Here is a 134,826-nt window from a genome sequence, read left to right as displayed (position 1 = left end):
TCATTTTGAAGCAACAATTAAGGTATCTGCTTTAAAAAATTAAAGTGAATATATATTTATCTTATTTTGAGATTTGCTTACTTCCCTTGAAATAACTATCTGTTTCCTAGGTCATCACAAAACATTTCTTTTTACACAGGTATCTTTTTCATACCCATCTTTTTAAACATTCTCAAAGTTAGTGCTCAGAGAGAAACAGCCAAGAAGCATAGTAGATCACTAAGGTCCATTAAACTTGAGTATTTGCTGTTTAACTTTTAATCAGGACTTACTGCATATTCATTGTCTGGAATTTTATATGTTAACATTTTAGTGAATTAAAGATTCCATCAATTATATACCACCAAGAAAGAAGAAAAAGGCTAATTAATTGCAATAAATTGTAAGATATATCCTGATTTCAGAGCTGTGACAATGAGGAAAAATACCCATTCTAGAATTAATGAAGAATAGTAGCAGTATTGGAAGTATACCAATATAATCAAGGCAACTGCACACTAAAATATATAAGGCAGTGGCCAAGTTCACTTAGCTAGAAATTAATTGAGCACTTAAAATATGTTCAGCACTGGGCTCAATAACTGGGCTGAACAATTTAATTATCTAATAGTTTCTGTTTGGTACCCATCTTCTATGTGCAACACATTAACCAACTGAAGTAAGTACAGTACGTAGCTGCCCATGAAGCATGGGTTAAAGTTTTTATCCTTACTTATCCTTGTTCTCTTCCTGATGCTAGGAAATCTCCTGGAAGTATTTTCTTCCTTTGGCTTTAAGTCCTTTGAACGTGTGGCTGTTTCTGAAAAGATGCATTGAGTATTTTAATCATTAACTTTCCAGTGTGGAATCATTAGATCAGTGATTACAGTTTCCCCATGGGATGGCCCACTATCCCAACTGATGAGGAATCAGAGCTTCAAAGAACTTATGTAACTTGCCAGGACTGCACAGCATGTAGCTGGTTTAACTGGGCTTTCATCTCTGCTATTTATTGGGTCTGGCTGCCTTTCATGACCTCCTCAAATATACAGAAATGAAGTCTCCAAACCAGCTGAGATTTTGAAAGACAGAGGATAAAGATACAAGTGACGAGGAGAGCTATATCCTAGAGGATCAGCCTTGAGAGGGGATAGAATGGTGGGGGGAAGGGGTGATTGGCTTGGGCAATGAGAAGGCAAGGTTTCTGGAAGGAAAGTGGAAAGAGGCCAGAAACAGACCTGCTGGTTCACAAATCCTCCTCTCCCCCCATCCCTGGCTTATGATTCCTAGAACTGAGCTTGTCTATCTCACACATTTGTTACTTAAATTCAGTAGTTTACTGCAGTTTCTCAGGAAGACTTTAGGACTCATGTAGGAACCTTGGCAAAATCTTTATCTTGAAACCAGAGCTGAAATGATTGCATTTTTAACCCAATATTGAAGGCAATTTTTTTCAGACCACTTTTTAAGACTCAGAAGATTCTTTTTATTCACTTTTTCTATGATTGGGATGGGAAAACAACTGGGAAACTCCACTAAATACTAGTGTGCAAGCATTTGAACACACCCACACCTGTATCTGAATGGCTAAGTATTAATGGTGGCTTATAAAGCTCATGGAAAGATAAGAAATATCCATCGTTTTTTAACACAGATACTATTTGTTGTCTCTTTGGTCGTTAATAACATTGAAGAGGAAGCCGTAGCTTTTTTTTTTTTTTTTTTAGGAACAAAAGAATTACATCTTCTGTGCAGCAGATCTTTGCTTTGCATAAATGATACTCCTGCAAACCCTCAGGCTTCATCATAAAATTAAACTAACCAGAGATCCTGGTTGAAGATAGAAGTGGAAAATAACTAAGCTGTGTTGAGATGTATTCATGCATTTCACAGATATTTATAGAACTCCCACTGTAGGTTACCATATGTGCACTTTTCAGGGAGATGGACATATAGCAGTGCCCTCACCAGACAGGTCTTCTGCCTTTATTCTAGTAGAGAGATAGGCAAGTGCAGTGAGAACAATTAAGCCCCTGTAGTCTTTCACAGATACAGTAGTCTTTACGTATGCTCCTCCCTTTGCTACCAAAACATCTCACCCAGGTAACTCCTACATACCCTCTATGTCTCCATTTACACAGTCCTTCCTCTGGACCCTTTCCCTGACCTCCCAAGTTCAATACGCCTGTCCTTCCCATGCACTCATGAAACCTTGCATTATTATGTTTTAGCTCTTTTGCTACATTGTATTTGTGTGTTTTCCCCAGCAAATTATAAACTCAGAGACAATAAGAACCATAAATGTTTCTGTTCTTTTTACTCTCAGCACTTTGCATGGTATTTGACAAAGGATGGGAACTATTACAAACAATATAATGAAATGTCTTATTCTTGCACATCAGTCACTTACAGAGTATAATTCAAAATCATTTATTCAGATTATTAGGTGGTTGGTTTGGAAGAACCCATCAAGGATGCGAGTTTCCCAAAAGTTGAATTGAATGCTTTGAGTTCTCAGTCAATGTTTTGATAGGGTAGTGTGGTTGACAAGACTTTAAAACATTCTCACTGTGTGTGTATGTGTTTGAAAATCTTAGCTTTGATTTACCACATCTTGCTATGTGAAACTCCAAAGTGCATTTCATATCTCTACATCTGTGAATATATAAGAGTACCAAGAAATAATATGGCATATTATCCAGCAATTCTACTCCTGGGCATATATCTGGAGAAAACCATAATTCGAAAAAGTACATGTACACCAATGTTCATTGCAGCACTTTTTACAATAGTCAAGACATGGAAGCAACCTAAATATCCATTGACATAGGAAAGGATAAAGAAGATGTACATACATACAATGGAATATTGCTCAGCCATAAAAAAGAATGAAATAATGCCATTTGTGGCAACATGGATAGACCTAGAGATTATCATACTGAGTCAAATAAGTCAGACGGAGAACCCAATTTTATGCTTACCACAGGTGAAACCATTGTGGGGAGGAAGGGATTGGGAGGGTGGAAATAACACATACACACTATTGTATAAAATAGGTGATTAACAAGAACCTACTATATAGCACAGGAAAATCTACCTAACAGTTTGTAATACCTACATGGGAAAAAAGAATGGATATATTTATATGTATGACTGATTCACTTTGCTCTATACCTGAAATTAATACAACATTGTAAGTCAACTATATTCCAATATAATTTTAAAAAAGAAAGAACACAGCATAAAAGCAGTGATATAGAAGATAATAATTATAGTGATGGCAACATACACTTATGTAATCTTGTTATGTGCTAGGCAGTGTCATAAGTATTTCAGACACACATACTTATTTTTATATACCCACATCCCTATGAGGATACAGAGGCCCAGGAAAGTTAAATAACTAACTTGACCACATAGTGACTAAGCAGTGGAAGAGGATATAAATTCCAAAGCTTGGCTCTAGAGTTCATGGTCTATATACTCCTCTTCCAATTTGAAGGAAAAAAAAAATCTATTGCTCTGAATAACAAAACAAAATAAAAAGAATAAAACAGGTAAAGGAATGCCACTTGAATTGGCCCAAGACATTCTCTTGATGTATTAAAAACTGCTATATTAAAAACTACCACTGATGTCTATTATTTCTGTCAGGGGAATTAATTGCTTATTAGACAGATGGAAGAGTTCAGCTGAGGGGGAAAGCGTTAAAGGATGTAGCCTATGTGAGAGAAAGGGCAAGCTTGGCATACCGTGATATGCCAAAAATACTTGCAAAAATGTGTCAGAAAGATAGCAGGCAGGTGACTAGCCTCCCAAAGTCCACATGACTGGAGCCAACACAGGGAAACGAAGAGAAGGCAACGAATAGAAAGATGACAGGTGAACAAAAACCTTTTATCTTTTAAAAGATGTCTTGTGCAACGGAATAGAAGAGATGACTCATAGTGCTATAATTAGATAGGCAGAAGGTTGTAAATCACAGATTGTTGTTAGAGTATTTAACCAATTAATGACTTAACCAATTAATATCCAATAACACTGTGAGAAAGATAATTTTTGATGATCACCTATTTGATGATCACTCTGCAACACCAAAGTGGACTTACGAAGACTTTGTAAGTGTTGAGGATTTCCCATACTCCAGGGCTAGATAAGGTCATGGGGAAAAATGAAGGGGTATTTGTAAATGCCTTTGCAGTATCTCAGAAACAAATATGCACGATGAAGCAAGATCTGAGCTAGGCTATGTGGTTTTTAAGGTAAGGGTGAAATGTTTTCTTGAGATATTCTAGAAAAGGTACAGACATTTCTTCTGCTATAGAATGATATATGCTTTTCTGAAAAACCTCGCATTTGGCAAAAATCACCTTTTTAAAAAAAATAACAAAGCTTAATGGAAATAGAGAATTGGGACAGGTCATTCCAAACCTGTACATCTTTATAACCAGCACATGACAAAAAATAACAGTCCTAATTACTAATAATAATTTAATAATTAGAAAGACATGCAATGGTTATTTAAAAAATAATGCTACAGTAAATTTTCAGCTTACTTTGTGGGGAGAAAATGTAAATGTGGCTGGATAGAAGTGAATGTAAGAGAGGGTTGAAGCATCTGAATTATGGAAATAAGGAAGAGAGATATATTGTAGGATGAGGAACAGTTTCAGACTTGGTACACAATATGCATAAAAGGAGGAAACTTCCTAGCGAGGTCTTCCAAGACAGTGCTTGTTATTGGCTGTAGCACTGTGTCTGTTTGCAGCCTGCTGCAGTGAGCTGTGTTATTGTGTTCAACTGCTTTTACTTGACCACACAAGCATTAAGGGGCAGGGAAAATTCATGTATAAGCCAAGATGAACTTTTGCGTAGAAGCTGCAGCACAGTAGAGAAACTATTAATTGTGTTTCAGTTTCTATCACCTATTTCCTCTCTTCCTTCCTCACTTCCTCCCTTCCTTTCTTTCATCCTTCCTTCCTTCTTTCTTTTGTCATCCATCCATCTACCAAGCCACACATCCATCCAACTATGCTTCCATCCAACTATTCATTCACCTATATACCTACCTACCTAGGTTAGCATGAGAGACTGAGGATGCTCTTAGAGTGTGTCTTTTCCTCTCGGTACCCAGAAAACTGTGAGCCCCTTCCTTTCACGGTAGCATCTTAGAAAAATACCTATTTGGATCTTTGAACAGCCGATTGAAGCTGTTCCTCATGTCTGTGAATCTCTGTCTCTATTGTTGAATTTGAAGGTCAGCAATCTTGTCACTATTTTTTGACTCTAATATAGTCAAAATTGATACTTTTTGGTTCAAAACTTAAAACATCTCCAAATACTCCTGCTTAAAATATAGTCTCTAAACTTAAAAAAAAATCTTGAAAACAGGAAAAATCTGAAATATATATTTATTCTGTGAAATTAAAGTAAACACAGGCCATTTTCTCCTTTGTATTGAACTAAATTGCCATTAATGCTTTTTCAGTTCTATTTTTGTACTGAATGACTGGGTTATATGAATTTTTATTGCATGCTGCTTCCTTTGCATTGGTAAAAATCATTTTGAGTGAAGAATTACTTCTCTCAATATAGGTCAATTATTTCTGAGGAGTTGGCAGATGAAAAAAAATGACAGGAATATTATTGCTTGTGTTTAGCTTCTAGCCTATTTAACATGTGTAGCTGAAATAATTAGAATGAAAAGAATGTTGTTTTTATTTAATGAATTAATGGAATGGGCAGCCAGAAGTTACACTGCAAAAGTTCAACCGAAGCTACTTAAACCTTTTTCTATAAATCAACTGAGTTGATGCAGTCATTTCATAGCCAATAAGGTAATAATGTCTTCCTTTGCCTTGCTTTTATCTTCTGCATTCAAGTTACATGCACACGCTCGTTTGATATACAACTTTACTTTTAGGTTTATACGAAAGATGCAACATAATTTTATTCTAAATATGAACTTGACAATATGGATTCAAATTTGATTCACTGATGTGCAACCTTGCGTGTGATATCTGAAACCAGAAATTGTCAAATGGTATATCAAAAAGGTAAATTAGCATTTGCTCAGCGCAACCTGACATGACAGATGGGTAGGAGGAGGGCTGTTATCCCTGAGAAGAGACTAAATATATTATAATTTGGATGTACACACAAAGTGGATAAAGCTTTTCAGAAAAGAATTTTCTATGTGAAATCTACTTTCCACTCTCAAAATAATTAGTTAAGCCCCCTCCATCACTCGCTTCGTTCTATGCTTCTATGAATTGCTTTGCAAAGCATCCATGCATGAAAATTACTTTATAGAATTTGTGTTTGTTAAGCACATACTCATTTCAAGGCTCTGTAGGCTCTGTAGAATATACTGGTAGGATATTTCCACCATAATAATATTAGTAGTAGTAATAATTACAATAATCATACTGGTGATTGCTAATAGTTGTTGAGCACTTATGGAACAGGAACCATCCTAAATGCTTTCCATGTATTCTGATTTTCACATACAGATATATACACAAGCTTACAGATATGCATGTCATATAGTCAGCTAACAATAAATGACAAATGAGTGATGTGGACAATATTTGCTTTTGCAGATCAGAAGAGGCTTAATACCTGAAGGGTGAAATGAAGAAGGGGGACTGAGACAGGAGCTGAAATGAGTCAGAGATGAATGGACAGCATGGGGCAGAGAAGACATTTGGGGACAGGAGGTTGGGGAGAAGCTCTGTGAGCAAAAACTTAGAAGTGGGAAACTGTAGTCTGGATGCAGGAAAAGAATTTGCATTAGGAAGGAAGGGACAGTAGCGAAGGTGGGGTTAATGTCAGGAAGGATCTTGAGTGCAAAGCTGAGGGGTTTAGATTTGAAACTAGGTAAGTCATGGGGATCCATTAAAGTTTTCGGATAAAGGGAATGCTTAGAAAAGAATAATTTTGAAAGTTTTATATGGTGAGAGTGCAAGCTGGGTTGAAGGGAGAAAAAATAGAGTGAGACCAATGAGGAGGTGGCATTTGTCTAGGAACTAACCTTAAATGGTGATGATAGGCAAGGAATTTCATTTGCTATCAGAGATGAGGAAAGAGGAAAGAATGATGAGTCTGATCTTTGTGGTCCAGATGACTGTCAGGATGAGGACCTGGTTATGGAGGCATCTCTAGATTCAAGTTCTAGAGATGTCCCACAGAGGCAACTATGAGATGTCTATGCACAGAGGGTTGCAGAACATAATTGGAAATTGATGGGAGAAGCTCAGTGTGAGGAGTCATCAGCCCAGGGCTGAGAGCTACACTGGAGAGATGGACAAATTCATTCTGTTTTCAAGAGAAGAGAGTGAGAAATGTGGAAGACTAAGGAGCAAAACTGACTAATAGTGGAAAAACCAAAGGGGAAAAGGGATAAGGAATGGTCAGAAATGGAGGACTGAAACAAAGATAGAATAGGCTATGGGAAGGTAGTGAGGAGGGGGAGAGAGCCTCAAGTAGCAAGGAGTCTTCGATAATACATGATGTTCCTTCAAATGCACAGAGAAAAAGGCTGAATAAAGATAAGTAAGTAGTAATTACAAAGTCACATCTGAGAATACAGCTTTAGTGAACCAGAGGGGATTAAGACCTTATTTTAGTATATTTTTATTGATTATAAGTTTCTTTTTGTCATCCTGTTAGCTGCACCCTGATAATTTCTCAGTAGGCTAGGTTGCCTAGAAAATAATATCACGTATGTCTTCAAGCTTTCAATAGCAATATAGGCAATGGATGAAAGAGCAGGATAGGGCACCCTTGGGAGTTCTTTATCTCATCAAATTAGAGAAACAAAATAATGTGAGAGGCTGAGATTACTTAATAATCTGCTTACAACTATTTTTCCTAAGGCAGCCAGAGAGTATATATGGAGGCTGGTGTCAAACCACATATTCAAGTCTTTGACATTCCTGTTCAAGAGGACTTTAGCTTTTGTTTGTTTTTGTTCTGAAAACTTTAAAAAAGGAAGCATGGCCTGTTTATGGCCCTTGGGATGTTGACAAATTTGAAAGCATTTTTCTATAGACTAATAATTACATTCAAAGGGATTAGAGTTCAAGTAGCAGCATGACCCAGAAATAAACAATAAGGAAAGAATCCCCTTAGGAGATAGAGGTTACATTTCTAGGTTGTTGGTGATGAAACTATAAATAAATATATATTGCCTAGTCTAATACAGTATTAGAAAGTGGTCAGATGTGGCTATTGCATTTAAATTAATATTTAATTTTATTAAAGTTAAATATGGTCGCATGTTCAGTTCCTCGGTCACACTAGCCAAATTTCAAGTGTTCAGTGGTCCATATAGATTAAGAACATTGTTGCCTCCATGGCAGGTTCTCCTGGACAGCACCTGGTATCACAGCCTGGTATCATAACCAGATGTGGTGCACCATATATAGATACTAATTTCATTTTAAAGGATGTAACGCTATTTCAAGACCACTTTTGTGTTTGTTAAATCTTGTTACAGTGGGGCTTATATCCTAAAGAGTCTTGGGTTAAATGTTCTTCTGGAGTATAAGTAGGTTTTGCAAATAACTACCAGCTGTTTTCCAGATAACTGTGAATGAGAGTGAGGGGTAGAAGAAACAGCAAAAGGAAGTATCAGGAGAAGCTCAGAGCATTAAGTTCTTAGCATGGGGCAGGTTATTGCCCTGTCTGTGTTTGCTCTTCCAGCTGACCTCTTCCTGTCACATGCCTAGTTCCTCTCCGTTCATGGCATGGCTATACCACTGAGCTAGTCTCTAAAATGGGCTGAAGGGGAATCTGTGCCTGTAGGAGGCCTGGGCTCAGCTCAGCCCATTCTACAAAGTAGCTCAGCAGTGCATCATGAACGGGAAGGAACTAGACGTGTGACAGGAAGAAGTTGGGATTGGGATTGATTGGGGATGTAAAAACCAGGTGGGGGGACCACTCATTTTAAAGCAGAGATTTTCTGTCAGGTGGCAACAGGTGAAGGACAGAGTAGAAGGGGATTGTGATCCAAAGCCACAGGCAGCGTGCAGAAAGTCTATACCCCATCGCTGCATGAGATGGCAGAGTGTGGTAACATAGACACAGGCTCTGAGCAAGTTACAAATCACAACCTAACCAGCATTTGCTAGAGGAGCCTATCTGGTTGGGGGCGTGAGGCATGGATGTTTCTTCAAGCCATGGTGTCAGATGTTCAAATGCAGCTAGATGGTGACCGCCCTCTTGAAAGCTGGACCTGAAATGGGGCACAGGGATAGGCAGCTTATTTGAGAGGTAATCTCAGGAAGCTGGAGAGGAGGAGTCAGGAGTAGGAGATGGAGAGAGGAGCACAATATGAAGTCACTGCTGCATGATGACAGTCACTGCTGTGGGCAGGGACCTCCATCCTGCCGCAACCTCCGCAGTTCTCCTTCTAGAGGACATGAGATTGTTTGCTGGGCACCACTGGTTGAGGGGTGATTCAGAGGGCTTAACTCCTTGACATCCTTGGGCTGCACTTTCTGCTGCCCCAACAGGGTCCCCAGGACCTGGGACAGAGTGCAGAAGGATCAGAGGCACACTCCAGAGGTGAGATGCTGGCAGTGCATTGTGAGTCGGACACACATGCATCTGTCCACCCCACCCGTGGCTGAACTCAGAGAGGGGAGGCGCAGACACGTGACACAGGGCGCATAGGTGGTGGCCATAGCTACGGTTTACTTAGAACGATTAGGTGTACAACACTGTTCTAAGACAGAGCGTATACATTTTCTCATTCCGCAACACAACCCCCCCATAAAGTAGGTGTTATGTGCCTGAATTTTCTAGAAGAAGATAAACCATATGCTTAAAAAATGCATCTGCATTTTCTAGAAGATGTGGAAGCTTAAGAGAGGTTAAGTAACTTGCACAAGACACCAAATATATCAGATGCTTAAGATCGACGGGTAACAAAAGTATTCTTCCCCTGGCTTGTCTGCCTGAATCCCTAGCTCCCCCGGGGCTCCACCCTTCCTCAATGGCTCCAAACTCTGCCCTCCACTGTCTTCTTACCATGTTTTGCAATTACCGTCTCCGCCCCCAAACATGCTTTTCCCCCCTTTACTCTTTGTAGTGGGGCATTCTGCAAGTTTTGGCAAACATGTACACGTGACTATCATTACCACCATAATCAATATACAGAATCACCTTGAAAATTCCCCCATGACCCTTTTTTTTTTTTTTTTTTTTTTGGTAATAAGTCTCTCTCCCGATTTTTAGCTTCTTGCAACCACTGGTTTGTTTTGCTTCCCTAATACTTTTGCCTTGGCAAGAATGTCATATAACAAATGTCCTATAAATAATCAGCCTTTTGAGTCTGGCCTCTTTTGCTTAAAATAATGTATTTGGGAATCTCCCATGTTGTGACTATCAATAGTTTTTGCTTTCAATTACTAAGTAGTATTCCATTGTGCGATTGGACCATAGTTTGTTTATCCATTCCCAAGCTGAAGGATAATTGGACAGTTTCCAATTTTTGGTGATTACAAGGAAAGCTGCTATAAACATATGCATAGAGGTATTTGTGTGAATAAAGTTTTTTTTTTATTTTACTTAGGTAAATACCTAGGAGTCAGATTACTGACTCTTATTGTAAATATGTGTTTAACTTTTTAAGAAATTGCCAAACTGTTTGAGAAAGTGACTTTATTGTTTTGTATTCTCACCTTTAATTGCTCCATATTCTCACTACAACTTGTCCTTAAAAATTTTTTTTTCAGCCATCCTAATAGGTGTTTGGTTGTATATCATTTTTAACACATTTCCTAATGACAAGTGATATTGAACATCTTTTTGTGTATTTACTTGAAATCTGTATATTTTCTTTGGTAAAGTGTTTGTTCAAATCTTTTGCTTGTTTGTTTTTATTGGGTTGTTTACTTTCCTAGTATTAAATTTCTAGAGATTTTTTAATGTTGTGAATATACAGGCTTTTAAAATCAAATGAGTGTACTGCTAATATTTTGTCCCAATATATGGCTAATCTTTTTATTTTGGAGGGGAGGGTGTGCACATGGCATGTGGAAATTCCTGGGCCCAGGGATCAAACCCACACCACAGCAGTGACCCAAGCTGCTGCAGTGATAACCCTGGATACTTTTTAAAAAATTATTTTTAATTTTTTAAATATTTTTTTTTGCTATACACTCAATTGGGTTGTTTTATTTGGTTGGTTGGTTGTTTTTTGCTTTAATTAAAAGATGATAGTGAGGTGCCATCATGGGTCAGCAGAACAAATCTGACTAGCATCCATGAGGAAAAATGTTTGATCCCTGGCCTCGCTTAGTGGGTTAACGATCTGGTGTTGCTGTTGCTGTGGCTGTGCTGTAGGCCAGCCGCTGTAGCTCTGAATAGACCCCTAGCCTGGGAACCTCCATATGCCGCAGGTATGGCCTTAAAAAGACAAAAAAAAAAAAAAAAAAAAGGTGATAGGACAACACCCATTACCAGGATTTCTAGGTAAAATAAAATGGTACACATGGTGTCCAATTTTAATAAACAATGAAATAGCCTTGGGGACAAAATAAAAACTTATAAACAAAAGGCCATTATGAGATGAAATATGTGATTGTTCAGAGAAAAAAGCTTAATACTGGCTACTGGTAAAGAAAATGTTGCTTGAACAATTTCTTTTCCACCTTTTTCTGTCTATAGTACAAGGTTTGGTTTTGTTTTGTTTTTGGTAGCACAAGGTTTTAACAAGGCAATGCCCGTGGATTTTTTTTTTAATGATTTTAATTTTTTCCATTATAGCTGATTTACAGCGTTCTGTCAATTTTCTACTATACAGCAAAGTGACCCAATCACACATACATATATACATTATTTTTCTCACATTATCCTCCATCATGTTCCATCACAAGTGACTAGATATAGTTCCCAGTGCTATACAGCAGGATCTCATTGCTTATCCAATCCAAATGCAATAGGGTACATCTATTAACCCCAGACAATGCTAGATCCTTAACCCAAAACACCACAAGAGAACTCCCTCTTTGTCTTAATAATGTCTCTTGAAGAGTAGTTCTTAATTTTTATGGAGTCCAGTTTGTCATTTTTTTTCTTTTATGGTTTGGCCTTTGGTGTAATGTCTTAAGACATCTTTGGCTAACTCTAGTCGCAAAGATTTTTCTTCTGTTTTCTTCTAAAACTTTTATGGTCTTAGGTTGTACATGTACATGACTTACTTTGACTTAATCTTTTCTATGGGTTACAAGGTATAGATCAAGATACTTCAAAAAATAAATTGCTAATTTTTCCAGCCCACTTGTTAAAAAGATGATTCTTCCACCATTGAATAGCTTTTACACCTTTATTAAAAAGCAGTTGGCCATATATGTGTGGGTCTGATTTGGGCCTCTACTGTTTTCCATTGATCTATCATTTCTTTGTTTCTCTAATGCCTTTTTTAAATGATTTTTATTTTTTCCATTATAATTGATTTACAGTATTCTGTCAATTTTCTACTGTACAGCAAAGTGACCCAGTCTCACACACACATATATATATATATACATTCTTTTCCTCACTTTATCCTCCATCATGCTTCATCACAAGTGACTAGATATAGTTCCCAGTGCTATACAGCAGGATCTCATTGCTTATCCATTCCAAAGGCAATAGTTTGCATCTGTTGACCCCAGACTCCCAGTCCATCCCATTCCCTCCCCCTTGGCAACCACAAGTCTGTTCTCCAAGTCCATGAGTTTCTTTTCTGTGGAAAGGTTCATTTGTGCCATATATTAGATTCCAGATATAAGTGATATCATATGGTATTTTTCTTTCTCTTTCTGACTTACTTCATTTAGTATGAGAGTCTCTCATTCCATCCATAATGCTGCAAATGGCATTATTTTGTTCTTTCTTATGGCTGAGTTCCAATGTCTTGATTACTGTGGCTTTACAGAAAGTCTAGAAATAAGTTAGCGTTATTCCTCTAACATTTTTCTTCTCTATTAAAATTTCTTTTTGCTATTTTCATGGGTTTTTATCTTGCCTCTTCATATCAATTTTAGAATCAGCTTGATGATTTCCCAAAAAAAATTCTTCTGGGTTTTCATTGGAATTTGGTGGACTCTGTAGATGATATGGGGGGAAAACTGACATCTTAGCAATATTCCCCTTATCTCCTTAGTAATTAATCATCACACAGAAAGACTGAACACAAGCAGTGTGTTGAAGGGAAGAAAATATGACTACTAAATAGGAATTGGGAACATTTCTGCTTCCCAAGTTTATATGTGATTATAAATATAAACAAAATAATATAATCTTGTGTTGTTGGGCAGCAGAAGGAAAGAGTGTGTTGATTGGGAGAGAATGGTGATATCTGTTTCTTGCGATACCCCCTCTACCTTCATTAGTTTACCCACCCAGGTGACCAAAATATCTATATCTGCCAACTATAAATTATATATTATGTATATTTAGGGAATCCAGTAAGCTGTTAAAAATCACTACTCCTTAAAATGTATTTTAAAAGTTAAGTACTCCCTACTCTTAACCACAAAAATTGGGGCTTTTCTAGGGAATAATAACATCTAGTTTATTATTTTTTTTCTAAATGCAAAATGGGCACACAGAGAGATGACCTTTAATGAAGATCTCTAGCATTGAATCTTTCAGTGTTTCTTGACCATGCATGTTTTTCAGTTTTTGCTTCTGTCTAATTGCTGGAATTTTCTGAATGTCTATGCCTAGTTTTTAATGTATAACTAAAAAAGCATGAATCCTTCTGACACAGAAAGATTTCTCCCACATGGGTAACTTAGAATGTTCTCAGCTTTACCTCTGGGCATTGGGCTCCTTCCTGTTGTTCATGCCCCATATTTAACTTTCAAAACTCTGCTACTTGCCAGCTCAGTGTTTTAACCTTCCCCAGTCTATTGCTGGCTTCTTGGCAGAATGTCAAACCTGTCCAGGCAGGACGTCAGACCAGTCTAGATTAAACTAGCTTGATCGAAGAAGCAAGCCAGTGCAAAACAGCAAGATACTCATTAATTTTAATTAACAGTTCCAACAGAGTTGCATAACAAGATTATTTCCCCTAAATGAATTATTAGAGATAATAGAAGTAAACTTCTCCAAGCAGTATTCTTAAACCCTAGGAGGTGGCAAAAAACCATCCCAGAGAGTAGCTGTCTGTCCCAGGCAGTCTACTTCATAAGGTCGAAGTAGGCATTGCCTGAAGTCATGGTCCATACTGATTGTTTCCCTCTTTTCCTAAGATTCAAATGACTACAAAGTTCAGAGCTTTTCAGAGCAGGCTAGGCAGTGATAATTCCTCACCTGGAAACAAAGCAATGATTAGATAGATCGAAACAGTTTGGAACCATAAAGAAAATCATTTTTCCTTTTAAACGAAGAACATGTCTTCCAAGAGAACATGAGGCAATGTCCTCTCTAGATGTTCACTTGCTTACCCACTTTATTGAGTCTTTTGCTCATTAAAAGTTAATTTGGCACATATTTCATAAATTAGAGGATTTCCTTGTTTCACTTATGCTTTGCTTATTAATGCATATGCTCTCATCATCTTCTCCCAAAGCAAACAATACTCTGTCCATGAAAAAGCTTTAATTGATGGTGAAATGTATGGAGAATAGTATTTTTCTAAGCATTTGAGACCCCACTTTCATTGAAATACTATCTAAACATCCAGATAAAAAGAGCAGCAAAAAATGCTATAAAACTTAACTTGGACATGCAGATATAAATATCAGAGTAGATTGACAGTCTTTCCAACGTCTCTATAAACCATCAGAAAATATGTATAAACCCTAATCATTATCTGAAGAAATATAAATGCTCATGAATACTGTTGGCATTTAGCTTCAAAGTTTATGGAAGAAACTCAGATTTGGAGTTACTGTAACAATTCTTGTAAAAAATCAACACTGCCAAAAGCAGGTGAAACCACTGACCTAGCAGCCTGAATCTGAAAGAGGCATACTCTAAAAGCTGTAGGGGTTGAACTAAACATATGGTGTTGAATTACCATTAATCTGGAGAAACAGACCATCAGCAGATTGAGAATAGAATCTCTTATTGCAGTGATTCATCCAAGATTTTGAGTTTTCATCCTCATGCTTCCTTTCTGATTTGTCTTCCGGTCATGTCTTCTGGCCTTATTGTCATGTAGGGATAAATGGTTTTCATAATGAATGGATTTCCCATGAAAATGCTAATACACATGTTTCCACCAATAACCTGACAAATTTTAAATGGACACTGATGTATATGTGTATATCCTAATATCTGCAGATACAGACATAGCTATATATTTATAATATTTAATGTATAATATATATATATAACTATGTATAATACTATGTTCTATATATCAGGTAATCCTTTTTTCTTTTTAAATCCATGTTTAACTTATTAAATACCTCACTCAGTGTGAATTATAACAATATGCAAACTGTGAAGAGATAGTGTATGGATACAATTTAGGGATCATGGTTGTTTCACTGTGAAAGTTGCTTGACTAATGTCCTAGTAGAACCAGTCAATTGTTTTGCCTCTGGCCCTCACCCAGTGCCACTTTCTGTGTGAGCTTTTGAGACAGGTGGATATGTAAAGATGTGAGGAGAATGGAACAGTTTGTTACCCTGATTTTGACATAAGATGACTCAGGAGAAAAGAGGCTACATTCCATGAAGAACCAAATTACCCAATGGTTGATTCATGACATAAAAAATATGACACCAAAGCAAACTAATAAATAAATTTGTCTTGACATATTCAAAAATCAATTTAATTAAGGTGAGTTCAATTAGTAGCTCTACGGAAAGAGTTCTATTTACACGTAGTGTATATATGATAATATGTGTCTGTCCCCTAAGCCAGCAAAGTCCCCAATACTTACTTATCATATATCCCTTATCACATTATGCTGAAACACACCATATTTGTGCTTGTTTCCCCAGTAGACCCTTGAGAATAGGATGTTCTCTCTAGTGTTTCCAGTGATTACCTCAGGGCTCTGTGCATCACAGGAAGACCTTGTAGAACTGGCTGGTGAGCAAGGTGGCAAGTAAAATGAGCAGGGGGTTGTTGGAAGTGTCTGAGACAGACACGTTTAATATACCACAAGCCACCACCCTCGAGACATCTGGGTAATGCCAAGGCCTACTCCTCCAAGAGGGCTTCCATACAAATACTGGAATGAAGTTCTTTGCTGTAATTGTCTATAGCTCTAATTCCCTTCCCAATTCCTCAAGATTTATGAATCTCTGAACCTATTGTGCAAATATACTGTGAATATAATCCCCCCCTTATTTTTCATGCATTTCTTCTGTCTTAATTTATGGTCTTTAAAAATGTGAGAACTTTATGGAGTTCTTGTCATGGCACAGTGGAAACGAATCTGACTAGGAACCATGAGGTTGCAGGTTCAATCCCTGGCCTTGCTCAGTGGGTTAAGGATCTGGCGTTGCCATGAGCGGTGGTGTAGGTCACAGGTGTGGCTTGGATCCCACATTGCTGTGGTTGTGGGGTAGGCCAGCAGCTGTAGCTTGGATTAGACCCCTAACCTAGGAACCTCCATATGCCGCGAGTGCAGCCCTAAAAAGCAAAAGCAAAAAAAAAAAAAAAGTGAGAACTTTAAGGAAGAACCCATATAAATTCCATTAGTCCTCTAGTTGACTTTATGCCACTACTAAGCCAGTATAAATTCTCTGCAGGTTGAGTAAACAGAAAAACCATCAGACTTATTAAAACTCATTGAAGTCCAGAAAGAAAGAGAAAGAAGAGAGAGGAAGAGGGAGAGAGGAGGAAAGAGAGAGAATATGAATTTGGATATGAGAGTCATTATGTAAAAAGAAAAAATCTAACAAACCTATGATCTGGAAAAAAAGTATTGCATATATATAGAAAACTTAGCTGTTTAATTAATAGATGTTTAATTAACAGATAAAATGAAATCAGTAGAAGCAAAATGATGAATATTGAATTGATTAGTAAAAGATAAATATATTCATCCATAATTCAGAAATTAAGACCAGAAAAGTATTAGGGACATAGATGATCCACCCAAGAGATTAACCTATGTAAATTCTGAATTTCTATAAATAGAAAACTACAAAGGATGAATCAAAAGCAGTGGTCAGGAGTTCCCGTCCTGGCGCAGCAGAAACAAATCCAACTAGGAACCATGAGGTTGCAGGTTTGATCCTTGGCCTCGCTCAGTGGATTAAGGATCTGGCATTGCTGTGAGCTGTGGTGTAGGTCACAGATGCAGCTCGGATCCCACGTTGCTGTGGCTGTGGTATAGGCTGGCAGCAGTAGCTCCAATTTACCCCCTAGCCTGGGAAACTCCATATGCCATATGCTGCAGGTACAGCCCTAAAAAAAAAAGCAAAAAAACAAAAGAATCTTAAAAAAAAAAAAAAAAAAAAAGCAGTGGTCAAAGGAAAGCTCCATTACAGCAAGAAGGATGATCTTGACCTCAAAAGCTGGAATGTGCACTTCAGTACATTATAGGTCAGCTTTATGAAAACAGGACCACACCTACATATTTTCTTATGCAATCTTAAAAAACACAAGGATCTCATAAAAATCAGGGAAAACACACAGAAATCAAAAACGTTAACATAGGTTTCCCCAAGTTCCCTACAAAGGACATTGTTTTTTAATTTCTTTGCTATTAAATGTTAGACTATTAAAGAATAGAGGTTTACAGTCAAGGTCGTGGAGAGGCTGGGGCCAGACTGCCAGGTTTCAAAACCCGGCTTTGCTGAATATTAGTTATTTGAGCTTGGGCAAAGTCCTTATCCTCTTGTGCCTTATTTTAATCAATAATACAATGCAGATAATAAATAGACTTTCTTATGGTCAATGTTTGGATTAAATGAATTGGTATATTTAAAGTATATAGAAGAGTACAAAAATATCTTCTTTTTCTTCTGCTTCCTTCACTCTCTTTCTCTCCTTACCCTCCCCCTTCTCTACCCGCTCCCTCTTCTTCCTCTCCTCCTCCTCTTTTTCTCCTCTCTCTACCATCCCCTCCTCTTCCTCCTACTCTTTGCTGTCTCCTCATGGTTGCTGTTTTTATTACAGAGCTTTGAATTTTATACCCAGTTAAGTTATCAGTGTGTGCAGGCAACAGAAAGTCATTCTTTGATACATATGGATTAAAAACACGCTATCCAGGCAACATCAATAGTAATAATAAATATAATAATAATAAACCTGAGTCATTACAATACAAGCTGTGTCAAAGATCAGAAGGGAAATAGTGGCTACAAAGGGCCACCAGCCTAAATTGCTAGTAAAAAATTAGACTAAGTTATTGGCCTAATAATTTTTCAAGTACCACTTGGGTAACAAAATTTGGTTTCCCTTTAAAATACATAGTGTCTATCATAGAAGACATTAAATAATACAAAATACAGGATTCATAGCTTACATTAAAGTCTAGAAACTGGAGAGTATCTTAAAGTTGCAAAGCAGTTTACGCTTTATCAGTGGTAGTTAAGAAAAGCTACTTTGCCCTTGACTCTTAAATTAACTATTACTTTAATTTTACAATTGTCTTTGGAAGCTTTAAGGTCGTTACTTCTGGAATAAGTATAAATTTTCTTCTCTTCAAATTAAAGATTATAAACAACAGAAACCGCGCCCCCCCCCCCCCCCGCAACTTCCCAAACCAAACTTCTATTCAGGAAAAATAAATAGGAAAAACCAGTAAACACAAATTTAAAAAGAACGAAAAGAAAATATATACTGATAGAAACATGACCAAGTATTGGTTAGGTTAATATATGTATGTTTGTTAAACATTTTAATGAAAGAACAAATCCAGTGGTATATTATTTATAACTTCTTCCCTCCAAAACATAATTTGGAAATATTGGCAAATAAATGCAAGGCAAATGCAAGTCAAAAGAAAGCAATATTTAGAATTATATTAAGTAGAATTTAAAGCAAAAACATTAAATGCTATAAGGAGGGTCATTTTAATCGAGATAGTAAAATTGGTAAAAAAGATAAAAACATTAAAAAATCCTCATGCATGGAATAATACTGTATCTGTAACAGAGAAGGTAAAAGTTTTTGGAAATTCATAGTCTTTTTAGCATGATTTAGTTATTGTGAGCGATTGTAATTGTCATAATAGATCAATTAGACAAATCATTAGGAAAATAAATATTTTATCTCAATATCATTATAAATAAAAGAAATTAAAATTAAAATAAGACATCTTTTTCTAGCTATCAAGTGATCAAATATTTTTTGAAAATATAATAGCCAATGTTAATCAGTGTTTTTTGAAATAGATCATCTCATGGTTGATGGGTGTGTCAGTGGATGCAATTTGTGAGAAAAACAACTTGGTCATATCTTTCAAGAGCCTTAGAAAACGTCATATTCTTTGTCAGAGTATTTTCAACTCTTGGAGACAGATTGGACAAAGACTTATTTTTGTGCACATTAACTGCAGAATTCTTTAAGTAGAAAAACAATGTAAATAAAAATATTTCTTAGAAGAGGAATGTTTATATAAATTATTTTTGCCATACATTAAAATATTATACTTGAGACTATATTTTTGAAGAATATTGACATAAGAAAAAGGAAAAATAAAAATTATATTTATTACTATTATAAAATAAAATTTATTTAAAATTTCAATACATTGCATGGTTCTATTTTTGGTTAAAAAATAGAAGTATATGGAAAAATGTTTAAAAATAAATGACCAAATGTTAACAGTGGTTATATCTGGGGGGGTGTTACAGGTAATTTTTCATGTTCCTTTTGTATATGTTTAAATTTTTCATTAAGGATGTATTATTCGTAATGAAAAAAATTTTAGATAAGAAAGAGCAATGTTAAATGTATAGACTAGAATGCTTTGAAAAGCACCTTTTCTGTTCTGTTTTTTTGCTATTTAAAACTACCCGTAGACAAATACATTTCTCTCATCTTCCTTTCCAAGACCCATAAACACTGAATTGACAGAAAAATAGCAACATTGGCCAAATAATCACATTTTAATCATATTAATTAACTTTAATATTTATATAGAACTCTATATAACATTTTCACAACCATTATGTTATTTAACTTTCACAACATTGCTCTGAAAATGGCCATACTACTATCTCCAATATACAAGTGAAGAAACAGATTCAGAAAGATGAAAGTTACTTACCTAAGGACACACAGATAAAATCCTGAGCCAGGTCTGCACTCCACCTGCACTATTTATGCAAATATTTGAAGTTCAATCTGGTGCTTTTATTCAGTACCTCTTGAGTTTTTCTTAGGATCCTGGTATCACATGTTACTGTTGTGTAGACATACCTAAGAAAGATGGAGAAACATTTTACTCCTAGGAGCAATAGACTATAAAAAACTAAAGCGGTAACACAAAATTGCGATTACCAAGAAAAATTCATATTCATTTTTTTTAAAATTTTCATTGGGCTACCAGTTTTGAGGCACATAGAATCAACCTACAATTGTAAATTTACACCCATTTTTTTTTAAGAAAAATTTTAAATAATCATTTTAGATTTAGGGCAGCATTGAGAGGTAGGTACAACACCTATTATCTTAATGTCTCTACAAGCCATAAGTCACACTGGACAGTTTGCATTTTTGTGACTGAATGTAACATTAAATTGATTTGGGACTTTGGTCTACACGTAAAACTCAGCCAGGCATTCATTGAAGAGCCACTGGCTATGGAAAGTGAGTATATTTTTTTGTCTGGGCTAGAAGTGAATCAGAATGCAATCATTCATGAAGACTCCTGCAAGCAACAGCCACTGTGTTATGCCAACATTCATCAAGGATCTCATAGAGACAACACAGAGGTCAGCTCTCAATTACATCGTGGCCATGGCTGTCCTCCTCAGAACTACACACTGAATGGAAGAGAATCTGAGAGGTAATGCAGAACTTTCTAATTGGGTTCACTCCCAACAGGAATACCCTGTAAGAAACAAACTAGCATACTTTTTATTTTGTTCTTGGTTTTTCACAAAGATGGTTGAAACACAATGCTGAATCCTTGCTGACTCAAAAAAATCAGAGTATTCACTGGAACCATGTTGGCAAGGAATATTGAACATGCACAGCTTTTCAGGAAGACAGTTAAAATCTTAGCTCTACCTCTTGCTAATGATTCATTCCTGGACACGTTCTTTATTTTTCTGGTTTTAAGTATACTTACCTGCAAGCTATTGACTCCATAGGGATGTTATAAAAAATATATCAAATAATGAAATGTACCTTAAAAGGTGCACAGTAAGCGCACTATTGTGATGAGGGCAAAATATCATTGCGATTAGAGTATTCTCTTTCATTTGAAATTTGGATATGGCTAGCTATATTTTTAAGAGTCAGATAAAGAATTAAACTTTGAAACCAAATGGTAGTGATCAAGAATGTGAAATAAGTCCGAGGAACATCTTAGAGAATCAACTCCCATGAGTCTCATTAGGAAATAAGAGTGATACTCACATAAGCCTCAAAATGTGTGTGAAGTTCACCTGTCAGCATGGGGGAATCTGAAACAATTACTAAATACAAATGGAGCTTTTATAAGTCAGAGATGTTTGGACAATGGAGGAAATGACTAGAAGCAGGCTCCACTTTTTGGAACACTCATTCATCTCCAGACTTTCTGTGGCTTGCATGTGAACACCTATGTGTGTTATGAGGTGAATGAATTATATGAACCCAACTGCTTATTGAATTTTCCCCACAATTAAAAGTACATTTCATGTAGTTTCTTAAAGATTGGAATGATATGATGATGACGCAAATGCTCTTAGCAACATGGTAACATGCTTTGGATCTGTTCACACTGTGATTTACCCGCTATCTGTACAGGGTGCTACATCATTCCTGGAACAGTCACGTAGCCATGTGAATTCCAGCTGAGCTCATGGTCCGTTTCTACCACTGCGTGTGAGGAAAGCCTACAGTTCAGTCGGAGTTTCCTCTTTCGCTCTGAAGCCTGTGGCATGCAAGCCTGTTAATTCTGGTATGCATGACTCCATGGATGAGGAATTGGCGTCTTGCTTCAAGGGTTGGGCTCAGTGTTACTGTATGGCACATGGCCGCAGTGCTGCTGGGCAACCGGGTTTGTTTTCTCCGCTGGGATTCCCACCTCTGCCTCCATAGTCGCGTGTTACATAGCTGATCTGTGTGGTGTGTTCTAATTCTGTGTGAGGAGGGCGGCTGCCAGCAACCAAGGAATGGCAAAAGGGATTCTGATTATATAATATCTGTCTCTTTTGTTATAAGGTTAAAGAATAATGTAAATTTTCCACTGCCAAGATGAGGTCTACCGATGTTCTTGTAACAGTCTGACTTGCCGCCACCTGTTCAAAAATCTCCAACCACTGGCTCCTGTCCCATTCTCCCGCAGGTGTCCCAAGTTTTCATCTCTGAGGAGTCCGTGTAAAAGTAACTGAGAGGATAAAGGAATGATGTATGTGCTAGCAAGGATGGTTTACTGGAAAAGTATTTCAAACTAGTCTGACAGAGGAAGTTGCTTAGTAATTCAACATGGATGTGACAACGTTCTTTAGGACACTGGTCATCTCAGCCAAAAATACACAAACCTAGACCTACTTTCCCTCACTGGTCCTGTGGGGAATTGGAGCTATTTCCGCCTGATGAGATTAGCTGGGGTTGTGGTTGGAGAAAAAAATACTTAGAACTTTATACTAAGAAGAGCGCTATCACATAAACAGAAAATTAAAACATTGCCTTTTCCTGATGCTTTGAAAGTACTAGAAGTATTTTGTTCTACCCTCAGATTTCTATGCTTGTAGAGCAACACTGCCGAAGGTGCCTTTCCACTTTTTAAAATTCACTTCTACTCTTTCTCAACCGTTTTCGTAACGCTTTAAATTTTATATCAATAAATTTTAGTATGCCAGGGGTAATAAAGTTTTTATTTGCTTATGAATAAACAAATTTAAAATTACAAAATACAACTAGATTCCAATTAAAGGGAGAATTTCCCTGTGTCTTATGAAATGTAGCCTGCTAGATGGGTGAGGTGAAAAATGTCTGGGAGTAAGTGGAGGTCTTAAAAATTTTTTTATTGAGATATAGTTGATTTACAGTATTGTGTTAGCTTCAGGCATGCAGCTCAGATTCTTTTTCATTATACATTATTACAAGATACTGAATATAGTTCCCTGCACTATAAGTAAATTCTTGTTTACCTATTTAATACATCATAGTAGGTATGTGTTAATACCACACTCATAATTTTTCTTCTCCATCTCCCCCTTTCTTAACCATAAGTTTATTTTCTACATCTGTGAGTCTGTTTCTGTTTTGTAAATAAGTTGATTTGTATTATTTTTTTAGATTCTACACGAGATATCTGTCTTTCTCTGATTTATTTCACTTAGTGTGATAATCTTTAGGTCCATCCATGTTACTGCAAATGGCATTATTTCATGCTTTTATATGGCTGAATAGTATTCCATTATGTATGTACCACATCTTCTTCATCCATTCCTTTGTTGATGGACAGTTATGTTGCTTCCATGTCTTGGCTATTGTGAATAGTGTTGCTTATGAACATTGGGGTGCATCTATCTTTTTAAATTATAATTTCATCTTTTATGGATATATGCCTACGAGTGGAATTGGTGGACCACATGGTAACTCTATTTTCAGTTTTTTTGAGGAACCTCTGTACTGTTTTCCATAGTGGTTGTACCAATTTACATTCCCACCAACAGAGTAGGAGGGTTCCCTTTTCTCCACACCTTTTCCAGCATTTATTATTTGTAGATTTTTCGATGATGGCCATTCTGACCAGTATGAGGTGACACCTTATTTTAGTTTTGATTTGCATTTCTCTAACAATTAGTGCTATGGGGTATCTTTTAATGAACCTGTTGGACACCTGCATGTCCTCTTTGGAGAAATGTCTTTTTAGGTCCTCTGCCCATTTTTTGATTGGATTTTTTAAATATTAGTTGTATGAAGTCTCTGTATATTTTGGAAATTAAGCCTTTGTCGGTTTCTTTCTTTGTAAGTATTTTATCCCATTCTGTAGATTGTCTTTTCATTTTGCTTATGGTTTCTTTTGATGTGCAAAATCTTGTATTTTTTATTAGGTTCCATTATATATATATGTACTTTTTTTTGCCTTGGGAGACTGATCTAAGAAAATATTACTATAATTTAAGTTTGAGAATATTTTGCCTATGTTCTTTTCTAGGAGTTTTGTGTTTAAGTCTTTAGGCCATTTTGAATTTATTTTTATGTATGGTATGAGGAAGTGTTCAAACTTCATTGATTTACATGAGACTTTCCATCTTTCCCAACACCACTTGCTGAAGAGGCTGTCTTTTCTCCATTGTATATTCTTGCTTCCTTTGTTGGAGATTACATGACAGTGTGTGCATTTATTTTTAGGGTCTTTATTCTGTTCATTGACCTGTGTAACTGTTTTAGTGTTAATATCTCGCTGCTTTGATTACTGTAGGTTTGTGGTATTGTCTGAGGTCTGAAAGGGTTATGCCTCCAGCTTTGGCACTTCTATGTCTTTTGTGGTTCCATATAAATTTTAGGATTATTTGTTCCAGGTCTGTGTAAAACAACATGGGTACTTTGGTAGGGACCACATTAAATCCGTAGATTGCTTCAGGTAGTGTGGACATTTTAACAAGAACATGGTTTGTCTATTTCTTTGAATCATCTCCAGTTTCCATCATGAGTGTTTTACAGTTCTCAGTGTAGAGGTCTTTCACCTCCTTAGCTAGGTTTACTCCTAGGTAATTGTTTTGATGCAATTTTATTGATTGATTGACTGACTGATTGATTGATTGATTCTATTTTAGGTCCACACCTGTGGCAATGGAAGTTCCCAGGCTAGGGGTTGAATTGGAACTGTAGTCACCAAGCTTTAGCCACCAGCCTACACCACAGCCACAGCCACAGCAACCTGGGATCCAAGCCACATCTGTGACCTATACCACAGCTCATGGCAATGCCAGAGCCCTAACCCACCGAACGAGGTTAGGGATTGAACCTCTATCCTCATGGATCCTAGCCAGGTTCATTAACTGCTGAGTCATGAAGGGAACTCCTGATACAATTTTAAATAGGATTTTTTTACTCTCTTTTTTTGATATTTTACTGTTAGAGTAAAGAAGTGTGACAGATTTCTGTATATTGATTTTGTATCCTTCTACCTTGCTTCATTAATATATTAGTTCTAGTACTTTTGTGTAGTCTTTGGGGTTTCCATATAGAGTATCATGTCATCTGCATACAATGACAATTTTACTTCTTCCCTTCCAATTCAGGTAGAATTGGTGGAGACTTGACTTTTAGTATTTGCTGACTTCCATGGTATAAATACTCTACCCATGGCTGATTTCAAGATACCAACTCCATGTCATGGGATATAGAGTAGTGAATACATGTGTGCAACTACATATCTGTACAAGCTGGATTCAGCACACCATAGCTGCTGGGTGTTAGTAGGAATTTCTTGAAGTATTATAATTTTAAAAACTGGGGAACACTGGGTAAAGTTAAAAATATGTGGGAATCTTACAACATTTAAAATATTAATTTACATCTTAAAATTCTAAGACATTTTTTATACTTTATTTCACTGCTAAATCTTTTAACTGGAATACCTATTTACATCTTTTGGGACACTAGTGCTCCAGGAAACACAATTTAGATAATGTATAAGTTGAAGTTTTAATTTTTGTGTTTTTAATCTTGTAAACATCATTATCTTTGTCAGTTACAAAAGCAATATCAACTCAAATTAATGAATCAGCAGTAGAAATTTAAAGTTAAATTCTCTCTTTTGATTCCACTTCCCTGAGTAAATCAATGCTAAGGGCTTGATGTATGTCATTTCATACTTTTATCATGTATAACAATTAGATGGACATATATAATAGAAGTTCTCCATTGCCTCTTAAAAATTGAGATATAATTGACATATTAGTTTCAGGTCTTCAGTGTAATGATTCCATACTTCTACGTATTGAGAAATGATCACCACAATAAGTCTAGTTAATATCAATCACTACACATGGCTACATTTTTTTTTCTTGTGCTAAGAACTTTTAAGTTCTATTTCTTAGAAATTTTCAAATATTCAACATCTTTTCAAAAAAACACATTATTCTGTGACTTAAATATTTTAACTTTCTTATTGTAAAATGAAACATAAAGTCAGCAAACCACACAAAACAGGTATGGGGTTCAGCACAAGGTTCTCAAAGTTTAATACACATTCTTAAACCTGGAGGGACTGTCAAAACACAGATTCCTGGGTCCCATCTTGGGAGGTTCTGATTCAGTCTTTAATTTTAATCTCTGAGGAGTCCCTGTAAAAGTAGCTGAGAGAAGATAAAGGAATGACATATGTGCCAGCAAGTATGGTGTTTATTGGAAACATATTCCAAATTGGTCTGACAGAGGAAGCTGGGCTGGGGTCTGAAAATTTGCATTTCTAACAAGTTCCCAGGTGATGCTGATGCTATGGATCTGGGACCACATTTGGAGAACCTTAAGCTTAATGAATTACTTATAAGATGAACATCTTATAATTGCAGTGGAGGTGAAAAATAGAGTTTTGCTGCCATAGTCCATTTTAATAAGAGTTCCTCTCTCCCTTCCAAGGTAACCACTACTCTGACTCTTAGGGTAATCAATTCCTTGTGTTGCCTTGTGTGTGTGTTTTTTTCCCTTATGAACATACATTTTGTTAAACAAATTGGGATCATTTTGTATACACTGCACGTGCCAAACCATAGTGTAGTCCCATGTCAGTAAAATGCTAATGTGTATTATTTTCATATTAATGAACTTTACTTTTTATAGAGGAGTTTCAGTTTCATATCAAAATTGAGCATAAAGTACAAAAGAATTGCCTTATAATTCCTGCCTCTTACCCCCCCCGCCCCCAACCTTAGCTTGGTCACTATGGACATTTCTCATCAGTGTGGCACATTTGTTATCAGGATGAACTTACAGTGACACCTCATAATCACCTAAAGTCCATAGCTTACATTAGTGTTCACTCTTGGTGTTGTACCTTCCGTGTGTTTGGACAAATTTATAAAGACATGTATACACCATCATAGTATCATACTATAGTGATACTATAATGCCCTCAAAATTTCCTGTGCTCTGCCTATTCATCCTTCCTTCCTGACCCGATGGCAATAACCAATTTTTTACTGTCTTCATGGTTTTCCTTTTCCAGAACAACATAGCTTGAACCCCATGGAGTATGTAGCCTCTTCAGACTGGCTTCTTTCACTTAGTAATATGTTTAAAATGTAAGGTTCCACCATGTCTTTTCATGGCTTGGAATGTCTTCATCTTCTTTTGGTATCAGGGTAATTTTGACCTCAGAGAATGAGTCAGGAAGTATCCCCTTTGCTTCATTCAGCCAATTCCGGTTCTGGCGAGAGCTCTCTCCTTAACTTGTAGATGGCCGGCTTATCAGTGTGTACTTGCATGGACTTTCCTCAATGCAGGTATGCAGAAAGAGAAAGAGGGTGGGGGGAAAGAGAGAGAGTGAGAGAGAAGGAGGGAGAGGGAGAGCGAGAGAGAGGAAGAGGAAAAGAAGGAGAAGGAAGAGAAGGAGAAGGAAGAGAAGGAGAAGAAGAAGGAGGAGAAGATGGCTTCAACATATGAATTTTATAGGTACACAATTCAGTGTCCTTCTCCAATGGAGTCCTTCTCCAATGCTCTACTTTATGTAGATCCAGTTTCTGAATTATATCATTTTTCTTCTCTCTGAAGAGCATGTTTTTGCAATTTTTTTCAAGGCAGAACTACTGGCAACAAATTTTCTCAATTTTTGTTTGAGAAAATCTATTTCTCTTTCACTCTTAAAGGATAATTTCACACGAAATATAATTTCACAGAAGGAAAATTTTTAGGTTGGTGTTTTTTTTCCTCGCAAAACTTTAAATATTTCACTTCCATCTCATTTTGTTGTGTCATTTCTGAGGCAAGTCAACTCTTTTTTCCTTTATAAGTAAGTTGTTTTTTCCTCTTTTTCCAAGTTTTTTTTTCTTTACATTGATTTTCTGTAGTTGGAATAGGATATGCCTAAATGAACTTTTCTTTGTGTTTTTCCTTCCTGTTGTTCTCTGAGCTTCTTGAATCTGTGGGTTGGTGTCTGACATTAATTTGAGGAAATTCTCAGTCATTGTTGTTTCAAGTATTGCTTCTGTTCCTTTCTCCCTTTCTTCTCTAGTATTCCCAATACACATATATGTGTTACACATTTTGCAGTTGTCTCACAGTTTTTGGATATCCTATTCTGCTTTGTTCTTCAGTCTTTTTTCTGTTTGCTTTTTAATTTTGAAAGTTTGCATTATTAAATCCTCAAGCTTGGAGACTCTTGCCTTAGCCATGCCCAGCCTCCTTATGAGCTCATGGAAGACATTCTTCATTTATGCTACGGTATTTTTAAATTCTAGCATTTCTTTTTGTAGTCTTTTGTAGAATTTCCATCTCTCTACTTACCTTGTGTTATTGCACATTGCATATTTCCCCACTAAAACCCCTAGTGTATTAATCATAGTTAAAGAATTACTGGTCTGAAAATTCCAACATTCCTATCATACCCAACTCTGGCTCTGGTTCTTGTTCAACCTCAAACTGTGGTTGTTGGTGTTTTTGTTTTTGTTTTGCCATATGGAAGTTCCTGGGCCAGGGATCAAACCCATGCCACAGCTGCAATCTGCAGCGCATCTGCAGCAATGTGAGATCCTTAACCTGCTGTGCCACACAGGAACTTCCTTAAAACTGGTGCTTTTTTCCTTGCAGTATGCCATGTAATTTTTTTCTCGAAAGCTGGTCATGAGGAATCAAGTAAAAAGAACTGTGATAAGTAGCCTTTACTGATGTAGTACTAAGGTGTGTGGTGAGAGAAAGCTGTAGCTTTAAGATTAGATCTTAGGTCTTAATCTTCTGGGGAATCTGTGACCTGGAATGTAAATTTTACTGGCCCATCACAAGTATTTTTCCTCCCTTAGGGACAGGATGACAGATGGGGCTGGAGTTGGACTAAAATTCCAGCAGGTACTGCTTGGGTAGAATAGTTTCTCCTGAGGCAGGTCTTGTTAAGGAGAAAAGAATGCTTTGACAATATTTCAAGATTGTTTCTTTTACCCTCCTCATGCTGGAAGCTGTGGGATGGGGGTCTCTGATTTCTACTTAGGATCTTATAGAGCTCTTAAAGGCGACAATCACAAATGTGTGGGAGGACCCTCATTACCGGGCCCCCTGCAGTTTTTGACTCTCACAAGTTTCCCAAATTGAGTCTCCAGCAATTGTCCTTTGCAGTTTGGATTGTCCTACCCCAGCACTGGTTTCCCTGGGCTTTTCTATTCCTGGGTTTCTGCTCCAGTACCTCATATTTCCCTCTAATTGTCTATGTGTCTCCAATTCGGGGGGCAGCAGTTTGCCCTATGACTTCACTTATCCAATGAATCTGAGAGGAGCTGTGGACTTTGCCGTCTGCTCAGTTTTTCACTTGTTATTAAGATGGGGTGATTACTTCTAATCTCCTTACATGCTGAATGGAAATTGGGATTCTGTTCTTATCACCCACTTATAAGTCCCTAGACATGATTGACCAAGCTTACTTTTTTCTCCCCCAAATTGACTTGGTCATTTAAATCTGCAGAAAGTGTTTGTGGAAGAACCTGACCATTTCATCTGCAGAGTTTTCATAATCTGGATCTTGTTGATTTCATAATGCTGGTGCAGTTTATCACAGTCATTTGCCCTCTAACTGAAAAATAACACAGTCATTTTTCTTCAGATTGGCAGCTGGACCCAGAGGCTTGATCAGACCCACATCTAATAACTTTGGCAAGAATTTTAGTGGTTTTGGGAGTTCCCTTTGTGGCTCAATGGAAACAAATCCAACTAGGAACCAAGAGGTTGCGGGTTCCATCCTGGGCCTCGCTCAGTGGGTTAAGCATCCAGCATTGCCATGAGCTATGATATACGTTACAGATGTAGCTCAGATCTTGTGTTGTTGTGGCTGTGGTGTACACCAGCAGCTGTAGCTCCAATTGGACCCCTTGGCTGGGAACCTCCATATGCCACAGGTGTGGCCCTAAAAAGCAAAAAAAAAAAAAGAAAAAAATTAAAAAGATTTTTGAGTTTCTTTAGCAGGAGGCACATAAAGTCTGGTTTATTGTCTATTTTAAAATATGTTTTACTGTGTTATAATTTGAGAAGATTCGCCAATTTTAAATATATTTGATGAGCTATGATAAATATATGCAGTCAAGAAACTGTCACAACGATGGTATTGAACAGTTCCATCTCTCCAAAGTTCCCTATACCTCTTTGTAGTCAAACTCCTCTGCCCATCTACCATCTCCTAAAAACCATTAATCTTTCCATCACCATTGTTTTGTTTTTTTCTATAATTTCAAACAAATGGATTCATGAACAATGTAGCCTTTCATGTCTTTCTTTCACATTACATGATGCTTTGAGATTCATCCCTGCTTTTGTGCAGATCAGTAATTTATTCTTTTATGATTACACAGTAGTATTCCATGGTACAGATTTACCACAATTTGTTAATCCATTTACCAGTTGATGGGTATTTGAGTTGTTTCCAGTTTGGTGCTATTATGGTTAAAACTGTGCTGAAAATATCTGACTCTCAAATAAGTTCATACAAACAGCAACCTAACTCCTCTCCTCTGAGTATGGACTCCCACCCTGAATCTCCCAATTCTTGTTCACTTAGCTGTGCTTTCAAGCAGTTGCTTTTTGTTTTATGTCCAAAGTTTGTGCTTGTTTTCTGGTCTGTTATGAACTTAGTTTGCTATTACCTAAAGTATTTTTTTTTTCAATTGATGATGTTCTTCCTTTACCATTTAATTTTCATTTATAATTACATTTGTTAACTATATATCATCTCATAAATACATCTCCCACATTTACTATTTAATTACCTGCGGATATAGTTTGTATTGGAAAAGCAGGATAAATGTTTGATTTTATCCTTTTATTTACACAGCTTTGAAGATAATGTCTTGGCTTTGAGTCATCCTCAGAAAATGACTAATTAGTTCTAAAAAATGTAGTTATGATCAATAACTAATTATCTTCTAAAACAGAAAGCACTAGCCTGGTAAATTCTACCAAACATTTAGGAAAGAAACTTTGCCAATTCTTTACAGTTTCTTCCAGAAGACTGAAGCAGAATGAATACTTCCTAACATTGTATGAGACCAGTATATACCAAATACCAAAATCAAACAAAGACATTATAAGAACTATAGACAAATGTCTCTCATGAACATTTATGGAAAATTTTTAAATCAAATATTAGCAAATCAAATCCAACAGTATAGAAAGAGAATTATGCACCACAAAGCAATGCTATTTATCCCAGGGATCCAAGGCTGGTTCAATATTTGAAAATCAATTCATGTGGTCCATCACATCAACAAAGTAAAGAAGAAAAACCACATGATCATATTAATATATGCAGAAAAGGCATTTGACAAAATCTACATATTCATGATGAAAACTCTTGCAAACTAGGAAAAGAGGATAAACTTGATAAAGAAAGCCTACAAGAAGTGGTAAGAAACTTGATGCTTTCCCACTAAGATCAGGAACAAGGCAAGGATGTCCCTATTACTACTTCTTTTCTAAAGTATTGTGTAAGCCCTAGCTAATGCAGTAAGACATGAAAGGAAAATATTATTATAAAATCATGTATTTAAACATATGTATTGAGTTTTAATTTATTGCATTTCTTATTCTTACTGAGGTTCAAACTTTTTATCTTTGGATAGTAGACTCTTCAATTTGGCTCCTGAATTTTCTCTCATTGTTTATAATAGTTCCATGCTATCTAGTATGACAATGTATTACATGCCAGTTTGTTCATTGCCTTTCCTAGACCAGAATCAGTTATGTCTCCAGGATGTACCAATCCAAGACCACAATCTTGGCTCTAATGATGCTAATCATGTTGCTTTTGGATTGACCATGGTTTCTAGTCTTTTTCAGTGGACAGTTAGGGCATACATGCACACACTTTCTCTTTAAAAATATCTCATGTGTTTTTAATGATATTTCCAATGCAAATTCAGAACAATGGGGTTTTTATTTAATCTGGACTATGTTAGAATTATACTATGTTCTTTTTTATATTCTGATAATTTTGCAAATTCATAGGAAATATTATAATTAAAATTTCCCATCATTACTCATTTGATTTACCATACTTCACATATCTGAGAGCTTTTATAATAATGCTAGTATTATTAACACTAATTATGATCACTGAAAATAGTTAATATAGTTATAAAAATTAAAAAACACTATCCCATTCTCTTTTTCTAGTTAGAAACATTTACATGTGTGACTCTATAATCTCTGTTTTAATCCTTATTTAGAATTAGTTCTATATATATTTACATATTTACTTCTTGCCACTGATCCTTATATAAATTTTTGGTTGCTTTAAATTATTTTTCTAGTAGATTTTTTAAAAGGACTAATGGGAGCAATATTCTTTAAATTTATTCTTGTTGATAATGACTATGTTCTATTTTTAAAGATTTGCTTTACTGGATAGAAAATATATGGTTCACATTTTTTTTCCCCTTAAATACATGAAGTATATTACTTTATTTTCTTCTGACACAAAGATATTACGTCAAAAAGTCTGATGACAATATACTTTTATATCTCTTATAAATCATGTGTCCTTTCCTCCTGAACACCAAAGACTTTTTGTTTTCTTTTACAGTATAATAATTTTACTAGAATGTCTTGGTGTTTGTTGTTCTGAGTGTCAAAAACATGTTATCCTCTTTCAATATGTAGTTGCAGAAAAAGTTTTTATTATTATTTTAGAAAGCTTTCATATACTTTTAGTACATAAAATCCTGTCTGAAATCCTTTTATTTCTTTTCTCATTTCCTTTTGATTTAAAAAATTCTTCTTCAATTATTTTAAAAATAATTAAAATTCTTTATTTTTAAAATAATTAAAATTCTTCTTCCTTTATTTTTAAAATAATTAAAATTCTTCTTCTTCCTTTAATTATTTTTAAGACAATAGTTGTTGTGTTTATTCACTCAAGTTTTCTATTTCAATAGTTTTGATTTTCTAGAATGATTTTAACTCTTATTTCTAATGCTTGAATTCTGCCATCTCAATTATAGACTTTTTGATTTTGAGTTACACTGTTTTTCATATTTTGTATTTTATTTTTTTGCTCATGCAGACAGCATGCAGAAGTTCCTGGGCCAGGAATTAAACTTTCACTGTAGCAGCAACCTGAGCCACAGCAGTGACAATGCTGGATCCTTAACCCACTGAGCTACCAGGGAACTCCTTGTATATTTTCTTAATATCTTTTAGCTTGTTTGAAATAGTACTTTATAATTTTTTCCTTTCTTTTGAATATGGCTTTCTGGTATGTTTTTATTGTCTCTAGAGATGTCATTCTGGTTGTCATTCTTTTTTTTCCCTGTAGTAATTTTTTATGGGATTTGATTTCAGTACTTTTATGTTGATCATGTTAATATGATCTTCCTCCAAATTTTTAGAAGGAGCTTGATTCACATGGCTTCCCTTCCCAAAATTTCCTTTTCTCTTTGTTTTTATGTGGTGTAAAATTATGGCATGTTGCTTTCTAAGATTTCTTGCCTTTATTCACTTTGTCCAATTTTCTTTGACTCTTCTCTTTCCTTTGTCACTCTTACCCCATTCCTGCTCCATGTTCATTTTGCTCCCATTAGTTTTTCTTCCTTGCATGGCCCTGTTCTAAAAAGGATCCCTGCCAATTCAATTTCAAGGGTTCAAAAGGGCTAGACACCTCCAAACTCTTAGGCCCTACTGTATAGTGTGCACAATGCTTCTAAGGTGTAGCTATTGTTTTCAAATGAGCCAGCTCAAGTTCAACGTGAGCCATCTTGTGTTATCCTACTCTTAGGTCAGTCAGGTGTACTCTTGCTTCCCTCTGCTTTCTCTCGTAGCAATGACATTAACCTTTCTATCTTGTCAGTATTGGTGTTTTGTCTCTATTTGTATTTGGGGATGCATGGTGCTACCTTGATATCAAGTTTTATTGAAAATATTTAGTTTTTGCTCTCTAGTCACTTTGACTGTTTTTAAGTGAGAATTTAGATCTAAAAGCTATATTACTGCATCATCTTCCCAGAATTCACACCATTTCTTTCTTAAAAGATATGCTTAAAAAATATTTTCCAGGTTAATGTGTATAGATCTAGTACATTCTTTTTATTACTTGAATAAGCTAAGTTTTAAAATGCAGCTTATTCTGCCATTTTCTTTTATAAAAAGCTTTGTCATATATAATGAAAATATTTTCTCCCAGTCTATTTTTTTTTTTTTTGTCTTTTTGCTATTTCTTTGGGCCACTCCCGTGGCATATGGAGGTTCCCAGGCTAGGGGTCGAATCGGAGCTGTAGCCACTGGCCTACGCCAGAGCCACAGCAACACAGGATCTGAGCCGCGTCTGCAACCTACACCACAGCTCACGGCAACGCCGGATCGTTAACCCACTGAGCAAGGGCAGGGACTGAACCACAACCTCATGGTTCCTAGTCGGATTCGTTAACCACTGCGCCACAACGGGAACTCTCCAGTCTATTTTTGACTTTGACAGAAAGTTTTAATTTTTATATACTCACATCTGTTGATGATTCTTTCAGGGTTTCTGGGCTTCACAACATTCTTAAGTTATCTGCTATTCTCAAATTTACACAAATATCTCCTAAATATTCTAATACTATACTCCTTTTTTTGACATTTAATTTTTAAATTGTGTGATTTATTTTTTGTGTGGTATAGCAATTGAATATTATATTGTAATATAATGCATTTTATCCAATAATATATTATAAAAATCCTATTTATTTAAACTTCATATGTATTTGGGTAAGTTTCAAGGCTCAGTATTATCCTATTTGACTCTTCCTCTGTCAACATAGTCTTTTAAAATTATAGTAACTTGATAGTGATGCATCGTATTTCATGGGATGAACATCCCTTTATTTAATTTTCAATTTTAAGTTATCATCAATTTTTCATAACTGCCTTTGCAAGTGAAATACAAAATATAACTTTTACTTTACTAAAACCATTTATTATAAAAGTAGGAAATGCCCTAAATTTATACATATTTAATTTTCTTTTACAGCTGTACCTGCTGCATATGGAAGTTCCTGGGCCACGGGTCAAATTGGAGTTGCAGCTGCTGGCCTACACCACAGTCACAGCAACACCAGATCGTTAACTCTGAGTGAGGCCAGGGATCGAATCTGCATCCTCACAGAGACAACATTGGATCCCTAACCTGTTATACATAACAACATTAGTTTTCCCTAAATTTATACATTAATTTGAGGAACATTGACATTTAGATGATATTGTCTTTGTGTCCAGGATATGCTACCCCTCCAGAGTTATTCAGGTCTCAATTTTGTGATTGTTTTATATATGTGTGGGTATATAAATATATCCACACATATATCCATACATGTAATATATATATATATATATATATATATATATATACATATATACACACACATATATACACACAGACATAGACTTTACAATTTTTTTTGATATCTATGGAATATTTTAAATAGCTTTTTATGAGATTTGTTACACAAAAAAATTATCTTCCAAAATGTAGAGATTTTTCCAAGCATTTTCACTGAATGTGGTCAAATAAAGACAGAAAGCAATAGTAAAGTTGTCCAGGAGAGATTTCGTATACTGCTGGTGAAGGTGTAAGGTAGTCTATCAACTTTGAAAACTGCTTGACAGATTAAAGCTGTACACTAAATATACACATACCTAGCAATTTCACAAATAAATGTAGGCCTTGTGTACAGATGTGTATCAAAACACATAAGTGTACATAATAGTACTATTACATAGCCCCAGACTGGAAACCAACCCAAATATCCTTCAGTAGTAAACTACATAAATAAATTTTGATATCTTCAAATAATGGAATACTATACAGCAATGAGGAAGAGCAAACCACTATTCCATAGAAAAACAGATGACTCTCATGAAGACAACATTAAAGAAAGCAGATAAGAAAGGGTACACACTATATAATCCCATTTATAGAAAGTTAATAAATGGGCAAACCCTGGAGTTCCCACTGTGGTGCAATGAGAAAGGTGCAGCATCTCTGCAGTGCTGGGACTCAGGTTGATCCCCTCCCTGGCACGGTAGGTTGAGGATCCAGTGTTGATGGCAGCTACAGTGTAGGTTATGACTGAAGCTTGGATCTGATCCCTGGCCCAGGAACTCTCCACATGCCATGGGGCAGCCAAAACAGTTAAAAAAAAACAGGGGTGGGGTGAGGTGGAGTGCAGGTAAACTTACTTATGGATGTTAGATAGGGGTGCTTTGGGGATATAGTGACTGAGATGGAGTATGATAACTACTGAAGAAATGATGACATTCACTGTTGATGACTTTGTGAAAAGTTATCAATATGTACATTTATGATTTATGTACCCTTCTACATGTATGTTACACTCTAATAACAAATACACTTAAAGATGTGTCCAAGATATATTGTAAATTGTACTTCCTGAACAAACAAAAACCACTCCCAAATCCATAGAACAAAATAAGAACATATATCAATTTCAGTACACATTTTTCCTCAAATAGAATAGAAGCTTTTTATTGTTGTTCATCAATTATCAATTATATTCTTTGCCTCATTTCTTATCAAAAGAAGTTGTTTTTTTTTTTTTTTCTTTTTAATGCCACACCTGCAGCACATGGAAGTTCCCAGGCTAGGGGTGGAATCCGAGCCACATCTAGTTGCCTACGCCACAGCCACAACGACCTGGGATCTGAGTGGTATCTACACCAAAGCTCATGACAATGCCTGATCCTTAACCCACTAAAGCAAGGCCAGGGATTGATCCTGCATCCTCATGGATAGTTGGGTTGGTTACCTCTGAGCCACGATAGGAACTCCCTCAAAAGAAGTTTTGACAAATGGGTCTGGAAGAATTGTAATGTTGAGAAAAGATGAATATTAATGCAGAGGAAGAAGACTCTGGTCCTGCCTGCTTCATTTAAAGCCACAGACCTTAAGTATACATTTTTCTGATGCCATGAAAGAGAAGACTGTCCAATGACCTTGCATAGGTTAAGGTTTTAAACCTATAGTGCTTGCTCTGATCCATCTTGAATCTTGCTTTACTGTCTCCTGCAAATCTGGGTGCTTCTGACACCATGGTTTTCCTCACATTCAGGGTTCTACACATATGCTATGCCTTTCACTTCTATTTTGACCAACACTATACTCTAACTCTGCTGCCCTTGGCCCTCCTGAGTAAAGAAATGCCTGTCTCTCAGGATCCTACATCAAGATGTAGCCTCTCTCATCATTCTCCCAGTCCCTCTGGATTGTTCTTGGCAATGAAAAAGGGTTCTGGACCAAGGATTAAGGTTTTTTTGTTTGTTTGTTTTAAACTTCATTTTGAAATTCAGCCTTACAGAAAAGCTACCAAAATAGTAGCAAGGGTTCCTGTATTTTCTTCTTTCAGACCCCCCAATGTAACTAACATTTTACCACATTTATTTTATTGTTCTCTTTCTGTAGTCTTGTTATTCACAGTAGTTTTGTTCCATAAAGTCACCACAAACACTGAATCAGCAAGTACTAAGGTCCTGGGGGGAAAGTTTCCCCTAAGCCTCTGCTCCAGCATTCCTTCAATACCTCACCTTGTTTAATGCATGTGTCTATTTCAGGACACTTTAAAAGACATCTATTGCTGGTTCATTAACATTGAATTCACAGCCAATAGTACTGAATAGAGCTTATCTAACACATGTCTTTTCTCCAAAGATCACATCACAGCTGTCTTGCCCTTAGGAACACCAAACAGCACATTCACTCTATGCTGGGGGCCACTTTATGCAGCAAAATCACCAACAAAATGCACAAAAATGCAAAGAGTGTGGCACCAAATTGACTGTGAAAAGAACACTTATTTGCAGTCTGAGAGCTGAAACTAGAAGGCAGAGCATCACTTGGTCAACATCCTTTAGGAAAAGCACGTTGGGTGAATCAAAGTTTTCACCCGCTCTGTGCCATGACTACAAAGCACAAGTGTCGATTTTGTGGTTACAAATAATTTTAGTGAGTAAATCAATTTGCAATATGAAGCCCATGAATAATGAGGATGGACTATATGTATGGACACATGGATAAATGTATAGGTATATACACACACATTTATAGCTGTAGGCTCGCATGTGTTTCTGAACCTTGTGAGAGTAAGTTGCACATAAGATATCCCTTTAGTCCGAAATATTGTAGTGTGTATTTACTAAAAGACAAGAGCATTGTCTTATATAACCATGTTGTAATGATCACAACCAAGAAATGAACCTTGATAAAGTACTATTATTACAGCTAGATTTACTCTATATTTCACCAATTATTTCACTAATATCCATTGTATTTGAGAATGCAATCCAGAATTACATGTTGCATTTAGTAGTCACATCTCTTTAGTTTCCTTTAATCTTTAAAAGTTCTTTAATTTTTTTTTGGAGGCTTTCTTTAGGGCCATACCTGAAGCATAAGGAGGTTCCCAGACTAGGAGTCAAATCGGAGCTGCAGCTGCAGGCTTATACCACAGTCACAGCAACTCAGGATCTGTGCTACATCTGTGACCTACACCAGAGCTTACAGAAATGCCAGATCCCCAACCCACTGAGGAGGCCAGGGATTGAACCCACATCCTCAAAGATACTAGTTGGACTCATTTCTGCTGTGCCATAATGCAAATTCCAAGAGTTCTTTAATCCTTATTTGCCTTTCTTTGATGCTGCCTTTTTTGGTGGTATCAATGTATGGAAGTAATCAGGAGAAAACTGTAAAAGATATGAATGAAGGGGGGTGAGGGCATATTCTTTATTAAACATTGTTGGATTTTCATGGTGATAACACAGAGGAAATACAGCCATGGGGAGCAGGCACTAATATTTGCCTCCTACTACATGAGTTTCATTTCAATCTTTCTGAATTAATTCCACCTTTATGCAAATGAGGGCACCAAGGATCAGAGAAATTAAGCATTTTGGAAGGTCACATAACTAGCAAGTGGTGGGATTAGAACTCAAACCAGTTTCATACGGCACTAAAAAGCAATGCTCTTTTAAACACACATCCTAGGATTACTAAAATGGCATCCAATGAAACATCAAATAATCTCAAGTACTACGTAATTGCTAAATTGCCCTTATTTTTCCTTATGCCTTATCTTCAAAAAAGAAAAAACAAAAAAAAAACAAACCAAAAAAATGGAATGGGCGTTAACAAAACAACTGAAAATCCAAACAGAACCATTAAAAACTTTTCATCAGGAGATGGCCCAGAGGCAATCTCATTATCATTTTTCCCACCAGAATCTTCCATGAGTATACATTTCATTTTATTGTTAAACTTAAGATTTGTAAAAAGCAGTGTTTACGATTTTTTTTTTCTGAGCAGAATCTCCCTCATGGTAGGAGATATATAGATTTGATTAGTCTGTGTTCTCAGGCACATTGAAAAGGGATATATCCTGGGAGTTAAGTTTGAATTTAGGGACAGTAATTCCAATCCAGGAAAAGTCTGTCTGCTTAACTAGAATATTTGTTCTTGTCCCAGTGGTCTAGTGAATACACTGCATGGTCAAATTGCTTTGTAAAAGCTGAAACCAACAGTATGTAAGAGCACCAGGCTGTATATGAAATGTTTGGTGGCATTTGAACATTTACATAAGAGCCAGGAGTGAATCATTTGCTGATTCTCTTGCCTTTGCTTGGAATCATAGAATCAAAAACACAGAACTGGAGAGAATATAAGAAGTCGTCTTCCCTCTAATTTGGGAGCTATTTTCCTCTTAAAATATAGTTATTAAAAATTTAATTTCATTGGAGTATAGTTGACTTACAATGTTGTATTAGTTTTAGGTGTACAGAAAAGTGATTCAGTCATGAATATAAATATATCCATTCTTTTGTCCATATAGGTTATTACAAACTATTGAGTAGATTTTCCTGTGCTATACAGTAGGTTCTTGTTAATTATCTATGTTATACAGTAGTGTGTTTATGTTATTCCCATCTTCTTAATTTCTTTCTCACCACAACAGTTTCACCTACGGTAACCAAAAAATTGGCTTTGAAATCTGTGAGTTTGTTTCTGTTTTACGAATAAGTTTTTTTCTATCATTTTAAAATTATATTTCACATATACGTGATATCACATGATATTTGTCTTTCTCTGTCTGACTTACTTCACTCAGTATGATAATCTCTAGGTCCATCCATGTTGCCGCAAATGGCATTATTTCATGCTTTTTAATGGCTGAATAATATTCCATTGCATATATGTACCACATTTTTATCCATTCTTATGTTGATGGATATTTAGGTTGCTACCATGTCTTGGCTAGTAAATAGTGCTGCAATGAACATTGGGGTGCATGTATCTCTTCAAATTATGGCTTTCTTTGCATAGATGCCCAGGGGTGGGATTGCTGGATCATGTAGTTGTTCTATTTATTTATTTAAGGAACCTCCATACTGCCCTCTGTTTAAAATAGTTTATTTCTGAATTTATTTATTTTTGCTTTTTAGGGCTGCACCCTCGGAATATGGAGGCTTGGCTAGGGGCCAAATCTGAGCTACAGCTGCCGGCCACAGCCAGATCTGAGCCATATCTACAAATTACACCACAGATCACAGCAACACTGGATCCTTAACCCACTGAGGGAGGCCAGGGATTGAATCCGCATCCTCATGGATCCTAGTTGGGTACATTAACCACTGAGCCATGAAGGGAACTCCTAGATTATTTTTACTTATCTTTTTATTTTTTTGTCTTTTTAGGGCTGCACCCTAGGCATATGGAGGTTCCCAGGCCAGGGGTCAAATCAGAGATGTAGCTGCTGTCCTACACCACAGGCACAGCAACATGGGATCTGAACCTCGACTGTGATCTACACCACAGCTCTTGGCAACCCTGGATCCTTAACCTGATTAGCAAGGTGAGGGATCAAACCTGCATCCTCAAGGATGCTAGTCACATTCATTTCCACTGAGCCACAACAGGAACTCCTAAAATAGATTTCTTAAAAAGCTAACATTCAGTGAGCCCTTGAGATGAGCTCGATACTATGCTAGATGTGTTTCACTAGTCAAGTTTCACAATTCTCTGAGGTGGGTATTACCATTCATTGCTTACAGATGGTGAAACTGAAGCTCCGTAATGAGTCATAGGTCACACAGCTATGAAGTGATCGACTGAAATCTGAAGTCAGGGCTAACCAAAAAGTTTGTGCTCATTTCCTCCCATCACTGACCTCCTGGGTATGATATTTTCATCTTCTCTGAGGGACTCATTGCTATACTAATACTGCTGTTAGTTTAAGAAAAAATTGTGAATTAGGTAAATATGCTGTTGGTATCTTCTGAGTCATCAGCTTTTTTTTTTCTTTTTAATGGCTGTACCTGCAGCAATATGGAAGTTCCCAGGCCGGGGATCAAACCCATACTGCCACAGAGACAATGGCTGGATCCTTAATTGGCTGCACCATAGCGGGAACTCCCTGAGTCAGTATCTTAAACAACTGCTTTACAAGGCTGGCTCATATGCCTTGGTCCAGCATCTTTGGAGATGTGCTTCACTTATCTACCACTCTGATTTTCTCAAAATCCAAAGGTGTCACCTACATAGTCAGATAAAGTAACACTTATAAATGAGAAAAGGAAATTATTAGGTGAGTACCTTTTAGAGAACATAGGCACTTTTTTTTTTTTTTCCTAAGACAGAATTAACACTGGTGTCTAATTCATAGAGGTGAGATTTTCAGGCAAATATACAGAAAATTATATGTGGTCAAGTCTGTTAGTAGAGAGAAGTACATCTGTGAGAATGGATTATTAACGCTCAGCTCTTCAATGTTATGTGTTTCACAACTCCTGGTAAGTTAACAAAATAAGGACAGGAAATGCAAAGGACAGGGCATGTAAAGGAAGCCTGAGTTCTGAGTTCATACAAACAGATTTTTATTATGCAATTAGGCACAGAGAAATGTAAGAACGATAAGCTAAAATGTTTTCATTATTTTTTTGCACTGGGATTTGTAAAGAATGTAAAATGTAATAGCAGAAATAAAGTGTTTGAATAAAGCAGTTGTGACAGCTTTCAAACGTTGAAATCAAGTAGCCGTCTCTAAACCCATAGCATTTCACTCATTTCATTGTGAAGAAGAACTTCACGTGGAGAGTTTTAGAATACCCTTACTTAATGAAATGTAAACATGGAGACATTTTTATTCCAATCACAATGTCTGAAGATTGTTGTATGCCAAAGAAAATTTACACCTGAAATCCATGTGGTTAACATGGGCAGAGGGAGGGAGAGAAGATCTGACGGATTTATTATAAAGCTCTAGATACAATTAAACTATCCATGTATAGAGATATGGAAGCTTAGGCAATGAAAGGGGAAAGCATTCTTACCAAGTATACTCTATGGTTAGCAGTTTTAAAGAAAAAAACAGACATAGTCATAGAAATATACATGTACATAAATTTTTCTATGATCTCATGCCAAATTAGGTGATTATAAAATATGACAGAGAGCAGGAAAGCTAACTAGTTCCAAGAAAGAACAGTGACGATAAACTACTCTCTTTATAAAGGAAAGGTAAACAGCTTCTGATCTTCCATACCTAGGGAAATTTTGTTAAATAACTCCCCATTAAATTCCAGAAGCTGTGATGCTCTGCTTCAGGAAAGAAGCTACCATCCTGTTAAGGCTGCAGTGGTTCACTCTCACTTGCATGTCCCATCTGGCATCTGTGAGGGTCTAGATGTATCCTTCAGTTCTTTGATGGTGATGGATATCTCTGTAATTCTTCAGATAAGGTAACATTTCTTCTGATTTACTTCCTTTGATCATTTCTGATTACTGACCGTAGCTGGGGGATGCAAATTTCAGAGACTGCCACAGTCAGATCTCTGCTCCAGCCAGTGTAAGTATATCTGCATCAATTGTATATTTAGACACTGTAGAAATTACCAAAGGTCAGGCTCAAGGACCTAGCAGACCCACTATCAGATGATACTGCCCTATAGCTGCATTAATAACCTGGCTTCCATAAGCTCCTATTCAAGCTGGAGGGCTGAGATGGTGTTCTACTTCTCCTTGGAAAGTCTGGGTACTACTTCTTTCCCAGGGGCCTTTACCCTGGGAAATGACTTCAGGTTTCTTTCAAGAAAGAACGAAGAAATATTTACTATATAAACCTGGGTGGCATTGGAGGGTCATTCTTCCAAGGGATCCAACCTCCCCTTCGATATTATATATATTATACATTATAACAATATTATAGATGTAGAACCAGGAACTCAGTGGAAGGTGTTGATTTTCCATTATGGTACTGACATCAGCCCTCTGCTCACCAGATTTCAATTTCTTTTTATACACAAATGCAACAACACCTTAGTCGGCTGTTATCACTCAGCTCTGCAGCCATCATGGTCTATTTGCCATCATCAAGATCTCTGTGTGCCCAGGGCACTAAATACCCCTCTGGTCTTGATGTTGTGATGTGATACACTTTGTCTCTGATGGTTAGGAGTTTCCCATAGGCCTTTTTCATTCTAGAGCTCAGTTCTGTGGCAGAGAACAGCTACCACCAAGCTTCTCAAAACTTCCAGTGTCCCTAATAACAAAACATTCATCTTCAAGGTCAACTCAAGGACAGATAAACAGACAAGAACCCAGAAATAGACACCCATTGGGGAATTTGGAATAAAACAGAAATAGACACATATTGGAGGAATTTAGTATAAATCAGTAGGCAATCAGTGAGGAAAGGATTTAATAAATGGGGCTATTTATTAACATTAGTTTATAAACATTAGTTTCCCTTATGAAAAACATAATTACATGCCTGGACTATCCCTATTGCACACCATACACAAATAATTCCAGGTGGAGATATCTTAAATATGAAGAGCCAAACCAAAACCAGGAAAACAGAACAATAACTTCATGATCTTAGGATAGGAAAAGACTTCTTAAAACAAGAACACGATAAAATCAAAAGCAAAAGGCACTACTTATAAGGGAAATTTTTATAAACATGACAACATAACATTTAAAAACTCTAATCCAAAAGACGACCCACAAATTTGGAGATGATATTTGCAATGTTTTAGCATGGGATTCAGAATATTCCAAGGCCATCTACCAACAGGTGGGAAAAAAAACCTAGTGATGTAAATAACATAAATAATCAATTCACAGAAGAGGTTCTCCAAATGGCAAATGATTTAATGAAAGTTAAAGCCACAATAAATTATTATTTTGCACTGTCAGACTCCCACAACTCTAAATAACTCAACAGTTAGGCACAGTTAGGGGTAAAGTAATGAAGCTGAAGGTGTTCCTATCCTAAGATGCAGCTGTTTCATTTCCAGGATAACTGCATTTGGAACCACACAGAAAACGTCTTCTTCCTTAGCTTGTAATAATATTCAAAAGTCCTGCAAACAGATGGGTGATTAAGTTGCTGTTTATGAAAGGTCATGGTTGAAATGCAACTATCTTTCAATGAAGGAATAAACTAACCAGCGACAAGGATGGATTATTTTAACAGCTTAACTTTTCTTTTTTTTTTTCTTTTGCCTTTTTTAGGGCCACACCCACATATGGAAGTTCCCAGGCTAGGGGGTCAAATCAGAGCTGTAGCCTCAGCAACGCCAGATCCAAGTCACATCTGCAACCTATGCTGCAACAAGGTCAGGGATCGAACCTGTATCCTCATGCATACTAGCTGGGTTCTTAGCCAGCTGAGCCACAATGGGAACTCCCAGCTTAATTTTTCTAGGCAAGAGTGTAAAGAGAGAACATGTGAGAAGGATAAAAATAAATGTGGTAAAAGTGAAAATTACTATTGAGAGGGGATTTGAGGAAAGGGCAATAAGCACATTGTCACCTTTTCTGCCTTGCCTAGGTTGGACTTAGCTACATCTTTTCAGTTCAACCTCTACTGAGTTCAGTGAAGACTTTGGGTTTGTGGGAACATTAGCAGAGCTTATGAGTGAGGGCTTTTTTCCCAGTGAGCTCAGTGAGCCCTTGGAGATCTACAGGGAAGCATTGCAATATGAATTGCAAAGTGAGAGACCCTGGCATACTGCTTGATTTGTAAGCACTATGGATCAGAGTTTAGGAGGAGGGTAATCTTAGATATTTTCATGGATGTGACCATTTGCCCTGCCCCCAATGGAGGAGTGGCTGAGTCTCCAGCCCTGAACTTGGGGAAGCGAGGAAAAGGGAGGCCCCCACTGGCTTCTTAGCAGAAGTCAAGAGGCAATGAAAAGGGACATTTTTGGTCTCAATTATTTGGGGGAATACTGCCTCTTCAAGTAATCCAACAGCCATGAACCCCAGTAAGCAGTCTCAAACAGGAACCCAAACATATATAATAATAATAATAATAACAATAATCGTAACAATATCTTAGTGGGTCCAAAAGCCTGAGAAAAGATAATGTGAAAAATAGATCATGTGCCTAGTGAATTAGCACTACTGAACTAGGCAGATGGGTGCCCTAATCAAGATGGTGGAATAGAAGGGCCAGGAGCTCACCTCCTCCCACAAATACATCAAAATACATCTACATGTGGAACAGTTCTCACATAATTGTTAGTCCCAATTACTACATTGTCATTATAACAGACGTCCTATCCGCTGATTTATCTAATTTGAAATTCATGTTTTTGGCTTATGTACTGCATTTAGATCTCTTTTTGTGTATGTCCTCAATTTTAATTTCTTCAAGCATGATTTTCAACACTGGCAGAAGATCTCAGCCAGCCATAATTTCAGAAAAGATCTCCTCATAACCAGGTAGGATGAATGGAATAGGCAGACTACAACATGAAAAAAAATCATGCTTGAAGGAATTAAAATTGGGGGCATACGCAAAAAAAGATCTAAATGCAGTATCTAAGCCAAAAATATGAATTTCAAATTAGATAAATCAGAGGATAGGATGTCTTATAATGACAATGTAGTAACTAGGACTAACATACTCTCCCACAGTAAACAACCAGAAAATGGAATAAAATAGATGAACAATAGTTTTCTGACTGTAGGCAACAGGCTGTGGCAAGTAGCAATCCCAGGCAGAAAGCAAACAAAATTAGTGAGTTCTATGATCACATTGATTTGCTGCCTGCAGGCATTTTTTCAGGCCACAGTGTATTCAGGACCTTCCAAAGAGAACACAGTAATTTCATTGAGTTGAGGAGACAGAGATCAGAACTTAGGGCGGTCAAGGCAGCTAAAAATCTGGGGCTGAGTACCAAAGAAGAGAGCACTGTGCAGAGAGGAGCTCCAGAAATTTGCATAAGAGTCCCCTTGTCTCTGTTACATCAGTAGGGTGAAACTCCATGAAAAACCCTGAGAATTCAAATGGATTCAGAAGACATTTGAGTTCTGACTAGCCAGACCAGCGCGTCCTTGTTGAGTTCTCAGAGCATTCAGTGAAATCACAGAAGAGTCATGGCTTAGTATTAGAACAAGAGTATCTCCAGGATAAGGACTACTCTACTTCTATCCTAAGAATGTTTAAAAATAATCCTTTGGAAGACCAAGGATGCCAATAAATTAGTAATATAACTTCAAATCCATAACAAAATCCTGCACTCTTTAAAGGAAGAAAAACACAATCTAGTGTTTAATAGTATCAATTTCACAATATTCATTATCCAACAAAATTACCAGATGTGATGAGGCAAAAATAAGGACAAAAGTCAATCAATAGAAATGGCTTTGAAAATGACAGTGATGATGGAAATATCAGTCACAGACTTTAAAACAGCTTTAAAATTGAAAGGAAAATATGAATATAATGTAGAGATAAATAGAAGATACAAAAATGACAAATGGTGGTTCTAAAAGTGAAAAATACAATATCTGAAATGGAAAAATTCACTGCATGGGATTAAAAGCAGTGAAAATTCTGTAGAAGAAAAGATATGCAATACAAACAATTCAAACCAGAGGAGAAAGAAAAAATAGATTTAAAAATGAACAAAACAGAAATTAGTTAAATATAAAATGAACAAATTAAACAAGTGAAACCAACAGCTAGGTCTTTGGAAAGCAAATTGATAAGTTCTAAACAGACAAACCAAGTCAAAAAGAGAGAAGACACAAATTACCAACATCTGGAATGAAAGAGAGGAAACTACTGCAGATTCTACAGATACTAAAAAGATATTAACAAGGGTAATAAATATACATTTCTCCAAAGCAGACATATGTATTGCCAACAGGCCCAAGAAATAATGCTCAATATCACTAATTATTAGAGAAGTGCAAATCAAAACTACAATGAGGTACCACCTCATAGTGCTCAGAATGGCCGTCATTAACAAGTCAACAAATAACAAATGCTGGAGAGGGTATGGAGAAAAGGCAAGCCTCCTGCACTCTTCGTGGGAATGTAAATTGGTACAACCACTGTGGAAGACAGTATGGAGGTACCTTAGAAAACTAAATATAGATCCAACAATCCCACTCCTGGGCATATATCTGGACAAAACTGTAATTTGAAAAGATACATTCACCTCTATGTTCATTGTAGCACTATTCACAATACCCAAGACATGGAAACAACCTAAATGTTCATCTACAGATGAATGGATTCAGAAGATGTGGTACATATATAAAATGGGATACTACTAAGCCATAAAAAGACAAAATAATGCTATCTGCAGCAACATGGATTCAGCTAGAGATTATCACATTAAGTGAAGTAAGTCGGAAAGAGAAAGACAAATACCATATGATATCACTTATATGTGGAATCTAAAATACAGCAAATGATCTTATCTATAAAACAGAGACAGATTATGGCCATGAAGAGCATATTTGTGGTTGCCAGGGGGGAGGGAGGAGAGGGTGGTATGGACGGGGAGTTTGAGGTTGGTGGATGCAAACTGTTACATTTGGAATGGATGGGCAATGGGCTCCTACAGTAGAGCACAGGGAACTGTGTATGACTGGATCTCTTTGCTGTACAGCAGAAATTAAGGAAACATTGTAAACCAACTATAATAAAAAAGAGATTATGGTTGTGAACTTTAGTCTAAGCAAAATAGATAACCTGAATTCCCTATGCTTTGTAAGGAAACTGATTCTCTCTATAACTGAATTCTGCCCACCCCCTGCATTCATCCAAATTAAAATATAAGTGGTTACACTGCTTAATTTGATCAATTCCTTAAGGAAGAAGTAATACAAATGCTATACCGTCTTTTGGAAAACAGAGACAGAACACTTCCCAACTTATTTTATGAGCTCAGCATTATCCTGATACTAAAAGTTGATCAGACTTTACAGGGGGAAAAAACTACAGACCAAGATTCCTCATGAACATAGGTGTAAAAATCCTTAAAAATATGTTAGGAAATAGATCTATAAATATAGAAAAAGGATAGCATATCATTATCAAATGCATTTATTTCCAGGAATGCAAAGTTGCTTTAACATTTAAAAATCAACTAATGCATTTTCCAATATTAATAGGTTTAAAACAATAAGCCATATGATCATATTAATAGAGGAAAAAAGTTGCCTAAGTTTGATTCTCATTCATGAAAACACTTTCAACAAAACAGTATATAATTACCTCAGCGAGATAAAGGACATCTATAAATGAGTAGATAACATGAAAGAGAGGATGGTCACGGTTTAGATGCAAATTAGTGGCCTTGAAGACCAGTTGGAAGATATATTTCGAAACATACAGTAAAATATGAAGAGATGGAAGTCAAAGGTAAAGGTTAGAAGTCTTGTATAATGGATTCAGAACACCACCATAAAAAATAGGCATTTAGAAGGATATGCAAAAGCTGGAAGTAATAATTGAAAAAATAATACAAGAATTTTCCACAAATGTGAAGCTTTGAACACCATATTGAGGAGAAGAGACACACATACAGGCATTTCCTTATAAAATTATTGAAATCTAAGCATAAAGATAATATGTTACAAATTTTCAGACAAAATAATACATTTTCTACAAGAGAAAATGAATCAGGAGTTCTCTGGTGGCCTGGTGGTTAAGGATTCAGCATTGTCACTGTTGTTACTCAGGTTCAAGCCCTGGCCTGGGAATTACTGTATGATCTGGGTGCGGACCAAAAAAAAAAAAAAAAAAAGAAAAGAAAATGAATCAGAATATCATCAGTCATCTATCTGAAACACTAGAAGGCAGAAGATGGTATAATAAAATCTAGACTGCAGAACGGAAAGATTTGTTACTCTAGAGTCCTCTGTCCAACTTAAATATCATTCACTGATAGAGAGCAAGAAAAATATTTGAAGATATCCAATAAATCCTAAAACTTTACATTATCTATCTATCTCTCTATCTACATATCTAATCTAGTCTAAGGATTCTGAAAAAAAGCAAAAAAATTGAAGAGCGACATTGAAATGGGGAGAAGATGATGAGGAAATTAAATAGTGGTGAGCATAAAACCTTACTATATACATTATGGATATCTAAGTGGATTCACTAACTGGAATTCTATAAAGTAAATCTAAATAATAATTTATAACTGAAAATACTCAATTATCTCAGCAAAACTAAAAATTGAGAAAGGAGTCCTAGCTTAACAGTGGGAGAAGTACGGGGAAAATTAAAATTGATAAGAAATTGTGGTTATCTTATTTTCAGATAGTATTAGAGAAATATAGATGTGATAATGAACACAAGGAAAGGAAAGTTCATCATTAATAAAATAGAATGATCTGGCAGAATTTTGAAGTTAAAGTTAAAATGTAAATAACGAGTAGTAGATAAACAAAAAATAAAAATGTAAAATAAATATTAAAATGAATGATAAGTGTAATAATATTACACTAGGTATGATAAAACTGAATTTATTTATTATTTTTTAAAGAAATATACTATAAAACAAGTGACTAAGAAATATTAGCCATTAGATAAGAAGACCTTAAAATGTTTGTAGAAAAATAAATATCTAGGAATTGTCAACAAAAATACGATATAAGTAGGAGTTCCCGTTGTGGTGCAGTGGAAACGAATCCACCTAGGAACCATGAGGTTGTGGGTTCAATCCCTGGCCTTGCTCAGTGGGTTAAGGATCCTGCGTTGCCGTGAGCTGTGGTGTAGGTCTCAGACAAGGCTTGGATCTGGCATTGCTGTGGCTCTGACATAGGCTGGTAGCTGTAGCTCTGATTCGACCCCTAGCCCTGGAGCCTCCATATGCTGTGGGTGTGACCCTAAAAAGACAAGAAGACAAAAAAAAAAAATACAATAAGTAGTGATAGCGGATTTGTTTATTAGACAAAAGAACATGCTATAAAGGCACTTTAATCAAAGCAACACTGTGTTGGTATATGAATAGATATACAACTCAGAGAATAGAAGACAGAATCCAGATGTTATGTTATATATGAAGATTTACTATGTAACAAAAGTAATAGCTTACATCGGTGAGAAATAAATGGATTATTTAATGAGGGACAATGGCTATAATCTGGGGAAAATGTGAATGAATCTTTTTCTTAAACTTATATATAACTAAACCTCAAATAAAGGTTAAAAAGTAACCAGTAAAGTAGTAATAGCCCTAAATAATGTAGACATGCAAAGGAGTAGGGAAAATACTTACAGATAAGAGGAAATAGTAAATTGAGGCCAATCTACAGATGCTTAGATGCTGACGTTAGGAGATATTTTGAGTATGTTAAAAAATATAGAGAAAAGATAAGGAGGTGGACATTTTAAGAGAATTAGAGATTATAAAAAGAATTAAATGATCTACCCAAAGCAATCTACAGATTCAATGCAATCCCTATCAAAATTTCAATGACATCTAAACAAACAATCCTAAAATTCATATGGAACCACAAAGACCAGTAATTGCCCAAACAATCTTGAGAAAAATGAAAGCTGGAGCCCAGCTATATTTCAAACTATACTACAAATCTATAGTTATCAAAACAGTATGATACTGGCATAAAAATGGACATAGATCAATGAAATAGAATAGAGAGCTCAATTAATTATAACAAAGGAGCCAAGAATATACCATAGTTGCCATTTATTTTCAATTTTGCTTTCTGATGTCTCAGTTACCTGCAGTCAACCATGGCCTAACAATATTAAATGGAAATTTACATAAATAAGCAATTCGTAAATATTAAACTGCATGCTATTCTGACAAGTACAATGAAATCTTTCACCACCCCTCCTAGGATGCTGCTTTTCCAAAGTGTGTGGGCCTTTATTTTTTGTAAAGACCTAACAGAACAAAAAGGCTGAGTAGCAGAGTATTCTCTTTCTCTCTGTATGACATTCTTCAAACTGGGACATCCTGTCTTCACACTTGGACTCAGACTGGAACTTAAATCATCAGTTCTCCTGCTTCTCAGTCTTAGGACTGCTCCACCTCCCTATGCATGTGAGCCAGTTCCTATTGGTTCTGTTTTTCTGGAATAAATTTTGATACTAGGAGTGTTTCTTCTTGAGATGTCTCAGCCCTATAATCATATAAACCCATTTCTTATAATAAATCTCTTTAAATATATATCCCTTATTGGTTCTACACTTCTGGAGAATCCTGGTGAAAGCAAATTGGATCTTTGAGTATTTCAATTAAATTTTATTAACACCTAGCAAGATTGATCAAAAAAATGAAAGAGAAAGAAAACAACAATTATCACTACAAATAAAAAGGTTTTATCATAATGCATTTATAACATATGAAATAAATATATAAATAAAAAATATAATAATGCACATTTTGTACAATGCTAGTAATAAATTTAAAGCAAAATGAAATGTAAAATATCTTGAAAAACATAACCTATCAGAACTTACATAAGAAGTAATTGAACCACATCAATAGATTTTATTTGCTAAAAGAAAATTGGATCCTCCCCACAGATAAAACTCTAGGAAGAGATGGCCTCACTGCTTAATTCTCCCAAACATTTGAAGAAAAAAACATATCAATCTAACATAAATGTTTTCAGAGATTCTAGAAAGAGAGAACACTTTTGTTCTATGAGAACAACATAAAAAGAAGGTAAAATTGGAGGCTTATATCTCTTCTGAAAATAAATGTAAGTTCTTAAACATAAGATTAGCAAATTGAATCTAGCACAGGTGAAAAGAATAATAAATCATGACTAAATTTTATCCAAAGAATGCAATGCCAGTTGACCACTAAAAAATTAATGAATAAAAAAGTCAATTTAATTAATCATATTTACAGAAGAAGAAAAAAAAACATGACACCTCAATACATATAGAAGGGGATTATAAAGATGGAGGAGGAAAACAAAGAGTCATTTATAAGGTAACCCCAATAAGGTTATCAGCTGATTTTTTTTCTGCTGAAAATTTTCAAGCCAGAAAGGAGTATCATGATATATTTAAAGAGTTGAAAAGGAAAAACCGGAGTTCCCGTTGTGGCGCAGTGGTTAACGAATCCGACTAGGAACCATGAGGTTGCGGGTTCAGTCCCTGCCCTTGCTCAGTGGGTTAACGATCCGGCGTTGCTGTGAGCTGTGGTGTAGGTTGCAGATGCGGCTCGGATCCCGCGTTGCTGTGGCTCTGGCGTAGGCCAGTGTCAACAGCTCCGATTAGACCCCTAGCCTGGGAACCTCCATATGCCGTGGAAGCGGCCCAAAGAAATAGCAAAAAGACAAAAAACAAACAAACAACAAAAAAAAACTTCACAAGATCATGTCGATATCCTTTCTCAATAAAAATTAACATATAAAAAAAAAGAAAAAAAGAAAAGGAAAAACCTACAAACTAGGATACTCTGCCCAGCAAGATTATCATTTAGAATTGAAGGAGAGATAAAGAACTTCTCAAATAAGCAAGAACTAAAAAAGTTAATCAATAGTAAACTTACCATAAAAGAAATGTTAAGGAGTATTTTCTGAGTGGAAGAAAAAAGATTATACTAAGAAGCAAGCATACAGGAAAGGAAGAACCCTATATGTAAAGACAAATATGGAGTAAGGTTGAGAATAAACTACCTAAATGTAAAAATTAATAGAGGAGTTCCCACTGTGGTTCATTGGATTAAGTAGCTGGCATTGTCTCTGTGAGGATATGGGTTCAATTCCTGGCCCCACTCAGTGGGTTAAGTATTCAGTATTTCAGCTGTGGCTTGAAGTTGGTATTGCTGTGGCTATGGCATAGGCCTGCAGCTGTAGCTCTCGTTTTACCCCAGCTGGGAATTTCCATGTGCTGCAGGAGTGGAAAAGAAAGAAAAAGAAAAAAATTAAAAGACAAAAAATTGTAAAAGTAAATATAACTACAATAAATAGTAATAAGATAAACATGAAGATATAAATTATGACATCAAAAACACAAGATGTGGCAGTGGGGAATAAAAAAAATAGATATTTTCAGATGTGGGTGAACTTAAATGACTACAGTTTAAAACAAGTAGATATAGTTATAAGTCAACATATATGAATTTCATGATAATAACAAATTTAAAACCTACAATAGATACACAAAAATTAGAAATAAAGGAACAAAATCACATAACTAAAGAAAATTATCAAGCCTTAAAGAAGAAATGAACAGAGAAGAACTACAAAAACAACTGGAAAATAAGTAATAAAATCACATTAAGTACATACTGATGAATAATTACTCTTAATGTCAATGGGCTGAATACCCTAGTCAAAAGACATATGTGGCTAATTGAACTAAAAATAAGATCTATCTGTATGCTGCTTACATGAAATTCACTTCAGAGTGAAAGACACAAACAAACTGAAAGTGAGGGAGTTCCCATCGTGGCGCAGTGGTTAATGAATCCGACTAGGAACCATGAGGTTGCGGGTTCAGTCCCTGCCCTTGCTCAGTGGGTTAACGATCCGGCGTTGCCGTGAGCTGTGGTGTAGGTTGCAGACGCGGCTCGGATACCGCGTTGCTGTGGCTCTGGCGTAGGCCGGTGGCTACAGCTCCAATTCAACCCCTAGCCTGGGAACCTCCATATGCCGCGGGAGCGGCCCAAGAAATAGCAACAACAACAACAACAACAACAGAAAAAAAAAAAGACAAAAGACAAACTGAAAGAGAGGAGATGTAAAAAGTTATTTCATCCAAACAGAAACAAAAGGAAAGCAAGTGTAACAATACTCCTATCAGACAAAGTAGACTTTAAAATAAATCTATAACAAAAAACAAAGGAGTGTGTTATATAATGACAAAGGGATTAATACCAGAATAGGATACTACAATTTTTAACATATATGCAGCCAATACAGGAACACGCAAATACATAAATCAAATATTTACAGACATAAAGGGAGAAATTGACAATAATAAAATAATTGTAAGAAAATTTAACACTTCACTTTCATCAATGGATGGTCATCTGGACAGAAAATCAGTAAGAAAACAGTGGTCTTAAATGATAGAATAGACTACCTGAAATTAATAGATATCGCCAGGACATTCCATCCAAAACAGCAGATTCTTTTCAAGTGCACATGGAATATTCTTCAGGATAGATCACATGCCAAGTCACAAAACATTTCTTGACAAATTTAAGAGGGCAGGAATGATATCAAGAATTTTTTCCAACCACAACAATATGAACTAGAAATCAATTAAAGTGGGAAAAGTGCAAACACATGGAAAACTAAATAACATGCTACTAAAATACCCCAATGAGTCAACAATGAAATCAAAAAGAAAATCATGAAATACCTCAACACAAATGAAAATGGAAACAACCATACTAAATCTATGGGATGCAACAAAAGTAGTTCTAAGAAGGAAGTTTATAGCAATACAGGTTGACATAAAGTAACAAGAAAAGTCTCAAATAAACAACCTAACATACAATCTAAAGTATTAGAAAAAGAGAGAGCAAAGCCCAAAATCAGGAGAAGGAAAAAATAATAAATAGAGGAAATAAACAAAAGAGATAAAAATAATAGAAAAGATCAACAAAATCAAGAGGTTTTTTTTTAAAAAAAAGGTAAATAAAATTGATAAACCTTTAGCTAGGCTCATCAGGAAGAACTGGAGATGACTGAAATAAATAAGAAATGAAACAGGAGAGATAAAAACCAGTATCAAAGAAATATAAAAACGTCATAAAAGAACACTATAAAGTATTATATGCCAACAAATTAGGCAACCTAGAATAAATGGACACATTTCTAGAAACATACACCCTTCCAAGATTGAATCAGGAAGAAATAGAAAGTCTGTACAGACAAATCACTACTGGTAAAACTGAATTTGTAGAAAAAACTCCCAGTGAACAATAGTCCAAGACCAGACAGCTTCACAGTGGAATTCTACCAAACACATAAAGAAAAAGAAATCTATCCTCAAACTATTTCAAAAAATTGAAGAGGATGGAAGATTCCCAAATTTATTCTATAGGGCCACCATTACCCTGATACTAAAACCAAACAAAGACTCTACTAAATAAATAAATAAATAAATAAATAAATAAATATTGCAGGCCAAAATCTCTGATGAATATAGATGCAAAAGTCCTCAAAAAATATTAAAACAAATTCAACAATATATAAAAAGGATAATACACCATGATCGAGTGGGATCAGTCCCATGGATACATGGATGATGGTTCAAAATTACAAATCAACAAATGTGATATACCACAGTAACAAAAGAAAGTACAAAAAATTACATGCCCACCTCAATAGATACAGAAAAGCAACTGACAAAATTCAACACCCATTCATGATAAACTCTCTCATCAAAGTGGATATAAAGGGAACATATCTCAAAGTAATAGAGGCCATTTATGACAAAGACACAGCTAACATCATATTCAATGGTGAAAAACTGAAAGCCATTCCTCTAAAATCAGAAATAAGACAAGGATGCCCACTCTTGCCACTTCCATTTAAATAGTTAAATTAAAAATAAATAAAAATAACTATATTAGAATAATATATACTACAGAATACATACAATGTTAGAAGTCCCTATGTGAAAAAAAGAAGCACTAACCACAGCAATCAGACCAAAAAAACAATAAAATGGATCCAGATTGGAAAGGAAGAAGTTAAATTATCACTACTTTCAGATCAGATGGCACTATAAATAGAACACCCTAAAGTCCCCACAAAAACACTATTAGAATAAATGAATTTAGCATGTTTCAGGATACAAGAATAACACACATAAACTTGTTTTTCTATACACTAATAACAAACTACAAGAAAGAAAAAGCAAGAAAGCAATCCCATTTTAAATAGCTTCCCAATACAAATACCCATGATGTTTTTTACAGAACTTGAATAAATAATCCTAAAATTTGTATGGAACTACAACCTACCACAATGTGCCAAAGGAATCTTGAGAAAAAAGAATGAAGATGAATATACCATGTTCCCTGACTTCAGATTATAATACAAAGTTATAGTCATCAAAACAGTATGGTACTGGCAAAAAACCCAGATACATAGGTCAATGGAAAAAAATACAAAGCCCAGGAAAAAAACCACATAGCTATGGCTAACAAATCTATGACAATCAAGGCAAGAATACACAATGGAGAAAAAGTTGGTTCAATAGTTGTGCTGGGAAAACATTACAACTACATGTAAAACACTGAGATTAGAAAGCTTACTCACACCATCTAAAAAGTAAAATTTAAAATAAACACCTAAATGGAAGAATTTAAAATCATAAAATTCTGATTGGAGAACATAGGCAGAACATTCTTTGTTATAAATCATAACTTTGTCTTGTGAGACCAAAGAAATTTTAAAAATAAATAGGACCTAATTAAACTTAAAGGTTTTGCACAGCAAAGGAAACATCAACAAAACAAAACAAACAACAACAAAAAAAACCAACCTATTGAACAGGAGGTAATATTTGCAAATGATATGAATGAGAAAGGGTTAATATCCAAAATATAAAATATAAAAATAGCTCATATAACTCAATATAAATAAAAAAACCTGATTGAAAGATGGGCAGAAGACTTGAATGGATATTTTTCCGAAGAAGGCATACAGACATTTTATAGGCAAATGAAAAGTTGTTCAACATCGCTAATCATTAGAGAAATGCAAATCAAGCCACAATGAAATATCACCTCACATCTGTCAGAATAGCAATCACAAAAGTCTACAAACAGGGAGTTCCCACTGTGGCTCAGTGGAACTGACCCCAACTAGTAATATGAGGATGTGGGTTCAATCCTTGGTCCTGCTCAGTGGGTTAAGGATCTGGCATTGTTGCTGTGGCTGTGGTGTAGGCCAGCAGCTGTAGCTTGATTTGACCCCAAGACTGGAACTTCCGTTTGCTGCAACTGTGGCCCAAATAAATAAATAAACATCTACAAATAACAAATGTTGTCCAGTGTGTGGAAAAAAGGGAAACCTCATACACTGCTGGTGTCAAGGGAAAATAGTACACCCACTGTGGAAAACAGAATGGAAATGCCTCAAAAAAACTAAAAATAGAACTACTATATGATTCAGTAATTTCACTCTTGGGTATACATTGACAAAAATGAAAACACTAATTCAGAAAGATGCATGCATCCCAATCCTTATAGCGAGAGTATTTACAATAGCCAAGATATGGAAGAAACATAAGTGTTCCTCAAATGATGAATGGATAAAGAGTATGCAAAATATGTCTATGTCTCTATCTATCTACCTATATCATGGAATATTACTCAGCTATAAAACTTAAATGAAATTTGCCATTTGCAACAATGTGGAGGGACCTAGAGAGTATTATACTTATTTATTCCATTTAAATAGTTAAATTAAAAATAAATATAAATATATTAGAGTAATATATACTATAGAATATATACAATGTTAGAAGAGAAAGAAAATAATTATGTTATCATTGGTATGAGGAATCTAAAAAAGTAAAAGAAACAAATGAATAGAATGAAACAGACTCATTGATGTAGTGAACACAGTAGTGGTTACCAATTGGGAGAAGGAAGTTGGGAGGGGCAAGATAGGGGTATGTGATTCTGGGATACAAACTGCTATCAATAAATTTAATAAGGTATAAGTATATATTATACGACACAGGGCATATAGCCATTGCTTTATTATAATGTCATATGGAGTATAATCTTTAATATTTTGAATCACTTTGTTATACATGTGAAACGAATATAGTATTGAAACTCAACTACTCAATTTAATAGTTAATTCAATTTTTACGAAGTAATTTGTCCCCGACCAACCATGGCAATTTTTAAGAAATAAAACAAAGTTTAAGAACTTACGTACTACTAGATAGCAAAACTTACTAAAAAGCTGCAGTAATTAAGACTGTAGTATTTCATCTAGGATAGAAATTTGTCCAACTGAAAAAAAAATAGAGAATGCAAAAAAAAATTCTACTCTAAATGATCTTCTGATTTCCTCTGAGGGTGCCACTACACTTCAGGGCAACTTTTTAATAAATGATGGTCAATTAACTGTATATCTATATGGATTTGACTCCCAGCAAAAAATTCTATTCAAGGTTGATGAAAGATCTAAATATAAAAGGTAAGATAACAAACCTTCTAGAGCAAAGTAGGAGAATATTTTCATTATTGTGGGGCATGTAGTTGCGTTGAATAAGATATAAAAAAGCACTCAGTATAAAATAAAAGATTGATAAATTGAACTTAATTAAAATGAAGAACTTCTATTTTACAAAATGTACAACTGAAGGAATGAAAAAGGAAGCCACTCTCTGGAAGAAGATATTTATAATACATACATCCAACAAAGGCTTGAATCCAGAATATACAAACAACCTTGCAAATCTTTAATTAAAAGACAAATAATCTCTTTACAAAATGGACAAGAGATTTGAATAGGCATTTCATAAAATTGGCTTCATAAAAACCAATAAGGGTATGAAATAAGACTCAACATCATTATTCATCAAGGAAATGCAAACTAAAAAAACTAAATGAGGTCCCATTTCACACACACACCAGAATGGTCAAATTAAAAAGACTGCCAATCAGTACTACATTTGGACTTGAACGTGGGACTAAAGGAACTCACGTGTTTTCTTTGTGAGAATGCAACTTAGGACAACCTCTTTGAAGAACATTTTTGTCGTATAAACCTTATGCCCCGTGGCCCAGCAGTTCTCATCATAGTCTATAACTAGGAGAAATGATTATGTATTTCTACCAAAAGATACATAATGTTTCTTTTAATACCTTTATGAATAATAGCCTCAAAGTGAAAAGACCTACATTTTTAAATAAATTATAGGACATTTGTATATAAAAAGCAACGTAAAGATGAAACTACTTATACCCCCTACTATATAACTGCATCTCATACACCTAACACTGATGAAAAAAAAAAGTAGAAAATAATGAGCTTGCTGTATATACACTATTTACATGGAATTCAAGAACAATCACAATTTATCTGAGGTGATAGAAGTGAGAGCAATGAGTTAGGGGATGGAATGAGGTAGCAGTGTGCTTGTTTGAGAAGGGGCACAAGGAATCCTGGGATGTTGTTAATATTTTGCATCTTAATCTGGGAGGTATATGCTTTATGCAAAATTTATCCAGCTGTATACACAAGATCTGTGTACTTTATTATATGTATCTTATATCTCAATCTAAACTTTAAAAACTTATAAACAGGAAATTCTCAGAAAAAACTAATCCAAATGCCAACAAAGGAAAACATGCTTACATTTGCAAACAAGGAAATGCATGCTAAAGTAACAATGAAACATCACTTCGGACATAACAAGACTGCCAAAAAAAATTAAAAAGCAGGTAGCACATTGCTAGTAGAAATGTGAATTATTACAGTAGCTTGGAATGCAATCTGGCAAGGCCTATTAAAACTAAAAACACATAGCCTTTTGACCAAAGATTTCACATCTGAGAATCTCTTTCACGGGAGTAAAAACTCTGGTACTTAATTGATATTTGTAGATGTTACAACACTGTAGAGGGTTTTAAAAATGCAGTCTTCTATTTCAAAATTTTTGATACCATAGTAAATAATGTTTAAATGGGGTTAATTAGAGCTATAAAAGTTGACTCCGAGGGATATAAGTGAAATGGAAGATACAGAGACATGGATATATTTTTATTACAGATTGTAGAAAACAAGAAAAATTCATATACATATGTATTTGTATGAAGTTGTGTATCTATGTGTAATTGCATTTGTCCATATCTTACAAGAATACGGAAAAAAGGAACAGTATACTAGATTTTTAAACATGGTAGAATGACCTGCTATATAGCACAGAGAAATGTGTGATAACCTATATGGGAATGGACATTTGTGCACCTATGGCTGAATGACTTTGCTGCACAGCAGAAATTAACACAACATTGTAAATCACCTATACTTAAATAAATAAAAAAAAAAGTAGATAAGATGGTGAGATGGGTGATGGGGATTTGGAGATGTTGACTAGGAAGGGAAGTAAAACAAAAATGTAAGAGTCTGCAAAAAATTCCCATTGTATGTGGACAGACAATACTTGTGCACTTATGTCAAATTATGTATACGTATGTATATGTAAAACATATTTAAAACTGGCATTTATTTATAAAAATTACCATAAATTAAAACCATAATTATTTCACCTGATAAATTTACTTGTTTAATAAACCTATTGTTGTCCTTGTTAGGTTATATAATTGTGAATTTTTCTTTTATTTGTAAATACATTTTTTTGTATCTCCATAGTCTTTATGTTCTCACATTCATTAAATTGCTTCATATTTTCTTGTAGATAATATATCATAATTTACTCATTTTCTGGATGCTGAGTCATTTATATTTTAAAAATCAGGATTATATTAACATTCTTGCCATAACCATTTCTGTCCATATAACATTTTTCCTTTTTTAAAAAAAACAAAAAATCATTTCATTAGTTTAAATTTCTGGGAATGTGGTTATTGGGTTAAAGGTTGTGAACATTTTTATGATTCTTGGAACATACTACAAAATTTTATCCCCAAAAAGGAAACAATGGATACTAATACCAGAAATTTGTGTCCCTGATTTTTCAAATTTTGATTCTTACATTTTTTTAATTCAATAGATGTGAAAAGCATAGTTCATTGCTCTACAGATAAAGATTACTTTTCATTCAATAAAGAAATAATCTTGTCATTCCATTTGTGTTGATGCTTTTGAACTCCATTTTCCCATGGGCTTTGACATTGCTCTTTATAAAGTGATGTTTAAAACGTATTTTAGATATTTGCTATGTTAGGGGGTATGGGAATTTTGTGAGGAATAAAGGGACTGGATTTGTGCAGATGGAGTCCTGCCTGTACACTCGGTGTTAGGGACACAATGAGGACACTGAACAGTTAAGGGGAGAAGGGAAATCTGCTAGGGAAGCAGAGTATGTGATAGTTGAGTAGCAGTATTTGAAGACAATTGCTTTGCAATGCATTTGAGCTTTGCCTGTCTAATGTTCAACAATCCTGTGCTACTCAGTTTAAATGCTGCTCCTCCAAGGAGGCTGCCTAGATGCTTCCACGCTTTAGCTTCCATGCTTACATAGCACCCAGCAATGTCCCTGTCACCTTCATTAAACATCCTGTTTTATAAAATTTGGTTTACTTGTTTGTCTCCTTTTTGAACTTGAGAGCTGTGAAGATGGAAACTGCCACCTAATAGGGGAGCTAGCATGTAGCAGGCAGTCAAAAAATAATGAATGAAGCAATTTATCTCAAGCAGGAAGCAATTGTCTTATTTAGTATTGTAGATAATTAAGCTCATTCCTGTTAGCAGGAATGAACATGGTTTTTTCTTTATTACCTAAGAAAATTATAAATTTGGGAGGAATCTCAACTGAATCATGCATGTATATAATTTTACAATATTTACATATATGTACATTTCTTCAATGAAGGGGTTTTTACAACTTGCTATAATAGTCCATTCCAATGTGTAACCAGCAAAAACACATGAGTGATTTCTAAAAAGGTCTATTACAATTGACCATGTGAGCCTATGGGGAAATTGTATAAAGTAAGCAGTTTATCATTTCACAAAGTGATCTCCGCCTTTAAAGTGTTTATTTTTCCTATTTTAATGGTTTTTATCCTTGTATCTACCATGGCTATATATCTGATATCCTGGGCCGTAACCGAAAAATTTCAAATAGAATGTTATCACTAAGAGATAACACTTAAACACATTGATTCTCTCATCACAGATGGGATACTGACTACTTACATGCAGGACCTGTTACAAAACAATAGTCAGAGCTAATATTTATACCGTGTATACATACATTATTGTTCTACATGTTTTATTATTTTATTTTTATTTTTTATTTTTTGCTTTTTAGGGCCACACATGTGGCATGTGGAGGTTCCCAGGCTAGGGGATGAATCAGAGCTACAGCTGCTGGCCTACACCATAGCCATAGCAACGCAGGATCCAAGCTATGTCTGTGACCTACACCACAGCTCATGGCAACACTGGATCCTTAACCCATTGAGAGAGGCCAGGGATCAAACTCGCAACCTCATGGTTCCTAGTAGGATTCGTTTCTGCTGTGCCACGATGGGAATACCAACATGCTTTACTTTTAAATGCATTTAATTTTTATAAAAACCCCATGAGGTATTATAATTATATGTTGATACTCCAAGATACTCTGGTGTGAACTTAGTTCAGCAAGAATACTTAGCCATGTGGAGCTTAAATAATTACAGTCACATGGTCAGTGCCCCAGGAGGGCCAACGGTTGGTCACAGGCTTCTTGAGTACTATGCTTAAAGTCTACTTTCCTTCCATCAGTCATTTCCAAAAGTTTGGTTTAATTTAATTTAATTTAATTTTTTTTTTTTTTTTTGGCTATGCCAAAGGCATGTGGAAGTTCCTGGGCTAGAGATCAGACCTGCGCCACAGCAGCAATCCAACCTGCTGCAGTGACAACACCAGATCCTTAATCCACTGTACCACAAAGGAACTCCCTATTTTAAATTTTAAACAAAAAAAGGAAGAGTTGACATAATGTTGCAAACTTTTTCTCATTCCAAGTAAGGTGATTAAAAAGTATTATCTTAGAAAATAGCAACAGCCAAAAAAAAAAAAAAAGAAGCAAACCCAATAAAAAGTAATGAATAATAATAATAATGATAGTACTTAATATTTATTAATCATTTGCTATTAGCCAGACCCTGTGCCAGCTCTACCATGGATTATCCTGTTTAATCTTCATATAATCCCACAAAGTAAGTACAATTATTTTCATTTTGCCTTTATCACTTCATAGGAGAAAGTTTATTCTATGCAAAAAATAAGTAGAAAGGACATGATTCTAGTCTTTTAAACTGAATAAAATTTATCTTTTTGAAAATGAATATTGGGTGTGTGTGTATGTTTTTGGCTTGCCTGTTTGATTTGTGGTAAACTGTAGAACAAGTCCATAGTATAGTGATAAAATGGTAGATATATTTCATTACACATGTGAACGAATCCATACAAGACCAAGAGCAAACCCTAAAGTAACCTATGGACCCTGAGTCAGTGTGATGAGTCAATGTATCTTCATTAATTGTCACCAATGTACCACTCTTTACATTCAGAAGCAACTTATTCTAATTAAGGATCTTGTTCTAAGAGTTTTACTTTAGGTGGGTGCGGCGGGGGTCTTGATTTATGGGGAAAAATACACTGTTGCCCTATAATATCGTGATAAAGGAGAGGTGATGCATGGGGGCGGGCAGGGAGTATATGAGAAATAGCTGTACTTGCCACCCAATTTTGCTGTGAACCTAAAGCTGCTCTAAAAACTGTCTAAAGTCTTAAAATACAAAACAAAACCTGAAACCCTTAATCACGGGCCAATATTTGCTAGCCCTGCCTGATGCTATATTGTTTCCTTACCAAAAGATAGAAAAAACTTTAGCAGCCCTTTGGAAAACTGAAGCAAGAGATGACTACAGGTTCCAGAAGAAGAAATGTTAGCTTAACATCCTAAAATACAATTTAAAGCCTTGCTGTATAGTTAAGATATGCTGGGTAGAGCAGCAGCCAAAAGACCCACTTGGCAGTGAGTGAATCCATGGAGCTCTTTTAGAGCAAAGACATCAGTAACCCATTGAGCAAAGAGAGTCATGAGAAATGATTTGTTCTAAAATGGTCTCTAGAGCTACAAAAATAGGACAGTGCTCCCATGCATCCACCCATGTGGCAAGACTGTGAGTCTTCCTCTGAGTTTTTTAACCTTATCCATATATATGGCAAACAACGCCATTAGTAGTGTCATCCCTGAATGCAAATGACAACAATGCATTATATATGTGCGCTAACATATTTGCTGAATTTTAAAGTATGCAGCAATGTGAGAGTTGGAGTGAGGCTGTTGTTTATAACGTATATCATGAAATGAAGAACAGATGATCTAAGAATGAACATTTGTTGGAATGATCTCTCTGGGCTTAAATATTTATTTAACTTCCTCCAACCCCCTCCCTTCTTGACAAAGTACTATGTTTTCTAAAATCTACAATATGAAACCATGGAAAGTTTATGATAAAATCACCTCAAATTGCTACCATAAATTATTACCTCCTACATAGTCTTTTCCCTTGGAATGTGCAATTAATCAAGGAAACAACTTATTCTTTCTCATTAAGGAACTGGTTTTAAGAGTTTTATTTTAGATGTGAGGGGGGGTCTTGATTGCTGGGGAAAAATACATGGTTGCCCTATAACATAAACTGTGCTTTCACTTCCATCTTCAGGGTTTTGTATACGATCCCAAAGAGGGTATTACCCTTGTCCTATTGCTCAGAGCAAGTGGGAACCTCTAGGTTTGTGGATAGTTTTTGAATGAAACAATGTCTCAGTAAGTAGTTAATGGGCAGATTTTTGGGATACACACAAGAGTTGATGAGGATCAAGATGGAGGGCTCATTAAAGAGGATGAAGATTTATTTTCTCTGTTAACTCCTACCAAGCATGGCAAGAATCCCATTGCCTATTTCCTAAGTTTCCTAGGTTTTTTACTTGTTCTGATAAATTATTTCACCCAAAGCTCATTTAAACTTATGGTGCAATGATTCATTTATTCATCCATCTATCCATTCATCCTTCCATCCAACCATCTTCCAACCAATACATATATATGTATGTATTGAGCACCTGCCAAGTATATACAACATAACTCCTGAAAACTGAAATATGAATGAATCGATGATCTCTGCTTTCCAAAAACTGACAGGGCACTATAGCCATGCAAAATAACATTTGCTTCATTTCTTGCATTATTTTTCTAAAACTGGATGGTGTCAAGATTCCTCAGGGGTTTAGATTGCTATCAGAAAAAAAACTGGTCAGTGTATAATTTGAGTCTTCTCTGAACTCATCCTTAGTTACTCTTGTAGCCTCACTGTTTATCACATTACTTCTCAAGGCCCACACTTCCACTGAGGAACCTACCCTTATTTTTTATGGCTGCACCTGCAGCACATATAGCTTCCCAGGCCAGGGATCCAATCTGAGACTTAGCCATGACCTATGACAGAGTTGTAGCAATTCCAGATCTTTAACCCACAGCAGGAATTCCACAGGCACATACTTTCTTCTCCTTATACATTTGGTCCTTGTATTTTCCTGTCTCCTTAACCTCATTCATGTTGTTCCATTAGTCATGAACAGGCTTTTCCCAGTTCCAGGGCGCAGCTCATATTCTTCCCCCTTCAGGAAATTATTCTATTTTTTTACAGTTCAACCTTATATTGTACCTCTGCTGAGGGCCTCCATTCTCACTCTTCTATAACCAATTTACAGAATGTTTTTTGAAGGCACAACCTTGATATTGTCACTCCGTTTAAAGCCAGTTAATGATTTTCTGTAGCCCCTGTAAGATAAAGTTCAAGGTCTTTAGCCTAGAATCCAAGATTCTTTATGACCTGACTTCTGCCTTAGCCATACAGAATCAGGTAAAGCTCCTCGAGCACAGCATGTTCTCTTGCGTGTACAATATTCTGCAAAAACTATTTTCCTTTCCTGAAATGCACTCATTTCCCTTTTCTACCTGATAACCTCCTGATATTCTTTCAGGTTCAAATTTTGAGGTCACTTCCTTCAGAAAATCTTCTTGACCCCTGAAGATTGTGTCAGGTCTCTCCTGTATGTTCCCATAGTGTCATTGTATTTTCCCCAGCAAAGTCCAATAGATAATTTTCATGTTCACACGCAATAGGTACCAGCAAGAGGTATTCAATGAATGTTTGTTTAGTTGAAAATATTGTGTTGAACCTCCACAATTTCCCTTAGGAAATGTACAAGCTGGGAATTGACAGTAATGTTCTACCACATGGCCAAAGAGCATGCAGGAACTAGAGGCAAGCACATGAGCACTGAAGCTAAATATTTCTACCACAATATGCATATGCTAAGTTTCCTTATACAATTTGGTTTGAAGCATAGCCTTCATGGGAGGAAGAATAAAAATTCTGTCTAAAATGTAGAGTAAGGATTCAAAGAGCCAAATCACCAAGAGCTAAAAAACCAATTAACATTTGGGGTACAAGCCATTCTTTTTTGATTTCATTTATCTTTGGGGAGGGGGTGTCCTTTCTATCTCAAGAAACCACTAAATTCTTGGCTAATCAACAGAATTCTTCCTTGGTAGCTGTGCCAACAGTGAGAATGGCCTGGGGACAGGACCATTTCTGCAGTGTATTCTGGTGCAAATAGTTAAGGGAGTCAAGATCAGTGGGCCAGACTCTTTGGAAATCATCCACTATGAGGATCTGTGCAGAATATGTCAGATTCACAAACCAGAATAAACACCCTGGGGATTCTTCTTAATCTGTGTATGTGTAGGGTGGGGGCTATTACCACTCTCACGCTGTGGTGATTAGGATCATACTGGATTTGGTTCATTGGATTTTAAAGGTAATGCCACCAAATTTTGTAATCACAGTTTGGAGAAGACTGGGGACTCTTCAATATACATTAAGTCATACCATTCCCTGCCCCCTTCTTTTTCAAGTAATCCATAGTTTTCACATTTAAAAAGTGAGGTAATATAAACCTATGGAGCATAAGGCCTTATAAAATCACAGGTCGACTTCTCCACTTCCAATCAGGTCCTCACTGAAGGAACTGTTTACTTGATTCTTAAAAATCTTCAAAGGGGAAGATGCCATAACTTCTTTTGGTAATTTGTTCTTTTGCTTTCTTTGAAGTAATTTAGTTCACTTCTGTAATGGTCTTTCCTATAGCAATTTAAAATCCTATTTTCTTTTTGTGGTCTTGACTTAAAATGACACCATTGCTTCGTTTGCTATGATAAATGAAGCAAACCTTCCATTATCTGTGCTAATGGGGGGTGGTGGGCAAAGGAGGAAGAACATGAATAAGCGAAATCTAACATAGTCTCCAAATCCCACCTTGGCTATTAGTTTTGACTCTTTCTCCAATAAATCTTTCAAAGGGTCTACAAGGAAAAAACAACATGCTGATTTGAATTTCATTCCTTTTCTTTTTCACTTGCTTGTTCTCTGATGGAGATGATGATGATCACTGAGATCCCCAGAGGAGAGAAGGGCTGTGGGAGATAGGAGTCAGGGTTGTGGTTAAATTGGAGGCTACATTCATGCATTTGTAAAAGCTTTAGGTTTCTGGCTTACCAATCTGCTTTCTCCGATTGCTCTATAACTTCATTTAGCATCGTAAGTCGTGAAATCATTGTGCATGCATGTCGTTTTGGATGTGCAAAATGTTCACTCCTGAACAATATTCTGCATTGAACAAGGGTAATGTATCCAGTCTGAACTCAAAACCCATGAACTACATGACAGTTAGGTGCTACGAAGGAAACTGAACTAGCCATTTTGTAAAAACGGGACAATAAAATAATAATTGCTCCTTGGTAATAAAAAATGCAGCCAATTAAAGGCATGTAAATTTACATAAATGGAAAAACCTTAAATTTTGCATTTCCTGACTGATAGGATTAAACTTCCAGAGAAAGTGTGAATTAATGCAAATGTTAACATGGCATCTCCTAAATCCTTTTCTACTTTTACCATCATGAACAGAATATAGAAAATGTAAAAATGTAAAATACATTATGAGAGGCCAGTCTCCGCTTGTTTTGTCATTTACCCAAGGAATACCAAGCATGCTCAGAAACTGTAGAAAGTTTAGCAAGAGTTCAGGTACCAATCATCTATAGAGATTGTATCTACACCATCTACATCTGTATCATTGATATCTAGATCTACATAGTGAAACCTTATTTCCTACGACGTGTCCAGTCCAGGCATTTCAGACTCACTGATAGGAAACTTCTGACTGGCTTCCTCTTTTCAGAGGCTGTCCTATTTAGTGGCCCCATTCCTTCAGTGAGACCTTCCTTTTATTATCTACGCAGAGAATTTCTAGGATGGCTGCCTGGTTGCCTTTTGTCCCCAGCAAAGTGTTTCTTTCCTTCTTTGTTCCTCTGCTTGTTCCTGTTCTAGGGGGATCTAGGTCCTATGATGGCAGCCCACTTTCTTTAGATATCTCTTCTTTAAAATGGACCCCTCAGTTGTCACTCTGGGCTGGGGAAGTGCAGGTCTCTACAGGGCTGCCTTTGTGAGTCTGTTGTGACCTGTGACTCTGTAAGGTCAGGCATGGTACAAAAAAAAAAAAAAAAAAAAAAGAGAGAGAGAGAGAAATAATCCCAATTGGACCTTGAGCCCCACTGTGCTAAGTTTATGGTTATGACTATAGCTGTGTTGACTATAAACTACTTAGGACATTTGGACATTGGAGTCTGGGTTGATGCTTATTTACCAGATTTGTTTGGAGATGGGTATAAGAAACAGCACGTGCTAGAAGATCTCTACTTTTCTCTGCTACTATTAAGCAGGTTTAACACTGCTTAATAAACATCCATGTGTATTTCTTCTCATCTTTACCTGCTCATTTATTGAATGTCTCGTTGACTTTGTTTTCTAACTGACAATTGCAAAAGTTGATGCTTATTTTTATGGAGATTCTTTTAAGATACAAGTTCCAGAAGCATTTTGCATTGTAAAAGCTGAAGTCATCTGTCAAAAAATAAATGCCTATCCTCTCAACCAAAAGATATAGAAGAACAAAGTGTTGGAAAAGTGAGTTTCCAAGAGAATACAAATTATAATGATCCCTAAAACACAGTTCTTTGCATGCCATCTTGTGCAAAGTCTTTATTCAGTTTCAAATAACTTCTCAATAGTTTCTGTGGCCCATCCTCTCCTGACTATAAACATATTTAGATTTTTATTTCTCATAGAGGAAGATCACTGGTGAAATCCAAGGTTTTATGGTTAGCCATGTTGGGATGATTCACTGCTCGGAGTAGTCATGGTTCATGGCCTGGTGGTTCATGTTTTCACTCCCTTGTAAAGCACTGAGAGGCATGTCTTCATCAGAGTTCCCAAGCCTACTGCCAATCAAAGTAAGACCCCTGGTTGTACTCCCCTCTTAAAATGTTACTCTGTGGTCAGACATGACTCAGTCTAGATGGGGAGAGGTAAGAAAGAGCTGCCTGGAACCTCAGGGTTCATCTCCCATGTTCTTTTCCACCGACATAACACTGCATATTATGGTTTACTTTTAAATCTCACAATTGACTTCAGAAGAAGGCTTTTGTCAGTGTTCAGAGAGGGGTTTTTTTGGGGGGGGTTGAAATTTACATTGTTTTCATTTTTTTTTTTAACTCTGAAAAAGCCGGTTTCAATGTCTCAGGAGCATTTCTAACTTGCTACCATAGCACAGGTCTTTGTGCTTTAAGAGGGTACCGATGTCCCCAGTGCTGCTCTTGGCACTCTTCCCAAGGGGTTTTGTGGGCTCTGCAAACCCCTTCTGCTTATTTCCTATGTGAAGTGTTAGGCCAACCTATTTGGTCCCACCAAATTCTTTCTCTCACAGGCTTCCCATTCAAAGGAGCCATATCCTAGGTTGGGTTCTCTGAAAGCAGATGGTGAATCAGGGATTGGAATGAAGGACATAAATGATGAGTCAGCACTTGGGGAAGGATGTTGGCTTGGGCAGAGGGAGAAGTTGAGTTGAAATTCTGGCCAGACATCCCATGGGTGTTTATATAGTCCATCAATTTTTTCCCTCGAGCTGCTGAAGTGGCCGGGTCTTTACTTCTTCACTACAGTCAGTCTTTCTATGTGGTCCACCCAGGAAGGGCATGGCTTGGATGGAGGAGGTTCTGTGCTGCCGGCAACTAGGGGTTCTTTGCTGACAGCATTCCCAACAGCCAGGACAACAGTTTCTTCTTTGAAGAGAATTTGGGCATCACATCTCCATGTCCACTGCAAGTCTTTATGCTAGTCTGGATCTCAGGACATGCCACAAGTATCCCACACTTTCTCTAGGTAGCTATATGAACAGAAAGAATGGGCCCTATGATTCTTTTCTGGAGGAGGGGTGGGGGCAGGAGGAGGCTGTCCTGTGCATTGTAGCAGCATCTTTGGCCTTTATCCACTAGACATCAGTAGCAATTCCCACCTTCCCCAAGGATTGTGACAACCAAAAATGTCTCCAGACATTGCCTTGTGGGGGCTCATAGTTTCTACTGGTTGAGAACCACTGTAATACATGGACAAAAAGAAAAGCTATAATTTTGACTTCATAATTAAAATTAGTGGATAAACTTAAGCAGAAAAAAAGAAAAAAACATCTTTTGATCATATGAAGAAGCATTCATTCATAAGGATTGTGCCAAAAGAATGATTGCTGAAGTAATAAGGGAAAAAAGACTTCTATACTTAAGGGTGCTGATTACTAGGTGTTAAATAACTTTACATGTGAATAGAATGCTAAGTTTTCTTTTTTTCCCAAGTGTTCTATAAATTTGCTAGGGTGCTTTTTTTCTTCTCTTCTCTCTTTTTGTTAAGGACTCAAGATTGTAGATTTCATCTGTTCCTTTGCTTCTCCCATCTGGCTGTTGTGTATCATGTCACCCAGGGGAGTTGGATTCTGGGTGAAGTTATTGGTTGGAGGTGATTTCTAACTCTATAGATTTGTTAATTATAACTGAAGCAAGAAGAAAAAAGAAATTGAAATAAGACATTTCTATTTCTTGCTTTTTCCTCATCTTCGCATCTGGATGACTTCAACTTATGTCTAGGCATCAATTGATCTAGAACTGATGTTGTTTTCTCATATATTTCTCCAAGGTTTCTCTAAGAAAGTAGCTGATATTCTCCCCTTGGTCAGTATAGAAGAATGAAATATGAGAAAATAGAAACTTAGTTACAACTAAATGCTGAGCATAAAGTTTCCATGTGAGGTTTTCTTCCCCCCCCCCCATGATTGCCGAGGAACTAATGATTAAGATCATAGAATATTTTATGTATGTTTCAAATAAGATCATGAACTAGATGCTGACATATTCTCCCCAAAGGGAAGGGACAAGATTTCCTCCGAGTATAAAATTTGTATTTGAAATGTCTGTGTGAAATATACAAGCTACAATATTTCCATTTTGGAATAAGAGAAAGATTGAAGAAAAAGGAAAATGAATAAAGTAACAGGACAACAAAGAATTTTTATTTGGTGGAGAAAAAATAGGTGGTACTTTTAGAAAACACATCAACAGATGTGTGGTGAATTGTGAAACCTTTGGTTAGTTACAAATATATAAAACTGCTTTTCAATGTGCCCCTTTAGTTGCTGGCAGGCACTTCTCTCCATTAGTATGATTCTTTCTTGGAATCATCAAATCCCATTAAATCAACAGGTATTATGAAGTATGTTCAGTGCCATGGATAGAAGACTAATATAAAACACCTGCTCAAACGTGTGTGCCTAAAGTACTGCCAGAGTAGTGAGTGTTCAAGAAAGTTAAAGTTTATAGCAAATCTCTTTGAAGACTTCTCTGAGAATGCACGATTAGATCATTCTGTACGTTTGACCCCCTTCACTTATTTTGCACACCCTTCAACTCTCTGCCTCTGGCAACCACTGATCTGTTCTCTGTATAGATGAGTTTGTTTTCTTTCCTTTCCTTTCTTTATTCTTGATTCTGCATATAAGTGAGATCATATGGTATGTGTCTTTCTGACTTATTTCACTTATAAGACCAAAGAAGTCCATCCATGTTGTCACAGATTGTGAGATTTCATTATTTTTATGGCTTAATATGATTCCATTCTACATTACCTATCTGTCCATCTATCTATCGTCTATCTATTCATTCGTCTGTCACAATATCTCTATCATCCCTCTGTCTTGGGCACTTAGTACTTTGGTTGCCTCCATATCTTGGCTCTTATAAATGATGCTGCAATGAACGTCACTTGAATTTTGTTTCCAGGTGGTTGTGCTGAATTCAACCTTGCATATAGGTAGGGCACTGCCTGAAGGTCTACCCAGACTGAAATGTTCCAAAAGTGGAATGTGCTCTAGGCATGATAAAAGCAGAAGGGTGCAGCATGGGAGGAAGGACCTGGAAAAATGAGATTGACAGAGGTCAAAGGAAAAGTTCCCTGTCTTCACACCTCTGCTTAGGAAAAGCAGGAGGGAACAGAATTCTCATTTCTTTTTGCAACTTTTCTCTTGAAACCTCTGTATGGTTATCTTTGTTGACTTGCCATTTGCACTTATAGAGATAGATCAAGTATTGCTTTCAGTACAAAATAACTTGCTGAGCATTAAAGACATAAATACTGAGATTTATAAGAACATTGTACTTACACGAGTAGTTTACTTTAGTGCATTTCCAGGAATGTTTTTTTCAGGGCTGAATAGGACCCACATTTTCAATTCACCAACAGATCATTAGCTACTCACAAGAGGTAGAAAGATCAGTCAAAGCATAGGATTGCATCATTAGTGAAAAGTGGAGAGTGAGAAGAAAGTTATGGCTTCAGGTGTGGATTCCTATTGACCAGTAAGAACTCCTGGTCACACCCATCACTTCTCACTTGCTAAAGGCTGAGATAATTCGTTTCTTTCTTTTCCTTTTCTTTTCTTTTCCCTTCCCTCCCCTTCCTTCCTTCTTTCTTCCTCCCTTTCTTCTTCCCTCTCAAACCTCAGTCTTGAGGGCCCCTTACTAAAAGATGAGAGTATGAATTAGCAATGTGACTTATCTAACCTCAGCATAGGCTGAGAGCAGTACCTTTTCTTTTCCCCAGCATAATTTTTGGAAGGTCCACTTTGTAGAAGAGCATGCATGGCTCAAGGAAACACCTTAATAGCCTGAGCTACTTCCTCTCTCTATTATCTGAAACAAACCCCACCCTTCCAAATGTAACAGTGGTTTCAGCTGTTAGAACACATGACTTATTAAGGAAACTTAAGAGAGTTATTCTCTCTTCTGTCTGATCTACTTTTATACAGTCCCTTGCATTCTTCCCGGTAGAGCTCAGGCTTGGAGCGCAGTCAGGAGAGATGGAGAGGCTGGCTAGGCTGGAGACTCACTACTCCATCCCTCCACACATGCAAGGAAAGAGCCATGCCTGCCCGCTGGAAGGGGGTTTGTATGTCCTGTGAAGCCTTGGTAGTCCGTAGGCTGGGGATAAAAGACCCCTAAAGTGTTAGGTCTGGGACTCTCCCTTCAGGTTCATTCTGAGCCCTGGGAATCTCACTGAGACCCACATGAAAGAATGTTCTGAAGTCCATCCCTATTTACGGCTTGCTTTCTGTCATGCTTTCTTATCAAGTCTCAGTTCTTCAGTTCTCTTTGCTTTCTCAGTTTTGATCTCTGTGTCATTTTTCCCCCCATTTGTGTCGCTACTCAAATTCCTTTCTGGTGCTCAGTAGGTGTCTTTTGACTTCTGATCTGATTCTGTTCATCTGGTATTCAATTTAGCTTCCACTTTGTGAAGCTGGGTCTACCAAGGCAAAACTCGGATGAAACTAGGTCCCAGTTATTCCAAAGAAGGTCGGCTCAATCTGTGGTTTAGTGCAAGGCTCTCCCTTTCTGCATTCTCCACTCTTCCTCACCTCTTTATTTTTCCATCTGTGCCAATTTATTCATTTATAAAGAAAAATATAAATGTCTAGTTTGTTGAAGTGCTTGTTTTGTTAGATTTGCTTAATATTTTCCCGGTAGAAGAAGGAAAACTTGCTTAGCAAACATGGAATCAGAAATAGGGTAGTCAATGATTATTTGATTAAGTTATGCAGCTCTGGAACAGGAGAGTACTTTCCACCTGGGATATAGGCTTGTGCTTGGGAATGCCCCCCGCCATCCAGTACCATGTTGGTGGTTTGGGTGGTGGAACTGGAAGAACTTCCTTTTCCAGGCACCAATGCAGGTAGTTTACGTGGCTAAAATATTGGCTTTGAAAGTGCATCCACCTTCTCGAAGTCTCAGGTCTCCGCTTTCTTTTCCTGCTGCTTTAATGATGGGTTTCTGCACTTCTTTTTACATCACCCTCTTATCTTTTGTTTCTTTCCTTGAAAAGACCCCTCTTAAGCTATGCATCCTATGCCTTAGTGTACACTCCTGGCATGGCACCTCTGTCTCTGTCTTCCTGGCCTCTACTCTGTTTTCCTATGGTAGAGGGACTGCTCATTTGCCACAGAAAATCAGGGCATCATTGGTGACTAAAGACAATATCTACAGAAACTATGTCTCTGGTGTTCTCTTGTGGCTCAACGGAAATGAATCAGATTAGCACCCATGAGGACACAAGTTTGATCCCTGGCCTTGCTCAGTGGGTTAAGAATCCAATGTTGCCATGAGCTGTGGTGTAGGTCGCAGATGTGGCTTGGCTCTGGCATTGCTGTGGCTGTGGCCTAGGCTGGTGGCTATAGCTCCAATTAGACCCCTAGCCTGGGAACTTCCATATGCCACAGGTGTGGCCCTAAGAAAGAAAGAAAGAATGAAAGAAAGAAAGAATGAAAGAAGGAAGGAAGGAAGGAAAGGAAAGGAAGGAAGGAAAGGAAGGAAGGAAGGAAGAAAGAGAGAGAGAGAGAGAAAGAACAAAAGAAAGAAACTATGTCTCTTTACTTTTTCCGGAAATAGGAAAGTGCCATCACCATTCATTCTTCATTTCTCTAGTTCAGCAATGTGGCAGGAGCCAAGGTTCATCAAAGAATTTTGGACAACCTCAGCTAATTGTCAGCCATGTCAGTGACCCTTAAAAATACAACTATGGAGCTTTTAATACTTTATTACTTATAGTGAGTGTTATATAATAATATTTACCTTAAAAAATCTTATTGTTTATTTGTCTTACCAAAGTTGGGAGTGGAGTGGGGGAGGTACATCTTAGTATCTGTTCTTAATTAGTCCCTTTAGAATTTCCTCACAGCAGCATTTTTCTGTTTTATTTTTTCCCTTGAGTAAATGAGTAAGTAAGTAAGTGGGGGGAGATCTCAAACTTGATGGGAAAATGAACTCAAGAAGAATTAAAGATGGGTAGTGATATCATCCTCTTTTCCTTTTAGTGGTATGAATCCCACATGTTCATCAATTGAAATGAAGGTGCTATAAATGAATGAAACTAGAATGAAAAAGGGGTAAGTTAGGATATTTTTTTAAAAAAACCTGTGTTTTCATTTTTTTAAACAATGTGTATTAATTCCAGTTAGCTGTTTACAACATGTTACAAAACTGTTTTAATGAAGAACAGAGACTCATTTGTAAGCAGTCCTTTTTCTTCCCGTGATATTGTGAAAGTATGATTTTTGATTAGTTTATCATTTCCTCTGCAACCTGGCTTATGCTGATTTACTAGAATCCTTGCTACTCAAAGTATCTTTGTGTGCTATAGCCCAATTATTAATAGGGAATTAGCAGAAGGGCAGAATCTCAGGGCCTCAGCCCAGAGATTGAGTGAGTGGAGTCAAAATTAATCAACTTTTATTAAATTTCACTTCTATTTATAGATTAAATTTCACTGTTTTGATTTTCCTTAAAATGTTATCATCTAATAGCTTATTTCATTGACTTGGGTTATCTACTTTAGAGAAAAACATCTATTAAAATCTGGAATAATACCTCAATCCTCTATCAGTCTATTCAGCATAGATGGGCTTTGACTATAGGATTCTATTTGAGGGAGGTTTTAACATCTTGGCGTTTCCTTTTCTCTGGAGTATTGCGTTCTTTTCTCTAATTGTGTGTTGGACAATTTCCTCCAGCTCTCGGTAGAAACCAATGGATCATGTTTTATTCCCTGAATTAGAAACTCCCAACAAATTTAGAGAAGTCTTCTGATATACGTTCAGCTGATGATATTTCAAATGTATTTGATGAGGTGGAAATTTCTTAAATGTTATAAAACATTCAAAGACAAATTTCAGCTTTTGCTTCAAAGAGGAGTGAATTTGCAGAGTATCAGGGAAGAATTCTACTTATCATGGGTATACAATTTGCATTTCTTATACCTACTTTTGTTTGGGCCTCAAATAACAGATTTAAGTGGTCCAAACATGTGTAAGCCAAAAACTATAAGGCAAAATAAAAATAGTACAAGTCATGTTTGGCTGATATCACTTTAAAAGGTAAACATATTGATTAACCTGAGAATCCATATTTTCTCCCTGAAGCTCAATAATACAGTATAGCTATCTGGATGGCATCCTTTATCCCATTTATTTATAAATACTCTGAGGTTTTTTTAAAAAAGTTTAGGATTGGCCTTTTATTAAAAAAAAGCATTTTTAGACATTTATCTGCAGAGGAATCTCAAATTGTTGTAAGACTAGAATATAAGCTCTCTGAAGGCAGGATTTTTGTCTGTTTTTTTCACTGTTGTATCCTCTAGCATCTAGGAGAGTACCCCACCCATGGCATATGATAAATACTTGCTGACAGAATGAATAAATGAGTAAAGAGATTAAAAAGATGAAAAATGTGAAGTCTCTTCAGAATTAAACACTTTAGATTCATTTCTTCTTGGTAGTATTTTCCTTAAAGTATCTTTGAGTAATACGATTTTCCCTAGAAACAGGATCTTATCTAACAACTAAATAGTGGGAGCCAAAGATAATTGTGATTCTTGAAACAACTATGTAGGAATGGTCCCAACAATACACCCAGTTTACCTACAGCACATCTATTTTGTGGCTTTTATCTATGATGGTATCACAGCTGAAGCGCTTTTCTCTTCAAGTCCCTCCTCTTCCCATCCCTTGATCTGACCCCATCATTTGACTTCCAGTAATAAAACTCTACAGAGGGATTTCCTTTCCACTTCCCATCTATCATCTTCCTGGCCCTGCGACAGAGCCAATTTTTCCTTTTAATCTTGACTTTGATGCCCTTCTCTCTACTTGGTTGGCTGGTGGCATGGCTCTCAGCTAAATTTATCTGATATGTTCATGATGCCTAATTTATCTGTTTTCATTATAGAAGAACATGCTCTCTGTGGATGGTCATGGGGTGGGAGTAGACAGGAAGAAAGGGAATGGTGGAATGATATTTTCCTTTTGGGGGAAGCTTTGTGGTCAAGGTAACTTTTATTCTCTTCCATTTCACCTCTATGTCTTATAAAAAGGCCCCAAAGAAAGCTGGACTTCCCACACTCCTGCTGAGTTCTATAGCTTTTCAAAAAGGCTCATGATTTTAAAATTTTATTTTATAATTTTAAAAGGAAAAGGAAACGCTGTTGCTCTACTTAATTTTACTGCTAAAAATGTGATGGGCAATTCTACGTGTTTTGTGGACTGGCCTATGCAACTTAATTCCTACTGGGAAATACACTGTATTAAAAAAAAAAAAAACACATGATTTTTGGACTTGGACAACAGACTTGTTGTTGCCAAGGGGGAAGGGGAGGGAGTGGGATGGACTGGAAGTCTGAGGTTAATAGATTCAAACTATTGCATTTGGAGTGGATAAGAAATGAGATCCTGCTCTATAGCACAGGAAACCAGATCCAGGCACTTGTGATGGAACATTATGGAGGATAATGTGAAAAAAATATATGTATGACTGGGTCACTTTGTTGTATAGAAGAAATTGACAGAACACTGTAAATCAGCTATAATGGAAAAAATAAAAACTATTAAAAAACCATGATTTGCTAATGAACCTTCACAAATTGGGAACTATAATATAAAGTATGCTTATAATCTAAAATCATACAAGTTTTTGAAAGAATTAGAACAAAAAATGATTATTCCTTAAGCCATTGTAAAAGCAACCAATTATCCATCCAACTGATAGTAAAGCAATTTGTGGCCTTTATCATAAGAGATGCATTCACAAGCAAAGTGCATATGTGGAACCAGCATAATAGGGTGGCCAACAGGTGAGGGCGCCTTAGTCAGAATCTCAGTTCTGCTACTTACCAGATCTTTGAGATGAGCAGCTTACTTTCCCCATTGCTGTCCCACTATTCTCATCTGTAATACGAAACACAATAATATTACTTATTTATAGAATTATTTTAAGGATTCAATACAATACTGATGCAGAACATAAGTACAGTGATTGTCATGCATTGTGTGCTAAATAGATAGCAGTTCTAATCATCTTATGCATATCAGTACTTTATGTTTATCTGTTCGAAATTCTACTGCTCTCAAATCTGAAAATCAACAGCATGTTAAGACACGCTGAGAGTTTTATAGCACGTGCCCTGTGAAAACATGTAATGAGAATGAGTTGATTAGCTAGAGAGGGAGCTTAGTTCACCCTAGCATCCATTGCTCAAGCAATTTGACCATTTCTATTTGATGCTAACTGATGGCCTTGGAAAGGAAGCCAGGTGCTTCTGTAGGTGATAGTCTTGGCCAATATGAAGATGCATGGACACAAGCCTTCTAAGCACTAAGAGTCTACTTATATTTTTTACTCCTTAAAAATGTAGGTTGTTAATATCATTCTTATATTGTAAATAAATAAAAGTCAGGAGTTCCCATTGTGGCTCAGTGGTTAACAAATCTGACTAGGAACCATGAGGTTGCAGGTTTGATCCCTGGCCTTGCTCAGTGGGATAAGGATCCAGTGTTGTCATGAGCTGTGGTGTAGGTTGCAGATGTGGCTCGGATCTGGTGTTGCTGTGGCTGTGGCTGTGGCATAGGCTGGTGGCTACAGCTCTGATTAAACCCCTAGCCTGGAACCTCCACATGCCATGGGTGCTGCCCTAGAAAATAAATAAATAAATAAATAAATAAATAAATAAATAAATAAATGTCAAATTTACTAGTCCATAATGCATGGCTATACTGCATCAGTGGTGGATCAAATATTACAATTCAAAACATTTTTGTTTGTGGTTAGAGTCATATTCCAATGAGAACAGCCATGAGTTTGAAGGCACAGAACTAGTTGAGACGTAATTCAGGCCAACATTGCTGTTTGAGCCAGACCTGTAATAACAAGGTACAACTCAAAGAAGGAATCACCCTGGTTATATTAATAGTGAGAATTTAACATAAAGAACTGTTCATTTGTGATTGAAGAATTGACAAGGCAACCTGAAGCTATCACCAAGGTAACAACTGCAGGGAGCTGCTATCCACTGTGGGACTGAGAACAACATGGGAGGGGGTGGAGTTATTAAAACTTAAAAGCTTGGAGGAGGAGGCTGATGTTTGGATGGTCAGAGGAAGGGCCCCATGGACCTGCGACCTGGATTTCTAGAGAGAGGCCACACTGGCTGCTGCTGGTGTCTCTGGGAGGGCACGGGGAAGTTGGAAAAAGCAGCAAACTGGATTTGACAGCAATTCCTGGGATTAAGGGCCAGGGTGAAGAAGAGGCACTGTGATGGGTGCTGCCAGGAACAGAAAGCCCACAGAGAGTGGATAGGAAGCAGCCCCTTTCCCCTCTTCCAGCTCTATAGCCTCCCTCTAGCAGCCCTAGTGGAAGAGTCTAACAGAGCCAGCCAGCAAAACACAAATGCAGCCCGTAGAATCCTAGTCTCAGCATTGTAAAGTGGAGACTAGGACAGGTTTGAAGCTGAGAGACCATATCATAATATGGAACACAAATGAGTTTGTATGGTAGTGGTTGGAGCTGGAGGAATAAGGCAGAATCTGTGTTCCCACGAGATCTGTCTGTCCTTCCCGGGGCAACTGAGGTCCCAGCAGATAGGCTAGCCAGGGAGACCACCTTGGGGGGAAAGCATGAGCCATAAGTGGTACTGGGATTCAGAGGGAGTGTTAGGGCATTCCCTGGAAATTAATGTTTTGGTTGCGAATTTATGGCAAGAATGCCAAAGCCTGCTAAGTGTTGGGTTGAAGCTCTTGCAATTATTGTTGTCCTTGTCAAAGTGACTCAGAAGCTGTAGAGGGCCTGAGGCTATAAGTGAGGGTCATCAGTGACTGCTATGATGGGGAAAGGCCAAGGTGGGGAAAAGGGGCTGAGGATCCATGTCAGTGCTTATAATATTCCATAAAATAGAAGCCAGTAATCCCAGAGGCAGACAGGGATTCCTTGTTTTAATTTGCAGTAACTGAATTGTTTGTGTGTGTGTGTGTGTTTGTGTGTAAGAGAGAGAAGAGGGGGTTTTTAGTACTGCGTAACTCTCTCTATATATATGCACATATATATATATTTATTTATTTATTTATTTATTTTTTTGGCTGCACTCATGGCTGTGGATGTTCCTGGGCCAGGGATCGAATCCACACCACAGCATCAACCCAAGCCACAGCAGTGACAATGTCAGATTGTTAACCCACTGTGCCACAGGAGAACTCCTAGGACTGCATAGCTTGACTAAGAGACAGTAAGAAGTCTTCATGGCAATGCAGAATTTCATGAGGGAAAACTCCCACTCGCTCAGATCTCCTGATACCCTCAGTCAATCAGAGAGCCTATAGTGAGGGAGCCCCTAGATCAACTTAGTCCTTAATTGCCTTGAGATGGCATTCATGGAACTCTACAATCTAAGCCTTACTCACTTCTCTAGTGCTGCCCACCCCTATTCCCTGCCAACATTGCAAAATAATGCTGTGCTATTAGATACCTATTGAACAATTAAGTGAGATTATTTGGGGATGGGGCAAGGGCTTTGGTATTTTATTTTATTATTTCTATTTATTTATTTATTTATTTATTTATTTTGTCTTTTTTGCCATTTCTTGGGCCGCTCTCGCGGCATATGGCAGTTCCCAGGCTAGGGGTCCAGTCGGAGCTGCAGCTGCCAGCCTACACCGGAGCCACAGCAACAAGGGATCCAATCCGTGTCTGCAACCTACACCACAGCTCACGGCAACGCCAGATCCTTAATCCACTGAGCAAGGGCAGGGATCAAACCCGTAACCTCATGGTTCCTAGTGGGATTCGTTTAACCACTGCGCCATGACGGGAACTCCGGCTTTGGTATTTTTTAAAATCTCCCCATGATATTCTAACGTCAGCCAAAGTTGAGAACCATGTGTTATGAGAATCCATTGCCACAACTGAGTCTATTTTTCAATTCAATTTAATCAGTTCAAAATTTTAGATATATACTGTGTGTTTGGCAATATGCTTAGTACTGGGTATATATATATGCAGAGAGAGACAGACAGACAGATAGACCAAGGCAAACATAACTTAATCCGTTAAATGTTATGATATCGATAATTAGCTTTTGAGAAGGATGGTAATCAATTCTACCTGGGTATGCCTAGGAGAAAAGATGGGGCAACTTTCACAGAACAAATGAAAATATGCATCTAAAGTGTAGAAGATTAGTGTATATTGAGTTGATCCTTGGAGTTGATTCTTTGAAGCCTGAAGCAGGAAAGAGCATGATATGTTCAGTCATCATGAATAGTTTATACAACTAGGAAATTGGTTGAACTGAGTGAAAAGCTAGAGATGAGACAGAAAAGGAAAGTAAGAATCGCATGGTAAAGGGTATTGAATTCAACATTAATTGAACATCCATGAGTATTCAAATACTCGGCAAGGTTCTGAAGGTACAAAAATGAACAAAAGCTAATACCTATTTTTAAGATGCTCTCAGTTAGATGGATGAGTCAGATATGAAGTGGTGTAGGGAAGCAGTGCCGGCAGAGGGAACCATGTGGACAAAAACACAGAGGCTTCAAGATGCCTGTTATTTCAAGGAACAATGATAGACTAGGACTGCTGAGTTTGTGATAGGGCTGGATGGAGATAAATCTTAAAAGCCAGATTGAAATGAACTTAGAAGTGCTTTGTGTACCGTCTTTAGATGTTTGGATTTTATGCTATAATTAATAGAAGCCTGTGAGGATTCTAAAGTGAAGGTTAGCATGGCTCATATCTGATTTATAAATGATGATTTGGGGGATACTATATGAATTTTGACTTGACAGAATGGTGGGAAGGAGAGAACAGAGAATTAAAAACCAGGTAAAGATGATTAAAGCAGTCCAAGGAAGAGGTTTTCTTATCTAAGGCAGTTAGGTTTTTGTCATTACCAGGTATCGTATTTTATGGGGCTTGGGAAGGCAGGGAAGGAAAATTTTTTCCGTTGAGTACTTTTTGGTGAGAGGAAAGAAGACACCTTGAGCTTGAGTTATTTGGGTTATCTGGGTAGAGCAAGCAGTGAACAGCTGAAAATAATAAAGCATGGATTAATCTAGATTGGAAACAGCTATACATGGCATTGGTAGCTCGATGGGAGAGATGAAGCCAAGTAAATGGCCAGAAACGAACACATTCTTGGGGGAAATCAACATTTGGAGACGAACACAAGAAAGGAGCAGAAGGAGACCGGGAAAAAGAGGAAGAAATCAGGAGGCATGACTATTTCAGAGGTCTAGATTCATTCTCGACATTAGTGAGATCGTTTCAAGAAGAATGAATTTGGCAACAGTGTCAGATACTGAAAAGAAGTCAAGGAAGATTAAAAAAAACTGGGGGAGTTCCTGTTGTGGCACAGCAGAAACGAATCTGACTAATAACCATGAGGTGGCGGGTTCGATCCCTGGCCTTGCTCAGTGGGTTAGGGATCCAGTGTTGCCATGAGCTGTGGTGTAAGTCACAGACTCGGCTTGGATCCCATGTTGCTGTGGCTGTGGTGTAGGCCAGCAGCTAAAGCTCCAATTAGAACTCTAGCCTGGGAACATTCATATGCCTTGGGTGCGGCTCTAAAAAGACAAAAAAATAAAAAAAAACTGAGCAAAAACACTTCTAGACCAAATTCCATGAATTCAGGGATCATGTGTGTGTTTGAAACATATCAGGTGCTCTGTACACATTTGTGGAATGAATGAATGGATGTACATTGTGGATTTACCTTAGGACACATACTATTTCTGTTCTCCAATTTACTTTTGCTTGTATATAAGACTACCTATTTTTTTCAAAATGTAACCCATATCAGATATGAATATCTCTGGTTTTCAAAGAAAGGAGACATAATTCATCTAAAAGAAATACAACCATAATTTTGTAGTTCAAAAATGAGCATGCTTTTGGATGAAAAAGATTTTTGCCCTGGTTTTCAAATAAATGGTATATTATGCATTAAACAATGGTAGATGAAATAGCACGTATTTAATTTCCTATGTCATTAGAAGTGTGTTCCTTTTGACCTTTATAAGTTAAATTCAAAAGTTAATTCAATTTTCCAACTAAAGGCTATTAAGATTCTGAGGCAAGGATTTAAGTTGGATTCAGAAAGATTTTAATGAATTGGAAGTGGGTCAAAAAACATTTACGGAGTTCCCGTCGTGGCGCAGTGGTTAACGAATCCGACTAGGAACCATGAGGTTGCGGGTTCAGTCCCTGCCCTTGCTCAGTGGGTTAAGGATCTGGCGTTGCTGTGAGCTGTGGTGTAGGTTGCAGACGCGGCTCGGATCCTGCTTTGCTGTGGCTCTGGCGTAGGTCGATGGCTACAGTTCTGATTAGACTCCTAGCCTGGGAACCTCCATATGCCATGGGAGCGGCCCAAGAAATAGCAAAGAGACAAAAAAAAAAAAAAAAAAAAAAAAAAAAAAAAAATTACTACTCATTTTCAAAAATACTCCTGATTTATCGTGACTTTCTCACTAACATTTTCATAGTTTCTCCTCTATCAAAATTAAATCCTATTAGCTAATCAACTGCTACATTAATTTGAAAGTAGCCAAATGTCTTTCAAGGGAACTAAAGAAGTAATTTATAGATTATTTTTAAAAATTTATCACTTGAAAGCAATTGAACTTAAAGTGTTTTCAGTAAAAAAAATCTTCAAAACTGCTGAAAGCCTAAATATGATTTTTTTTTTTTTTTTTTTTTTTTTTTTTTTTTTGCTTTTTAGGGTCACACCTGTGGCATATGGAAGTTCTGAGACTAGGGGTCGAATCAGACATACAGCTGCTGGCCTGCACCACAGCCATAGCAACTCAGGATCCAAGCTGCAAATGTGACCTACACCACCAACTCATAGCAATGCCAGATTCCCGACCCACTGAGTGAGGCCAGGAGCCAGACCTGTTTCCTCATGGTTATTAGTCAGATTCGTTTCTGCTGAGCCGTGATGGGAACTCCCTAAATATGATTTTTAAACCTCCATTAATTTGTACTCCTCTCATTTTCCATTTAATATTCGTATTCAATAGGATTTTATTTAGTTTTATATTCACTTTGAAGGAGGGGTTTATTAAGGTAGTCAATAGACTGAAATTTTAGTTGGTTAACTAATTCAGAGCAAACTCTGTTTTTGATCATTATGTATACACGTACACGACCAATTATAGATTAGTTGGGAATGTAAGTGATATTGTTTTATTTGCAGTTTGAGCTACTGTCTTAGATTAGCTGCTCCAGAAACAGGCTCAGGGAAGAGGATTTGTGGCCAAGTCATTTATTATGGAAGCAAATAAATACTTCAGAGAAGGTGGCAAAGGAGTTGGAAGCCATCTAGAGAAGGGGGCAAGCCAAGCAAAGTTGGGGTTTCAAGCGATGTTCATCTTGGCTTCAGCTTGAGCGTAAAGGGAAGCTCTTGAGTATTAGATACACCTTACCCTTGGCAAAAATTTGGACCGTCTAGTTTGGTATCAGGTACACATTTGCTAAGGGCCACGGTGAAGGTGGGGGAAGGCAGGAAGGCAAGTGGAATACAGCCACAGAACTTTGACTTTATTTAGGCAAAGCAGTGCTTCCCATAGTAGCCTGGGGACAGGTCTTTGAGGAGAGTGTGGGGCACTGGCCATTGGCAGCAAAAGGGGCAGGTGTAGGGGGTGAGGGTGGAGAGATAGAAATGGTTGAAGGACCTAAAGTAATCCCTGTGGAGTGAAAAATAGGCAAAATGGAATTTGCTTGCACATATTACAAGTTCCACAGTTTTCTCATTTCAGTTTTGTTCCTGATTCAAAAGTCCACACCGACAAGGTTTTATGTAACTACTTATAGTACATTTGTTGCTTGGTTGCTGAGTTAAAAATGTCCTCCTTTCTTTATAGACAAAACCAGGTAGAAATGCATTTAGAGACACACTAGCTGGCTAGAAGGAAATGTTCTTTATTGCTCCATTTTTATTTAGAGGGGTGTTTCTCATGTCCTACCACAAACTATTCCACGTGACATGCTTCTGTAATAGAAATAGGTACGTGATTCACCAAGATAACGTCCATATGACATTTGGCAAGTGACCATTTTTCTCATTCGACAGAGTTTTTCCAGGTCCACACAAAGTTTGTTTTGCTTTTGCTATGGGCACCCACTTTTCTTACTTTGTTTTGCTAAGATATTTGTTGCTGTGGGGGTAAAGAAGCCTGGGAGTTCCTGTGGTGGCTCAGTGGTAAATAACCTGACTAGTATCCATGAGGATGCGGGTTAGATCCCTGGCCTCCCTCAGTGGGTTAAGGATCTGGGATTGCCATGGCTGTGGTGTAGACCTGCAGCTGTAGCTCTGATTGGACCCCTGGGAACTTCCATATGCCATGGGCATGGCCCTTAAAAAAAAAAAAAAAGGACAAAAAAGATAAAGAAGCAATATAGTGAAGTTTTAGCTCAAAAGCACTTCACAGAAATCTCCAAGGCATTAGTTTATTAAGAATATGAGAAGTTAGTTGGTAGAAAAGTTCCTTCGTGGGTTGGACAACTGCTGGGAAGATTAAGAAAAGTAGTTGAAAAAATATGCTAGCTTTGCTTTTGTGAAGAGTGATATTCTGAGCTCCATGGTCCTCTGAAAAAAATTAAATTTTGATGAAGAAGATATCATGACTGTAGCTCTGTTTGCTGTGGATTAAACTATGTCACTATTGCATTGACAAACCACAAACAAGAGGCAATCCATATTGAAGACATGCAGTCGTTTCCATCACAGAAATGTCTGGTCATCTTCACCTGCTTTTTACTACACAAAACAAATCTAAAATCAAGTCTGAATTACCTTTAGGACAATTGTACAATCAGTCTGGCATTCTTTCCTTCCCCCACTCTCACCCCTTCCCATACTAATCCAGTGTGAGAAGAAGGGAAGAGAAGGCAGTAAGATGGATTCATTTTGTCTCTTGAGAAGAGAACTTGTCTTAGCTTTCAAGAGAACTTTTCCAGGTTTTGTTTTGTATTGTTTTGTTTTGTTTTTAGGGCTGCACCCACAGCATATGGAAGTTCCCAGGCTAGGGGTTGAATTGGAGCTACAGCTACCGGCCTACACCACAGTCACAGCAACAAAAGATCTGAGCCACGTCTATGGGCCACACCATGGCTCACGGCAACATTGGATCCTTAACCCACTGAGTGAGGCCAGGGATTGAACCCGCATCCTCATGGATCCTAGTCAGGTTCATTAACCACTGAGCCACGAGGGGAACTACCTTTTCCACTTTGTTTTATGCAGGTAGATTAAGCACTTACTTGAAGCAACAGGTTTTGTTCTCCTTTGTTTACTATTTTTCCTCACCCTCAAATGTTTTATGTATGACTGGGCCACTATACTGTATAGCAGAAAGTGACAGGACACTGTAAACCAACCATACTCTAAGAAAAACAAAAACACAAACGCATACCCTTCTTAATGCCAAAAATGTAGGTATAGAGAAGAATGTAGATCATTGCAAAGAAGCAGAGGAAGCGAAGAGAAAAAGCTTTCACATATTTGCAATGAGTGGTTCATCTACACCAGGACAAGTCACTTAACTTCAAACTAGTTATCAGCTTAGATGAAAGAAAACATATTTTGATTTCTCTCTTCCATCCATGTCAAATCACCTTAACCCAGAAGGATGGGCCACAAGCTGGAAGGAACTTGGCTTTGTTTATCTCCACCAATTCTGTCCTTTTCTTTCCTAATTCCAATCAGAAAGGACAACTTGCAGAGGAAGACTTTACATGTGAAACATACATCATCCACACACTGGAAAATAAGATCCAGAAATGATGAAACTACTGAAAAATATGCGAAGTAACGGAAATGAACTTAGACCCCACTACCCCTCCCCCAGCCTCTGGACCACTGTGTTTATCAACATCATGCTTTCAGAGTGCAGTGAAATGATATTAGAAGCGACAGTGGCTGCTCTGTCCTTTGAAACCACAGTGGGTAGGAAACCAGGCTGCTTTGACCATCCTTTTCCCCCTCTTCTCTCTCACTCTTCCTTCCTTTTCATCTAAGCATTGTTTCATTTATTTGTGGTTTTTTTTTTTTTAAGTTTTATTGAAATATACTTGATTTACAAGGTCATGATAATTTCTGCTGTCCAACAGTGATTCACTCATGCATATGCACATATTCATTCTCCTTCAGATTCTTTTCCCACATACATTATCAGAGAATATTGGGTAGAGTTCTCTGTGCAAAACAGCAGGTCCCCATTGGCCAATCATTCCACATTGAAGGGACTGATTTGGGTCCCAGTATATCTACCTTTGTGGCCAAATTGCAGTTTGACAGCTGTCCCTCTTGAGCATTCATTTTCATTGTTGGAGAGCATGGAGAGCAAGGAGTCCTTGCCTTCCTTGCCTCATAAAAATTTAAGGAGGAGGAAGGAGAAAGTGTGCACAGAATGTTCTAGACATCCAGGGAAAAGCTATTGCATACCACAGGTGACCTACCTATCTCATAGGGATGTTATGAACTGAGATCACATGTGAAGTATTTTGAGCTCCGAGGAACACAGGCAGCCTCTGCATGTGAGCTGTTATGATTTATGTCTTATGTAGCTATCGCAGTATTTTACTTAATGTGTTTATTCACTTCGTTATTAATTCTATAGTCTCCACCTGGGCAGTGATTCAATAGTGGAAAAAAGAGATTGCGTTTAAAAAATTTCCCAAGGAAATATACAGTCATCCAATAAATACTGCACGTCCTGTCTACATACCTCCACCAGGCTGTCTATTGTGATTTATATTTTCCTTCCAGTGAGGAGGGAGGTGGGGTGGGGATGGTAATGAAGGGAGAGAGCAAAGAGAGGATGTCAGAGAGGTTTATATTCAAGTGATTCCAGGTCTCCTTAATGTCTGGCATGTTGAAAGAGGCTCCAAGCATTAAGACACCGAAATGTCTCTTTTGGAATGACTGATCAGTGGGAGGGACTTGAGTTTCTCTGTTTGTCACAAGATAAAAAAGCTTTTTTTTTTTTTTTAAAATCATATTTCATGGAACTCTATTTTAAGAAACATGGGTCATGCAGATCACCCACCTCACCCACCGTAGGTGGGAAAAAATGACAGATCTATAAAAATCCACTTATTTTTCAACTCTGGAAACTGAGACTCTGAGTGATTAAAACCCCTGCCCAGGTCCTATAGTTAATTAGCGGTCCTACCAAGGCAAACCCAGATATTCAGACCACTTCACCCCATTATATTCCCTTACAAAAGCTCTAAGCAAAATGTATACAACCATAGCATAAAAGTTGTCAGGAGTCCAATACACTCTAAAAGTTACCTACTAACTATTTGAAGAAAGGAACTTAGTATAAAGTATAATTTCGAAGTAGTAAAGGCCTTGGGTTTTGTCCACCAACCTTCTTTCCTCTGTGGAAAGATCCATGTTTTTGACGGGTCTGCCAAGGCCCCAGAACCCCTTCAAACCACCACCACCAAGATGGGGACCTGATCCAAACTAATTCAGTTATACCCTCTCACAGGGAATTGAATTTTGAGTAGAACACAGAGACCGACTTAGGTGATGGCCCCAACCAAAGAAGAAAGAATCCCTACTCTTCAAAAGGCAGAAGCAGTTGTTCCTGCATTTCTCAAAGTCTACGGCTTTAGCTCTTTCTTAGATTGTGTGGGCTGCCTGGCTTTCCCCCCAACAAATATTTTGTTGGTTAAATTAGACTGTGTTGCTTTCTGTTAGCCTGTTTAAAAAGTTAACATGTTAATTGCAATAAACTTTGAACATTCAATAAACAGACATTTTTTTCCTGGTGCTTTGGAATACATTTGGACTGTTTGTAACTAGATTTTACTATTTGTACTAGTATTAGTAACTAGCTACTTATCTAATTCTGTTTTTGTAATTGTTTTCATGCAATATCATGTTTTTAAGGGCTATCCCTTATTGGCCCTTGTATACCTTTATTTTTTTAACAGCTGCACCTGTGGTAGATGGAAGTTCCCAGACTAGGGGTCAAATCAGAGCTGCAGCCACATGCCACCACAGCCACAGCAACACCAGATCTAAGCCATGTCTGTAGCCCATGCCAGAGCTTACAGCAATCCTTAACCCACTGAGACACAATGGGAGCTCCTGTCCCATGTATATCTAATATATTCTTTCTAACTGCTTTGTAGCATTTCATTATATGCACCTACTGTTAATGTATTTATCTATTCTTCTAGTGATAAATATACCAAGCAGTGCCAAATCCTACGAACACTAGCAAATTGCTTGTATGTACATATATTTTGTAGGATTTAAAAGAGTTCCTTTGGGATATTCCTATTGTAGTGAGATTGAGAGATGAAATTTCGTTAAGTAAATAAAACTGCTTTCCAGAAATGACTTTTACTTATCACTCTGATCAGTTTGGCATAAAAGCTATTTGTTCTATATTCCTTTCAAAACTTGGTATTATCCAACTTTCTAAATATATAGCTATATAGAAATACCAACATATGTTTATATAATGTTTATACATATGTATTTTTTGCCCCAATCACCAAGATATACACCTATACCTTCTATTTGCTTTATCTTTTTAAACTTCATATTCAAGTCTTTAGTCCAATTGAAATAAATCTTTGTTTTTTTTCTCTCCATAAACTATTTTTTTCAAGACCATCAACTAAATAAGCCATCTTTCATTTGTTCTCACATATTTTTGATGTCAGCATTGAGCACAGCAAATCACATGTAAACATTGGCTTATTTCAAGCCCTCTGCTTTGTTCCATTGATCAGTCTGTTTGTTTTTGTACCTATACTGCACTTCAAATTATTGCATCTTGTGGCATGCCTTAATATCTGAGAGGTTAAGTCCCTGCTCTTTGTTTTCCTTTTTTCCGAAATGGACCTAATGGCTACATTCATGGAAAAAAAGAAAAATATGCCCTATTATAAAAAATGAACTCCAGACAAATAACAGCTTAGAAATAATAATTGTAAAAAACTTGGCTGGAAATCTATGAGAATAAATGCAGAACAGATGGATTACTGAGATTTTCCTAGCAAAACTGGAAATTCAGAGGCTATAAAATAGGAGGTAGAAATAATTGGCTATATAAAAATTTAAAAGTTATGTATGGCAAAACATTCCCCAATATCAATAGGTAATGATAGAACAAGAACAAAAAAATTTTAACTCTGATAAAAAGTATTAATTTCTATATTATTCAAAGATAAACATATAATTTAAAATGAATATAAAATATGAATAGATAATCCAGAAAATGACTATTTATTTTTTTATTTTTGTCTTTTTGACTTTTCTAGGGCTGCTCCCAGGTCATACGGGATTCAGATTCCCAGGCTAGGGGTCGAATCAGAGCTGTAGCCGTGGGCCTATGCCACAGCCACAGCAACCCAGGATCTGAGCCGCGTCTGCAACCTTCACCACAGCTCACGGAAACACTGGATCCTTAACCCACTGAGCAAGACCAGGGATCGAACCCACAACCTCATGGTTCCTAGTCGGATTCATTAACCACTGAGCCACAACGGGAACTCCCAGAAAATGACAATTTAAATAGCCAACAAATGTGAGTAAATGGTCATATTCAAAAGAAGACAGAGAAATGTACATTAAAGAAAACAATGAAATATACTTCACACTCCTCGGACAAAGATATAAAGAGTAGATTGGTATGTATTGGTAGTGAGAATCTTAATAAGCACAGTATTTGGGAAAAGAAATATGGCACTATCTATGGAAAGTAAAATTACATTTTCTCTTGGTCAACTAATATTTGACAAAGGAGTCAAGGATATTCAATGGAGGAGTTCCCATCGTGGTTCAGTGGTTAACAAACACAACTAGTAACCACGAAGTTGTGGGTTCCATCCCTGGTCTTGCTCAGTGGGTTAAGTGTTGCTGTAAACTGTGGTGTAAGTCACAGATGCAGCTCAGATCCCACATTGCTGTTGCTGTGGCTGTGGTGTAGGCCAGTGGCTACAACTCCGATTCAGCCCCTAGCTTTGGAACCTCCATATGCTGCAAGTGTGGCCCTAAAAAGACAAAAGAGAAAAAAAAAAAAAAGAATATTCAATGGAGACAAGGGAGTTCCCATTGTGGCTCAGAGGTTAACAAATCCAACTAGGAACCATGAGGTTGAGGGTTTGATCCCTGGCCTTGCTCAGTGGGTTAAGGACCCAGCATTGCCGTGAACTGTGGTGTAGGTTGCAGACTTGGCTTGGATCCCTCATTGCTGTGGCTCTGGCATAGGCCGGTGGCTACAGCTCCGATTAGACCGCTAGCCTGGGAACCTCCATATGCCACAGGAGTGGCCCTAGAAAAGGCAAAAAGACAAAAAAAAAAAAAAAAAGAAAAAGAAAAAAAATAATATTCAATGGAGACAAGACAATCTCTTCAATCAATGGTGCTGGGAAAATTCACATGTAAAAGAATAAAATGTAATCCCTCTCTTAACACCAGTCGCAGAAATGAACTCAGACTTGATTAAAGACTCAGATGTGGAGTTCCCATCATGGCGCAGCAGAAATGAATCCAACTAGGAACCATGAGGACATGGGTTCGATCCCTAGCCCTGCTCAGTGGTTTAAGGATCAGCATTGCCATGAGCTGTGGTGTAGGTTGCAGACGTGGCTCAGATCTGGTGTTGCTGTGGCTGTGGTGTAGGCCGGCAGCTGCAGCTCCAATTAGACCCCTAGCCTGGGAACCTCCATATGCCATGGATGTGGCCCTAAAAAGGCAAAAAGATTTTTTTAAAAAAAAGACTCAAATGTAACATCTCAAACTATGACACTCTTAGGGAAAAAAAATAGGAAAAAATCTACTTGACATATTCTTGGTACTGAATTTTTAGAAAACACATCTAAAGCACAAGCAACAAAATCAAAAGTAAATAGCGACGACTACATCAAATGAAGTCGCTTTTGCACAGCCGAAAAAAATCAAAAAAGTAAAATACAAACTACTCGATGAGAAAAAGTAACCCATATATCTGAAAAAGGGTTAATATCCAAAATATATAAAGAACTCATACAACTTATTAGAGAAAAAAGCCAAGAAAAACTCAAGTAATCCAATTAAAAGATAGGTAAAAGCTCTGAACGGACACTTTTCCAAAGAAGATATATAAATGGCAATATGTACTTGAAAAGATGTTCACTATCACTAGTCATCAGGGAAAAGCAAATTAAAACCACAATGAGGAGTTCCCATTGTGGCTCAGTGGTTAATGAATCCAACTAGGAACCATGAGGTTGCAGGTTCAATCCCTGGCCTTGCTTGGTGGGTTAAGGATCTGGCGTTGCCGTGAGCTGTGGTATAAATCACAGATGTGGCTTGGATCCTGCATTGCTGTGGCTCTGGCGTAGACTGGCAGCTACTGCCCCGACTAGACCCCTAGCCTGTGAACCTCCATAAGCCACAGGAGCGGCCTTAGAAAGGGTAAAAACACAAAAATAAATAAATAAAATCACAATGAGATATTACTTCATAAATTTTAAAATGGTGATTTATAAAAAAGACAAGAGATAGCAAATATTGGGTGGATCTGGAGAAATGGGAACTTTGTGCACTGCTATTGGGACTATAAGTTGGCACAGCCACTTTGGAAAACGGCATAGAAATTCCTTAAAAAAAATAGTACCATATGATCCAGCAATTTCACTTCTGGAAATATATTTAAAAAATGAAAACACCAATTCAGAAAAATAGCTATACCCCTGTGTTCATAGAAGCATTATTTACAGAAGTCAAGACAGGCAACCACCTAACTGCCTATTGATGGATGAATAAAGAAGTTGTGGTATATAAATATATATACCCTCCCCACAGGAATACAGGCGTGCACACATACATACATAAAATGGGATATTATTCAGCCATTAAAAATGAAAAAACAATCCTATTATTTGTAACAACATAGATGGACCTTGAAGACATTATACTAAATAAGTCAAATGGAGAAAGAAATACTGTAAGATCTCACTTATATGCGGAATCTAAAAAACAAACAAACTCAAGAATACCAGACTTATAAAAAAGGAAATCAGATTTGCGGTTATAAGAGGCAAAAGGTGAGGGAAAAGGGAATTAAGGAAAGGTGGTCAAAATGTATCGATTTCCAGTTTAAGATAAATAAGTACTAGAGATATAACATACATGATGACTATAGCTAACGCTGCTGTCTGATGCCTAGGAAAGCTGTAAGGGAGTAGCTCCTAAGAGTTCTTATTACAAGGAGAAAACTTTTTTCTTTTTATTGTATCTCTGTGAGGTGATGGATGTTAACTAAACCTATTGAGGTAATCATTTTATATTATATGTCAATGCAACCATCATGTTGCACACTTTATATAGTGATGTATGTCAAGTATTTCTCAGTAAAGCTGGAAAAATATGTATTCTTTTCTACTCAGTGCTTCTATTCCCAGAATCTCTATTATAGAAATAAAAATATAAATCTTGCCCATAAAAGTAAAAGTACAAATTTTTATGAACATACAACTTATAAGGATGTTTATTGAAGCATTCTTTATACTTACCAAAAACTGAAAATAAAGAATATGACTAATGGGATGAATATAATGGGATTATAATTCAAATTCTGTGTAATATTCTAATCATGAGAATGTATATGTACGTATGGGTAGGGTGCATTATTATTACAGACAAAAAATAGAATGTCAGCAGGGCTACGTAGAATTGAGGATGACTGTAGAGAAAAGATATCCATGATATGATGTCACTTGAATAAAATTATATCCGCACACATATACACATGTCACAATGAATGATTACAGAGTGTTAAAAGTGATTATCATAGGGTAGTGAAATTCCAAATGACTTTATGTTTTTGTATATTGTTCTGGGTTTTTTATAGTAAGTACGTTTTATTTACACAATCAGAAAAAATAATATATGTTAATTATTAGAAGAAATTTATAAATATGCAAAAGAAATAAATACAAAGCACAATTTACAACTATTTATGAAGCTTCATTCTTCCATGTAATATTAGAAAAAGTGTCAAATTTACAAAAAATTCCTATTGACATCTTTATTAGCATTGCATTGAATTCAGAAAAAATTCCTTGCAGATTTGATATCTTTATAATGTTACATTGCATTTTATATTTGTGAGTTCTCATTTTTTAATCCTTAAAATTATTTAAACTTTCTCTGTAAATGTCTTTTTTATCTTTTATAAGGATAATTCCTAAATGCATTATAGTCTTTGTTGCTATTGCAAATGTTTTCTTATTTTCTATTTCTATTTTGAGGCATAGAAGAATCTTTTTCACTTTTATAAGTTGATCTTTACCTTGTAATTGTGCTGAATTATTCATTAGTTTTGGTGTTTTTATTAGCGCCTATTTATTTTTTAATTAAAACACTTATTTTGGTAAAGTACATACAACATAAAATTACTACCATTTATGTGACTGAAAAGGGATTAATATTCAAAATACATAAACCACTTATACAAAACTGAATGTCAAAAGAAACAAGCTAATCAAAAAATGGGCAGAAGATCTAAATAGACATTCCTCCAAAGAGGACATACAAATTCATCAACAGTCATATGAAAAGATGCTCAACATCACCAGTTGTTAGAGAAATGTGAATCAAAATCACAATGAGGTATCACTTTGTACCAATCAGAATGGTCATCATCAAAAAGTCTACAAATAATAATGCTGGAGAGGGTGTGGAGGAAAGGGAACTCTCATACACTGTTGGTGGGAATGTAAACTGGTGCAGTCACTATGGAAAATAGTATGGAATTTCTATAAAAAACTAAAAAGAGAGCTACTGTGTGATCTAGCAATCTCACTCCTGGGCATATACCCATAAATGACGAAACTAGTTTGAAAAGCTACCTGTGACCCAATGTTCATAGAGGCACTATTTATAATAGCCAAAACATGGAAGCAACTCAAGTGCCCATCAATAGGTGATTGGTTTAAGAATATGTGGCATATATACACAATGGAATATTGCTCAGCCATATTACTTCAACATAATAAAGGTAATATATAACAAACCTACTTCCAACTTCATCCTCAACTTTGAAAAGCTGAAAGCATTTCCTTGAAGATCAGGAAGAAGGCAAGGATGTCCACCCTCTCCACTTTTATTCAATATGGTTTTGGAAGTCTTAGGCACAACAATTAGAGAAAAAAAAAGAAATGAAAAAAGAGGAATTCAAATTGGAAAGGAAGTAAAACTATCACTGTTTTGTAGATAACATGATACCATACTTAGAAAATCCTAAAGACGTTACTAGAAAACTACTAGAGCTCATAAATGAATTTGGTAATATTGTAGGATACAAAATTAATACAGAGAAATCTGTTGCATTTCTATACACTAACAATGAAAGATCACAGAGGGAAATCGAGGAAACAATTCCATTTCTCATAACATCAAAAATAATAAAATATCTAGAAATAAACCTACCTAGGGAGGCAAAAGAACTGTATTCCAAAAATTTTAAGATGCTGATGAAAGAGACTGGAGACAACACAAACAGATGGAAAGATATGACATATTCTTGGATTGGAAGAATCATTATTGTCAAAATGCCTATACTGCCCAAGGCAATTTATAGATTCAATGCAATTACTATCAAATTACCAATGGTATTTTTTTTTTTAACAGAAATAGAACGAAATTTTAAAAATTTGTATGGATACCAAAAGACCCCTAATGGCCAAAACAATCTTTAAAAGAAAACAGCTGGAGGAATCAGGGTCCAGACTATACAGCAAAGCTGCAGTAATCAAACTGTATGGTGCTGGCACAAAAACAGACATAAGGATAAATGGAACAGGACAGAAATCCCAAGAATAAAACATCTATATTTTAAACATATTTTGTTAGATTTATACCTTAGTTTTCGGTGTGTGTGTTTTTTTTTTGTTTTGTTTTTTGTTTTTTTTTTGTCTTTTTTGGGCTGCACGTGCTAGGGGTCCAATGGGAGCTGTAGCCACTGGCCTATACCACAGCCACTCGAGATCCAAGCCAAATCTGCAGCCTACACCACAGTTCATGGCAATGCCATATTATTAACCCACTGAACGAGGCCAGATATTGAACCCAAATCCTCATGGATGCTAGATTCTCTAACCACTGAGCCATGATGGGAACTCCATATTTATACCTTAGTATTTCAGTTTTCTAGATGCTATAGTAATTAAAAAAAAAAACCCTCAAATTCCTGTTGTTTATTGCTAGTATTTAGGAAAGCACTTGGCTTTTGTATTAACTATTTTGTTTTAACACATATCCTGCAACTTTGCCATACTTTCTTATTAGTTCTAGGAGATTTTTCTTTTTGATTTTTGGGATTTTGTATATAGACAGCCATGTCATATTTGAACAGAGGCAGCTTTATTTTTTCGTTTTCAACCAATATAACTTTTATTTTTATCTTGTTTTATTGCTCTAGCCAGGAGTGCCAGCACAATGCTGAATAGGAGTGGGAAAGAGATATCCTTGCTTTGTTTCTTATATCAGGAGGAAGCATCTGATTTTCCACATGAAGGGTGATGTTAGTTGTAGAGTTTTTATATTTCAAATAAAATTGAGGAAATTTCCTTCATTATAATTTTGCTGCAAGTTTTTACCGTGTATAGGTGTTCGATTTTATCAAATGATTTTTCTATATCAACTGATATGATCATGATTTTCTTTTTTGTTGATGTAGTAGATTATATTGATTTATTTAAAAATGTGGAACAAGCCTTTTATGCCAGGAATAAATACCATTTGGTTGTGGTATGTAGTTTTTTGTATATATTATTGGATTGATTTGGTAATATTTTTAAGAGTGTTTTGTCCATGTTTTTGAAAGATATTGGTCTTTGGTTTTCCTTTTTTGACATCTGTGTCTGATTTTAGCAGTAGGGTGATGCTGATTTTAAAAAATCAGTTAGGAGTATTTCCTCTGCCTCTATACTCTGGAAGGAATTGTGGAGAATTCATATCATTTCTTTCTTAGATGTTTGATAAAATTCACCAGTGAAACCACCTGGACCAGGTAGTTTCTTTGGGGGGAAGTTATTAAATATTAGATATATTTAATATATAAGATTATTCAGGGTATCTCTTTGTGTAGGCTTCGGTCATTTTCTATCCTTGCAGGAAATGATACATTTCACCTAAATCACCAATTTTGTATGTATAGAGTTATTCATATTTCTTTATCATCATTTCTACAGCTATGCGTCAGTAATGATGATCCTGCTTTCATTTTTGATATTGGTAACTTGTGTCTTCTACTTTTTTCTTTGTTAGCTTTACTTGAGGTTTGTTAATTTCATTTATCTTTTTGAAGAACCAGTTTTTCAGTTTCATTGATTTTCTCCACTGTTTTATTGTTTTTAATTTCATAGAATGCTGTTTCACTTTTATTTATTTTCTTCTGCTTTACACTCAAAGGTTTTTTCTCAATTTTTATATAGTGGAAGCTTAGTCTATTGATTTAAAATTTTTCTTCGTGTATAAAAACATATGACTTTAATGGCGTAGATTTCTCTCTAAGCAGTGCTTTTACTGCATTCCATAAATTTTTATAAAATTTATATTTTCATTTTCATTTAGTTCGAAACATTTAAAATTCACTGATTTTTTTAACATGTTCTATTTTATAGTATGTTGTTTAATTTCCATATTTTGGGAGATATTCCAGGTATCTTTCCTTGATTGACTTTTAGTTTAATTTCATTGTGGTTTGAGAACATACTTTATACAATTTCTATTCTTTTAAATTTACTGAGGTGTATTTTATTGCCTGAATGTGGTATATCATAGCGAGTGTTACATGTGAGCTTGAGTGGAATGTGTTAACTGATGATGTGGGGCAGAGTGATCTATAAATGTCAGTTAGATCAAGATGATTGATGGCACTGTTCAAGTCAACTATATCTTTAGTGATTTTATGCCTACTTGACCTATCAAATATTGAGAATGAGGTATTGAGCTTTCCAAATATAATTGTATATTATCTACTCCTTTTTTCAGTTCTGTCAGTTTTTAATCTCACATAATTTGACATTTTGTGTTTAGGTTCATGTCTATTTATAAGTGTTATGTATTTTGGAGTACTAATGTTTTTTTATTATGTAATTCTGCTCTTTATCTTTGATAAATTTCCTTGTTTTGAAATCTACTTTGTCTGAAATTAATATAGGTCCTCCAGATTTCTATTAATCAGTTTTTTCTATATCTGCTTATAACTTAATTTTATCTTTATATTTAAATTGTGTTTCTTGTAAACAGCATGTTTTTACCTTTTTTTTTTTACATTTATTCTGATGGTTTCTTGTCAGTCAATTAGTGTACTTAGTGTACTTAGACCATCCATATTTTACTGATGTACTTGGGTTAATATAAACTATGCTTGTAACTGTTACTCAGGTATCTTATAACAGGGTATTTCCATTCTTCCCCAATGTCTTTCTGTACATTGTGATTATTCATTTCATTTATATATACATGGTAATCACCCAACACATTGTTACTATTATTACTTTAATAGTTATTTTCAGATCAATTAATAAAAATAAAAATATCTTACTTTATCTTTATTTCTTCCCTGATGAGCCTTATATTTTTTTCTCCAAGGCTATTACTTGTCCTTTTTATTCATTTTTTTTCTCCCACATGGCACATCCTGATGAGCTTTAAGTATATAAATCCAGGTTTCCTTCTGATTGAAGAAAATCTTTTAACATTTCTTATGGTTCTGCTAGCAATGAATTTCCTCAATCTTTGTTTGAGAAGGTTTTTATTTCTCTTTCACTTTGAAGGACAATTTTGATGAATATACTATCTTAGGTTGATGGACTTTTTTTCCTCAACACTTTAGATATTCTTTTCCAAAATCTTCTTGCTTACATAGTTTCTAATAAGAAGTCTGCTGTAGTTCTTACTATTATTGCTCCACAGATAACATATTTTTTTTAACCTGGTTTCTTTCAATACTTTTTTGTTTTTATTTTTTCTGTAGTTTAATATGATCTTTATAGGTCTTTTTTAAAGTTTGTTTTGGTATTTATTCTACTTTGCATTCTCTGAACATCATAGACTGTGCTTTGGTGTCTGTCATTAATTTTGAGACATTCTCAATTATTATTACTTTAAATATTTCTTTTTAAAAATCATATTGATGTATAGTTGACTTACAATGTTGTATTAGTTTCAGGTGTACAACAAAGCATCAAATATTTGTTTTACTTTTTTCTCTTTGTTCTTTTCTGGTAATTCAATTCCTTTAAAAATGTTTCCAAAGTTCTTGTATTTTTTTTAATATTTTTACCTCTTTCATTTCATTTTGTGAAGTTTTTATTGGCATATATTCAAGCTCACTGATTCTTCTCTTGGCTGGGTCCAGTCTGCTGATGAGTAGATGACATTTTTCAATTCTGTTATAGTGTTTTTGATATCCACCATTTACTTTGATTTTTTTCCCCAAAAGTGTTCATTTCTCTGCTGTATTACCCAAATGTTCTTGTATGTTGTCTATTTTTCCATGAGAACTCATCACATATTAATCACAGATTAATCATTGATTTCAGAATAGTCATTGATTTTATGCTTTTTCAGTTTATTGTTTTCATGAGGACAGGACTTTTCAGATAATTCCAAAAATCTGTGTCATAGCTCAGTCTTGTTTTAATGTTGCGTGTCTCTTTGGATTGTACTTTTTCTTGCTTTTTGGAATGTCTTGTATTTTTTCTGATGAAAACTGGACATGTAATCAGTTATAGAAACTGAGGTAGAATGGCCTTAAGTTTCAGAATATATATTTATCTGGCTAGGAGTAGGGCTTTATTTAATGTTTTCTGTAATTCTTAAGTGCCAGAGGCGTCAAACCCCCCTGTATCTTGGTTTTTGTTTCTTTTTTTGACTTTTGGTTTCCCCGAGTTTTCCTGCTCAGAAAAATTCTGTTTCTTTCAGCTGTAATTTACTGTTATGATACTAGAATCCTATTGGTATAGTTTTAAGGTACAGGAGTGGGAGAATGTTCTTTAATACTCCAAGTAAGTCTCAGTCTTTTAGTGTGCCAGTGTCTTTGATTCATAATGTTCGCAAGCATTTCTTCTCGTATAGCCTTAGGCAATATAGGAAGACTAGTGGGGACTGGAGTGAGAGCAACATCCTTCCTCCTACAACTATTGCAGAGGTTCTTATAAAGTATTTCTTCCTGAAAAGTAGGCCTTTATTTCAACAGAAGTCTCTGGGTGTATTTACCAAGGATTACCCTTCCACTCCCCCTAGGGCCACCAAGGGATATTTTTTGGATCTTTACTTTGAGAACCTAGTGGGGTTCTTGGAGATAAAGACTGTGTGGCCCTAGGACTTTTTTCATTCTTAAACTAGTACACACTCAACCTCCAGAAATTAATAAAAGTTACCTCTTAAAGTGTTCCTACAAGTTTGTGGCTTTCATGGCTTCTGTTCCAGGTGAGCTGATCTTGGCTGACTCTCTGGATTCACTTTTCTAGATTTTGAGGTGGAAGTTGGCCCTGCAAACTCAGTTCTCTGATTTGCTCAAGAAAAGTCATTGATGTTCTGTTTTTTCAGCTTTTTGTTTTTGTGAGGACAGGACTTTATGTACTGGAGCTGAAATAAAGTTCAGCATACATCTTACATGTTTATGTATCCCCATTTTTATTATTTTCAGCTTTTTTATATGTTCCCACTTTTAGGGTGCTTCCTTTGTTGGATGTATTGCTGGATCTTACCCTTTTTAGTCCCATCTAAAAGTCTTTCCTTTGTTCTGTGATTTTAAAAATTTACATTTATTGTAGTTACTGCTAAAATGTACATAGTGTCATGTTATATTATCTATTTCCTGTTACTTTATATTTTCTATGTTTGCTTCTTTTTGCTTCCTTTCCTGTCCTTTATCTATTGTATTTTCTTGACTGTAAAGTTATGCTTCTATTTTTATATTTGGAGAGAGTCCTCCTAACCTATTAGGGCTCATATCTAAATTTATTTTCCTTATTCACTTTTAAGATTCTGTTTAAGATTCTGTATCCTATGTTCCTCCTGAACTAAATGAGTACTTCTGCCCACCTACAACTACTCTGCTTCATCATTACTAATGCTTCCTTCATATTTATGTTGGTATCTCTCAAGGTTTAAGTTTATGGGAGAGAACAACCAACCATGTTGCTTGCCATTTTATCTGGTACTAGAAAATCTCTGCTCTAAAACTTGGTGGGTCCAAGCTCCAATTTCTACTCCATGTATCACTTGTAGGGGCAGCAATGATGGACTTTGTCTATTTGGACTAAGAATTACATTTTTTTGTGTGCAGAAATTGACCTTAGAAATAATTTAGTATAATAATCCCTGTTTAATAGATAAAGAGTCATTTTTGTGGGGTTCTCTAATCAGGTTTCTCCCACCATGCCCATGTTGTAAAAAGGAACAGAGTTAATTACAAACCTTAGCTACTCTACACACTGTATATACATATACATGTGTATGTATATATGTAGAGTATTACTCCCATCTCTAAATGGGCTTCCATAAAATTTCAGATAAAAGGCAAATATCACTTCACTGTAATAAAGGATACCCTATTTAGTCTAATTCTATGCTTTTCCAGTGCCCAGTCCCTGGAACTATAATGGCTTCTATTTAGATTCTATTTCACATAGGAGTGTAGGAGGAAATAGCTACATTTGAGTACATGAGAATTCCATATTACAATATGATGCTGTGTTAGAAGGAGAGAGTAATTTTCATTATAAGCCATTCCTTTCTGTTGTTCAAAGCCTTCTAAAATAATCTCCTTTAGATTTAAATTATCCATGCTTGAAAAATGCATGGTCAAAGCCCAGAGATAATTTTACTTTGAAAAATTTGGGTAGACTCTTTTGAGATACATCAGATTAGTGGAAAGTTAAAAAAGAAAAGAATTAGCAAAATCCCACATACTTCTTAGCTTTTACTTAACTCTCAACTTGCTGAATTAGTAACTTCCTTTAAATTCTTAATTTAGTTAGAGGACAATCATAACATAGATGGATAATTTAAAAATTCAGGCCTCTTAATTTTTAATTAATTGAAAATACCAATAAGTATCATGGCCCCTCTTTTTCTTGTTTTTAAAAGAAAAAAAAGCACTGAGATATTACAAATACATAGAATAATAGAACCACATGCACAAACTTGTATTTAGGTAGATCATTTGAATACTGTAAAGACAGGGGTTTTCAAATTTAAGGTTCTTTATGAAATTTAAAAAAAGTTAAACATTTCTTGCTACTTCCTTTTTCTTGCTGAATATTTACGTTAGGCTTTTTTTTTTTTTTTGCTTTGATTAAAAGGAATAGAGAACTGTTCTAAGAAGCTAAGCAGTGGGAGCTTATTGGGAGAATGCATGTGGCCTGGAACTAGAAAAGGAAACCCATTGAAAACTGGGCTGCTCTTTCTTGATCTCAATCACAGAGTTTTAGCTTCTCTCTGGGTGTCCATTTTGGCTCTTTTCTTCATTCAAGCAGATTCTTTTGTTTACCTAAATCTCTTGCTTCCTCCTGACTTCAGTGTGTCATTGCAGTCTCTGTGGCTTCCTTATGCTTCATGATTGTTCATTTCCACCTTATCCTTGAGGAACATAAAACATTCATCCATGGGTCACAGTGATGTCCATCTTGATACACCTGGTTTCAGGTAGGTACAATGAGGTCCTGTAGTGCCTGCTATGGCTGCATGGCTGCAGAGTTCCTTGCTCTAGCAAAAATATGTACTTACGTACATATTTTGCCAGGAATGACAAATATACATATATATGTATATGTGTGTGTATAGTATATATATGTATACTACACATATACTATATATGACAAATATACATATACTATACATCTACACATACTATATGTGACAAATACACATACACACATATGTATATATGTATATATGTATACTATATACATACTGTATACATATATACATTATATATTAATATACACTATATACATATATATATATACTCTCTATATACATACACACACATTACCATGTCCATCTTGTCATCATAAATTATATCATCACAAATTATAATTTATTGGGAACCTCACTGGATTCTCCAGGGTGTCAAAAGTGATAATATATATATATATATATATATATGGTATAACTGTCTAAGATAGTTTCCCAAGGTTTTATTATGAAACTCTTAGCTGGATATTATTACAGTTTTTCATGTAATCCAGACACATTGCATGAATCTCAACATATACAGCTGCTATACATCACAATATCTAAGGAGTCTCTATTTACAGGTTCATTGGGGTGAAGGAGAGAATGGGGTAGAGAATTTATGGCCTTTTTTCTTTTTTAAAAGGAAAATGGAACTCAAATTTTCAAAGGTTTGTTTGATTTTATCCATGCATATATACAAAGGTAGAAATATTTTATGGGTATTATCACATGATCTTTGATGCCAGGGGTTCCTCCACTATTTTTAGCAGATTTTTCCTTGGGATATTCTCCTCTTAGCTAACTATTTTCAGTTGCCTATATTTGAATCCCTAGGAAGAGGCAGCCTTAACATTGAGTTTATCCCTGGTATAATTATGAACTTTCACTGCAATTCATGGACCATGCTGTTCCAAACAGGCTATAGAAAACGAAACGAATGAATGTTTTTATAAAAGGCATTGAGCCCCTACCACTCTAATTTCAAAGGCCCAGAACTGCAGGGAAGAAGAACAAGTGGGAAGATAACAGCAAGAAGCCAAGCATCTTCTGGAGTAGGGGCTTCTATGGGTGGAGGGGTGGAGGTCAGGGATCCAGACCATCAAGTCCTGCTGTCAAGTTCTGCAGCCTGCCAGATCTACCAAGTGGTCCATGTGAAAACCATAATAGTCTGGCTCAAAAAGCCTCCATTGAAGTGCTAATTTTGTATTTATGTGAATACATCTGGTATTTGTAAATCTTCTGCAGTAGAAGAGGCTCTGTCCAGAGCACATTTCTATAGCAGGAAAAGTCACTGTGGTGTAATGGAAAAAACCCTGAAACAAGCATCAAAGCTTCAGAAACTGAATTTGTCCTCATGAGCTGTTTGACTTTGGGCCTAATGGAATTGAGTTCTTCATCTGAAAAATGCAGGTGTGTTTAAAAAGAAAAACAAAAAGCAGTGGAATAGCCAACCCATTTTTTTCTTCAGATGCAGTTGTAAATAGAAACCTAATACAAGATTTAAAGTTGAGTGGGGATACTCATTAACCTTTCTCTTCACTCCTTTGGCAGTCCCTGAACCACTTCGGCACAGCCCTAGGATTCAGAAAACATTCTCAAATGATTGTATTATCTTTGAGAGTTTCCTGGGCTCTGCTCCCAAAGATTCTGATTCAAAACGGTTGGGGGCAGTGCCTAGGAATCTGAATTTGACATGTCCCTCCCCCACCAAGGGATCCTGACAAGGGTCAGGATTTCCGAGGATCTCTTGGTCTGTAATTTTCGCTTTGTGAAATTTCACTTGGCTCATCTGAAACTCTAAAGATTAAAATAGTATCCTATTTCAAAGTTTTTTTTTTCTTTTTGGTGAGAATCAGATGAGATAATGTATACAAAATTATGATATTTAAAATGACATCTGTTGAAAGATGATTTAAATACCTGACAGACTATAGAATACTCTACTCTACTAAAAATAGCTTCGTGTAAAAATGCAATCCAGATAGTGTAAGAAAGAGTCTTTAATTCCAAAACTTCTATATGAAGATCTTCTAGAAAGAACTCTACTTGGGTGGGTTTTTGCTTTTGTTTTTGTTTTTTTGTTAACAACAACAAAAAAATGTGATAAATGTGCAATCTGACTGATTAAAGCAATATCATCCTTAAAAGAATAGTACTTATTTTCACAAGTGTTCTTTTAGGAATGTTCTATGTAACAGAGGATTTTCTCTATTAAATTGATGCTCATTCCAAACAGATCTTTAATTTGACAAGAAGTGGAGGGTCTATGGCTAATTTTCACTACATATAAAGAATATTCCTGGTTTTGGATGAAAGCAGACTTGTACATATTTGAAGTTCAGCTCTAGGATATATTATGCTCAGTTTGATAATCAAAGTACTTTCTCACTTCAAGAGTCTCCGGAACTTTAGTCCCCCGTCTGTAAAAAGAGCAACCAGACAATGTCTAGGTCCCTTCAACCCAGGCAGAAGCCTTTGCATTTTGTAAACAGTGCTCTAGTCAGAAAGAGGGTGAGGCTATTGTTTGTCTTACAGTCATGTTCCACTTTATTTTTGTATGATTAAAAAATATTTCTGATGCTTCTGTAGAATTGCCTGATTTAACCGTCACTATTAATTAGCTTTTTACTGGAGGATACACTAAGACTTTAGTTCTAACCCAGGCTCCTCTCAGACCTCTTGAAGTGAATTTGGATGATTATCTACCCATCCATCCTTTTAGGGCCGCACCCATGGCATATGGAAGTTCTCGGGCTAGGAGTTGAATCAGAGCTGCAGCTGTGGTCTATGTCACAGCCATGGTAACACTGGATTCGAGCTGCATCTCCAACCTGTGGGGCAGCTTGTGGCAATGCCACATTCTTAACCCACTGAGCAAGGCCAGGGATTTAATCTGCCTCCTCAGGGATACTATGTCTGGTTCTTAACTTATAAAGCCACAACAGGAACTCCTGGATGATTGACATTTTAAATGTGGGTGTTTCAAAAGCAAAATACAACATATCTTGCTGCAGTATATATAGAATACCACTTCTTGTGAGAGAAGTCTGAACTTTTATCACATCATCATGCCAAGGTTCTCTCTCAATGATAATTTCCTTTTTACTGGATCTTTACAAAGTATAGCCTTTTAGATGGTTTTATAGCTGTGGAGCATTTTGTATTAAATAAAAGTACACAAGTAAGTTGGGTCATATTAGAACCCCAAATAGAATCAAAGGAAAACCCTTTCAAGAATTTAGTCAATATACCTGAAGTTCCTGGACCCATACTTCCTTATGCATATGCAAACACGTATTTCTGTACAGCTCCCCAACAATGCCCCATGACGGAAGCTGAGGGCCCAGCAATTCTTCCTCAACTATAGAATTTCTTGGTAGACGAAGCGGAAAAACCATACCAAGGGAGGTAAAACAGAAAAATGTGGCATATTATTGAAAATATTTATTATAAATCAATAGCCCTCTTTCAGGAAAAAAGACTGATGTATGTCTTTTTATAGATATATTTTTTAAATTGCCATTGACTATCTTCTGTTCCCTCCTTCAGCTTGGACATCTTCCTTGCACCTGTGCTTTCTCTTACAACTGGCTTAGAGAATGCTCTTCTTTGGTCGTATGACAGCTGGTAACCTTAACTTTTACCTCATAATGTTTTGATTGCTCCATTAGTCTGAATCTAGCACAGAATCTAGCATACCATGGACACTCTAAAGAGTTCTCTGGGCCTAAAAAATACTAAATTGTAATAAAATGGCCCATTGATGTATCTCATATATATTATCACAGGAATCATAATGGAAAATTTCCAAGTGAAGTTGTGAAATATGACTTTTTACAGCTGATTACTTAGGCAGGATGTTAGCAAAAACAAACTCACTCAAGCCAGTGTGAATAAAGGAGTTATCTCATGATTTTATACTAGGAGTTAAAAAGTCAGATTTTTCCCTCTTTTCCCCTCTTCTTGGCACTATGGATATAATGTCCTAAGCTAGTGTCTCCGGCTGCCAAGACCCAGAAGAGAGCATTACACTGGCTCAGGCGTCATGTATGCAGGTCACCCCTCCTAGAGCTGGGGGTCGGTGGGGAGCAGGTGGTACAAGAAGAGGCATGGGAACTGGGCAGAAGTGACAGCTTTTCTGGTAAATGACTAAAGCTACATTCAGAAAATTGATGGTAATATCTACTGTATACCTTTTTTTTTTTTCTAATATATTTCCAAGGCTAAAGCATTTTAGAAACCAGGTCATTCACTTCTCTACCTTCCTTCTTCTGTTCTTTTCTGATGGTATACTAATCTTGGCCAGACTGCCCCAATGCTCATTTCTCTCTTCCCTTGCTCTGATTCCTGTGGCCCCATTGCCTGCCTCCTACAGTAGCTTGGGTAAGCTTGTAAATGGTACCCACAAGAGACCAAAGCAGGTGGAAGGGAGAAGCACGGGTTGTCCTTTTTTCTTCCTGGGATATCTTTTTGTTGGTGTCAGCATCTCTGTGGCCCCAGTTCCCATGGGCCACTGTGGTTCCAGCTTCTTCTTTGCCTGAGCCCCTGGCTGCCATCAAGTTCTCCCACCATTTGTCTTTTCATCTTAGGGGCAGGAGTTTTTTCCTGCTATTGCAAATCACCAAGTTTGCCTCACTATTTGCATCCCCTCTGATTTGTCACCTCCCACTTTACCCATGTAACCGGTCCTTGATATTAAATTACCTCTGGTTTAAATACTTAATCTGCTTTCCTCTTTGGTATATAGTGATCGATTTCTATCAGATTAACACAGTGTTTGGACAAAGTGTGTTATGATAGAACCAATTCAAACTAATTCTACACATTTTTCTACAGTATGCATGAGAATATGTAAACACTATATAGAAATTCCATACTTTATATTTTATATTAATGGGCTTTATTTTTTAGAGCAGTTTTATATTTACAGAAAAACTAAGCAAAAATGCAGAATTCCTTATCTATTCCCTCCCACCCCTGTTATTAACAGGTTGCATAATGTGGTACATTTGATGAGAGTGATGAACAAATAGTGGGACATTATTATTAACTAAAATTTAAGTTAGGGTTTACTCTTTGTATTTTACATTTTATGTATTTTGATAAACACATAATGAACTGTATCTACCAATATAGTGTCATAGAGAACAGTTTCACTGCTTTATGGAGTTCCTATTGTGGCTCAGCAGGTTAAGAACCTGACATAGTCTCTGTGAGGATGTGGGTTCAATCCCAGGCCTTGCTCAGTGGGTTAACGATCCAGCATTGCCACAAGCTATGGCCGAGGTTGCAGATATGGCTTATATCTGGTGTTGCTGTGGCTGTGGTATAGGCTGGCAGCTGTGTTTCTTATTTGACCCCTAGTCTGAGAACTTACATATGCTGCAGGTACAGACCTAAAAAGACAAAAAAGAAAAAAATCCCCTGTGTTCCACCTATTTATCCTTCATTCCTTCCTCCATTCCCCTCCTCCTGGAAGCTCCTAGTCTTTTACTGTATTTATAGTCTGCCTTTTCAGAATGCCATATAGTTGGAATTGTACAGCCTTTTCAATTTGGCTTCTTTTACTTAGTAATATGCATTTAAGATTCCTCTGTCTATTTTGGGGCTTGATAGCTAACATTTTTTATTGCTGAGTAAAGTTCCATTTTATGGATATACCACAGCTTGTCCATCCATTTGCGGTCAATTGGATGATAGCTTGGTTGGTTTCCAGTTTTGGCACTTATGAATAGAGCTTCTCTATTTGTATGCAGGCTTTTGTATGGATGTAAATTTTCCACTCGCTTGGGTATCTGACTGCTGGATGACATGGTGAGAGTGCTGAGCTTTGGAAGAAACTGTCAGCCTATGTTCCAAAATTACTATGCCATTTTGCATTCCCAGCAGCAATGAATGAACGTTCCTCTTGCTCCACATCCCCGCCAACATTTCACTGTTTTAGATTTTAGCCATCCTAACGGCATTTTTTTTCTGCTATTGATGATATCCCAATCTTGTTGTCCTCTAATATAAAAAAATTAGATCAGTGGCTATATCATGACTCTTGGTAAGATGCATTGTTAATCACTACTATTTCTTAAGGACTTATCTGTTTTAAACAAAGTCCTTATATATTTGCTTCTTTTGGTTCCCATTGCTTTTTTTTTATGGTCACTGTTATTCTTTTTTTTTTGCTTTTTAGGTCTGCACCCACCACATATGGAGGTTCTCAGGCTAGGGGTTGAACTGGAGGTACAGCTGCTGGCCTCTACCACAGCCACAGCAACATGGGATCCGAGCCATGTCTGTGACCTACATTACAGCTCACGGCAAAACTGGATCCTTAACCCACTGAGGCTAGGGATCGAACCCGCAACCTCATGGTTCCTAGTCAGATTAGTTTCTGCTGTGCCACAACAGGAGCTCCATGGTCACTGTTATTCTTATATTTTATTTCTTGATTGGTAGTAAAGGCAGACACTAAGGATGGTGTGTGTGTGTGTGTGTACGCTTGTGTGTTGCAGTATGTACCTATGCATCAACACATTAAATCAGGAGAAAAAAAAGATATTCCCTATGTTTTCTATGAGAATTATCCCAATCCATGCCTTCTTTGTTTTAGGCCAGTCAGCCTAAATCCACATTTACTGTGGCGGCCTAGAACTCACAAAAAGAGGAACAAGATTGTGCTTTTTTCATTACCATTTTTAAAAAAGGTTCTGGGACTGAATCTATTTTTGCCACATCTTTCATGTCCATTGCCAATGTTGCAACCTCAGCTCAAGCCTCAGTGTCTCACTTGGTTCAATCCAATAATCCACCAAGTGGCATTCCTGCTTGCAAGCTCTCATTCACTCCACGAATACAATGTCATGATGAACCTATTATGTGTCAATATTATGCTAATCAGCAGAGATACAGGTCAGTTAGGGTGTTGTCTCTTGCATCAACAATATTATATGGTAATATTATAATACCTATATTATATTACCATATAATAGGAGAGAAAGTTAGGTCATGACACAGAACACAATGTGGTAGGTCAAATAATAGAGATATCATGCAGTAACCATCTATGTACTCATGAATATCCCCAAGTAATTAGTTTTGGATGGAAGACTGGTTACTCTGCTGATAACTCCAGCCAAAAAAGTAGTGAGGACCTTAACCACCTCATAGGCAGAGCCTTTAAAATCATCTGGGAATTTGCCTTCATAAAGCACAGCTCAGATTATGGCTGTTCAAATATCCTCTGGTCTATTTGCCTTTACTTCTTTTTTTTTCTTTTTAGGGCCAACCTGCGGCTAGGGGTTGAATCAGAGCTGCAGCTGAGGCCTACCCACAGCTTGCAGCAATGCCACTTAACCCACTGAGTAAGGCCATGGATTGAATCCACATCCTCATGGATACTATGCCAGGTGTTTAACCCACTGAACCACAAAGGGAACTTGCATATTAATTTTTAAACTAAAACCAAATGCCTTAGCTTAGAAATTAAAGCCATTCATGTCCTCACCTTTGCCTTCCTTTTCAACTCTGTCATGTTTTACTTCTGCAAACATATTGTACATACTATTCAGACTTGGCTGTATACTTTCCCCCATAAGGACTGCCATGTCCTTTTCCACTCCTGCTATTCTGACTATAAAACACTCTGCTCATCTCTACCTGCCAAAAATATTACCTACTGTTAAAATTCAAAAATTGGCACATCTGTGAAGATACTGTGGTCTTTCTAAACACATGCAATCACCTGGATTCCTCACTCCTTATAGCACTGTATACTTTTTTCTTTATATTTTACCAGAATGTGATTTTTTTCATATGCATACTGGTCTAGCGTTCTTTAATAGATTAGCTGTTTCTCCAGGGTTTTTCTTCCTGAAAGTTCTAGTACAGGGCTGTGACCATAGCATGATCTTAAGAAATATCAGTTGGAGTTCCCATCATGGCGCAGTGGAAACGAATCCAACTAGGAACCATGAGGTTGTGGGTTCAATCCCTGGCCTTGCTCAGTCAGTTAAGGATCCGGTATTGCCATGAGCTGTGGTGTAGGTCACAGACACGGCTTGGATCTGGCGTTGCTGTGGCTCTAGTGTAGGCTGGTGGCTACAGCTCCGATTCAACCCCTAGCCTGGGAACCTCCATATGCTGTGGGTGCGGCCCTTAAAAAAAAAAAGAAATATAAGTTGATAAAAGCAAAAATAAACCAATAGGACCTAATCAAACTGACAAGCTTTTGCACAGCAAAGGAAACCATGAAAAACAACAAAAAAAGACAATTTACAGAATAGGAGAAAACAGTTTCAAACAATTCAACTGAAAACAGCTTAATCTCTAAAATATACAAACAACTTATACAACTCAACAGCAAAAAAGCCAATAACCCAATGGAAAAATGGGCAAAAGACCTGAACAGATATTTTTCCAACGAAGATACACAGATGGCCAACAAGTACATGAAAAGATGCTCAACATCACTGATTATTAGAGAAATGCAAATCAAAAGTACCACCTCACACCAGTCATAATGGCCATCATTAATGATTCCACAAATAACAAATGCTAGAGAGGGTGCGGAGAAAAGGGAACCCTTCTGCACTGTTGGTGGGGATGTAAATTGATACAACCACTATGGAGAACAGTATGCAGGTACCTTAGAAAGCTATACATAGAACTACCTTATGACCCAGCAATCCCACTCCTGGGCATATATCTGTACAAAGCTGTAATTCAAAAAGATATATTCACCTCTATGTTCACTGTAGCACTATTCACAATAGCCAAGACATGGAAACAACCTAAATGTCCTTTGATAGATGATTGGATTAAGATGTGGTATACACACACACACACACACACACACAATGGAATACTACTTGGCCATAAAAAAGAACAAAATAATGCCATTTGCAGCAACATGGATGGAACTAGAGGCTCTCATACTCAGAAAGTAAGTCAGAAAGAGTAAGACAAATACCACATGATATCGCTTATATCTGGAATCTAATATAGGGCACAAATAAACCTTTTCACAGAAAAGAAACTCATGGACTTGGAGAACAGACTTGGGAAACAGATGGATTGGGAATTTGGGATTAATAGATTCAACTATTCATTGTCTTTGGAATTGATAAACAATGAGATCTTGCTGTATAGCACTGGGAACTAAGGCTAGTCACTTAAGATGGAACATGCTAATCTGAGAAAAAGAATGTATACATGTATGTGTGACTAGGTCGCCTTGCTGTACAGCAGAAAATTGACAGAGACTGTAAAGCAGCTATAATGGAAAAAAGTAAAAATCATTATAAGATTTTAAAAAATCAGTATCAGTTGAATGTTTCTTAATTTCAACATGAGTTTTCCCTCTCTGTGAAAGTCCATTGAGCCTTCAAATGTGCAGTTTGGGAAGATAACTCTTAGGGGAGCATAAATCTTGCTGTCTTTCCAACCAAAAGGTCCAGATTTAACTGAGCAATAAAAAACACACTCTCTCTGTTCTAGCAAAAGAAGCAAGTTGCTGTTTGGAACATTGCTTGTTCCTCTCACAAGTTTCCATTAAGGTAATATATCACAGTCTGTAAATATCCTGTATCCTGACCTGCAATATAGCTGCATCTGTTTTCCCCTCTGGCTCTGACAGTTCTACCTTGTTTCCACAAGTTTTGGGGACTGTGGAGAAGCAAGTCAGAAGTCTTCTCTATGAAGGGGAAGGCAAGAGGGCTCCATCTCTGGGGGCCCCCAGAGGAAGGAGGCATTGAATATGTGGAGTCACCATGTGGAAATGGCCTAAACAGACCCACATATGTGTGCATGATCACACGACCCACAAAACTCTTCCTCTGAATATATGAGTTGTTATTGAACAGTCTATGTGCCTGGCAAAGCACTATCAAACTTTGACATCTATTATGATTTTGAAATGAACATGCTACCAAATTTGGCAGCAAGGAGATGGCTTGATGAGGGCAGCTTGGGGAGAGGTGGTTAATGTATGGCTGAATACAGAGATGGGGGCCTTGCAAAGAAGCTTATATTTGAAGCACAAGGTGGTAGGGGGAGCTTGAAGTAGGAAAGAAAACTAACAAAAGCAGTGCTTTAGGACATTTCCATAGCAGTGTTTTCCCCCAGCACAGGGAAGTTTCCTGAGAGGAAGATCTTAGCAAAGAGGGCCTGTGATTGACATAAACTCAGAAGTTCTCTGATCCCCCGTGCCGTATTCTCAGGAGCATATTATAGCTCTACTCTGTCTGGCTTTTGTGGTGTGTTCTCTGCCTTTCTTGTTTGGAGATCCACTCAGCTCTGAAGGTGGGGAATGAAGGTGTCAGAACACAGATCTGACAGTTGACCCATGGGAGGAAATATGGTTGGATGGGGGATTCAGGATTCAAGGACTAGAACTTGGGGAGGGAAAGAGAGAAGGAGCCAGCAAAGGATCAGAGAGCTTTGTAACAAGATCTTGTTCATACACTGAATGAGGCTACTGTAATACCAGCAAAACCAAGTGAGTTTTAAGAAAAAAGGAGTACTCTTTGGTATCAATGGCAGTGAGTCTATTAAACATCTAGGAAACCTATACCATAACCCTGGTTAAAATTAATAACCCCCCCATCTTTGCTTAGCCTGTCCAGCTATTATTTTTAGAGGATCAGATTAATACCATGAACTTCTTACACATATTATCTAAGTAATTATAGCATGTTTATCAAGTAAATATCATCATCACCTATTTATTGATTGGTTGAAGATGAGGAAACTAAACTCAGGGAGGTGAAATAACTTGTTTACATTTACATGGCCAGTAGAGCTGGGGTTAAAACCCAGGTCTGTTTGTGTCAAAAGTCTGAGTTTTTAGTACCAGTATTCATTTATGAGTTTTTGTTTGTGCAAAAAGTTAAGTCCCTTTTTCTATGGCTTCTTTGATCTTACCCACCTCATAGTTAAAAGACAATGCAGATTCATTGAATGGGTGTGAGAGAGATGGGATGAAAAAGAACAGGAAACCTGATGAGAGAAATCAAAGACGACACAAACAGGTGGAAAGACATACCATGCTCTTGGATTGGAAGAACCAACATTGTCAAAATAACTGCATTACCCAAGGAAATCTACAGATTCAGTGCCATCCCTATCAAATTACCAATGACATTCTTCACAGAACTAGGAAAAAGTATTTTAAAATTTATATGGAAGCACAAAAGACTCTGATGTGTCAAAGCAATATTGACAAAGAAAATCGAACTGGAGGAATCAGTCTCCCTGACATCAGACTATACTACAAAGCTTACAAAAGTTCAAACAGTATGGTACCAAAACAAAAAAGAACTATAGATCAATGGAACAGGACAGAAAGCCCAGAAATAAACCTGAGCACCTATGGTCAACTACTGTATGATAAAGGAGGTAAGAACAAACAGTGGAGCAAAGATAGTCTCTTCAATAAGTATTACTGGGAAAACTGCAGCTACATGTAAAAGAATGAAATTAGAACATTCTCTAACAACATACACTAAAATAAAACTCAAAATGGATTAAAGACTGAAATGTAAGGCCAGATACCATAAAATTCCTAGAGGAAAATACAGGCAGAATGCCCTTTGACATAAATCGTGGCAATATCTTGTTTGATCCACATCCTATAATAATGACAATAAACACAAAAATAAACCAAACCAATGGGGCCTAATTAAAGTCAAAAGATTTTGCACAGCAAAGGAAACCATAAAAAAACGAAAACAAACAACAACAAAAAAGGAAAAGACAACCCACAATGGGAGAAAAATCTTCACAAACAATGCAACTAACAAGGGCCTCATCTCCAAAATATATAAAAAACTCATCCAACTCAAAACCAAAAAACCCAATAGAAAAATGGCAGAAGACCTAAGTATGTATTTTCTCCAAAGAAGACATATGGATGGCCAAACAGGCATGAAAAGATTCTCGACATTACTAATTATTAGAAAAATGCAAATCAAAACGACAATGAGGTACCACCTCACTTCAGTTAAAATGACCATCATGAAAAAGTCTACAAATAACAAATACTGGAGAAAGTGTGGAGAAAATGGAACCCTCCTACACTATTGATAGGAATGTAAATTGGTACAACCACATACCATGGACAACAGTATGGAGCTTCCTTAGAAAACTAAATATAGAACCATACAACCCAGAAATCCCTCTCCTGAGCATATATCTGGCCAAAACTGTTAATTCAAAAAGATATATGCAGAGTTCCCGTCGTGGCACAGTGGTTAACGAATCCGACTAGGAACCATGAGGTTGCGGGTTCGATCCCTGGCCTTGCTCAGTGGGTTTAGGATCCGGCATTGCCATGAGCTGTGGTGTAGGTTGCAGACATGGCTCAGATCCCGAGTTGCTGTGGCTCTGGCATAGGCCGGCGGCTACAGCTCCGATTCGACCCCTAGCCTGGGAACCTCCATATACCGCAGGAACAGCCCAAGAAAAGGCAAAAAGACAAAAAAAAATAATAATAAAATAAAATAAAATATCCATTAGAAACTCGTATGGAGATAGTCAGAAAGCACTTAGATACAAGAATTAAAAAAAAAAAAAAGAGATATATGCATTCCTACGTTCACTGCAGCACTATTTACAACAGCCACAACATGGAAACAACCTAGATGTCCATCAACAGAAGAATGCATTAAGAAGATGTGGTACATATACACAATGGAATACTACTCAGTCATAAAAAGAATGAAATAATGGCATTGGCAGCAACATGGATGCAAACAGAGATTCTCATACTAAGTGAAGCCGGAAAGAGATAGACAAATACCATGTGATATCACATATGTGGATTCTAAAACATGGCACAAATGAACCTGTATACAAAACAAAGACAGCCTCACAGACATAGAAAACAGACTTGAAGTTACCAGGAGAGAGAGGGGAAGGAGTGGGATGTTTGGGGAGTTTGGGGTTGGTAGATGCAAACCATTTCACTTAGAATGGATAAGCAATGAGGTCCTGTAATATATAGCACAGGAAACTGTATCCAATCTCTTGGAATAGAACATGATGGAATATAACATGCATAAAAGAATGTATATGTATGTATGACCGGGTCACTTTGCAGTAAAGCAGAAATTGACACAACATTATAAATCAACTACACTTTAATAAATTTTTTTTTCAAAAAAAAAAAAAAAAGAAAAAGAGAAAAAGAATAGGCCATTGGAATGGATGATAGAGGGTTAGTTGCCACATGGTGAAATCAGATTGCAAGGGAGTTACCTCTGATCTAAGGTAGATTTACAACTCCTTCTCCTGGTGGTCTGCATACATCTCCAGATTCCCATCTCTACTTACCTTACGGGGCTGAGAATTATTGTGTAGCTACCCATGACCATAATTGTTAAGTGTGACATCCTAAAACTAGAATGATTTAGCATCTAGACTCACTGGCCTTTCCCATTTCCTGAGCATGCTATCCATCAAGGCTTTTACTTGCATAGCGTTTTCTACAGCTTTCTAAATGTTCTGTGGTCTGATTCTGATGAAAGAAAACTCAAAGTATGTTAAGTGAAATGGAAGTACTTTGCTCACTCTGAAGATAATATTTGATTTGCCCCTCCTTGTCACCTGAAAAAGCCTGCCTTTAGACTAAAAGATAAATAAAGTGGAAAAGGACTGCAGATCCCTGGATAAATAAGATCTGCAAAGGATCTGACAGTCAACCCCATTTACAGATACTTCTGTGCAAATTAGGCAGTTGGATTTTCCCCTAGGTGAGTGAATTCTGGGTGACACTTAAAACTGAGTTTGTGGATTGCCTTTTTATACTTTAAAAACATGTGTACAATAGCAGTTGGCACTTGAATGAAACACAGGGATCATCGGATTTATATTGGCTCTCACAGATGAGGAAATTGTGACTAGCTAACTGGACTTAAAAAATCACAAAACTAAAAAGGTGGGGAGTAGACCTAGATTCTTGCCCTGCCCTAGTCTCTGGTTACCATAGAAAACTGCCACCCAATAGCTCAGCAGTCCCTCCTCTTAACTCCCTGGAAACAAAATTCTGAGCTTTTCAAATGTTTCTAATCTTGGGTCACAAAATTTATTTTGGAATATTAATACCAGTGCCTACTTTTTGATGCATACATAATACAATAATTAGGAGGATAAAAAACATGGTTTTAAATATGGCACAAATGAACCTATCTTCAAAACAGATACAGACTCACAGACATAGAGAACAGACTTGTGGTTGCCAAGGGGGAGGGAGTGGGGCAGATGGGGAGTTTGTGGTTAGTAAATGAAAACTATTACGTTTAGAATGGATAGGCAATGAGGTCCTACTGTACAGCACAGGGACCTGTGTCCAATCTCTTGGGATAGACTATGATGGAAGATAATGTGAGGAAAAAAAATTTTTATGACTGGTTCATTTTACTATAAAGCAGACATTGACACAACATTGTAAATCAACTATACCTTAATTTAAAAATAAAATAAAAAATAAAATAAACAAAATCCCTAAACCCAGAAATATAGCACATGGTTTTAGAGCCATGATAATTCACCGATGTAAGAAATGTTTACTGAACTCTCATCATGTGCCGGGCACTACGATAGACCCAAGGGACACAATAGTGAGCAAGACGTGGGCCCTAAACTCCAAGGACAGTAAAATCGGCTTCTGGTTCTATAATTTAGGAGCCTGACCTTGGGTGAGTTTCTTAACCTCTTCGAGTTTCAATTTCCTCATCGGTACAATGGGAAAATATCTCACAGAGTTATTGTATAAAGCTATGCATGAACATCCTAATACACAGGAGCGCCGTAAATGGAGCTATCATTAGCAGCTTCATTTTATAAGCAAGGAAACTACCGTCCAGGAAGGCCGAGCTCCGTGCTGAAGGTCACCCAGCTGTGGGCAATATGATTCATCCACTGGTGTTGATTTAGATGGTCAGGACTTTTTGAGCACGCTCAAGGATGCACCCTTCACTTAGAGTTTGTTGACTAATATCTCATGCAACAGTTGCTCTCTGTGGTTTTGTACAGAGTCTTTTTGAATGTGGAAGCAAATGACATAATACCAAAGATAAGTTAGTAGGTGTTAAGGGGATATAAAAACTGATATTCTGGAGCTGACTTCCTCATCTCTTATAGAAATAATAATAATAAAAAAAAACCTTAGAGACTATTTCATTCATCTTCCCCATTTGGTCATTCAAATACAGTCTTTGTATATACTGACTTTCTTAAAAGTTGTCCGGCATTAATTTTAAAGACTGCTTATTAAGTATCTGAAATCAGCATCTCAAAGCACACGCAGGGATATGGAGCTTTCTACTTTAGAAAAATCATGCATTATAGAGCCTATTCAAAGAGTGGGTCCTCTTTGAATTAGCATGGTAGGTTTGCTTCTGTGTAAAGGTAGGTAAAGCAGTAACTGCTGCCCGTTCAGTAATATTCACATACTTTGAGAAAGATTTAAGGGCAAACAAATTTTTAATAAGTAGTCATAGTATCTGTTATTCTCTACCCAACATCATTTTAAGAAAAAAAACAAATCTGTTACCTCTTTCAGGACTGAGTTTTAGGGCGCTCACTCTGGACCCAGGCTAGGAAGAGGTATCCTCATGGTTACAGTTTCATCTCTTGTCTTCTCCTTATCCGCCATCTCTTCCCCAGGCTTCTACTGCCTCAGGATCACTAGGGAGCTTGTTACAAATGTAGATACCCAGGGCTTATCCACACCAACTGAATCTGATCGTCTGGGGGCGGCGAGGGGTGGGTTTGAGAGAATCTACAATTTAAACAAGTTCTCCAGGTGACTTTTCCCCATAATAAAGTTTGAGAACAACTTCAGGTGTGTCTGTTTATTGTCCCACTCTGGTCCCTGTTTTAAAACAGTGGTTCTCCAAGCTGGTTGCCCATAAGAACCACCTGGAGAGCCCTGAAAAAAAATACTGATGCCAGAGCCACACCCCTAGTGATCCTGAAATAATTGGCTTGGGATGGAGCCTGGTCATCAGTATTTTCTCCAAGGGATTTTCTCTTGAAGTCAGAGAACCAAGGCAACCCTTCTGGGCTCCCCACCAGAGGCTCTGCTGCGCCCTCCCTCTCCCCTTGTCTGTGCCACCTTCCATCACTTTTCAATTTGCTGCTTCCTTTACGTGCCTTGTACATCCCTCATTCCTGACAGATGGGATTCACAGACCGTTTGGCATATGAAAAAGATACTGTAAAGTAAGAAAAGCAGGAAGTCACTTAGTATTTAACGTCTGTATTGCTTGCTTGTAACCTCCAAGAACACTGTGTTCTAGTCACCGTCCTATAATTCAAATTATGCCCTTTGCACCTGGCTCTGCGATTCTGATTATGGAGGTGACACACCTTAAAAATAAAATAACAGAAAAGGAATGATCCTAGTGCTGCTGATGTTTCCATTTGCTATTACTACCTGGGGGAGGGCGCCAGGATACATATTATTGGACCATATGTTATATGTCCTGTCATCTTTGGAGATTCAAGTTGAAGACTAGCATTGGTCCATTTCCTTCATTCCATGACATATGGAGATTTACTTCCTCTTTTGGATTTGAGCCATCATTGGTTCATTATGTTCATTTATAAATATTTATTGGGCGTGGGCACTAATGTGATGAGAATGAGTGATCTATAACCAAATGCATCAATATGGATTCTTCCTAACATAGTTTTTTTTTTCTTTTTTTTTTTTTGCTTTTTAGGGTCTTATCCTCAGCATATGGGAGTTTCCAGGCCAGGGGTTGAATCAGAGCCACAGCTGCAAGCCTATGCCACAGCCACAAGCCTATGCCACAGCCACAGCAATGCAAGATCTGAGCCGCATCTGTGACCTGCATCGCAGCTCACGGCAACGCCGGATTGCTGACCCACTGAGCAAGGCCAGGGATCGAACCAGCATCCTCATGGATACTAGTCGGATTCATTTCTGCTGTGCCACAACGGGAAGTCCTCTTCCAAACATAATGTTGAACAAAGGAATCAGACAAAAGCAAATTTACTGTATGATTTCTACTAAAAAAAAGAAAATCCAAAATTAACCTAAACTGGTATAAACCAGGATTATAATTACTCACTGGGATGTGTTGAACAGAACAGGCAGAATGGACACTTCTGCTGGGCAAGTCATGTTCTATTTTGTAATCTGGGTGCCATGGTGTGTTTGATTTGCGAAATTTTATAGAGCTTTTAAGTTATTATTTGGACATGTTTTTGTAACTATTTTATATTCCAATAAAAGTTTAAAAACAATATAAAGAAAAGTATTTATTTCATGGGCACCGAAAGACACTAGGGATCGGGTATAAATGTCAGACATGTACCCTGAGCTCCTAGTATTTGCAGCCACGTAGGGAATACAGGAAAGTTAGAGAAAATACAGTTTCCAAGATTTCTGGGAGAAAATGACAGCGAAGAGATCGGAAGGGTGATTAGGAGCTGGCTAGTGTGAGCAATGAGGGAAGGGAGGGTGTTCAGGGTAGCAAGAATAGCATGGACAAGACTCACAGGATGAACAGACATGGTGGGGTGGAGGAACGGAATGACTTGGCAGGATGGGAATATAGTGAGTCAGGTGTAGGGGCAGGAGAATGAGACTCGATAGATAAGTCAGGGCCAGAGGAAAAAGACTTTTATAAAGCATTTCAGGGGTTAGACTGTATTTATGCTGAGGTCACTGACTGAAGGAGACAGGACGGGGTACAGTCCTAATCACATGTAGTTTTAGAAAAGCTGCTGTCACTGCAGGACCAGGAAGAGCTTGGAGTCGGCAAGTCCGCAGGCTGGGATGTCTGTAATCGAGGTGAGAGCCAATGAGGGTTAGCTCTGATAGCGGTGCAGGGGGGTGGAAATGCAACGTATTGAGAGGTATTGAGGAGGGAGACTTGCCAAGATTTGGTACCAGATATGAAGTGAGGGAGAAGGAGGGGTCAAAGCTCAGCAGCTGGATAGATGGCCAAGGCTGGCTGGCTTGAGCAGAGTTCCAGGCACCGAGAGAGTGCATCTACCTTAATTCTAGCTGAGAAGTCTCTTAAAATGTGTGTTTTATGGCTCTGCCGCCCATCCTCCTTAAGAGCAAGAGCTATTTCAAAACAGCCACCTTAATGGTGAAATGAAAAGAAGCTGTGAAGTCCATTCCTAGGGCAGCTTGAGGCAAATCTCTCAACCTGTAGGCTTCTCAGCTTCTTTCCTGGTAAAATGATGACAGCTAACCAGCCTCACCTGCCCACAGGGAAGTCGAGAAGGTAAGATGGAGTCCTCGGCGTCCTCACGCTACCTGGGTGCAAGGAATTACTCTTCCTGTTACTCTTTCATCATATTAGGTCTTGGAAAGCCTTTCCCAGGAGTTTCTTTCACAACCCTTGTTAGATGGTATCAAACGCCTATAGTCTAACCTCACCTTCACATTCCCAGGGAAGGTGTTTCTGCTCTCTGTGGATAAAGGATTGCAATCACACCCTCCTTCATTTTACTTTTGAAGTGGATCTTTCCACCGCTCTATCAGCCGTGTTGGCCTTCTGGATCACCCTGTGCCCCTGGCAAGTTGCTCCTATGTGTCTGCTCCTGCTGGACCTGCAGTCAGCATGTGTTAATTCTACGAGTGGCAACACCATCCCACAGGCTAGACATGCAGCTTGGGCTGCAACCTGGAAATGCCTGGCGATCCCCCACTTCCTAGACTGAAAGGCAAAATCATTGTCCTCAGGGAGCCTTCTTCCCACTCACCAGTGAAGAAAATCTTAGCGTCCCTATAAGTTAGTTTGTTCGTTTGTCTTTTTAGGGCCATATCCACTGCATGTGAAGTTCCCAGGCTAGGGGTTAAGCCTGAGCCACAGCCGCCGGCCTACACCATAGCCAGCAACGCCAGATCCAAGCTGTGTCTGTGACCTACACTACAGCTCGTGGCAACGCTGGATCCTTAATCACTGAGTGAGGCCAGGAATCGAACCCGTGTCCTCTTGGATATTAGTGTTCATCACTGATGCTCCATGATGGGAGCTCCCTCCCTGTAAGTTTTATTGGTCGTATGTTTAAGATAATCTATACCAATATACCTTTAAACATGTTTGACAAACCTTCCTTTAGCATGTATGTTTGAAAATCGCTCCATGATGAAAGGTTGAGTTTATGTCTAATCATGTTTTTTCATAGTTTAAACCCCAAATAACAAAGGTAGAGATTATTGTGTGGCTGACTAGATACTTTGGGGAGGGATATCTAAATATTAGGGAGGTTGACTAGATAGTTCAGTGTACGCTATTTTAGGGAGGAAAATCTGACCCAACTACATATCCTCCCTAGATTCTGAAGTAATTTTAAACTTCTAGGAAAGTGCATTCTTTTTAATATTAGGCAAAACTTGGATGACTATTTCATGTAAACATTAGTCACTAGAATCAATGCATGTAGTTCTCTTCAAAATACAATTAATAACTTGAGAGTCGTTGAATATATACTATTACATGGTATTAGCAAAGAGTTATTCTGACTGAAGAATTTATTACATATTTAATTTACTTTCATCATCTCTGTGTATCCAGCTTCCTTCCTAAGTATTGAACTTGTGCAATGATCTTTAAGCCCAGGGATTCCAGTTAGAGTTTAGACTATTTTCTTTCTCACACCTATCTTTCAATGCATGAGTTCTTTCCCTGTCTGTGCCCAGACTATTCTTTAATCAACCCATTAAGATTTTTATTGCACTGATTGTTTAGCATTGATGTTTAGTTGCTTTTTATATCTCCTTGTCTTGGTTACTTTTAACATTTCAAACAATCTTAGGTGGCTTTTTACCTGTAACTCTTAGATTGTGAATTAGACTGTTGAGACTTCTTTCTGCCGTGGTTTGTGTCCTTCTGTTTGAAAATTTTGACTGTGACCTCCTCTTCCATGCAAACTCCACCACATGCCCTGGCTGAGGGGTTCAACCTTCAGTGGGACCAAAACAAAGCCTTTCTTGCACCTTTCATATCTTTAGATCTGCTTTCTTCTCTACTTCGAGAAACACCTGCTGTCACCGATTTCTGAACAACTGTCCTTTAGAGCTATATTTTTCTATTTGCATTTCACACATACAGCAGTGGATAAGAAAAGCCACATTTGAAAGCTTCAATTAAGAACATTTAACAACTTTATCATGAAGAACATTAATTATAGATATTAATTAAACACACATGTATTTATTACATATTAGGTGCCAGGCCCATTCTGGTTATTGGAGATCAAAGCTGAGCAGAGGTTATAGTTAGGAGATTGACAAGTGAACAATTATTATATGATCTGATAAACACTGTTATAGGATCATGACAAAGTATCCTGGGAGAACCGGTGATAAGAATTACAGCAGCAGTTTACAGATGCTTATTTTGTGCCAGACACTGTGCTAAAGATTTAATTTTGGCAATAACCCTGACAGGCAGCTGACAGTGATCGACATGTTAATATTTTTGGTTTTACAAATGAGAAAGCAGGGTTCATCTCATGAGCAGGAGTTATACTCCTAGTTAGTGGTAGAACTGGTTTTTTCAGGCATATCTCTGATTCTCAACCACTCCTTGCCAGGAGAACTTGGGAGGGATTCATTGAGGAGTTGGCAGGTGAACTGTGTCTAGGATGGGTAGATGGTAGCCCAGCCAGGGATGTTCTTGGAAGGGGGAAGAAGTCATATATGTATGTGAAAGGTCTAGGAGTGAGGCACTGCTTGCTGTGATGGGGTCAGAGAGAATTTGGAAACAGGGATGGTAGAGGGAAGAAGATGAGTCTGAAGAGGTAGCATGGGGACCAGATCCTGGGGACATCACAGCCACGATTTTCTCTGGTACTGGCCAGCTCCAGCATATCACTGGGCTCACAGAGAAATACAGGGTTTGAGACTGAGATTGAGGTGACAGGTAAAGCATACACCTGATGTGTATTTGAATAAGGAAAAGATTTTTATTATTATTATTTTTTTCATTTTAGGGCAGCACCTGCTGCATATGGAAGTTCCCAGGCTAGGGGTCAAATCAGAGCTGCAGCTGCCAGTCTATGCCACAGCCCAGCAACCTGGAATCTGAGCTGCATCTGCCACCTATACGGCTGCCTGTGGCAACACTGGATCCTTAATCCACTGAGTGAGGCCAAGGATGCCACCCACATCCTCATGGATGCTAGTTGGGTTCTTAGCCTGAGCCACAACAGGAACTCCCAAATAAGGGAACTATAAAGTTAAGAAACTAGCATTGCATATGTGTTCCCTGCTTCTGTTTGGCTACCGTCAAAGGAGTAGGCTGTACCTACCAACCCTGATGCGGTGTTTACTCTGTAAACACTTATCACCTCACTGCATTGTCCTTCCCTCACTGCAGAGCATCTGTTTCAGTTTATTACCGGACTCCACCTCAGAGGTTTCAACCAGCAACTTTTTTTTTTTTTTTTTAATGACTTGCCATGGTTGAACTTTGCAAGGAAGAAAAAAATCCCCTTCCCCTAACTGTGTTAGAGAGGGTGTACGCTCTATTTAATGACGTAAGACAATTAAGCTAAGAACACAATGATAATAATTGGTGATGTGTGGAAGAGTGCCAGTGATCTACAGTTTTTTGCCCTTTGGTGGGCCATCTGCATGTTTGCTTATCACACAGGTAGAAACATCTCCCTAGGAGTTGCCTTGTGGCACCATGGGTTAAAGATCCCCCGTTGTCATTCCAAGGGCTCTGGTCACTGCCGTGCCAGGGGTTTGACCTCTTGCCTGGGAACTTCCACATGCCAAGGGCTTGGCCAAAAAAAAGAAAAATCTCCCTCTACAAACATCACTCAGGTAATATGCTACATTTGGGGGATTTTTCAGTGAAAGTTTTTCCAACTTGTATGATGAAAAATGTTTTGAGGCATATTTTCTTTTCTGCAAGTCACAAAGAGAATCCTCTGCCTTACTAGTGTGTGTTGTAGAGAAAGTATAGACCTAAAGAATTATTGCTTACTGGGGCCCTTTGTCGGTATAGATATTTCCCTCTCAGGTACTCATGCACAGTGATTAAACAGAGGTGATCTGAGCCCATTATTTCATTTGAAATCCCAATTACAGTGTCTTGTAACTATCACAGGTTTAGTTGAACTTGTGTTCTTGGATTGCACTCACTGTCAGCCATTCTTTTTATTTCAGTGCTGGATAATCACTAAATTCTTGTATTTATTCCTTTTGCCAATTAGCTTAAGTTGTTAGTGCAAATTTATATGTCCTAGTTCTTCTAAGTCCTTGCCAATTACTTTGGAACATTGAACGCTTAACTGTGCTTGCTCTGGGGTACTAGCAATGAAACAGTAATTAATTGAGATATTTGCTTCTTTTCCTTAAAAGCTAGGGAATGGGGATGATGCTCCAATAAACAGGTTTAAAGCAACATGATGGTAACTCTTTGGGTAACAAGTTTTTAATCATCCTTTCAATGTAATTTTTTTTTTGCATTAGTTAAACACCACAGAAATGAAAACAAACCAAATTAGGATTTGTCAGATATAATAAAATGCTCACAGATCAAATCTGGCTTGGCTCAGCAATGTTCTACGATTTACATGACGTTTTAAATGAATCATAAAATGTTAATCAAGTAGAAATCTTGACCAAATCCAAGTAATCTGATTCATTTCTGTCCTAGCTATGAAGCAAATGGAATTTTCTTTTCTAATTACATTTTTTATCTTTTAAAAATCCATTTATGGTTATTGAGGAACAGATTTAGAAATAATTTTTAAAATACTTTAAAATTAATCTCTTCCATCACCTTCAACATTTTGGTCATTTTTTCCTGTGGAGAAAAGTGAAATGAGGATAAATTATCTTAAATTCTCAATAATGAAGCTGAATCTCAGACACACTGAGAGACAATCAATAGATTGGCAACATTTGCTGAGTCTCTACTAATGCATCTAGATAAGGATGTTAAGGATTTGAAAAAATAATAAGGAATATGTCTTCATATTAAAATGTGTATATATATATATATAGTGTGTGTGTATATATATATAATGTATATATATACCATACAATGTGTGTGTCTATATACTGTATAATATATATACTAAATACACTATATGTTTATCTACTATATAATGTATATTGTATATACTATATAATGTTAAAATGTGTATATATATAGTGTGTGTATAATGTATATATTAAAATGTGTATATATATGGTGTGTGTATATATAATGTATGTATACCATACAATGTGTGTGTCTATATACTGTATAATATATATACTAAATACACTATATAATGTTTATATACTATATAATGTATAGTGTATATACTATATAATGTATATATACCATATAGTATGTACATACTATACATACTATATATTGTGTATATATAGTATGTATAGTATATACACTGTATATAGTATAATATATATAATGTATACATATCCTATATACACTATATAATTGTGTATGCGCGCGTGTGTGTGTGTATATATAAATACTTTCCCACCCACTGTGAGTTTATCAGCTGCTTAACATGGATCCAAGACTTTAGATGCTTAAAATCCAGAGATGATGTGAGAGGATTATTTCATGTTGTGTGACCTTCATTTACTTGGTTTGGGGCAGACACTGAGATAGATGGGGGGAGATCCAAATTGGGAGGCTCCGAAAGTGTCATGGAGGAAGAGATGCTCTAGCTAAACAGAGATGTAGTTTTAGTCAATGGATGTAGCAATCACTTATTCCTTTACTTCTTAAAAGTCTTCAACTCAGTCAGCTGGAAGATAATTTTTTAATGTCAGTAATAGTTGATTGTATTAGTCAACAGTTAAACACTATATAACCATTTTTTCCTAGATGTTATGTGGGTTTAATAAAATCAGAGATTTTTATAAATCACTCTAATCAACGGCTTTCTCCTCTGAAGTTCAATGCCATTTGTTCTGCAGGAGGAGATGTCACCGTCCGCTGCCGACGTTCTTTAGTTTATAGCATTACGGCTAAAGGTTTTTACTAGGACATCAGTATCTTTGTTTTTCTTTAGAAGGTTCTGATTTCCCCCTCAACCATCTGAGTGAATGTGACAAAAATCCTTCTACTCCATCTTAATATAGTGTAGAATGAAGTGTATCATCCGATGCTCATTTCTAACAGACATCTCCTTTGGGGCATATCCAAAACTGAATACCTAATCTCCAAACTCCAGCCCACATCCCCATGACCCTCCCCTCTTTCCACCTGCCCCCCCCCATCTTCCTAGTATCATTCAATGGCCACACCATCCTTCTAGTTACTTAGTCCAAAACCTTGGTGCAATCCCCACCCCATATTGAAGCATCCAATCTTGGTCTACCCTCTTCTTCTTTTTGTGCTCTATCTTTTCTTTCTTTCTTTTTTTTTTTTTAGAGCAATTTTCATGTTCTAATACACTATATGATTTACTTATTTATAATCTGTCTCTCCACATTAGAACTTAAGATTCTCAAAGCCATGAGGACAGGGATCTTGGACCCGAGAGCCTAAAATAGTGCCTCCATAGATGACATGCAAGAAATATTTGTAAGTGATGAAATAAGCTATGAACAAATTCTATAAGAGATTCTTGAGTTAGCTATTTTTATTGCCTACATGTAGCTAAAAGTACCCAATATCAAGGAATCTCTTGCTAACTATCCAAATGAGAACAGTCCCAGAAATGCTAGGATCTTGCTTTCAAAGTAAGAGTGAGCTGGGTTAGGTAGGTTTTGAGAGAGATCCAGAAAGTGAAATTAATTTTAGAGATGGGGAGAATGATCTTTAGTCTTATTGATATCTAATCTTCGATAGATTTTTGTATGTAACATTTTTAGAGCTGAAGGGTGTAGGCAAAGATATTCACTATAGTTTTGAGAAAAATCCAGTTTATATTTTGCTGCTGTTCTTGTAATTCAGCATGATCACTTTATTCCAAAATCCCAGCTTTAATCCTGACAACACTCTCAGTAAATTTGGATGATCAAATTATTTCTGTCTAAACTTACTCAACCAAGCTATAGGAGCTAGGATTAGACAGTTTTGTACTTACGTCTGTTCTCAAGCAAGGAAATACTTTGAATTAGTTTTCTTTCAAAAATTTCTCAGAATATGGAAAAAACAATAACAATAAGAAAAATTCATATTTCACTTTCTTTTCAGAGATTTAAGATGGAAGGCTACTATTTGTAAGATAAATGGTATAGATAATTTGTGAGATGTAAGAGATTTTTATAGTTGAGTAATTACTATTTTATTATTTCCAGAAAGATTGACTTTTTAAAACATGCTTGATTAAAATATATGAATCCCATATACTTAGTTTTGAGGACTATCAATTTGATGGAACTTTGACTAAAAGACATCAAATGATTTGCCCAAAGGTTCCCCATTACATAGCTAGTTAATGGCAGAGCCAGTGCTAGATCCCTTAGTCAGAACATTTTCCCAATATTCTATGTAGTTTGCCTTTATATACTTTGTTTCTTAATTTCAGCTTAATTTTATTATTTCTGTTATCACTGGAATATAAATTCTCTCATGCGTAAGACTGAAAGGTAACAAAGAAGCCAGGCTAGTGTGGAATGCCATAAATTTTGCCCTGGAGCATAAACTTACCCTTTTGGTACCCAAGCAATACTATATGCTTGGAAATCATATATGTAATATATGATTATGTAGTATGTGACATATATTCACACATATACATATATGTAATGTGTATACACATATGTAACATATACATAACATATGCTTGGAAATCATATGTGTAATATATAACGTATGATTTCCTATGTCTTCCAAATTTTTTGTAATGAGCAAATGCTATTTTACAATAAAAAACTTAATTTTAAAAAAAACATTACTGAAGTTCCTGTCATTGCTCAGTGGTTAAAGAATCTGAATAGCATCCATGAAGACGTGGGTTCGATCCCTGGGCTTGCTCAGTGGGTTAAGGATCCAGCATTGCCATGAGCCATAGTATAGGTCGCAGAAATGACTTGAATCACATGTTGCTGTGGCTGTGGTATAGGCCTGCAGCTACAGCTCTGACTGGACCCCTAGCCTAGGAACCTTCATATGCCATGGGTGTGGCACTAGAAAGCAAAAAAAGAAAAAAAACATTATTAAAGTAAAAATATTCATCGCATTTATAACTTATGAAATAAATATGACATACAATAAATATAGACTAGATTCTGTATTTATTTTTCTCTTTAAAGAATAAATTATTTCATGTTTAAAATTGTTGCTTTGATGTTTAGAAAAAAAGGATACTAAAATAAGCTGTATATTTGTCCTTTCTTTTTCTGATTCCTTTCGTAAAAAGAGTCCTTATTGAAAAATATCTGCTTGTTCTTCATGTATTTAAAATCAAAACTTTCAAGAATTAGATATATGTAACAGTTCATTGTATTTTTTTTCATTTGTGGTTTTATTATCCCAGTTAAATTTCTCTTTTCATCTATGGTAGTTACACTTGACTTAGGTTCTGCCTTTCTCAATAGTGTCTATATAATAAAAGGACAGTAGAGGTTTAAACTATATTCAAGCTCTCTGGTTGTTTTCATTTAAATTTTCCAGAAGCTGAAATTTTTTTTTGCTTTTTAGGGCCACAACCATGGCACATGGAGGTTCCCAGGCTGAGGGGTTCGATCAGAGCTACTGCTGCTGGCCTACACCAGAGCCACAGCAACACAGGATCCAAGACTCGTCTGTGACTACACCACAGCTCATGGCAATGCCAGATCCTTAACCCAATGAGCGAGGCCAGGGATTGAACCCTCAACCTCGTGGTTCCTAGTCAGATTAGTTTCTGCTGCACCACAACAGGAATTCCCGGAAGCTGAATTTTGAGCTTAAGTGAGCTGGCTACTTTGGAGCCTGACCTTCTACTTTAATTTGGCTGAGGAGAGCATTCTTATTTTGGAGAGAGAATTTCTACCAGACAGCAATTTGTAGCCAAGAACTATCATGTTTCAAATACCATTTGTAGAAGCATTTAGCAGTGATGATCCATTTGGATAAATATGGAAGAGAAAACAGAAATTTATAAATTATTATAGGAAACAGAATCTACGGATTAGTTGGAGAAAAGAAAAGAGACCAAAAGAGGAAGGAAATGGTATTCTGGATAAGACTATTTGGGATATACTGGAGGTAAAGCAGGGAGAAAGAAACTGCACTAAGCTGCTTAAAGTATCATGCTCCTTCATGTGATTTGGGGTAAAATAGCCTTGGATGGAGAACAAGTGGAAAGCACCTGATTGATTAACCCAACAATCATGGAGAGGAGAGAAGGCAGTTTATTTGGAATCAAGATGACCTTGATTCCAGAACTTGATGGGCGCTAACTACAAGGACATACCTTAGAGAATTTCCTGTGTCAAGAATTTGTCTTGAGGAGGATCCAGGATATGATACCTATAGAGGATGAGGAAACATGGGACTCTGTTCAGCCTGAACAGAGGAGCAAACCTAATTTAAGATCTCATAGTTTCGTCCCAGGAAGGACATAACCCCAGAGGTTGTGGGGGACATAAATAGAGTTTGGTATGTTAGGTAATCCCTGGGTTTTTCCTGTCCAGACCTAGTCTACCTAGTGCGTATTAAACATGTTCATGATGACAAGTTATTTGTTAATACTCTGTGTTCAGTCTTTCCTGCTCTGTCCAGTCTGTGGGACTTTTTGCAGGAGGGACTATGCATGGTCCATTGTCTTATACACTGACCACAGTGCTGACAATGGCACCCCCACTCCCACCCACCAGGCAGCATTCCTACCATGCCCCATTTTGATCCTCTTGAATTTATCACGATCTAATATGCCATATAATTCACGTGTATATTATGTTTAAATTATTGTCTGTCACCTCCTCTCAGAATGTAAACCCCATGAGGATGGATTGTTGTCTCTTCGCTTTGGTTTTTTTTTTTTCCCAAAGGCTTAGCAAAGTGCCTGGGGATCAGAAAGTATTGAGTAATGAAGTATTGTCTAAATTGTTGGGTCCTTTGCTAAATATCTTGGGTGGTGTCATAAATCTTAAGATTCTGTATCTCTTTTCCCTTGCAAGTGGAGCTGCAAAGCCAGCTATTTAAATCAGCACAGTCTCTCCTGTTTCTCTATGAGTTGGAAGCGAGTACAGTAGGCATTGGCCAGAAAGGGAGAGAAGGAACATGAATTAAGGTGGGACAGACAATTAAGGTGGCCTGGAAAGACAAGCACAGTGAAGAGGACTTTCTTCTCTAGCCTATTTTGATTCAGAGGCCCAGGATTTCCTTCAGAGTCCTGAGCTCATGCTTAGGAGGCCTTGGTTCTAGATCTGTTCTGTCAATTTACTTTGTGACATTGAACAAATCATGGTCTCAGCTTCTAAACATGTGGACAATAACAGTTTGCCATTTCTGTCTCCCAGGTTTTCAAGACAACCCTATATAAGGCATGTTAAAATAGTTTTTTTAATTTTTATTAAAGTATTGTTGAATTACATTGTTGTGTCAAATTCTGCTGTACAGCAAAGTGACCCAGTCATATATATATATTCATACACACACATATCCTTTTTATCATATTATCTTCCATCGTGTTCTATCCCTGTGCTATATAGTAGGACCTCATTGCTTATCCATTCTAAAGGTAATAGTTTGCATCTACTAACCCCAATAAAAGAGTTTTTTAAAAGTTTAAGATGCTGTATATTTGTAAACAAATTATTATTATTGTGGAAGCTTTCATTTATCTTTTTTTTTTTGTATTTTGAGGGCCAAACCCGCAGCATATTGAGGTCCCCAGGCTAGGGGTCTAATCAGAACTGTAGCTGCCAACCTACACACCACAGCCACAACAACGCCAGATCCAAGCCGCATCTGCGACCTACACCACAGCTCATGGCAATGCCAGATCCTTAACCCACTGATCGAGGGCAGGGATCGAACCCTCAAACTTATGGTTCCTGGTCGGATTCGTTTCTGCTGAGCCATGACGGGAACTCCTCTTTTTTAAAAAATACTTTCTCTGAAGTTTCCACTCTGGCACAGTGGGTTAAGGATCTGATGTTGCCACAGATGTGGCATAGGTTGAAGCTGTGGCCTGGGAACTTTCATATGTCATGGGTACAGCCAAAAAAAAAAAAAAAAAAAAATCCCTAAGACATCATATCTCTACCTGTAGAATAAGATTTTAAGCCATAATATATAATTTCTTTAGGTGATAGTAGTTGCTTAATAGACATGTGAGTTATTTCCTGGTTTAGAATATCAGTCCTTTTTGTAAAGCATGATTTTCTTTTTTTTTTTTTTTTAAGGGATTAAAAGGAACATTTTTTTAATTCATTTTACTTTTTTAAAAAAATGTATTTATGAGCATGATTTTTAGGGGTATCATCTTCATTTGGATAAGTACATAAGTTACTCTGCTGGCAATCAGCATACGCAGTTCGGCTCTTTGAGATCACTGCTTGTGGCTGAGAGAATAGTGGATTCAAGGTGGAGGTTGTTCAGAGGGCAGGTGGGGAAGGCTAAGGCAGGTAGTGAGCACTAACGAGGACTGAGTTTGTTGGGAACCAACCTGACAGGCGCCTGGGCCATAAAACGGGGCCAGAAGGGACACAGTGTTCCTGATGACAGTAGTAAATCTGTTGCAAATAAAGTGAACTGTTTGCTTAAACTTTCCTACGTTCTGTCAGCCCTTTGGCGCTGAGAACCAACTCAATATAGAAATTAGCTCAAGCAGAGGTTGTAAGGCAGAAGGACTCCAAGTACAGACGGTTACACCAAAATTGTGTTGAGTAACACAAAGCTCTCATGAAATACCTGGCGGGTTGCTCTTTAGAAGTTTCTAGTTTGAAAAGAATTGCCACTTCTTATAATACTGCTCTTTTAGTGTAACAGTTGGGACAAAGTACTTACCTGATTTATACTTATCGGGTAAGTGTAAATCTATGTTCTTTTAACTTTAATTTTTTTATTAAAATTATACAAGGAAATGACTTTGCATCCCAAGGGAATTATTGAATGTCCTGATTCTCAGGTATATTTCATTTTTTTTTTTAGTAATTTTTATGTGGGCTCTTTTCTACTCCCTTTTCTCCAGTGAAGATTGTTTCAAATAAACCTGTCTGATATAGAAAGACATGGTTGCTAGGGAGCCAGCGTCATGATGGTTGATATTACCAGGGAGGATACAGAGGTGAGTCCCTGATTATAGAAGAGAAGCATTTTTCATTCTCCTTGAAAGTGAGTCTTCTTTATGTACAGGTGACAAGATCACTAGCTCAGTAGGAATAAGACTTCAAAAAGAAATATGAAATTTTAATATGTTTCCTCAGAGTGATGTAAGTCTAAAGTTATTTCATCAGGATGAATAGGGTTTATGCCCACCTCTGTCTTAGACTATGGTGGAAATGCTTTTGGCAAATGTTACATAGTGCAAATCTTTTGGCAAGCTCTCTAAGGCCTTGACCTTAGTCACGTGGGTGGCATGAGGAACCTAATATTTCTTCTATCTTCACATTTGGTTAAGTACTGGCCAATAAGAATTTAGTCAGATCTACAACACACTAGGCATTTTACTAGGGACTTTTAATACATTGCTTCATTTAATCCTATAATCTTGATGTAAGGTATTGTCATTTCAGTAAACACTAGGAAATATTCTTGTCAGTGGAAAATGTGGGATTTGAATCCTGTTCATTATCCCTATATTCTTCCGTTTAAAATGTCTCTGGCTGGAGTTCCCGTCGTGGCTCAGTGTTTAACGAATCCGACTAGGAACCATGAGGTTGCGTGTTCTATCCCTGGCCTTGCTCAATGGGTTAAGGATCCGGCTTTGCCGTGAGCTGTGGTGTGGGTCACAGATGCAGCTCAGATCTGGTGTTGCTGTGGCTCTGGTGTAGGCCAGCAGTGACATCTCTGATTAGATTCCTAGCCTGGGAGCCTCTATATGCTGCGGGAGCGGCCCAAGAAGTGGCAAAAAGACAAAAATAAATAAATAAATAAAAATAAAAAAATAAAAATATCTCTGGCTAAGGAAGAATAAATACATAAATGTATTGATTTCGTATATATGTATTGATTTCATAAAAAGCACCACCGGTACTTTCTCTATTAGTTTTATCAATACTTTTGAAAAATCTATATGTTTGAAAGTTGAATAAAAGACTTTTAGGAGATTATTCTGGCTTTTGAAAATGAGCATAAACATTGCTTAGTTTTACCATTAGGTAATTTAAATGGTGCCTTATTGTTTGGGCTCCCTGTAGGATGTTAATGCTTACAGTATTGACTCAAGTGAAAAAAAAGAATTTACTGAGTAGATTCTTTGTATGCAATATTGTGCTAGGATAGGTAAGATTGTCATTATGAAGCTTTCTGTATAATGCTATGAGGATATTACAAGATGGTAAAGGGAAAGCCTTTTTAGTAGCAACTTAAATGTCCATTCACAGAGGAATGGATAAAGAAGATATGGTACATAAATATAATGGAATATTACTCAGCCATAAAAAAGAACAAAATAAGCCATTTGCAGCAACATGGATAGACCTAGACATCATCATACTAGGTAAGTCAGACAGAGAAAAACAAATATTATATGATATGA

The 134,826-nt window shown here is 36.8% G+C and overlaps 1 long non-coding RNA gene across 2 annotated transcripts; it reads right to left on the bottom strand.

Annotated features, from left to right (window-relative positions):
• On the bottom strand, positions 19,745-119,847 carry LOC110262143. Of its 2 annotated transcripts, none has more exons than XR_002346743.1 (3): positions 118,778-119,847; positions 78,368-78,421; positions 19,745-20,313 (listed from the first exon to the last, which is right to left on the bottom strand). It is a non-coding gene; the product is annotated as an uncharacterized LOC110262143 (long non-coding RNA). The 2 variants fall into 2 exon arrangements; XR_002346742.1 differs by lacking the exon at positions 19,745-20,313 and adding an exon at positions 63,036-67,685.

This window comes from Sus scrofa, chromosome 8 (genome assembly GCF_000003025.6).
Source record: "Sus scrofa isolate TJ Tabasco breed Duroc chromosome 8, Sscrofa11.1, whole genome shotgun sequence".
NCBI lineage: Eukaryota > Metazoa > Chordata > Mammalia > Artiodactyla > Suidae > Sus > Sus scrofa.
The sequence above is the reverse complement of the archived record's forward strand: the minus strand, read 5'-3'. Positions and strand labels throughout refer to the sequence as shown.